A 121,896-nucleotide genomic window follows, 5' to 3' on the forward strand; every position below is an offset into this window, starting at 1 on the left:
CGGTGCTCGTCAGCTGCATCAGCGCTGGGAACCAGGGCTGGTTTTCCCAAAACGGCGCTATCAGCAGTATTGGACATCCTTTTTCCCTGACCCTCTCTATCACCTGAGGTAGGAGAGAGATGGGGGGAAAAGCATAGAGATGACGGCGGGGCCATTCGTGGGCCAGCGCGTCTCTGCTTTTTGAGTAAAATTCCTGACAGTGAGCGTTGTTCGGAGACGCAAAAAGGTCTATTTCCGCTTTGCCGAATTTTTTCCACAGCATTTGTACTGTCTGTGGGTGTAGAGACCATTCGCCTGCTGGAACATTGTTCCTGGACAGTCTGTCTGGTCCTATGTTCAGAAGCCCCGGCACATGCGCTGCTTTCAGCGAGCGCAGGTTGCGCTGAGCCCATACCAGGAGGCGTTCTGCAAGTCTGTATAGGTTTTTGGACCTGAGACCGCCCTGGCGATTTATATAGGAAACCACTGACATGTTGTCCGAGCGGACTAGTACATGGTTTCCTTTTATTTGGGGACAGAAGCGCGTCAGCGCGTTCTGTACTGCCAGCATTTCGAGGCAGTTGATATGTAGGAGCTTTTCCCGTTCTGACCACTGGCCAAAAGACGGTCTGCCCTCGAGCAGAGCCCCCCATCCCGAGGTTGACGCGTCCGTAGACACCACTTTTACTCTCGAGAAAGTCCCCAGGCTTACACCTGACTGGTACCAGTCGACTGCTTTCCACGGCTTCAGGGCTGTGATACATTTCTGATTGACCGTGATACGAAGCCGACCGGGCGCCCACGCTTGACGCGGGACGCGCGCTTTCAGCCAGAACTGCAGTGGACGCATACGCAGCAGACCCAGCTGCAGAACTGATGACGCTGAGGCCATGAGACCCAGCATTTTCTGAAATGTTTTGAGCGGGACAGACGCGCCGCAGCGGAACGAGCCCGCTGTGCGCTGAATGTCTGCTGCGCGCTGTGGTGACAGCCGCGCTATCATTGACAGCGAGTCCAATTCTGTGCCCAGGAAGGAAGTTTTCTGACTGGGGGACAGGGAGCTCTTCGCCCAATTGACTCTGAGACCCAAATTCTCGAGGTGATCGAGTAACATGGTCGTATGCTGTACAAGCACTGAGCGAGACTGCGCTAGAATCAGCCAATCGTCCAAATAGTTCAGTATGCGCACGCCTTTCAGTCTGAGAGGAACGAGCGCTGCGTCCATGCACTTTGTAAATGTACGGGGTGCCTGGGACAAACCGAACGGCAGGACTGTGTACTGATATGCCTGGCCCTCGAAGGCGAATCTCAAAAATCGCCTGTGACGTGACGCTATCTGTATTTGAAAATACGCGTCTTTCAGATCCACTGACACGAACCAGTCTCCTTGGCGAACTTGCGCGAGGATTTTTCTGGTCGTGAGCATCCTGAACCGACGCTTCACCAGCGCTTTGTTCAGTTGCCTTAGATCTAATATGGGTCTGTGACCCCCGTCTTTTTTCGGTACCAGGAAATATCTGCTGTACAACCCTCCTTCGCTTTGAGTTTGAGAGAGGGGCTCTATGACTCCTTTGCTCAATAGTTTCGCCACTTCGGCTCGAAGCAGTTGTGCTGCTTCTGTCTGCATTGTGGTCTCGACGCGCGCTGTATAGCGGCGCGGGCGTCGGTGAAACTGTAGCGAATAGCCTCCTTTTATAATGTCCAGCACCCATTTCGAAACCCCTGGAAGCTTTTCCCATGCGTTTGCATGAATAGCTAGAGGTTGAATACGAAACGCGCTCCGTTCTATCCGTAACGGAGTGGTTTCGGAGTGCTGTGGCACTAGAGACGTGCTGACATTCGAGGCGTGGGGCACGCTGATAGCGGGAACTATTATGTCTGTGTGTGGATGTGGTCGTGTGGCAACAGGCACATTTAACACACTGCAAACACCGTTCGCCTGCATGCACGTTAGTTTCGCTTTTACGGAAACCTTTTGACGTGCGTGATGTGATGTCTGTGGGCACTGTAAAGTGGGCACGTCTATCACCTGTGGAGCACAATCGATCTGAGCCGATTTTATGTGCGCAGGGTCTGTCTGACATGTTGTGCTTGTGTGTAGAAATGGGCACTGAGTGGGCATTTTGACTACACTTGAAACACCATCGGCCGTGGCCGGTTGTGAAGCGCAATCGATTCGAGTCGATTTTATGTGCGCTTGACCTGTTAGACAGGGTGTGCTTATGTGTAGAAATGGGCACTGGGGAGTGGGCATTCTGACACGTGAAACACCATCGGCCGTGGCCGGGACACCAGAAAATACACTCTTTTTTGGATTTATCTGGGTAGCCGTGAGAACGGCTTTTGAGTACAGGCAAACGGGCGACAGAGCCGGTTTGTTGGCTGCAAAATACACTGGAACAGTCACAATACTTGGAACTGAACAAGCAAATACCTTTGGTGGGGGTCCGGCGACAGCGGGACTCGCGCACCGTCTTTTTCCTAGCTTTGTTAGGACTGCTTCGGAGGCTCAGGTTTCAAATCCAACCTGGGTCTCGGGCCGCGACCAGCGGGACGGCGGCCAGAAGAGCGGGAACGCGGTCTCGCGCCCTGCGCTCGGTGGCGCTGCGAAGCGGCAACAGCGGGCTGTGGCTGGGGTCGTGCGCTCTGCGCGGGCGGTTTCACACGGCCGGCTGCAGAGCTGGAGCGTTTCGGCAGGAAGTGCCTCATCGCCTTCTGTACCTCAGCGAATCTCTCTGCAAAGTCCTTGACAGAGGATCCAAAAAGGCCAGCGGGAGAGAGCGGAGCATCGAAGAACGCGGTGCGCTCAGACTCAGCCATCTCCGAAAGCGTCAGCCACAAATGCCTTTCGGCTACAGCGAGCGAAGCCATGTTGCGTCCGATGGCCTGTGCTGCAGACTTTGTAGCGCGGAGTGCGAGGTCCGTGGCGCTCCTTAGGTCCGGCACACAAATCGCGTCAGGGCCTTCCTCATCCATCCTTCGGAGGAGGTCAGCCTGAAAAACCTGCAGCGTGGCCATTGTGTGCAGCGCTGACGCTGCCTGCCCAGCGGCGGTGTAAGCGCGGCTGTGCAGGTTTGACGTCTGGCGACATGCTTTAGACGGCAGCGTCGACTTAGCACGCCGTCCAGCGGAGGGCGGGCACAAGTGGGCTGCTATCGCCTCCTCGACAGGCGGCAGAGAGAGGTATCCTTTTTTCTCGGCGCCGTCCACAGTGGAGAACGCTAGAGAAGAGGATGGGCGCACTCTCGCTGAGTAAGGGGCGCTCCAGGATTTAGCCAGTTCTTCGTGAAGCTCAGGAAGAAAAGGCGCTGGTTTGCACGCGCTCGAAGCGCGTTCCCCTTTCGGCAGAAAACAGCCGTCCAACCTGTTATGAGCGGGCTGCTCCGGTGAGGACCACTCGAGGCCAAGGCACGCCGTGGCCTGTGTCAGAATCCTCATCAGTTCTGCCTCGATCGAAGCTCTCGAGCCTGACGGAGCGTGGGCGGGGGGAGCGAGGTCCACAGAGCTCGTCCAATCCTCACTGCCTGACGCCAGAATAGAGCAGGAATCCTCCTCCTCCATAACTGTGCCCTCGTCAACCGTGTCGGTGCAAGCGGCGGCGGGCAGCGGCCACTTAACATCTGGGACGGAGGCTGACGAGATTGGTGAAGCTGGCGGGCGAACCGGCGAGCTTTGTCGGCTGGGGGGGGGTTCCGGTGCCCGCTGGGCACGGCGCTTCTTACGGCGCGACACCGTGGCGGGCGGGGGAGCAGATTCGGCGAAGAGTGCCAGGCGAGTCCTCAGAGTCGCCATCGGCAGTAGTTCACAATGAGGGCAGCCGCCCTCAGCGAGCGCGAGCGCCGCGTGCTCCTCACCCAGGCAGGAAACGCAGACGATATGGCGGTCCCCGTCACTGAGTGTGGCTCTGCATGAGCCGCAGGAAGGCATCTTTAAAAAGACGCCTGCTCTTTTATAGAGAAGTGTGTATCGCAGCGGCGACACACACTTGAGATATTAAAGGATATGAGCGCCGGAAAGCGCAGCAGGAAGGCACGGAAGGCGGCGTGGCCAGCAGCTTCAGAGACTCGTCCCGCTGAGATGCTTGCAATCGACGGCGGCTTCTTCTCCGGCTCCAGCGATGCGTTTGCTTCGCTTGAAGGATGAAAAATCAGATAATAGCTGCCTATGAGCGATATTTATAGGCCTAGACCACGCCCTTTTAGGCGGGAAGCTACGAAAAGGGCGCGAAGCGACGCAAAGGGCGCGAAATGCCCCCATTGGATCTGGCGTCGCGTCAGGCCTCGCTCTAATAGGCTGCTGCAGTTGCCGCAGAGCAGCCAATAGGCGCGCAAGCTGTTTCGCCTATGTCTGTATGCTGCTGCAACGCGCTTTACATTATTTCAAAATTAAGGATAATTTTTGGCTTCAATATCTCGCAGAAAAGGATTTTCCCCTAGCGTAAGATACTTCTTACGCAGTACTCGTTCCCTCTAGTAAGAGAACCGAATCTACTATAGCGAAATGCCACGTAAATTCGTCGTTTTTTGGATTCATAAATCAAATGTTGGTCAGTCACTTAATTCAAATCGCGATATGGACTAGTGTATGTGAAAACTGAAATGCAAAAAACCGTTTTAATATGAATCCGATATGTTCCGTTTGCCTAGCTGTATGTATGCATTGCGGAGACGAGCTTTTACTACACGCATACTGAAACACACGTGACGCTCCCGGTAATTTTTGCCATTTTCATCTCACATGAACAGATAAACTCAATCTCCCAAACTGCTGTGAGTGTCACTTTTACCGTTTCATTTGAGAAAACTAGCATCATATCATACTGTATGACACAGAAACTTTACGGCAACCTGTCAAAATAAAAGTACGGTGTAACATGTAATGGGCTGGGTAGGTGTTGACGTTAAAAAAAAACACAATCTAATAGGGAGAAAAAATAATTTCATTGTTAGTTAGTAAACACAAGTACATCTAATTGAACATAATTTATTTTCATCAACAAATTATCATAGAACAGCTTTATGAGCTTTATGATCCATTCTCAAAGACTTTAAGTCATTATTTGGGTAGCACACATATTCTGAATGCCTTCAGCAGAATTCAAATTAGCCATTTTAATCTAGATTAATCTAGATTAATTCCAAAATTTAATCTAGATTAATCTAGATTAAAAAAATTAATCTATGCCCACCCCTAATATATATATATATATATTAGTGGTGGGCATAGATTAATTTTTTTATCTAGATTAATCTCACTCTAATCTTGGAATTAATCTAGATTAAAATGGCTAATCTGAATTCTGCCGAAGGCATTCAGAATATGTGTGCTACCCAAATAATGAGTAAAAGTAAGTCTTTGAGAACGGGTTTCTCAAGCCAGGTGGCACATTAGACCAGCAGGGGCCAGTTGCATAAAAGGTTTAGACAGACTTAAAAGTTAGTCATTCATTTTTTTTCTTTAAGACTGGTCAATTTTTTTAAAATTTGGTTACATAAAAACTTAGATTAGTCTAAGTTGGATCCAAAATATAAGACTGATTACCCCTTAGTTATCTGCTAGCTGGTCAAACGAGTTCTTAAGACACTGTCTTAACATAGAGACTAAGTTTATGCAACTGGCCCCTGGAGGGCTCATCTCCTGTTTCCAAACTGCATCACAAACTGCTCGATAAAGCTGTTCTATGATAATTTGTTGATGAAAATAAATTATGTTCAATAAGAAGCGCTTGTGTTTACTAACTAACTAACAACGAAATTATTTTTTCTACCTATTAGATTGGGTTTTTTGACTAATTTGATTAGAATATCTATAGTTTCTGCAATCAGAGCTTACGTATCTAAATGCAATAAGGCTTATACAAAAAAAAAAAAACTGCTGTATAAAACAAGCTTGAAATTAGACATTTGACTCAAAAGGCTACTGAGATATGCTGGCAACTCGCCTGAATGTGTTAATTATAAAACACCCTTACGAAACGAGCTGTCAAACTAGGCGCCAGTAACGCGGGCATCGACAACCATAAGTGTGTCACGACATGCATTATCATCATTACTATTATTAGCGACGTTTAGCCATAATGACTGGAATAATACGCGAAGGAGGGGACGCGCGGCGCGGGTGACGTCACGAGAGCCGGATAGAGGCGTGTTGTGATTCGTGGCTTTAGCGATATCGAGCCTCAGAAAACCACACGGGCTGGACAATTACGTGACGTAAAACAAACACTGTGCAAAAATACTTGCGACAATATCACATTTTCCCATTGTAATGTGGAGTCTTATCTACATATGCCAAGATTATGCAACGTGTGTGTGTGTGTGTGTGTGTGTGTGTGTGAGAGAGAGAGAGAGAGAGAGAGAGAGAGAGAGAGAGAGAGAGAGAGAGAGAGAGAGAGAGAGAGAGAGAGAGAGAGAGAGAATGAGTGAGGGAGAGGGATGAAAATTGAAATATCGTCTGTTTCTCAGCTGGATCATTAGCATTTTAGGTGTGTGACTGGGGAAACAGAATAAAGATCTCAGGCTTCATCCAGTCACCCATACACACACGCACACACACAGAGAAAGAGAGAGAATTGTGGTGTGTCAGGCAGCCCTAATTGCTAAGGAGGCAGGTCTTAAATTAACAAGTGGTACTGAGGTCATTATCATGCGAGCCATAGCCACCCTCAATGTTTGCATACCTGTCTCAGGCTTTCTCATAAATGAGACTTTCATTAGTCTTAATTAGAATTAGCCAGAGTCAGCAGGGAACGCAAGGCCTGGTGAAATGATGCATGCACAATAATAAGCATCCGGCTCGCTATCCTGTTTGTGTTTGTTTCCTTTTACGCGGGGAATAGCTTTGAGAAAAACCACCCCTACTTAACCCGCTACTTAATTGATTTGGTCAGAATTAATATTCTTGAGACATTAATTAAACAGGGAAGCTCTCATTAGGGTGTGCAGTAAAGAAGAGACCCCCTCACCATTCTGCCTGTCTTACTCTCTCTGTTGGACCAGGCTCCAAAAACAAGACTTCAAGCTGGGAGCATCACATCCGATCAGCTCACATCTGCAGGAACTGGAAATCTTTCAGAGAAATAGATCTAATATGTGACCGAGGACCACAAAACCAATAAGGGTCCATTTTTAGAAATTATGATATGTATGGTTTGTTAGGATAAGACAATATTTGGCTGAGATGCGACTATCTGAACATCTGGAATCTGAGGGTGCAAAAAAAAAATCGAAATATTGAGAAAATCGCCTTTAAAGTTGTCCAAATGAAGATCTTAGCAATGCATATTACTAATCAGAAATTAAGTTTTGATATATTTCTGTTAAAAAATTTACAAAATATCTTCATGGAACATGATCTTTGCTTAATATCCTAATGATTTTTTGCATAAAAGAAAAATTGATCATTTTGACCCATACAATGTATTTTTGGCTATTGTTACAAATATACCCAGTTGCTACTAAAGACTAATAAAAATAAAATAAATAAAATAAATAAAAAAATGTCACTTTTCTTTCTTTTTTAGGCTGTAAGTGACGTCTTTAGATCAGAAGCTCTTAGAGGAGATGTGACGGTGCTCTCTTCTCAATCTGTCACTTCTTGTGAGTGGATCTGTCGTGTGTGTGTGTGTGTGTGTGTGTGATGAACAGGCTTGTACTTGTCATCTGTACATGCTCCAATCACTCAAAGAACAGATAAGAAAAGATGAGGAGAAAAAAATCTTTCTTTCCAAAATGTGGACAGACATCTGTCGGAATATCCATGTTACAATACGAATAATAACATAGTATTAGAAATGCTTTGATGCAGCAATCATTTGAGGCCTGAACCCATGATTTCCAATCAGGACTGTTTTGTCTTTTACTTCTTGAGTACTTCAGATGCTGCAAATTTAACATTTTGGACACATTCAGCTATGGATCTAACCGCAAATTCGGGAATGAGAAGAGGGGGATGTAATAATTTACCTATCAACCTTTGAAAAACCCATAGTGGATGATCTAAATATTTTGGGGGGTTGTGACGGTAGCAACGGTGGTTGCGGAAATGTGCAAATCAGACCATATAATATCCCTGATCTCTCTCTCTCGCTGTGTGTCTCTTCAATTCAGGATTCTGGCTTCATTTCAAATGTATAGGAGAGAGGGAGACTTTATTACCAAGGGTCTGATTAACCCCATAATTGGCTGGTTTCAAATCTGCCAAGCCAGTCATATCCAGGGAATATGGGCATTAGCATGATTTAATTAGGTTTTATAAAGGGGATTTGGGGGTGGGCTGCTTAGGATTATATCCTGGTAGGAAGAGGTGAGCTGGGGGCTGATTAGGAGGAACGAGTGCTAACTCACTATCACTTACAGAGCACATTTCCTTACATGGTGCACAGCGAAAGGCCAAAAACCCAACAATAAGACCGCAGTGCTCTGAGCACAAAGAATCATTTCACACAGCCGTGCTGTCGCATATTCCCATGAATATTCATTATGTACAAATTCTGATTCCAGTGACAATTGATAATTGATTATAAATAGTCTGCCTGAAAAACAACATGCAGCAGTCAAGCAAACTAACGCTTAAAATAATGTTTTTCTTCATATTAATGCCTGTCTACAGTGTTTTGTTGATCTCTCTTTTAGCCTGCCGGATTTATTTCTGTAGTCTTCGTTTTCAAATAAAAAACTGCATCTACACAAACAAGCACTTGCTAATAGATCTCTCATCCTTGTGATAACAGCTCTTGAGCACACTTGTTAATAGCCTCTATGCTTTCAATGCCAAAACCTTTCTGTTTTTACTTAAAGACGTGCAGTATGCCTTTTGGATTTTACAGCATTTTCCAAAACAGTTCAGATTGATGTGTTATAATATGTGAATAAACATACTGTGCAAAAGTATTCACACCCCTTAATTTTTTTCACGTTTTCTGTTGCAGCCTTATGTTAAACAGCTTTAAATAACTTTTTCCCACATCAATCTACGCTCCATACACCATAATGACAACGCAAAATCATATTTGTGACAACTAAGCAAATTTATTAAAAATAAACCACTGAAATAAGTACATTGCATAAGTATTCCTAACTATTTCTGGGACACTTGAAATTTAGCTCTGGAGCATTCACATTGCTTGTAGATGTTACTACACTTCAAGTGGCATTAACCTGTGATAAATTCAATTGAACGAGTATGATTTGGAAAGGCACACACCTCTCAGAAAAGGTCTAACAGCTGAAAATGCATATCAGAGCAAAAACCAAGCCCTGAGGTCAAAATAACTGCCTGTAGAGCTCAGAAACAGGCTTGCATCAAGGCACAGATCTGGGGAAGAGTTCAGAAAAAAATCTGCTGCATTGAAGGTTCACAGAAGAATGTAGCCTCCATTATCCATAATGGAAGATATTTGGAACAACTAGGACTCTTTCTAGAGAATTGGTCACCTGGCCAAACTGAACAATTGATGGAGAAGTAGTTGGTTGTACTGGTGACCAAGAAACTGATGGTCACTCTAGTTGAGCTTTATGATATGCAGATGAACAAACATCACTGCAACACTCCACCAATTCTGTCTTTATGGCGGTGTGGCCTAACTCAATCATCTCCTCAGTGAAGACACATGAAAACCCACTTGGAATTTGCAAAAAAAGCACCTAAAGGATGCTCAGACTTTGAGAAACAAGATTCTCTGGTTTGGTGAACCTCAATTCCAAGCATCATGTTTGAAGGAAACCAGGCACTGCTCGTCACCTGTAGAGTACCATCCCAAAAGTAAAGTGTGGTGGTAGCAGCCTCATGCTGCGGGGCTGTTTTCAGAGGCAGGGACTGAGGTGCTCGTCAGAGTAGAAGAAAAGCTCAGTGCGCCAAAATATTGAGATAGCCTTAAAGAAAACCCAGTCCAGAGCATTCAGAACCTCAGACTGGACAGAAGGTTCACCTTCTAAAAGGACACTCAGCAAGAGTGGCTTACAGACAACTCTGTGAATGTCCTTGAGTGGCCCAGCCAGAGCCTGGGCTTGAACCCAGTCAAACATTTCTAAAAAAAACTGAAAATGTCTGCCAAAATTAAAGGTCACCTATTATGCAAAATCCACTTTTGCATGGTATTTGGACATAAATGTGTGTTGGCAGTGTGTACACAACCACCCTACAGTAATAGAAAATCCACCCACTCCTTATTTTTTAATCTCTTTTAAACCAAATTAGTCTGACTAGACATGTAATTTTGATTCTTTAAACAATGTGACATCACATTGTTTAGACCCAGCCCATGTCAGCTGACTGACAGTCCTGCATTACCATAGTTGCCATGCACATTTTCATTTTCACACTGGAGCAGCTGTAACGTCAACAATGTGTCATAAGCAATCCCGGTGTTCTGTATTTGGATGTAAAACTAAATCATAATTTTCTCCCAAAATCTGAGCCAATGAGGACGCAGTGGGTTAGTTTTATTTTTGACACTAATGCGTCTCAAAATCTACCTAAATACGTTTGTGTCTGTGCAAATCATTTTACTCCATACTGCTTTGTGAATGTTATGTTGTTATAGTGCTTAGCTAACTTTTTTCATGTATTTGTGTGCCTACGTCATCAAAGCACAGTGCAAACTCTGTAATATCGTGCTGTTTTGTCCCACTTTTGGTGTGTTTGGCTTCCCATACGTATAGCTGAACACCGGTTCTCTCACTCTCAGTCATTTTTCTTCCAACGTGGGTTTAAAGCAGAGATTTATATGCTACATCCTCTTCTGAAGACTGGGTGGGAATATGCTGTTCATTTGCATTTAAAGTGATACACACCAAAAAGGACATTTCCAGATGTTAAATAATCTGTGGGGTATTTTGAGATGAAACTTCACAGACACATTCAGAGGACACTCAATCTTGTCAAAAAGGTCATAATAGGTGCCCTTTAAATTGCTAAAAGGTCCTGCCAAACTGATGAAAATGATTGACACATTTTTATTGTGTGACGATGTAAGTACAGTTTCAAATTCAACTAATTGACTCGTCCGCAATCCCACAATGCCTTAATTTTCGTGTCCACAACAACAGGACATTGTTTCCTGTGGGAAATGTCCATTACGTTTATATTAACATCCTCATTAACCTGATCTCTGTGCAAGATCACCTCCCCCATAAGGCCAATTAAAGCGCGCACGCGCACACACACACACGCGCACACACACACACACACACACACACACACTGGAATCAACTATGTGGCTTGTCAAAGGAATTTAAAAGAAATTTTAAATATGATGCAGAATAAATAATATTTATTAGTACTGACAGTTGTTTTTTACTAGAGACTTGCAATAAATTATGACTGATTTTTGTATAACAGCACTGGTAACTAAAAACTTATTCTGCTCTCATTTATGCTAATAAATTTTAAAACTACTGCAAAATAATAAATAATAATAATGAGGTAAAAATAAAATTCTATTCATCTTCATAGCACATCACATACAGTACACATACAATGTACTACAATAATACATACAATAATTTAAGTAAACGGCCTATGTCTAATTATACACACAACATATATTTTTTGACAAAACCCCAAACATTATTTGTTCATTTATTCAATTAATCATTACCCCTCAGTCCAGAATTGTTAGACTGTGCCTTTATGGAAAATTACGAGCACAAAAGAGCGTGAGCTAGAGCTGCCATAGCAACCTGCAAATACACACATTTAAGAGACTTATTACACCTGTTTTCTCTTGCCGTCTTTTGACTTGCTCAAAATGTGCTGGATGAAGGGTTTTTATCAAGCCTTTGCAAACAGTGCCGTTAAAACTAAAAATCCCACACCACATGCTCTTCACATGTTCATGGCTCATTAAACATGTTCAGAGTTCTGTTGTAGCAATTCTGACCACACTGTTTTATGACAAAAATGGCTTCCTAAATGATCTGTTACGAAAGAGATAAGCTATTATGAAGGCATCTGGAAAAATATCATGTGAAGAGGAGTGGTGTACATTATAGGCTAAATAAACAGCATGTTATTATATAGTCTTATGTGGTGCAAGAAATCAGATTGAGGTGAGGGTCTTTCCTAACAAACTGCATAGAAGACAAGGTGGATATTACAAACAGGCATGTATAAGAAGTAATTAAGAGGAAAATGACAGAGAAATGAGAGGTCCGGGATGGGTCTGTCCCTCAGGTCCTTCGTGAAGGACAGAGGATGATTTAATACTGAAGGACTGAGGGGTTTAAATGCCACCCAGAGGCCTGTACAGAGATGAGAGCTGTTGTGTGTAAATATGGTAAATACCACATCCTCAACACTCATGGACAGATGCAAACAAATATTCCCCTAAAAACTGACAATGAAATTGAGGAAGAAGGCTGGTGCATGGATGATTTCAGAAGGAAAATGTTATGAATCAAACTTTGCATTTTATTTCTTTATGGTAGCAGCAATAAATATGGGTTGCGCTCCTATAAAAAAGTTAGACGGAATAAAATATATAAATAAATATACATATAAAGCACAAAAGAAAAAGTGGCGTGATCCATAGGTAAGTGTTTTTTTTTTTTCCTGAAAAACTGTCTTGGAAACATTTCATCATGCCTTTATCATTTATATATTTTTATCATCTACTTCTTAAATGCTTTTTATTTGTAGATTATTGTTTTAACCTTGTCCTAGATTTTAGTTTTAAACTATACAAATTCATTATAAAAATATGAATTATTACTAATCTGTGAAATAAACTTCAGTTATCTGATCTACTTATCTATTTTATATTTTGTGTTAAAATGGTTATCATTTTTAAATTATCTTTCAGTAAGTTTTGCTAAAAATAAAACTGTCCACCACTAGACATTTTTGCCCCTAATTAAGTATTTTCAAGAGTTAGTGTAATCATTTGCCAAAGACATTGTAAAAATTATTGTGATTTTAACAACAAAAGACTAATTAAACCTAATTTAAAAAGTTCCCTTACTACAGTTGAAGTTTACATCCCCCTTTCAGGATCTGCAAAATGTTAATTATTTTACCAAAATAAGAGGGAAAATGCATGTTATTGTTTATTTAGTACCGACCTGAATAAAATATTTCACATACATATAATCCACAAGAGAAAATAATAATTTAATTCATAAAAATACCCATTCAAAAGTTTACATACACTTGATTCTTAATACTGTATTGTTTCCTGAATGATCCACAGCTGTGTTTTTGTTTAGTGACAGTTGTTCATGAGTCCCTTGTTTGTCCTGAACAGTTAAACCGCCTGCTATTCTTCAGAAAAATTCTTTAGGTCCCACAAATTCTTTGGTTTTCCAGCATTTTTGTGTATTTGAACCCTTTCCAACAATGATTTTGAGATCCATCTTTTAACAATGCAGACAACTACTGAGGGACTCATATGCAACAGAAGGTTCCTCACTGATGCTCCAGAAGAAAAAAAATGCATAAAGAAAACTTTTGAACAGAATGTGTACATTTTTTGTATTTTTCCCTAATATTATATTTTGTATTTTAATTTACCACAGCAAATTTATCCTGATATTCACATCCAAAAAGTTTTCACCCCCCAGCTCTTAATGCATGATTTTTGTCCAGTTGTCCTCAGTGTGAAAAGATGGATCTTAAAATCATACAGTCACTATTAGAAAGGGTTCAAATACATAAAAATGCTGGAAAACCAAAGAATTTGTGGGACCTGAAGGATTTTTCTGAGGAACAGCAGGCAGTTTAACTGTTCAGGACGAACAAGGGACTCATAAACAACTATCACTAAACAAAAAACACAGCTGTGGATAAATCAAGTAAGAACAATGTATTAAAAAATCAACGGGAAATAAACCAGGCCAGTGCTAAATAAACAATAACATTCATTTTGTGTGATCCCTCTTATTTTGGTAAAATAATTAACATTTTGCAGATTTTGAAAGGAGGTGTAAACTTTTGACCTCAACTGTATATACAGTGAAAAGTGGACATTTTATGTCATTTTACGGTAAAATATTGTATTTGGAAGTGGAAAATATTTAAAAAAGAAAAAAACATTTAAATAATTATGTTTCTTCTTAGTTTTTTCGTACCAGTGTCACGGGTTGCTGGTGGTGAGGAGCCATACAGTAGGGAAGCCATAGCCAGGAGTATAAAACAAACAAACTTATTTAATGAAAACAAACAGGAATCCAGGGAAGCACACAACCAACATAACGTCAAGACAGCACAAGAGAAACTGAGGAACTAACGACTTATAAGGGGTGACAAAAGGGAGTGGCCAGGAACAAGGACAGGTGTGGGAAATCAAGGAAACAAGGGGGAAGTCCAAATATGGGCAAAAGGGGAAACCAATACAAACAGTGAAACGGGGGGAGACAAGGGAAAAACCAACATATGAAGTGCATGGGGGGGAAAACACTAGGAAACACTAACAAAACAGTCCATAAACCTGACAACCAGTTATGTTCATTTGGGTTGTTTGTTACATCTAATGTTGTTAAATTAATGTTTATTGCATTATTCCAGTTTCATGTGTGTTAACACAGTGGTGTTTAGTATTTGTGTGAATGACATTGTGCACCTTCTATTTATTTATTTATTAGCATTTTCTCTCTCAGCTTGTGCAACAGTTGTTTGTGATGAGCTTTGGTTTACCATGTGATATTTTTCAACACCACCTGGTTTTAGTGGTTATCAGTGTATTACAAAGGATATTTTAGTACTTTAATATGGTATATTAACATAAAATCAGTTAATAAAATTAAATGTAAATTTGTGACAATAGTGACAATAGACATAGAGAAATGAGGGTAAATATCTTGTGAACAGATGATTTTTATTGTGTAATTTCTAATCAAGGTGTAATTTTGTAAATCTCTTCTAAAAGCATTGAAAATGTCTTGCTTATTTAGAAAAAGATATTGGCCATTTTATTGGAGAAAAAAACTAAACTGAGATGTGACTGAAATGATCCTGCGATAAAAATATTTGTAACTTAAAAAAAAATAAATGATGCATGTTGTTAGGAAAATTAAATGAACAAGTGAGAGTGTGAAAAGTGTGTTTCAAGAGACTTATTTTTCTAAAAGTCTGCAGTGCCAAAAGTGCCAAATACCATTAGGACCCAGCTGAGGCTGCTGTAGAGATGATGCCACCCACTGACCCAGAGCAGCAGACACTATGTTATTACCGAGACTGTGGTCAGGGCCTAAGCTTATGTTTAACAGGAAGCAAGAAATGGATTAAGAAATGGGTGCAAGTCTTCATTTGTATACTGATCTCAAAAGTGATTAAACATACAGGTCCTTTTCAAAAAATTAGCATATTGTGATAAAGTTCATTATTTTCTGTAATGTACTAATAAACATTAGACTTTCATATATTTTAGATTCATTACACACAACTGAAGTAGTTAAAGCCTTTTATTGTTTTAATATTGATGATTTTGGCATACAGCTCATGAAAACCCAAAATTCCTATCTAAAACAATTAGCATATCATGAAAAGGTTCTCTAAACGAGCTATTAACCTAATCATCTGAATCAACTAATTAACTCTAAACACCTGCAAAAGATTCCTGAGGCTTTTAAAAACTCCCAGCCTGGTTCATTACTCAAAACCGCAATCATGGGTAAGACTGCTGACCTGACTGCTGTCCAGAAGGCCATCACTGACACCCTCAAGCAAGAGGGTAAGACACAGAAAGAAATTTCTGAACGAATAGGCTGTTCCCGGAGTGCTGTATCAAGGCACCTCAGTGGGAAGTCTGTGGGAAGGAAAAAGTGTGGCAGAAAACGCTGCACAACGAGAAGAGGTGACCGGACCCTGAGGAAGATTGTGGAGAAGGACGGATTCCAGACCTTGGGGGACCTGCGGAAGCAGTGGACTGAGTCTGGAGTAGAAACATCCAGAGCCACCGTGTACAGGCGTGTGCAGGAAATGGGCTACAGGTGCCGCATTCCCCAGGTCAAGCCACTTTTGAACCAGAAACAGCGGCAGAAGCGCCTGACCTGGGCTACAGAGAAGCAGCACTGGACTGTTGCTCAGTGGTCCAAAGTACTTTTTTCGGATGAAAGCTAATTTTGCATGTCATTCGGAAATCAAGGTGCCAGAGTCTGGAGGAAGACTGGGGAGAGGGAAATGCCAAAATGCCTGAAGTCCAGTGACAAGTACCCACAGTCAGTGATGGTCTGGGGTGCCATGTCAGCTGCTGGTGTTGGTCCACTGTGTTTTATCAAGGGCAGGGTCAATGCAGCTAGCTATCAGGAGATTTTGGAGCACTTCATGCTTCCATCTGCTGAAAAGCTTTATGGAGATGAAGATTTCATTTTTCAGCACGACCTGGCACCTGCTCACAGTGCCAAAACCACTGGTAAATGGTTTACTGACCATGGTATTACTGTGCTCAATTGGCCTGCCAACTCTCCTGACCTGAACCCCATAGAGAATCTGTGGGATATTGTGAAGAGAAAGTTGAGAGACGCAAGACCCAACACTCTGGATGAGCTTAAGGCCGCTATCGAAGCGTCCTGGGCCTCCATCACACCTCAGCAGTGCCACAGGCTGATTGCCTCCATGCCACGCCGCACTGAAGCAGTCATTTCTGCAAAAGGATTCCCGACCAAGTATTGAGTGCATAACTGAACATAATTATTTGAAGGTTGACTTTTTTTGTATTAAAAACACTTTTCTTTTATTGGTCGGATGAAATATGCTAATTTTTTGAGATCGGAATTTTGGGTTTTCATGAGCTGTATGCCAAAATCATCGATATTAAAACAATAAAAGGCTTGAACTACTTCAGTTGTGTGTAATGAATCTAAAATATATGAAAGTCTAATGTTTATCAGTACATTACAGAAAATAATGAACTTTATCACAATATGCTAATTTTTTGAGAAGGACCTGTATACCATGTTTTTTGTCTGCATTTTTCGATTTATTATATTCATTAAAAGTATTTTTTTCAGTTTTCATTTTCAGATGCTTAAACACGATATCTGTCTTGTCACTTCTCAGTCTTTCAGTGTTGTAACAAATAAAATAAAATAAATATTGCATAAATTTTGTTGATTGTTATTATAAGAACAATTCAGAACAGCCCAATAAACAGTTTCATGTTGGTCTAATGTGAACTTTTTCTCTTTGTTAAAGACAAAGACATGTTTAAATCATATTGTAATTTTTGAGAGGAGATATTAGGTGATAATCCATCTTCTTCTAGCACATTGAAAACTAATTAGAGAATGTGAGAGGAAGGATGCTGAGGGAATGGTAGGATTTATCTTAAGAGCGGAACATTGACCATTGAAGTACAGTTCCCAATCAACTCAGAGACATCTGTAATCCTGAACCGGATCACTCGTTGGGTTCTCCCGTCAGCCAAAATTATGAAAACAGCCAGATGGATGGTGAAATAATGATTAATTCTTGATTTGATGACGATCAGATTGCTTTTGTGATGTGAGGTTGCATTGTCTGGGAAAGAGAAGTACATAGAAACAGTGGAGCAAGACCACTGAAGTCAAGTGGGCCTCTTTCCCATCTCACAGCATTATAATTTCTGGTTCTTTCTTTTAGCACATGAGAAATCGCTATTCCCATTCTTCAGAATAAAATTCCCACCATTTTTTGAGCTGATTCTTTTGTCCATCTCTTTAGTCTCTCTTGTTTTGTTTGTTTCTCTCTCATTCTGTGTGTGTGGGGAGAGTGACTATAAACAGTAGGCTCTCTGTGTTTTAGCGTCTCTTTTGTCACCATTTTCCCTGACCGTTTCTCTGCCTCCAGGCAGACAGATCATAATACTCTACAGTCCCACAGACAGCAGTGGGAATATGAAATATTGTCTCGATTTCAATCCCAAATAGGAATTATTGTACACCCACAAAGGTGTAAGAATATAACCACATTGTGTTTGTGAGAGAGAGAGAATTTGTGGATCTGGCTTGGGAACCATTACACTACAAAAAGCACTGAGCACACACTTTCGTTTTCTAGTATGATGAGAACTTTCCATTGACTGTTTACACCAAGACAACCCTAATAACTCACATACATCTCAGAGATGTTTATTTGAAGTGCATGTTTACATCTGGAAGATGTATTTTTTAAAGTGTTTGTTCATCAGCAATACGTCCCCAGGACGGTTTCTGGTAGGCATGAAATAGACCTTTAGAAAATGATTTTAAGATGTTTATGATTTATGTATGTAAAATTGCCATCCTAAAGTTGTTATCAGATGTTTGTACACAGCAGATGCTTTCCAGATGAAGTGATCTTTAACAGACTAAATCTTGCAAACGTACAGTCAAACCACAAAATTATTCAGACACCAAATATATATATTTTTTTATTTTTTGTTTACAAGTGGGTGCAGGACACTATAGTTCATTTATGTAAGTAAGAATAGCAAATTAAAGACAACTGTGACATATTATACCCAAAAAAAATATTCATACAGTGGACTACCAGTAAAATTGATTAAAAAAAGGGACCAAAATTTTGATTTTACACTTTGACCTGCCCATGTTTTGTTACATATATTTCTATCAAAGATATCTGACATTATTAAGATAAATTTGTTCAGACACATTATAACTCTTGAGTTTTTGTCATATTTTATTACCTTCTCTAAACTATAGCAAATAAACTGTGATAATGTGAGAAATTTTGAAAATGTCTGAATAAATTTTGATTTGACTGTAATTAATTTGTGATTATCAAGATTAATTTGTTCTGACACAGTTTAACTCTTGCATTCTTGTCATATTTTATTACCATTTTCAAACCCACAGAATAAACTGTGATAATGTGAGAAATGTTGAAGGTGTCTGAATACATTCTGGTTTGACTGCACGTGTACTTTACAAATTATTTATAAATCTTAATTAATGGCTGTTAATGCAAACAGATGTTAACATTCAAAACTGGATGCCGTCAATGTACAAGTTTTTATGCATTTTATGCACTGGTATACAGAGAAATAGCAAACAAAAATCAGATCGACTTTACATGGCAAATATTTGTATTGTTGCACACATTATACTAATATTGTTTTTAATGTTTTTTTGACATGTAGATTTTCTGTATTAAAACTCTTACTTAAAAAAAAAGCAGGGTAGTGTTGTAAAACGCTACAATGTTGCACTTTGTCAACAATATTTCAGCTAAAAATATGCGTGTATGGTATTCTATCAGCTAAGATAATAAAAAGCCGTCAGATTTGGGAATGAACAACTCTTTTGAATCGATTCTTTTCAATGAATCGTTTGTGCTGTTATGAATCACGCTTGGTTGCGTTCATAATCGCGTAGGTACTTTTTAAATAAGTACTTTGCAACCATTTAAAAACGTATTTTCTGTATAGTATTATTATGAATGAATGTAGTATGAAATTAATGTCTTGTCATTGTCGAAACTTACCAGTGTCCGTTGTCGTTTCACTGCCATTCACAAATCCATGGCCTCCTCCTCGTGATAGTAAAGTCTCCACGGGATGAGGACTTCAGCCTCTCTACAGAAGTAGTAGGACATCCAGGTACTTTCTTCGTACTATTTTGTGAATAATATGAATTCGGACATACTCTTTTCACAGTTTTATGTCTATATTAGAAAAATGTGGATATTCAGATGCAGGCTTTATTGGATCCAGAGTGGTTTCAGAGTAAATGATTCATCCACTTAACTGAATCAGATGCACACAAACACACACTGTTTTATGTTGTACTCCTCTTAACAGTGTTTGACTTTGACTTCATGACAGGAAATGTTGTAACTTTATCTTCTCAACTAATAGGCATTACATCAAATAGAAATATAAAGTGTTTTCATGACGTGTAAACAATGGAAGCGAACATAAACAATGCCACTGAACCAAACGAAATTCGCATATTTTGCTGCTGAAAATGGTTGTACTATTCGGTCAGACCAGGAAAAACATTTGGAGTACTGTATAGACTGCCAAAAGTTGTATAACAAATCAAGGAGAAGAGTACAAAAAACTGTCTGAGAAACAAAAGGCGTTTGTGGTTGGCCAAACTGAACCAGGATTTCCAGGGCAAAATCTTGACAACATTTGTGTTAATACTGCTTGTATGCATCTTTACCACTTACTAAGTCCCTCTCTATATGATTTAACAGCTTCCACACATTTTTTCTGTGGTTTAGACAGCATAAATTAGCAGAACGTTTCAGTAGTACATTAACCGTGCAATCTATGCTGTTGTTTACATCTGAGTATGGCTAAAATTGCAGCGTATCCGGGTAACTGACCATATCATGACGTACAGTCAAGCCCGAAATTATTCATACCCCTGGCAATTTCTGACTTAAAGTTACTTTTATTCAACCAGCTAGTTTTTTTTTTTTTTTTTGGAACCGGAAATGACACAGGCTTCTCCCAAAAGATAATAAGACGATGTACAAGAGGCATCATTGTGGAAAAAAATATTACTCATCTTTTATTTACATTTGAACAAAAAGTGGCATTTCCAAAATTTTTCATACCCTTCTCAATAATCAATAGAATTACAGCAATCAAACGCTTCATATAATTGCTGACCAGCTTTTTGCATTTAGCGATGAGCTCCAACTCTTTCAGGTTGGAGGGTCTCCTTGCCATCACCCTGATCTTTAGCTCCCTCCACAGATTCTCAGTTGGATTTAAGTCAGGGCGCTGGCTGGGCCACTGCAAAACGTTAATGTTTTTGTCTGCTAACCATTTCTTTACCACTTTTGCTGTGTGTTTTGGGTAGTTGTCGTGCTGAAATTTCCACTGGTGCCCAAGGCCAAGTTTCTCTGCAGACTGCCTGATGTTGTTGTTGAGAATTTTGATGTATTGCTCCTTTTCATGGTGCTGTTTACTGTGATTAGGCTCCCTGGTCCACTGGCTAAAAAAACACCCCCAAAACATTAGGTTCCCACCACCATGTTTGACAGTGGGGATGGTGTTCTTAGGGTTGAAGCCTTCTCCTTTTTTACGTCAAATGAAGTCTACATCATTGTGGCCAAACAATTAAATTTTTGTTTCATCTGACCATAAAACAGCAGACCAGAAGTCTTCTTCTTTGTCCAGATGAGCATTTGCAAAGGCCAAGTGGGCTTTTGTGTGCCTTATCTGGAGAAGTGGCGTCTTGTATTTTTTAATAATACTCTGCACTGTAGCCACTGGAACTTCAAAACATTTAGATATGGTCTTATGGCCATTTCCTGACTCGTGAGCAGCCACAATGCGCAGCCGCAGGTCCTCAGTGAGCTCCTTTGTCTTAGCCATGACTGTCCACAAACCAACAGCGGAGAGCTTCTGTTTATCACCTGTTGAGTTGATTAAAAACAGCTGTTCTCAATGAATCAGGGTAATTAGGATGCTTTAGAACAGCTTGGACTATTTGGAATGGGATAGAACTTTGGATTTTCCCATAGACTGTGACAGTTTGCAAAGGGTATAAATAATTTTGGACATGCATCTTTTTGTTCAAATGTAAATAAAAGCTGAGAAATATTTTTTCCACAATGATGCCTCTTGTACATCATCTTATTATCTTTTGGGAGAAGCCTCTGTCATTTCCGGTCAAAAAAAAACTTGCTGGTTGAATAAAAGTAACTTTAAGTCAGAATTTGCCAGGGGTATAAATAATTTCGGACTTGACTGTAAGTGCAAACCCTCTATACTGTTTTGTGGAGCATTTTGAACAAAACACATTAAAAAGATCTAAAGTTTTGAGTTTCTTGCACAACATAAATTTACCTTCCTGTGTTTTTTGCAACTTCCTTAAAGGGATAGTTCACCCAAAAATGAAAATTCTGTCATTAATTATTTACCTTCATATCGTTCCAAACCGTAAATTCTTCGTTCATCTTTGAAACACAAATTAAGGTAATTTTGATGAAATCTGAGAGCTTTCTGACCCTGCATAGACAGTAGGGGTGGAGCCGAACCCGAATATGGCATTCGGAAAGGCACAAATAGTGTGTTTTTTACGAATACTTATTTCGAACAAATACTTTAAAAAATATTTGTATTAGGGAACAAGAAAAACTTTATATCAAAAAGCAGTCAGTGTATGCCCGCATAAGTGAGTGAGTGACATTCAGGAGTCGGGGGGTGGGGGGTAAAAGAGGTGACAGACACAGGCTGCTACACACAGCAACAGAGAAGGCTCGGCTGAGCGAAAAAAGACTTCACTGCATCACTATTTTTGTTGAATAGATTTTTGTACCTTAACTGGGTTCCGGAGGCAGTTTATAGCTTTTGGGAAGCAGAGTTTGATCGGGAGATTATTCCATTAGGGGCCGTTATTTCAAATGTAGACGCGTGGTATGCGCGCTCATAATGGAAGCGATGCGCACACGGTGCTACGCACTCGTTTTTTCCAGGCGCGCATCGAGATAAATACATCTCAACTTTTCAGAATGCCACAAGCGCCATGTCATGTGACAAGAACCAACCAATCAGCTTCACCCTTTCCCTTAATAACATTGAAAAAACAGCCAAGTTGGAGGAACAGCTTATCATATCTGTACAGGAATAACCATTTTTAAATAAATGTAATAGCAGAGCTACTGCAAGCGATTTTTAATGCTGGAAATCCATTTATGCTTTGCTGAAACTTCCGAGTCTTCATTGAGAGATCAGGTCATGGTTGCTTAGCAACGGCAGACGCCACGGGAAAGAAGTTCATTCAGAAGAACAGTTCTTTGAAGTATTATTTGTTTTTATTCCGTCTGTTCAGCAGTGGTGGGGTTCAAAATGTTCACAATGGTATTTTATTAGTTGTTGGTTTAACCATGGATGAGGTAATAGCTGTTATGTTATTTTCTTATTATAATGGATATAATTAAAGAATACTTACACTATAACTTAAATTAGTAGTGTAACGCACAAAAAAAAACAGGATTTTTACACCTATTTTAAATTTTACTTGAATACAAATACAAATACTTTTCCCCCCTCAACAAATACAAATACAGATACAAATACCGGCTGCTTTGCACACCCCTAATAGACAGCGACGATACTACCACATTTAAGGCCTTGGAAGTTAGTAAGGACATTGATAAAATAATCCATGACACATGAGTGGTTCAGCTTTAATTTTTTGAAGCTACAAAAGTACTTTTTGTGCACAAAGAAAACAAAAATGACAACTTTATTTAACAATTTCTTCTCTTCCGTGTTAGGCTTCGATGCACATTCATGAATGTGCTGCTGATGCTGGAGCGATTGAACTACTAATGTCACATGGACTATTGTATTGATATCCTTTCTGGGCCTTAATGATCAATATATATTTGAAATCTAAATAAAATATCTTAATCTGTGTTCTGAAGATGAACAAAGGTCTTATGGGTTTGGAATGACATGAGGGTGAATAATTATGACAGAATTTAAATTTGTGGGTAAACTATCCCTTTAAGACATTATTATATTTATGTAGCCATTTCCCTCATGTGGCTGATTTTAGATTTGACAGTTTTAGTGGGAACATTGGCCTGATCAGAGTATATCTCTGATTTCATACCTTGTGACCTTGACTTGAGCCAGCCAGGTGAATCTTATACTGGTCTTCGTTTCCCACAAAGCAGGATGGCTGCACAGGGGAGATTAATGAATTAGAAATTAAAATGCCGTCCTTTGGGAAACCCGACTTGCTCCCTGCATAAACTCTTCCCCACCCCCCACGTCAGGCCGTCCGCTGTCCGTGTCTTCTCAGAGCAGTTATCAAGCACCTGTGCATTGTGTGGCCAGTACAATCGCACTTCCTCTCTGCTCAACCTCTCCCTCCTGGATGGACACAAACGACTCGCTGGTCATTTGTGGTGGAAAGCCATCCTTATTCTATGCATTGCGGACGGCCATCTCTTCAGACCGTCCCTGGTTTGGCGATAAGAATGGATATAAACCAGAGTGCACCGGTTCACAGTCATCACAATGGATGCCTGTCACTCAAAGCTTAAAGAGACCCCAAAGGACTACTCATCAGGAAAACCTCTTGTGACCTCCACTATCCTGGGGTCACCCTTTCTAATTCCCCTCCCCCTGCTCTATCTCTCTCTCTTTATATGTACGTATATCAATCTCTGTCTTTGTTTCTCTTTTTTTCTTCTCAATATTTTGGAAAATTATATAATAGAAAAAAATCCATTCTTTAAAAGCACAGTAGGATAAAGGCACTATATATGTATGTATGTATGTATTTGTTTGCATGATTTCTTTTTCTTCTTCAAAATAATATTTTTATTCAACATATTTTAAATATTTTTTATTAGTACTAAAATATTAACATAAAGAAGCAATAATAATATTATTTTTATAAAAAATAATTTATTATTATAAAAAAATATTAAAATAGTACTAATAAAAAATTATAAATTATTTTTTATTAGTACTAAAATATTAATATAAAAAACAATATTTTTATAAAAAAAATAATTATTTATATGATTATAAAAAATATGAACATAAAACATAATATTACAAAAATATAAAAAATATTATTATTACTAATTGAATTTATTTATTTATTTATTTATTTATCATTTTATATCTTATTTCATTAGCCCATTACAGGAAGGTGAAGTTTAAGATGGCATAGAGCCTTATGTAAATTTGTAAATTTATTTATTTGTTTGATTTAATTTTTCTATTTTTTTCTTCTTTATAATCATTATAAACATCTTATATAATTGTCAGTCTTTTATACATTTAATTACTTTTTTCTATTTCTTCTTCTTTATAATCATTATATTTTATTGTCATTATTTGAATAAAATATTAGTTATAATTACATTTGAACATCTAAGTAAATGTCAGTATTTATTTATTCTTTATACTCATAATTTGCACTTATTTTAAAAAAATATTAGTTACTAATAAATAAAATTAATCATCTAAATAAATGTCAGTGTTTATTAATGAATTCATTTATTTATTCTTAATACTCTTAATAATATTTAAACATAAATGTCAGTTTTATATTTATTTATGTATTTCTTTACACATATTTTACTGTCATCATTTTATTAAAATATTACAGTTACTAATAATTAAATTTAAACATCTTATATAAATGTCAGTCTTATATTTATGTAATAATTAATGTATTTCTTTATACTCATCATATTTTATTATGAGTATTTGAATATAATATTACAGGTACTAATATTTTAATTTAAACATCTTACATAAATGTAATGTTTATTCATTTATGTGTTATTAATTTCTGTTTCTTCTTTATACTCTGTCATATTTTATTGTCATCATTTTAATAAAATATCTACAGTTATTAATAATTCAAATTAAACATCTAAATAAATGTCAGTATTTATTTATTTATGTTTTTCTTAATACTTATTATTTTATTGTCATCATTTGAATAAAATATTGCAGTTACTAATAATTACATTTAAAAATCTTATATAAATGTCAGTCTTTTATTTATTTAATATTTATGTATTAATTAATGTATTTATACTCATATATTATTATCACCATTTTAATAAATATTACAGTTACTAATAATTTAATTTAAACATCTTACATAAATCTCAGTCCTTTAATTATTTATGCATGTAATATTATTAAATTATTAATTAGTTGTGTGTGTATATTATTTCATTTATTCTTTTTTATACTCCTCACCATATTTTATGGTCATAATGTTAATAAAATATTACAGTTATTAGTAATTAAAATTAAACATCTTATATACACGTCAGTCTTATATGCATTTTTTTAATTTATTCATTAATTAATTTACTTTTTCTATTCTTCTTTGTAATTGTTATATTTCATTGTCATTATTATAATAAAAATATTACAGTTACTAATAATTGAATTTAAACAAATAAAGAAATGTTAGTTCTATATAAATGCATTGATGTATTTATTTTTTTCTATTCTTTATAAGGTAACACTTTACAATATAATCATATTTTTTGTCATTTTAATAAAATATTAGTTATTAATAATTAAAATTAAACATATAAATGTCAGTCTTATATAAATTAAATTATTTATATATTCTGTTTCTTCTTTAATAATAATAATTATTGTTGTTATTTTTTTTTATTCTAATATTACAGTTTTTTTGTTTGTTTGTTTGTTTTTTTTTAACATATTTTATTATTCCATGACAAGAATGTGCCATTTAAAATGTTAAGTCATTTGGAACTTATTTGGTTTTGTTTCCTTTTGGTTTTGTTAATTATTGAGTTTTTGCACAGGAAACAGCACCATCCAAAGAACTGTATGATGTAGGAAATGAGTATTTTCAGAATTGCTATTTCACTCTGCATTCCCCCTAAACGATGTGAGACGTCATCAGTTCCTGTGTGTTCTGTCATGGCATGTCCGTTGTGAGTCACTGTGACGCCACTGGTCTCTAGAGCTGACCTGAAGAGAGAATGGACAGCGGAACAGGCCTCCAGTCAACCCATCACACCCACCCACTGAATGCACAGAGAAAAGTGACCTCTTCTGACCCCACCCCATGTTTACCACAAGACGCGAGCTTTCTATTTGTCTCTCACCCCCTTTAAACTCAACCGAGCAACTGAAAGTTTCCAGTGGAGCTGGAACACTCGCAGGCTTTGTGAACTAAACACTTTGATAGCGCCTCTTTTTCTCTCATTGTCTCTCTCTTTCTCTCAGCGTCTTGAATATTTTCCACAGCAGCTCTCTTCCATCCTTCACAAAGCTGTCATTGTGGAGCGTTCATGGCGTGAGGGGGTTCATGAATGTCTGCTGTAGAGTCAGGCCACAGTGGGCCGCTCTTACAGCACACAAACACTGACGGATGACTCACACTTCCGAGGCGACCTCTCGCTCTCAAATCATCATTTATTCTGTACATCGTCCGCAGATCTGTTAGAAGGGAGATGTTGAACATGTCGGCGTCTGTGGATTCATTTGCAAATAAAATACAGAGCAGGGATTTACTGTACTGTTACAAAAAATGTTTCACACACTGATAGATTTATCACATTCAGACAATGGCCTCAAAAGTATTTGGACACTTTTAGATACTTAAGCCCTAAATATTTCCATGTAAAATGGCCCATACAATAATTAATATTAATTACTTATAGAATACATTTTTCTTTTCCCATAAAAAAATTTAAAATAAAATTAAACTGGCATAAGTTTTGACTTTTATATATTTTCAGCAGTATAAACATATTTAAAATATAAAATATTTATTATTTCTATTAAAAGAGTACTTTTTTTTTTACAATAAAATAAAATAAAATAGGCATACATTTGGACTGTTTTATATCATTTCTGCAGTATAAACATTTAAAATATAAAACATTTCTATTAAGAAATACTTAATAAAATCTTTTTTTATACCAAAAAAGGGCATAAATTTCACTGTTTTATATTTTTTCAGCAGTATAAACATTTAAAATATGAAACATTTGTTATTTCTATTAATAGAGTACTTTTTTACCCAAAAATATATAATAAAATTAAACTGCCATAAATTTTGACTGTTTTATATATTTTAAGCAGTATAAACAAATTTAAAATATTTATTATTTCTGTTAATAGACTACATCTTTATTTTTTTTTACCGAAAAATATTACATTAAATTCAATTCAATTGGCATAAATTTGGACTGTTTTATATATTTTAAGCAGTATAAACATTTAAAATATAAAACATTTATTATTTCTATTAATACAGTACATATTTTTTTTAAACCAAAAAATATAGAATTTTATTAAATTGGCATAAATTTAAACTGTTTTGTTTTTAGCAGTATAAACATTTAAAATATAAAACATTTATTATTTCTATTAATACAATTTTTTTACCAAAAAAATATAAAATTTAATTAAATTGCCATACATTTTGACTGTTTGACTGTTTTATATATTTTCAGCAGTATAAACATTTAAAATAAAACATTTATTATTTCTATTATTAGAATACATTTTTCTTTTCCCATAAAAAAAATTTAAAATAAAATTAAACTGGCATAAGTTTTGACTGTTTTATATATTTTCAGCAGTATAAACACATTTAAAATATAAAACATTTCCAATAAATATATTTAAAATATAAAATATTTATTATTTCTATTAAAAGAGTACTTATTTTTTTACAATAAAATAAAATAGGCATACATTTGGACTGTTTTATATAATTTCTGCAGTATAAACATTTAAAATATAAAACATTTCTATTAATAAATACTTAATAAAATCTTTTTTTACCCAAAAAGGGCATACATTTGACTGTTTTATATTTTTTCAGCAGTATGAACATATTTACAATATAAAACATTTATTATTTCTATTAATAGAGTCCATTTGCTTTAGAAAAATAGAAAAAAATAATAAAATAAAATTGGCATAAATTTAGACTTATGTTTTTTCAGCAGTATAAACATATTATTTAAAATTAAACATTTATTATTTATATTAATAGAGTACATATTTTATCCACCATTAGATTACTGTTAAAAGTAATAAAATGTGACTAATTTCACAAATATGAATTCTGACTAGTCTTTAGAAAGCAGCATGTCGAATTCTGTACATTTTATTTATTTATTTTATTTATTTATTTTACTTTTACATGGCCCCCCTACATCAGTGTTATTTAAGTTTATTAATATACTATTATAGATTGTGTGGTAACACTTTACAACAAATTTTTCTATTAGTTAATGTTAGTTAGTATATTAACTAACATGAACAATGAACAAAAAAATAATTAATAAATTACAGTATTTATTCATCTTTGTTAATATTAGTTAATGAAAATACAGTTGTTCATTGTTAGTTCATGTTAGTTCACAATAAAATAACTAATGTTAACAACTTTTGATTTTAATAATGCATTAGTAAATGTTGATTAATAAATGCTTTAGAATATTGTTCATTCTTAATTTATGTTAACTAAAGTAGTTAACTAATGAACCATATTGTAAAGCGTTACTGGTTTTGTTAATATTTTGAATTCTATTTTATTTTTATATGTACGTTTTGATGTTTTAGTAGTTTTATTGTGTCTTTTTATCATTTGTAATAGTTTTAGATTTTTTTTTTATTTTTTATTTTTTATTCATAAACCAAAAATCGCCCTTGGCAACTATCAGTAATAAAAAGTTACATTTTAAAAATATTTTTATTGTATTTCAGCAACATTTAGTTTCAAGTAATTACAATATTTTCTGTAGTTTTAGTTTCAGATCACAGTACCAATTTTATTTTCATAAGGCAGTATATTTTTTTAGCATTTGAAGGCAACCGTAAGAAATACTGTGTGTGTGTGTGTGTGTGTGTGTGTGTGTGTATATATATATATATATATATATATATATACGTATACATATACATATATACATATATATATATATATATATATATATATATATATATAAATGATTGTTTTTGATAAGGTAGTGCTGTGTTTTTGTAAAGAAATAAAATAAAAAATGCTGCTTTGTTTTATATTATGTTATATTTTATAATCCAATAAGATTTAAACTTTTCAATGTGGCTTCAGTGTCCAAATATTTCACTATAACAAAGAATATGTGTTGGGATGCTTCATACTTCAAAAGTTGCAACCCATGAAAGGCTTGTTTCTTTTATATCTGACACAAACTAGCAGACGAGCACATGGTCTTTGCTGCGTAAACATGCCTCAAACAGCCAAAGAGAGCCAGAGGAAGTCCGAAAGAGCTGCGTAAAAGCCCCGGGCCAATCGTGGCATTTCATCCCACCGTGATGCAACCTGCTTTCTGGGGACACAGAAAGAGTGAGAGCGGCAAAACCAGAAAGAAAGAGGAAACAGTAGAAAAGAGACAGAGAAAGGGAGAATAAAAAGCCGCACCGCTCAGTCAGGAAAGGTCAATTACGAGCCTAAACCACAGGGGACGTGTGTTGCCCAGGAAGTGCCTTCCGACCCCCAGCCCAGGGAGGGTGCACCACAACAGTCACAAACCACCGGTTGCCATGGCAGCGTGACATTTGTCACCATTCAAATGAGGCCCGGACCTGACTTAAACAATGCAGGCCAAAAGCCCTGCCTCGTTTTGCCTAAATAAACCTCCAGCAGAATTATGAAAACAGTAGAGTAACCTGTAGTACATTACAATCAGTCAGCAGCAGGTAGGCTAATGTGGTTGGAGGAATAGAAGCGATATTCATAAACCGCCTTCAAATAAAAAGCAATTAGTGAGATTTGTAATGTAAAGTTCAGGCATTTAAAGAGCTAACAGAGGAAACAACACCAAACCCACACAGACTCACAATGAGCCATTAGAGAGAGGCCAGAAACACAGAGACGTAAATAAAAGAGTCCGTCGGGTCATAAACAGCCAAATTAAACTAATTACTGCTGTAAATATCTCATTACATTGATTATACATACATTAGATGCCACATAAAAATGATTAGTTAAACAACGGTAAGCAATTTGTTGGTTTTCCTTCTTCATGCTAATTAAGCTAGTTGTTTTATTATGGTTGTGTTTTTTTCTTTTGGTAAATTTTATTTTTTGCTGCTTGATATTGCATATTGGTATGTCTTACCATATTATTTTAATGTATTATCTTAACAGTTAACAGTTTTACTGTTTACTGCAGGTTGTTATTCTTGTTATTTTCATATAACGGCTAACGAACCGGAAGTATCACCCATAGACTTTTCCGCGTTAAATAAAGAGGTTTCATACCGTTTCAAGATATTTGTTTTAAATAGTCCACGTCTTTTTACTTTTTATTTTCATTAATCGTTTCAGTTCTACCAACACGCTTAGCAGAACACAAAACAGACAGGATTTTTCTAAGAAAAATACATGTTGTTACCCATTAACAGAAGTGTAGTTTGTTAAAGTAGACACGAGACAGGGCAATGTAAACCGCTTTCCTCACCTTTTATATTAAGACAAAACAATGTTGCCATCTAGTGGTGAGGAAATGCATTATTCTATTCTACTTTGGTATTTTGAAAACATCCAAATGTCTCAAATTGGTTAAACAGTAAAGATATATACAGTCAATTTTAGGCCAATTATTGCACAGATTTTATTTCTCCTCAACAGATGAAAAGAATAATGATTTTGTGCAGTCAGTGAATAAGAAAGCCTTTTACAGATTACATGAATGCAGTATGGCAGATAAAAAACAATGACTTCTAATTGTCCAAAGATATAATTACAGTAGGCATGTGCATATATTACATAGACAAATCTGAATATGAAATTGACAAAATGTTGACTATTATGTCTATTGCTGTATTTATGTATGTTTTACAAATCATACGATAAACACAATATTAGAAATTTGTAGATTTACATTAGAATTCATTTTTTAAACAGGAATACAATAATGCCCTTTATACTGTATGTTTTACTGTAACTGCAAGCTTTTCTAATTTATTAATGGGTATATGTGTGTGTGTGTGTGTGTGTGTGTGTGTGTATATATATATATATATATATATATATATATATAAATAAATATATATTGCATCTGTTCAAACATTAAGAATGTTGTGTACACATAAATTCATATTACATTTTTAAATTAAGTGATTTTAGTGTTTTTTTCATCTAGATGAATTAATTGTAGTCTTAAAAATGTCATGTGGTGTGACCATAATTTATATTAAAATTTATTAATTTCCTTAACATGCTTAACATTTTCTTTAGATATTCTTACTCATTTCTTTTGAGTTTTTGTAAATAATGATCTCATATTTTTGTTCTACAATTTCAAAGTTGCCTTCTTAAATGTAGTTTTTATTTTATTTTGCAGAATTATTTTCCCTGTAAATTGTATAAAACTGATAAAAATGTTTTTTTTAAATACCATTCACTTTAGCATACTGTAGCAGTGATCCATATTTCAACCACAGAAATTAAAATAAAATATCTAAATTTAATACAGTTATTGATATTATTGGTCCAAATTCCAAATGACACAAAAAATGTCTGTTGTGTTGACACTTTAAATATAAAACGTGCTACAACTACCAAAAAAGTTATATACTCCTTAAAAATTAAGGTTCTTTATTGCTGTTGATGGTACCATGAAGAACCTTGAATGTCCATGGAAAATGCAGAAAAGGTTCTTTACAATGGAAAAAGGTTCTTCAGATTTTTAAAATGTTCTTCAAAATGGTTCTTTTAAGAACTGTTCAGTGAAGGGTTCTTTGGGGAACCACAAAATGGTTCAATGCAAAAAACAACCCTTTGGAGCCTTTATTTTCAAGAATGTATAGGCTGCAATTAAGCTGTCACAAAATACTGTTCACGTGATTGTGTGTAAGCATGAATTATATAACTCTTAAACTATAAAGAAGTTTTAACAATTATGTGCTGTCTTAACTTGGTTAAAAAGTAAAGATATATAATCAATTTTAAGCCAATTATTGGACAGGTTTTATTTGACCTCAACAGATGAAAAAAAAAAAAAAGTCAGTCAGTCAGAGCAACAGAAAGCCTTAACAACTTTTACAGTTACATGCAGATTCTAGTGTGGCAGATAGAAAACAATGACTACTAATTGTGTTACACAAATCTGAATATGAAAATGATAAACTGCTGACTATTATGTCTATTGCTGTTTTTTTTAAATGCATGAGCAAGTTTTACAAAGCCCCATAAACACATTAGAAACTTGTAGATTTATATTGGAATTCAATTTTTTAAACAGAAATACAATAATGCCCTTCATACTGTATGCTTTACTCTAACTGTAAGCTCTTCCAGTAATTCGTTAATGGTGATTTGACAACTACTTACACAGTAGAAATCAGACCTGCATTTGTCAGACAGTTAATTGAAGAAGCATTCATGAATGAAATATCTCATTTGTAGACAATAAATGTTGTTTTTCCCCACTTGCTGCAGATGAGGGGTTACTTAAAAGTCATCAGAGATGAGTCTGTTGTGATGTGATATACACTCTTAAAAATAAAGGTTCTTTATTGGCTTTGATGGTTCCATGAAGAACCTTGAACCTTTCAAATGTAGAAAAGATTCTTTACAGTGGAAAAATGGTTCTTTAAAATGGTTATTTTAAAAACTGTTCACTGAAAGGTTCTTTGGGGAACTGAAAATGGTTCTTCTATGGTATCACTGCAAAAGCAACCCTTTGGAGTATTTATTTTTAAGAGTGTAGGCTGTCACAAAATACTGTTCATGTGATTGTAAGCATGTGAGCAAGCTTTTTAACTATAAAGAAGTTTAACAATCACATACTTGTGAAGGAACCACATGAAAACATACATGATGCCACTCAGTTCTTACGTTCTTGTCTCTGATGACATTCATCACTGTTATACATCCAGTATGGACTCAAACTCATCTATTCTCTGCTTTGTGTTTCCTCTCTTAATCTTCCTGTAGCTGACGGTTTTGTACTTGTTAGTAGGGTGGTAGATTTTTTTATCCTTCTCAAATTGCTGGATTGACATCATAACCGAAGGTTGGAAATCATCAACCAACTCATCCTCCTCTTCCTCTATTTCTTCCTCATCTTCCTTTGCATTTTCCTCTTCATTCTGATCTCCATTATTCTGGCTGATTTCTTCTTCATTCTTTTCTGCATTGTTCTCACTTACTACTTGTTCATTTTTATCTGAATTGTTCACTGGCTCTTCAGATGTCATCGTCTCTTGAGGTTCTTCTTCTGTTTGACCATTCATTTGCTGTTTCTCGGCTTCCAATGTGTCCTTGTCGTTCTGCTCCATTGATGTCACTTCCTGTCCTGTGATTGCAGAAGTTGTTGTCAATTCATAAAGGAAAAGAGACATAAATCCTAAGTTTGAATTCCAGTTCATTTACTCCAAACCAGCAGATGTTTAAACCAAACTGACAAGAAACGCAGAAGTACAGTGAGAAAAAAAGTCTATAATTTTAATGGTAGGTTTATTTGAACAGTGAGATACAGAATAACATAAACATAAAAAAAAATGCATTTCAAAAAAGTTATAAATTGATTTGCATTTTAATGAGTGAAATAAGTATTTGATCCCCTATCAATCAGCCAGATTTCTGGCTCTCTTTCTGGCTCTCTTCAAGGAAGTGCTCCTAATCTCAGTTTGTTACCTGTATAAAAGACAGCTGTCCACAGAAGCAATCAATCAATCAGATTCCAAACTCTCCACCATGGCCAAGAGTAAAGAGCTGTCCGAGGATGTCTGGGACAAGATTGTAGACCTACACAAGGCTGGAATTGGCTATAAGACCATCGCCAAGCAGCTTGGTGAGAAGCTGACAACAGTGGTGCGATTATTCGCAAATGGAAAAAACACAACATAACTGCCAATCTACCTCGATCTGGGGCTCCATGTAAGATCTCAGCTTGTGGAGTTTCAATGATCATGAGAACGGTGAGGAATCAGCCCAGAACTGCTAGTCTGCCTAAGACCCCAAGAACACTATTCCCACCGGTCAAACCCTAATTAAAAATGGGTCATGGATGGATGTTTCAGCATGACAATGACCCAAAACACACGACTATGGCAACAAAAGAGTGGCTTAAGAAAAATCACATTAAGGTCCTGGAGTGGCCTAGCCAGTCTCCAGACCTTAATCCCATAGAAAATCTGTGGAGGGAGCTGAAGGTTTGAGTTGCTAACTTGGAAAGGATCTGCAAAGGGGCGTGGGACAAAATCCTTCCTGAAATGGCCAACTGGTGGCCAACTACAAGAAATGTCTGACCTCTGTGATTGCCAACAAGGGTTTTGCCACGAAGTACTAAGCCGTGTTTTGAAATACTTATTTCGCTCATTAAAATGCAAATCAATTCATAACTTTTTTGAAATGTGTTTTTCTGGATTTTATTTATTTTTTTGTTATTCTGTCTCATACTGTTCAAATAAACCTACCATTAAAATTATAGACTGATAATTTCGCTGTCAGTGGACAAACATACAAAATCAGCAGGGGATCAAATATTTTTTTCCTCACTGTACAATCTTAAAAATAAAGGTTCCAAAAGGGTGTTTTTAAACCATTTTTGGTTTTCCAAGGAACCTTTCAGTAAACAGTTCTTAAACCTTTTTGAAGAACATTCAAAAATCTAAAGAACCTTCTGCATTTGAAAAGTTCCATGGATGTTTAAGGTTTTTCAGTGAAAAAGAATCGATGCCAATAAAGAACCTTTATTTTCAAGAATGTAACATGACTGCAGTGACTGTTTTCTGTATTAATATGACAATTAACAAATAAATACACTCTTAAAAATAAAGGTTCTTTATTGGCAGCGATGGTTCCATGAAGAACCTTGAACATCCATGTTTTCGAAATGGTTAATTTAAGATCTGTTCACTGAAAGGTTCTTTAGGGAACCAAAAATGGTTCTTCTATGGCATCAATGCAAAATTTTGCCTTTGGAGCCTTTATTTTTAAGAGTAGGTGTTTCTGTACTGCGATTTCACCTGAAATGGTATTCAAATGATAGTCAATGTCTTAGCTTTCAATCACAATGGTTTGTCATTTCCAAATTAGGAAAGGACCTTTGGTAAGTTCTCGACAGGATAGGATGAGACTTGGCAAAAGATGCAAAGTTGTTTTGAGGAATTTTAATTTGATTTGACTAAACAAAGTGACCAACTGCTGGAATGAGAACTACAAGTACACAATTCGTCCTGTATGTTTCAACAATGAGAAGCCTTACATAACATGCAAGAAATGAGAAATTGTGGCATACGGTTGCATAAATACCTAAAAGTGAGAATATCTTTCCAAGTAACCGTGTCTAGACATCTTTCAAAGTACATTTTGAAAGTATCATTGGTTGTTCTCATCATGGTTGTGAAATGTCTCTTACCAAATTACTTTTTCCTCAACATGAAACAACTTAAGCACTTTGGAAAACTAAACCAAACCACCTGAATGTAAAAAACGAAGTTCTACCTTCATCAAAACTGATGACCTGTCTATGGAGGACATTTGCATTGTTAGTACAAATTCAGAAACCAACCACCACACTGACGCAAGCTCTAAAACCTCATTGTACTCATTCAAAAATGTATCTTACCTTGTTCGTGTTGGCTCGAAGGTACTGTTAGTAGGTTAGACTCCAGTTCTTGTGGTTTAGGAAGGAGAGTGGACTTTGAAGGAGAAGGATGCTCATAAGTAGTCTCTTGTGGTGTGCATGGCTGTGTCTGTGTCCCTCCCTTCACGACTCACTGGAATCTACTGGCATTGGGTGACGCAGCCTCATTCTCATTCCCTGTGGCGAAGCTGATGAGAATTTCATCCCCATTGTTTATAGAACAGTGTTGTTTGGTTTCTAATTCTGGGCGTGAGCATGGGATTGTGGGATTAATGGGCTCATTTGTAAAGACAGAACATTCAGTTTGAAAAGTGAACTCTTTCTGAGGATATTCAAATATTTTGAAGATGTGAGATGTCTTGGTGTTCTGATGCTGCAAAGATTTGTTTACGAGATGTACAATAGGCTTTCTGTCAGGTGGATATTTTGTTTTCACAGTCCAACATTTTGGAGATGCTAAATAGTCGCAGTTGTCTATTCCAGTTTTCTTTTTTCACTGTTCCACTGTTCATTATGTTTTAATGATCTTTTGTTGTGCTTTAAAGGAGCCCACTTATAGGACATTCAGTTCGAAAAGTGGCTCCTTTTTGAGCGTCTTTCTGAGGATATTCAAATATTTCGCAGATGAGAGATGTCTTGGTGTTGTTCTACTGCAAAGTTTTGTTTACCAGGCATAAATAAGGACAGTAGGCTTACTGTCAGGTGGATATTATATTATTTTTACAGTTCAACATCTTTTGGAGATGCCACATAGTCAGCCTCCCATTTTTTTATTCTGATTTTCTGATTTTTATAATTTAAAATAACTGCTTTCTATTTGAATATATTTTAAAATGTAATTTATTCCTGTGATCTCAAAGATTACTTTTAGCATCATTACTCCAGTCACACGATCCTTTAGAAATCTAGAGAAATATTCTAAATAAATAAATAAATGTTCTATTTGCTGCATGCACAAAAACATTTGTTATTATTATTTTGTTAAAAACAACTGTGTATGGTTTTTTTTAGGTTTATTTGATGACTAAAAAGTTCAGAAGAACAGCATTTATCTTAAATAGAAATCTTTCGTAACATTTAAATAAATTTATCATTTATTATCCAAAAATAAAAAATAAAAATTATACTGACTCCAAGCTTTTGAATGGTAGAGCGTATAATGTTACAAAATGTTTTATTTCAGATAAATGCTGGTCTTTGGATCTTTCCATTCAATGTACTGTTTTAAATATTGATAATAATATATCAGCAAATCAGCATATTGGAATGATTTCTGAAGGATCATGTGACACTGAAGACTGGAGTAATGATGCTGAAAATGTAGCTTTGATCACAAGAATAAATTACGTTTTAAAATATATTCAAATAGAAAACAGTTATTTTAAATAGTAAAATATTTTACAATATTACTGCTTTTGCTGTACTTTGAATCAAATAAATGCAGGCCTGGTGAGCAGAAGAGACTTCTTTCAAAAATATTAAAAAATCTTACTGTCCAAATACTTTTGACTGTAGTGAACTTTAAATTAAAAAAATACATTTAAAAAAAAAACTGTATTTGCAGATGTTAAAATGTTATTGAAATAAAAGACCACAGAAAAGTACTTAGTGCAAGAACGCTTTCATGTTTCTCAAAACAATTGTAATAACATTGTAATAAATCAAAATGAAAAGTTATAAATCATTATGTTTTAAAAGGATAGTTCACCCAAAAATTGATATATTACTTTAAGGAGTAGTTCACTTTCAGAACAAAAATTTACAGATAATGTACTCACCCCCTTGTCATCCAAGATGTTCATGCCTTTCTTTCTTCAGTCATAAGGAAATTATGTTTTTTGAGTAAAACATTTTAGGATTTCTCTCCATATAATGGACTTCTATGGTGCCCCTGAGTTTGAACTTCCAAAATGCAGCTTCAAATGGCTCTAAATGATCACAGCTGAGGAAAAAAGGGTCTTATCTAGCAAAACGATGTTTTTTTTTTTTTTATTACAATTTTTTAACCTCAATATACTTTTTAACCTCAAATGCTCGTCTTGTCTAGCTCTGCAAGACGAGCGTTTGAGATTAAAAAGTATATAAGTTGTAAATGTTTTTAGAAAATAACCGGTCGTTTCGCTAGATAAGACCCTTCTTCCTCGACTGGGATCATTTAGAGCCCTTTGAAGCTGCATTTAAACTGCATTTTGGAAGTTCAAACTCGGGGGCACCTTAGAAGTCCATTATATGGAGAGAAATCCTAAAATGTCAAACACCATTTCTTTATGACTGAAGAAAGAAAGACTTGAACATTTTGGATGACAAGGGGGTGAGTAAAGTATCTGTAAATTCTTGTTCTGAAAGTGAACTACTCCTCATATCGTTCCAAACCCATTGTGCCGCTAACAGAAATGCATGTGCGTGTAGAACATGTAAATTAATACAATTACGGTTGAACCATTGATATCACTGTCACACTCTGGCTGGGTTGAGGAGTGGAGATGGAGGAGGAGAACCAGAGTAAAATGAATATTATAAAGTTTATTAAATGAAACACTGAAATACAAACAAATAAACAAAAACCAGGAGCATCAAACGAGAACATGTAACGTTATCGACGGACAAACGGGAGTGAGGAGACACAGACTTAAATACACTGAACATAGGGCGTGGTAACAAGATAATGAGATGATGAGGAGGAAATACAAATATGGGCATGATTAAACCAAAATAGACAAAACCAGGAGGGGGAGACAAAGACTAAACCATTACACTAGAAACATAGGGGGGAAAACACTAGGAAAACAGAACAGGACAGGACAAAATACTGACATTACACCCCCCTCCCCAAAAGGCGCGTCTCGCGCCGTCTAACATCCATAGGGGAGGGATGGTGGGCGCCCTGGAGACCACTAGACAGGGATACAGGAAACACAGGATACAGGGGTGGTCTCCAGGGCGGATCAGGGAGCTCCGGAGGCCATGGCCGGGTTAACAGTTCAGGAGGCCATAGCGGATCTGACAGTCAAAATACTGACAGTCACATGGCCTATTTTGTCGATGTTTTTGGTACCTTTCTGGGCCTTGAACATGGTAGGACCTTTGCTGTCTACGGAGGGTCAGAAAGCTCTTGGATTTCATCAAAAATATCAAAATTAGCTAAATCTTTACATCAGTTTGGTTGAGCTTCATAGTCGAACCAAAAGTTATTCAGACACCAGATATCATTTTTGATTTTTTTTTTTTTTTTTTTTTTTACTAGTGGGTGCAGGACACTATAGTTCATTTATGTAAGTGGGGATAGCAAAATACAGCAAACTGACATATTATACCCAAAAATTCTTCATACAGTAAGATTGATCAAATTTAGGACCAAAAATTATTCAGACACTTTGACCTGTCCGTGTTTTGCTTAAGTGTTTTTTCTTCAATTGCTAATGCGACCTTCTTACACCACAGACTGAATAAAATTAATCATTGCTTGGTAATTGGTCAAAAAGGTATTGATAGTTGTGTAAATATTGTCATACTATCTGAAATTTTGGTTAATTGCAATCCATTACATAACTTTCTATCAAAGTCATCTGACATTAAAATGAATTTGTTCTGACAGTTTAACTCTGAGTTCTTGTCATATTTTATTACCATTTTCTAAACTACAGCAAATAAACTGTGATAATGTGAGAAATGTTGAAGGTGTCTGAATAAATTTTGGTTTGACTGTATGCTTGGCATTTAATATATACTATAAAGATGTTCTGCAAAGTGTTTAAAGAAGCTCAAAATTAGGTCTCAGACTTTTTCACACGGGGACATGTGGGTTTGGATTTTTTTTCCTTCATAAAAAAACCCTTCATTTAAAAACTGCATGTTGTGTTTACTTGTGTTATATTTGATTAATATTTAAATTTGTTTGATGATCTGAAACATTAAAGTGTGACAAACATGCAAAAAAATAAAAAACCATTAAGGGGGCCAACACTTTTCACACCACTGTATGCTGTTAATCAAGAAATGAAAATGCTAAGGTTTTGTCTTTGATACGGGATGTACCGCCAATGACGTGTCATTTCCTGTCAGGCCTAAGATCTTTGTGGTGAATGAGAACTGCATATGGTGTTTTACCACTGACTGAGATGATATCTGGGAAACCTACACGTTCAGCAGAAGCAAACGGCCGACAAATCAACTTATGCAAACCGCAATCATCAAGATTAAGTGTACTGTGAGAAACAGCCCAAGCTGAATCAGCTTGTGCTACAAAGCACCAAAACATCAGTTTGTTATAAAATTTTATTAAAGAGGCATTATATAAATATAAACATGAATAAATATTAGAGCACTTTGTATATAAATACACAAAACACATTTAGACAAAATATATATTATATAAAACGCAACTGACAATAAAAATGACTGCTTAATAGTGCAAATTCCACAAATACAGTATGATTAAAATAAATAGTTAAATAATTCAATCTTATACTGTACAATATTTAGCTTTTCGTTAACTAATTTAAACCATGATGTAACACTGAGTTCAGAAATACAGAAAACATAGGATCCTCTTTTAGAAGGTCTCTTATGTGGTCTCTTGACCATACAGCCAGGATTTGTTTTCCTGGCGCAACTTTAAAATGGTTTAAGAGCACAGGGTGCCCAATCTACTTTACCAGAGATAAGTTTCAACCCTACTAATGCGCTAGCCTGTAATTTGCTAGTGAAGCCCACAACCTTGATTAGGTGTGTTTGATTGTATTGGAAGTGGAACAAAAATCTCTGTCCATACTGTCAACCGTGGATATCAGAAGATCCTGTTGGAAGGGCAGAAGGCTTCTGGATGTTTTCCACAGAACCTGAAAACAGGAACAGATTGGTTTAATATACTGGCACTAAAGTGTTTGTTTTTAGTGCTGTTTTTTAATACAAATTACTGTTACTCATTATAAAGTATTACGCTACTCTATGTAACACTTTTTAAAGTGTAATTCCTGACCAGTTACTGTTGATGTTCACTCTTAAAAATGAAGGTACAGTCAAACCTAAATTTATTCAGACACCTTCAACATTTCTCACATTATCATAGTTTAGAAAATGGTTATAAAATATGACAAGAACTCAGAGTTAAACTGAGTCAGAACAAATTTATCTTGATAATGTCAGATAACTTTGATAGAAAGGTATGTAATGGATTACAGTCAACCAAAAATGAGTTAGTGTGACAATATTTACACAACTATCAATACTTTATTGACCAATTACCAAGCAATGCTTAATTTTGTTCAGTCTGTGGTGTAAAAAGGTTGCATTAGCATTTAAAGAAAAAACACTTAAGCAAAACATGGTGGGGTCAAAGTGTCTGAATAATTTTGGTCCCAAATTTTTTATCAATTTTACTGGTAGTCCATTGTATGAAGAATTTTTGGGTATAATATGTCACAGTTTACTTTATTTTGCTATCCTCACTTACATAAATGAACTATAGTGTCTTACACCCACTAGTAAAAAAATATCAAAAATTATATCTGGTGTCTGAATAATTTTTGGTTTGACTTTATTTTATTGTCATCCATGGTTCCGTGAGGAACCTTTAACATCCATGGAACCTTTAAACTGTTCAAAATGTTCTTTATACACTCTTAAAAATAAAGGATCTTCAAAGGGTTCTTCAAGCGATGTCATAGAAGAACCATTTTTAGTTCCACAAAGAACCATTCAGTCAAAGGTTCTTTAAAGAACCATCTATTTCTTACCTTTTTATATTCTAAAGAACCTTATTTGCCACAAAGAACCTTTTGTGAAACAGAAAGGTTCTTCATATGGTAAAGGTTTTTTATGAAACCATTTAGACAAAAAAGGTTCTTCTATGGCATCGTGAAGCACCTTTATTTTTAAGAGTGTAGTGAAAAAGGTCCTTTAGATTATTAAAATGTTCTTCACATTAAGAAAGAACTGATCAATGAAAGGTTCTTTGGGCACTGTAAAAAAAAAATGCGTTGCTTACTTAGATTTTTTTGTCTTGTTTCCAGCCAAAATATCTAAAAATTATTTAATCAAAAAGGATTCTCTAGACAAGTAGAAATTATTTTCTTGTTTTCAGAAAAAACAAGTCAAAAATAAGTGTGTTTTTGCTTAGAACAAGCTAAATAATCTGCCAATGGGCAACAGAAAACAAGATTATTTTTCTTACCCCATTGGCAGATTATTTTGCTTGTTTCAAGCAAAAACGCACGTAATTTTAACTTGTTTTTTCTAAAAACAAGACAATAATTTTTACTCTTCTAGAAAATCCTTCTTGATTTAAGAATTTTTAGATATTTTGGCTGAAAACAAGACAAAAAAATCTAAGGAAAGCATTTTTGGTTCATGGTTCTTCTATGGCATCATTGCAAAACCCCCATTTTGGTGTGGGCATACTAAATACTTATTACTTTAGTTTACTATAGTTGTTACTATATGAAATGCATTTCATGACCTGGCCAAACATTTATTTTTACAGAGTAGAGTTGCTGATGTTTAGCATCAGAACGATATCAACAATTGTCAGCAAAGTATCTTCCTGTAAAAGCCGAATTTCTACATATGAGCACGCACACTCCCCACATGCCACCCACACACATACACAGATATCGTTTGTTGGCTTTATGGGGAAATGATGCGTTTCTCTTGTGGGTAGTTCATACCCACATCTCTCTGTCTTAGACTTACACACATTAACACACACCTCTTGTCAGACGCACTTCCTCTGCGATGAGTGTCTGAAGCTCTTCGCATTTCTCTGTAAACTGTTGCTGTAGTGTGGTGTAAGTGTGATGTGAGGGGGAAACACAGAGAAAGAAAAAACCTGTTAAGTATGAGGAAACCTGTTTTGTTTGCAATTCACAGTTACCCAATACAACAACATTACCGTAAATTACTGCTGATACACAAGTTACGCAAAACAGACTAAAATAAATCTGGAGTGTTATAAAGATACATAATTAGGGTACAAAATGAGACTGATGTTAATAAGAAATGTTTAATATTTTGAAGAAAATCACCTGCAGGAGATAAAGCTTGCTAAGCAATTGTCTTTGCTTTTCTGTAGCACCTCTCATAATCTCCATCCTATAGTCAACAAAAGACAAGACAAAAAAAATATATTCAGATCAAGCAGTACACTACAACAAAAACTAGGGTTAGACAAGGTTTTGACTTGTTTACTGAGCTTATTATATAAAATATAAATAATACTACAACTAAGCAATTACTTTATTAAGACAGCGTTAAGTCAAATATAAAAATATATATGTATATATATGTGACTTCTATTTTTTTTATTAAAATACTCAGATTGATAGATAGATATAACAGTGTTTTACTTTTGAAGTACATGTTAATCCTTTTTAAATCATATGCAATTTTAAATATATAGATTTAACCTTATATATATATATAAATGAAACATTTTATATTATAAACTGATTTAAATTTAATTATAGTAATAATTTTAACCTATGTTTTACTGTAGATGTACATGTGCTGATCTGTTAATTATAATGCAATTTTAAATATGTAGATCTTAAAATATATGCATTTTACATTAAAGATTAAATTAGTCAAAAATGTATATATTATATACACTACCAGGCAAAAAAGATTTTTTTTTAAACCAAGCCTGCATTTATTTGAATTAAAGTACAGCAAAAACAGTAACATTTTGAAATATTTTTACTATTTAAAACATTTTTTTCTATTTTAATATATTTTGAAATGTAATTTATTCCTGCGATTTCAAAGCTGAATTTTTAGCATCATTACTCCAGTCACATGATCCTTCAGAAATCATTCTAATATTCTGATTTGCTGCTCAAAAACATTTATTATTTATTACTATTATTATTATATTGAAAACAAATTTCTTTGATGAATAGAAAGTTCAGAAGAACAGCATTTATTTGAAATAGAATCTTTTGTAACATTATAAATGTTTTTATCATCTCTTTTAATCTTTTAATATATATATATATATATATAAATAGTGTATAATGTTACAAAGGCTTTTTATTTCAGATCAGTTCTGATCATGGGATCTCTCTAATCATTAAAGAATCCTGAAAAAAATTTACTCAACTGTTTTAAATATTGATAATAATAATAAATAAGTTTCTTGAACAGCAAATCAGCATATTAGAATGAATTCTCATCAGGATCGTGTTACACTGAAGACTGGAGTAATGATGCTGAAAATGTAGCTTTGATCACAGGAATAAATTACATTTTAAAATATATTCAAATAGAAAACAGTTCATTTAAATAGTAAAAATATTTGACTGTTTTTGCTATACTTTGGATCTGATAAATGCAGGCTTGAGACTTCTTTAAAAAAAACATCATCTTATTGTTCACAAACTTGTGACTGGCAGCGTGTGTGTATATACATACACATATACAAGTAGTGACCTGTTATATCTAACACAATTTTAAATGTGCAGATTGTAATCATTAATTATATGGTAATTCATATTGTTTTCTCACAAACAGTTATATTGTAAATTGTAAAGTAATTCTTTTACATTTTTTACTGTAACATTTTACATTCATTTTTACACTGTACACAAATGTTTAAGAAAGGTTTAACATATCAAAGATGTAACATTCTCAATAGTGTTGAGCCTTACATTAAGATGGATGACTTCTGAATCAGATCCTTGATCTGCTCATGAGTGAATCCAGCAATGCACACACTGTTGACCGTTATAATAACGTCACCTGAGGTGAGAGACAAAGAGATTTTAGTAATTAGTACGTATGACACTGGTGCTCAGTAGAAGTGAGCAGGTGTCTTGATAACTCACCTGTCATTAACCCACAACTCTCTGCCAGACTGTTCTCCTTCACCCAACACACACATGAGCCCAAATCCTGCTCTGCGCTGATGCTTCTCTCAACACTGCTTGTCTGCGGACAGGGAGTAAAGACCCAATCAATTCATCATCCAAAATCCAATTATCCCATGACAGATAATAAGCCCTCAGGCAGGCGCGTAATGCTTGAATGAATGAAGAAAAAAGGATAAGAAGTGTATGAGAAGAGAGAGAGAGGGTAGGCGGGTAATGAGGTTACCTGTATGTCAAACCCAAAAGTTTCATTTTCTTCTCTTCGTAAAACGACACTTTTCCTGTTAACCAACAGACATGAGCAAGAGTCAGACCAAATTTGAGAAGTGCATGTGGGTTGATAAACTTAAGATGTTAATCAGTAACTTTATTTTTTCTTTACCGTATGCACTGCTCTGTTGTCTTGTCTTGAAATTGTAAGACCTACAAAATAATATTCCACATTGCTAATTATTAGTAATTCACTCGGTTAATATAGGCTATTATTTATACAATATACATAAATTTTAGAGAAATCTTAAATCATATTAAACATGATAAAGAAATACCACAAATAAAGCAAATAAGAAAATAAAATATGACTTACGGTTCTTTTTTGACTTTTTCCATCTCTGTTCCTGATTGTTTTATAATCAGTAGTGTTCTTCTGTGTTTTGTGTCCAGTGTTTAACAGGTTGCTTGTCGCACAGCTGCTTTTCCCCAGCAGTTTTCTAATGTATTGAACAGAAGCTGTCATCTTCAGAGTGTGTGCTGACATCTCTGCTGCTCAGAATGTCGCTCCTCCGGTTTTTACTCGCGCTTCTGAACGGATGTCTTGTCATCACGTGACTACAGTAAAGTCCCCGGGGCTTCACTACAAACTTTTGATTTTACTGGAAGTCTGTCAGCGCACATTTATGGAGAATCAGTCCCCTTTAAAACAACAACAAAAGTAGTGATTATATGGATCGCCAATTTTAAATAAATGTATTATAAAATTAATCATTTAATTTTAATAGTAATTATTGCGTTAGATTTTGCGCTATTTTACTTATTTTATTATTTAATACATTTATTTACAAGCAGAAAATACCTTCTATATCTATAAAAAAAGGTAGTCGATAAAGATGAACAGATTTAAATTCACAAATGAGCAACTTAATATAGTTGAATTTAGCTTAATTCATTAATTTATGACATCATATCAAAATACATAAATAGATCTGTTGTGTAAATGCATTCAAAAGTATTTTCTGCTCATCAAGACTTTTGATTAAAAATACAGAGAAAAAACAATAATATTGTGAAATATTGTTTCAATTTAAAAGAGTGATTTTCTATTTGAATATAATTTAAAATAGACTTATTCTTGTGATGCAAAGTTGAATTTTCAGCATCATTACTCCAGTCTTCTGTGTCAAATGATCCTTTAGAAATAATTGTAATATAATGCTTTATTATTAATGTTGGAAACAGTTGTGGTACTTCTTTTTTTTATTAGAAACCTGTGGGTTTTTTTTTTCAGGATTCTTTGATGAATAATATGTTAAAAAGAACAGTGTTTATCTTTACAAAGTCTTTTGTTACAATATAAACTCTTTCTTTGAAATAAATTAATAGTTTTATTCAGCAATGATGTGTTGAATTGATAAAAAGTGATAGTAAAGTCTTATATTGTTAGAAAAGATTTCTATTCTGAAAAGTTTGGGATCAGAAATATAATATATAATGTACAAGGCTGCATTTATTTGATGACAAAACAGAAAAAAACAGTAATATTGTGAAAAACAGTTGTGTTGCCTAATTTTTTTTTTTTTTTTTGACCTGTGATACTTTTTTTCAGGATTCTTTGATAAATAAAACGTTAAAAAGAACATAAAATTTATATATATATATATATATATATATATATATATATATATATATATAATTTTTTTTTTTTTTTTTTATTAAAGTAGTTTATAACAATATAAACTATCATATTCAAAGTTTGGGGTCACTCAAGGATGTGTTAAATAGAAAAAAAAAGTGATATTAAAGACTTAAATCATTCGAAAATATTTTTATTTTGAATAAATGCTGATCTTTTTAATGTTTTATTCATCAACGAATCCTGAAAAAAGTATCACAGGTTCCAAAAAATATTAGCAGCACAACTGTTTCCAACATTGATAATAAAAATAATAAATCATCATATTTCAATTATTTCTGAAGGATTATGTGACACTGAAGACCGGTGTAATGGCTGATGAAAATTCAGCTTTGCATCACAGAAATAAATTAGCCTATATTTTAAAGTATATTAAAATAGAAAACGGTTATTTTAAATTGCAATAATATTTCATAAAACTAAAATGAAATGAAACTTTGATGAGGAGTAATAAGATTAAAAATCTTACTGATCCCAAACTTTTGATATAGGCTATATTGAAATTGTGTATGTAATATGTCCTTCATGGAAATGCTTGCCATACAGTAAAGTAGTAATAAAGAATTGATTAAGCTGAAGAACAGATTTAAATGCATTTATACAACAGATTTAAACAAAAAATAACTTAATCTAGTTGAATCCAACTTAATTAATTAATTCATGGCCACAGTTTTAAACCTTTAAAACAAACCAATAAAAAGGTTTATAAAATGTTTTATTTGTTTATTATAAAGTTTGAGGTGGAATGATTATTTTAGCTTAATCCCTGCATGTCATGCAGATTCTTGTGTTAATCAGATTTGTGTTGTAGGCTGTGGAGGAGTGTTCTTGAAGATTATTTCCTATCCAGTAGGTGGCAGGAACGGCGTCTGCCGGTTCAGTGCGCCGTTCACTCAGATGAAGAAGAGCAATCTAGGCGTCCCCCTTCTGTTCGCTGCTTCACACGACGTAAGCTTTGTCTTTTCCACATCTTTTTGTATCCTCAGGTATATCAATAACGATGTAGTTTATTATTCAAAGTTTGCTCCCAGTTTTGTTTTTTATCTGTAATGTCTGTTATTTCTATGTTTAAAATGTGCGCTGATAAATGGCTTGTCTTGTACAGATGAAGCTTGTGGTCCTGATGCTGCTTTTGTTACTAGGCGACCAGGTTGGCTCGCTAGCTAAATGATAGACAAGAAAAACCCTGAGAGAAATAGCTAAAATAACCGCAGTGTTTTAAAATACAATCAGTAATAGCTACATGCCTTCGCTCTGGTTAGTTAGCAGTGGATACGCGGCTGTCTATCGTTACACAAAGAAATGATCGGTGCTCAATATGTCGAGTTGACACTGACTATTCGCGGTTTAATTGGGTAATTTAAGCACGCGTTAAAGGGCAGTAGTTTGTCTGACCTTTTATTTGGAATACATGCTAACGACTTAACTTGCTAACGCCTTTCTGCAGTCTCACAGCTATCAAACCACCACTGACCACTACACCAGTCATGGCTGCCGAGCCCAACTATCGCCGGACAAAACCGGGTAAGGGCCCTCCTGAGAAACGCATTATACTCTTATCATCTTTACACACCACCTTTAGCAACATTGCTGTCATATAATACACGTGAATACTTGTATTGAGTATTTTTTCATTAACGTGCATAATCCTACACATATTATAATTTGATTGTAGGTGTAAGGACAGCTAACCTTGCTAGCTCGAATGGAGCTGTTGGACCCTCATCACAAATTCCAGGTTTATCTGCAACTGCAGACATCAGTCCTGAAGAAAGGACTAAAGGAAGACGTGTAGGAATTCAGGCCTCCGACTCAGATTATGTTAAACTTGCAAAACAAGGAGGACAGAAGGGTAATTGTGTTACATTTGAATAAAATGTATTATTTTCATTTTTTATATTTATACCCATGATTTACGATGTGTATACGATGTTTAGTGTAGCATCTTATACACTTGACCTGCTATTTATAAAAGAAACTAAGTGAAGCATATACAGTATGTACAGAATGACCTACTGCATTTGCAAACATTTTTAGCATCCACCTTTTTCTTAAATGCAGAAGTAAGCCTATGGATGAGATTTCTGATTCATTATCCGCTATAAGGAAATAACGAGAAGAATAACAATGTGCAGTAAACAGTAAAACTGTTTGCAATACAAACCAGTGTGTTCATATTTAAGATAATACATTAAAATAACATGGTAAGATACATCATTTTGCAATATCACGCAGCAAAACAAGCTGTTTTGAGACCGGAAGCCTGACCTATAAGACTTACAAATGGCCGCGCCCATTCTTATGGTGAAAAAAGGTGTGTAGAATACAATGTAATCTTGAGTTTGTGTCAAATCTATAAGTATTTTGTGACCTACTGTTTGATAAAATGACCTAAAGTTAGGACGTTTTTGCACAAAATTGGATTACAAAACTGAAAATTGCCCGATAAACATGAAAAACCCTTAGAGAAATAGTTCAAATACCCACTTGATTAATTAATTTAATTTTTGCCATAGGTTTGCTGAGCCATGATGACCCTGTGGAAGCAAAACCTAACAGTTCCTACAAACCCTCTAATTGGTTCTCTGACTCACCTGATGAGCAAGGGAGGTGAGAATTTGTCAGCTCATGTGGTAATTTGTACAGAAATAATAAATGAAGCCAAAGGCCTCAGAAAAACATCATTCTTAAAAGAATGATCCCAGACAGATTAAAAATGGTTTGGCTAGAGAAAGATGCTATGAATGCGTCATTTAGTTCTAGTATTTGAAGGAATTGTTCAACCAAAAATGAAAATGTAATCACCCTTGGGCCATCCAAAATGTAGATGAGGTTGTTTCTTTAACAGATTTGCAGAAATGCAACTTTTTATTACTTGTTCACCCATATGGATCCTCTCCAGTGAATGGGTGCCATCAGAATGAGAGTTCAAACAGCTGTTATATAAGGAATAATTGACAACGTTGAATTCTTAGAAAATAATGCACACCTGAGATGGTGACACAAGGCATTTGTTGTATCCACTGGAGACATAACTACTGATTATAATGACTTATACTGTCTTTTTATGCATTGTGTTGTGCTGTGCCACGCCGCACCGAAGGACGATACGATGTAAACATAAAACCATGTCTGCATTTGTGTACATAGAAACGACAAACAACAAGTGCTACTCTACACTGCTTAAAACTTGCATTTGAAAAGTCGGTAGAATATTCAGTGAGTCAGAAGCACCAGACTGTCCTTGCAAAGTTGGAAGGACAGCAAACTCTCCCAGGTTCAGGAAACAGTCCTCTGTAAAATGCGCTGCACACACTTAAATATTTGGGTTGTACTGTTCTGGAACAATGTTTAATCACTGATTTTAAGTTGTGTCCTCTTTTGGGAAGCCCAAACAAAGTGCAACATTACTACAGCGACAAAAAAGTTACGCCTTCTTTTTTTGCATAGACATTCAGGTGGTGTTATGCAAATCATTTAAATAAACGTTTTAGGAAAGTGTGGCTGAGTCTTCCTCTTTGGGACTTTAATCTTTGCAACTTTACGGATGTTATATACGCATGAACAGCTTGTAATCACTCCAAAGACCACTGAATCACTGAAATCGCATCAATTTTGATGGATTTGTTTTTTACAAACATGCAGCTTTTCTCTTTTCTCAAGACTTTAATTGATAAACTGGAGTCATTTAGGTTACTTGTGGATTATTGTGATGTTTTTATCAGCTGTTTGGACTCTCGTTCTGATGGTACCCATTCACTGCGGATGATCCATTACTGAGCAAGTGATGTAATGCTACACCTCTCTAAATCTGTTCATATAAACAAACTCGTCTACTTGGATATCTTGGATGATCTGAGGGTGAGTAAACATTAAGAAAATGTTTGGGATACTATAAGCATTTCTAAATCTAGCATGGCATGTTCAAGCAGTTCAACCGTGATCTGGTCCATATTAATAAGCTGACATGGAGGACCTACATTCTTCTCTCAGAAGAACTATAGGGTTATGTAGAGCCAAAAGCGTTCACCCCAATCCATCCAACATGGTGGTGTGAAACTGGGGTTCAATCATGTGATTTTATACTTACAGCCCCAGTGATGCAACTACCCCTGATGGAAACGGAATGTCTAAAGGGGTCTTACAGCACCTGGAGGCCCCATTTGGAACTGATAACTGTTCAGCCTGGGATGCTGGTAAAAAGGTAAATGGATCAGCACCGACCGTGACAGCCATCACTTATTCAAACCTCTCATAACTTCCTCCTGCTGCCATATTACAAACATTCGTTCAGTTGCCATCTTTCTTTTTTGCCATGCGTCTGCAAAACCTCATTAGGGAAGAAATCTTCACTTATCTTATCATTTATTTGAGGAAAAAAGTCCAAGCTGCATGCATGTTTTCTATTGTTGTGATTATATTTTTATTTTCTTGACTGGTTGACATAAAGACTTTGGATAAAGATATGACCAAATAGGACAATACAGTTGAGATCGTCCCCCTTTCAGAATCTGCAAAATGTTAATTATTTGACCAAAATAAGAGGAAACATACAAATGCATGTTTTGTTTATTTACTACTGGCCTGAATAAGATATTTCACATAAAAGATATTTACATATAGTCTGCAAGAGAAAATAATAATAGAATTTCTCAACATGACTTCAAAAGTTTACACCCCCTTTATTCTTTGGGTGTTCACACTTGTAGTTCGGTTTATTTGGTCTAGACCAAATAGGAAAATGGTACATTTGGTCCTGGTCCGTTTACACTGGGATTTTTGTCACCGAACCCAAAGGGATAGTGCTACGTTCATAACCTAATTGCTCGAGTTGTATGAAGTATATTTCATGACGGAACTCACCGATCACTCCAAACAAAAGTGTTACTCCCTGTTTTTGGTTCGTTTAGAAGTCTGTGTTGCATTCATATACCATTTGAACTGCACGTTCGTTTGGAAGCAGACCAAGATTGTTTGGCGCACACCAGGGTTTGGATGGCAGTGTTCATACTTACCCAAATGAATCGGACTAACAGAGCAATCGCACCAGGGTTCGTTTTAATCAAACCAAATATGACAAGTGTGAACACACTCTTAATGCTGTTTTCTTACCTTAATGATCCACAGCTGATTTGGAAATAGCTGTTTATGAGTCTCTTGTTTGTCCTGAACAGTTAAACTGCCTGCTGTTCTTCAGAAAAAATCCTTCTGGTCCCACAAATTCTTTGGTTTTTCAGCATTTTTGTGTATTTAAACCCTTTCCAACAATGACTGTATGATTTTGAGATCCATCTTTTAACACTAAGGACAACTGAGGGACTCATATGTAACTATTACAGAAGGCTAAAATGCTCACTGATGCTTCTTCCGATATTCTGCCTCTAAAGGGCAGTACTAAATGAAAAAATATGTTTAGGCAAAATAGGGAAAATGTACACATCCCCATTCTGTTCAAAAGTTTTTGCCCGTAGCTCTTAAAGCATGGTTTTTTCTTCTGGAGCATCAGTGAGCATTTAAACCTTGTGTAAATGAGTCCCTCTATTGTCCTCAGTGTGAAAAGATGGATCTCAAAATCATACAGTCATTGCTGGAAAGGGTTCAAATACACAAAAATGTTGGAAAACCAAAGAATTTATGGGACCTGAAGGATTTTTCTAAGGAGAACAACTATCACTAAACAAAAAAATAACACACAGCTGTGGATCATTCAGGTAAAAACACAGTATTAAGAATCAAAGGGATGTAAACTTTTGCACCGGGTCATTTTTATAAATTCAACTATTATTTTCTCTTGTTGACTATATGTAACTATATGTTATTTCTCTTTTATGTGAAAAAACTTATTCAGATCAGTACTAAATAAACAATAACATGCATTTTGTATGATATTTTGGTAAAATAATTAACATTTTGCAGATTCTGAAAGGGGGATGTAAGCTTTTGACCTTAGAACTTCGCCAGAGAACTGTGTTTTCAAAGAATTAAGGTTTCTGAACAAAGACTTTCAAATGTAAAAACCAGTTTGACATAAAAACTGGTTCTATCAGAAGACTCAAATGGCTGTTGCTATGGCTCGGTACACTGTTACATTAGATCTGTGGTCCTCACTTCATGCCCTATCATGTTCATCTTATAAACAGGAAACTGAATCATCTTAGTGCACTATTAGTCATTTATTATTCTGCCTCCACGCCTCTCATCTTTCTTTTTATGAATGATGTTTTGTCCCTGTGCACTTGTGAATTTCCTTTTTTTTTATTGCTGGATGAAATCTTGAATTAATCGCATGTAAAGTTTCATAAGTAGCATTTTATACCATTATATCAAATTGTGAATTATTCTGTTTAATTTTAAAATGACAAAAACATATTTCCTTCACAGAATGTCAATGATGCTTCATCCGAGATGCAGAAACTCTCCCTAAGCCAAAAAGACATTGCGGAAGCCAACAAGTTCAAAAAGATGTATGTCTCTTTTCATATTATTTTACAGATACAGAAATTCTTAAAACGTTCTCAGTCTGTATAAGTGTTTGATCATTGTCTTTACAGTTCCCATGACAAGAAGGCGACAGCTCCAGTCAACATGTCCAAACTTTTAAGTTTCGGTTATGTTGAGGAAGAGAATAAATCTCTCAATGATGATGATGCTTCAAGTGAGACTTCCTGTTTTATCTTAACGGTTTGAGTTTTGCGTTGCATTAACCACATACACAGTAGGAGGCAACTGCAGTGTGGCTTGGTGTAAAAGTCAACTTATTTCTCTAACTGTAAATCTAACTTGTGTGTCTTTAATATTTTAGGCATCACTTCTGAGCAGACCAGCACCATTGCACCAGAGGATGAATTGGAGTAAAGACGATGCCCCCCAAAACCCTTCTTCATGAATTGCTGTTCTCTCGCATCCACTAGCTCCTTTGCATCCGCCACCCACTCTCTGCTTTATGCAAAAAAACACTTTTTAGTCATCTGATTGTTCTCATTTTGCTTCTTTAGCTAAATGACTTGTTTGTGTTATGCTGACATATCTATGGTGCTTGTGATCAGGATAACTATACCCCTAGAAGGAAGGAAAATCTGTAGAGTCCCTAAATGATAACTACAGGGTATAGGCACCACAAAATACATCTTAGATGCATTAAGCACTGATGCCAAGGTGGAGCTGATTTTCATTCTTCACTTGCACATTAGCGCCCATGGCGCAAAATGTGTCAAAATCTTAAGAACATTAAGATAGCACACATGTAGAGAGATAGGATGTACTTTAATGCCACGTTAAACAGCTGTTTCTAACCTCACTTGATCAAATTATGATAATGTCTAAGCTGCAAATTCTAATTACAAACTCCATGGCTGTTTCATACAGTACTGTAAGTGTCTGGTTTGAACACTTTTGAGTGTTCTTACAGCCCAGTAGTTAGCTAGATGAGTGCATGATGGACACATAAGAAGATTACCTTACAAAAAATGATTATATGAAGTGAGGAGATGCTATTGGTAAGGATTTGAGAACAGGAAGGGGGTTCAGGGAGTATGCGATTGTGAATGTTGTTGTTAGTATTGATGTGTAGTAAATAATAATAATATGAGATTCAGTTGTTTTGGTGTTCTATGCTGTATAATTTAATGTTTCTTCCTTCTGAAAACAATGTTTACACTTGCTGTCAGTTCATATCTATAAATGATGACTGAATAAATTTGCATGTGCATAAGACACTTGCTGTTTGTTGTCATTGTTTCAAAGGGAAGATTCACAGATTGAATGTACGGTTATCCTTACAAGTTTTCAATTGTTTATACAGGCAATCAGAATGCCTTCTAAAATATATTTCAGACTTTTAGGTGTAGGTTTCTTTCCATTTTGATACAAAACAATAATGAATAGATAAACAGAGGATAGTTTTGTCAATAAGATTTCAGTTTAAGATGGTTCATTTTGTATGGTTAAAAAAACACTGCTGTTCAAATGTTTTTATTGAAGGCTGCATTTATATGATTGAAAACAAAATAAAAACAGTTGTATTGTGAAACATGATTACAATTTGCAACTACTGCAGTCTACTTTAATATATTTTAAGGTGTAATTTATTCCTGTGATGGCAAAGCTGAATTTTCCGGAGCCATTATTACAGTCTGCGTTGTCACATGATGCAAGGTTTAAGTTTACATACACCTTGCAGAATGAGGTATCATGCAAAATGCATGTTATTTTTTATTTAGCAGTGACCTGAATAAGATATTTCACAATAAAAGACATTTACATGTAGACCCCAAGAGAAAATAGCTGAATTTATTAAAAAAATTACCCCGTTCAAAAGTTTAGGTACACTTGATTCTTAATACTGTGCTTTTACCTAAATGAACCACAGCTGTGTTTTTTCCTTTTTTTATTTTTTAGTAATAGTAATAGAGCCGCTGTTCATTAGAAAAAACATAAAGGTCCCATAAATTCTTAGATTTTTCAGCATTTTTTGTGTATTTGAACCTTTTCCAACATTGACTATGATTTTTTGAGATCCATCTTTTCACACTGAGGACAACTGAGGGACTCATATGCAACTATTACAGAAGGTTCAAATGCTCACTGATGCTCCAGAAGGGAAAAAAATGCATTAAGAGCCAGAGGTGTAAACTTTTGAATGAAGATGTGTACGGTTTTCTTATTTTGCATAAATATCTTTTTTTTTCCATTAAGTACCGCCCTTCAGAACCTACAGAAGATACTTACATGCTTCCCAGAAGACAACATAAGTTAAATTTACCCTGATCTTCAAATTCTAAAAGTTTTCATCCCCCAGCTTTTAATGCATCTGTGAGCGTTTGAACCTTCTGTAATAGTTGCATATTTTCTTTTGTTGATCTTAAATTTGAAATATCTTATTCAGGTCAGTAGCCTACTAAATAAAAAATAACATGCATTTTGTATGATCCCTCTTATTTTGGAAAAATAACATTTTGCAGATTCAACAAGATGTAAACTTTTGAAGTCAAGTGTATTTGAAATGCAAATCTTTTGTAACATTATAATGTCTTTACTGTCACTAAAAGTAACCAGTTCTTTTAAAAACAACATCTTTGACCCAAATTTACTGACCCAAAACTTTTAAATTGTAATATATGTTTGACATAATATAATAAACAAAGCATAATACTCCTTAAAAAGAAACCAGACTCCAGAGGGGATGAGGAACAGGAGTTTCTGACCTCAAAATGTTTCATTTTAAAATGAAAATAACAAGTGATTGTGGTAATCTGACAGTTAAATTAAGGAAAGTTACTGTAAAGACTTCAGGCTCTGTCCCAGGTAGCGGTGACCCAGCACTATAGAGTTACTCATGACAGTCCTACTCAATCATAATACCCTTGACTTGAGCATTTAACTTTCAGGCTCTGCAACTAGTCTAATGCAAGTCACACAGATGCAAAACCAATACTGCCCTTGTATGAGCTACCTTTTGTACAGAATAGTTTCCTTTGAATTTATATCAGTGCAAGGTGTGCATATGTTGTACGTATAACACTCCCTGCAGAAACAACAATAGAAACCATCACAGAAATTCTAATGGTTTCCACAACAAATACCATTACAAACCATCAAATTTTAACCATTAAAACCATTAACAAATGGTTTCTTTAATGTGTTTTGGGACATATACCATTAGGATTTAGTGGTTTTAACAAGCCACCAATAGAAGGCGACCAATTTCTAAAAGAGACCAACATTAATACATTACAGTTACTATTAGAACCAGTACAATTCTCATTATAATCAGTAAAACCAAATTCTGTGCTGGCTTCTATTGCTATTTTCAGCAAACTGGGATCCACTGCCCTTTTGGACAGATTAAGATTAACCTGCAATGGACAGTGTGACTGTCGAGACACCCGAAAAACACTAATAGTCCCACAGGTTCTCATAACAGGCCTGAATGTTGGACTTTGGCTGGCTTCTAACAGGTCCAAGACTCAGTATGTGTGACTACCTGGCAGAACATGAGAAGAGGCTCTCCTTTAAGCTAAAAGATGAGGTCCAAACACCTGATGGGCAAAACAGAGGGTGTCCTGAACTGAGCTCAAAAAGCTTTGGTGCTCCATCTGGCAGAACGGGTATTTTGCTTACCCTGCACCTCTTTAACTCTCATTACGTAATGTGTGGGAATTGTTTCTTTTTTAATCTAGAATGCCATTTGTGCTAATGAAATGGCTAAACTAATTGCGAAGGCAATGTTTTCTCATTTATTTTCTTACAGGTACATCTTTATAAAATGTAATTTAATGTGATCGGGCAATAAAACATTTATATCATCTGACAGGAGCAGTTAGATCACACTCCCACAGGGAGCTGCCCTTTTATCCACACGATGGCAATGTTGCCTAATGTTCACTTCGAGAAAGCCTTTCGAAAATCGTGTTTTTATTATCATACAAAATATTTATGATGCGCCGGCTAGTCTTCCCCAAAGTTATGTGGACTTTGTTGAACCCGAATACTTACGAATTCATCCAATAGAAGAGCAAACACATATTAAGCAATTCAAAGTAAGCAATTTGAGGGCGTTTATGCGCACTACGAGCAGATGGACACTCATGTGACCATTTAGGGGTTGTTGTTTTCGCTGTGTAGCCGTATTATTCACGTACTTCGATGGGAACTCCGTTTTTTCGAAGCAACTCCTGTTTGACTACATGGCAACACATTTAAATGCCCTGAAACAGCATCTCTCTATGTGGAGCGTCTACGTCACGCGTTCTTACCCTCTTGCCCATGGAAGCGCGCAAGACCCAGCCGGAGCCACCCGTTCATCGCGTGAAAACACCTTTGGAAAGAATGTCATCCTGTGATTGCATTACAAATGGATTTATCGGGCTCCGCGTATAATTTGCATTTCGGCGGTTTTGCGGTAAGTGCTGGTGATTTCGCGCAGCTCCAATGAAGCGTTGCTAACATCTGGCGCGCACTGGCGGCGGGAATTCATCGCTGCTTGTCATTTATCGGCATATCTTGTGCATCTCTCCTTCAGTCATTTTCAGAACTGAGCTATAATTCTCGCTGTGGTCAGTGCACAAGCGAAAAAGCGGTTTGCTTTTCTGTCGATGCCTGCTTTAAATCTGACTTCATCTGGCTTTCCTCATTGCATTGCAGAAAATATGCATTTGTACTATAGTTGTGCTTGCATCATTGAACTGATGGCCTTGTTTAATGCATAAAGCTAAATAACTTGAGCAGATGTAGTGTTGCTTCCACCTCTAATCGACATACCTACACCTCCCATCATCATCTCAGGTCCATCATCTGTCCCTGCATGGCGCATTTGATCCATCTGCTCATCATCTTGTAACCTGGGCAATGCATTGCATGTTGCATTAGTTAGTTGGATTAATTAGAACCTTTGGTGACATGTGTTATGGCATCCTACAGTCCAGTATCCCGCAGCCTGTGAAGTAGGCTGGTCTCCATTACGACTGATAGATGCTGTCACTGGGACCACCTTTTAGGCACTTTCTTTATGCATAATTGAGCATCCCTCTATGTCCTTGCTCTCAACTCCAGCTCTAATAATTCAAGCTCGACAGAATGTAGAAGAAGTCTGCATCTCTTTGGACTGTAATGGCAGTGTGGTTGCAGTTTCAGCTGCCTCATCATATTGACCAGAGTTTAGATTGAATGCAGGTTTGCTGCTGTGCACCATGTAATTGCTGCTGTGCGGTGATTTGCTTTGAGCAGTCCACAATTACAGTATGTAAAGATTGCAGGGACAATGCATCATGATGCAGTAAGACGTGTTCCTCAGAGACACTGCATTGTCATGTTATATGGTCTGCAAAAGCATCCCAGGGACTTTTGTGTTTGTGCAGAGGCAGAGTTTCGCTATTCATTAGAAATGACAGAATGATCTCTCTGACAGAAGTAAGTGGTGGTGGTACACCATGTCAGATGACTCCAATAAGTAACAGTTTATTACTGTTTCTTGGTCATCACGGCTAATAGGATGGTTTTTGCGTGTTTCCCTCCTCTCGTCTCTTCTGTATATAAACCCGGTGCTCTGACTGACAGCAGACTCCTGGTAAATCCAGTGTGGAGGTGGGTGGGGATTTTAAGGACTTTCTAAAGTGGATTTTGGATTTTATTCTTGTAAATGCCAGCACAGTGGGCTACTGCCATTTATGAAGTTTATAAGCTTTAAATCATTGGATTATGTATGGATGTGTGTGTGTGTTTGCGAAACCGATGCAATTCCTGTGAACCGGTTCTCTTGGATGCTTCATTTCATGAAACCCGTTTCATCAAAAAAAAAATGGTTCTTCTATGTCATCACTCCACTTGTCACCATACATATTTCTAACAACTTAGGATATATGACCCTGGACCACAATTTAAAATTGAGATTTATACATTATCTCAAAGCTGGTACAAAAAAAGTTGTTGTAGCAATGCATATTACTCATCAGAATTTTAGTTTTGATATATTTACAGTAGGAAATTTACAAAATATCTTCATGGAACATAATCTTTACTTAATATCCTAATGATTTTTGCCATAAAAGAAAAATGTATAATGTTGACCCCATGCAATGTATTTTTGGCTATTGCTACTTAAAGGGATAGTTCACCCAAAAATGAAAATTTGATGTTTATCTGCTTACCCACAGGGCATCCAAGATGTAGGTGACTTTGTTTCTTCAGTAGAACACGAACGAAGATTTTTAACTCATACCATTGCAGTCTGTCAGTCGAATAATGGCAGTGGGTGGGCACCAAACCTTTGAAATAAAAAAAATGCACAGACAAATCCAAATTAAATCCTGTGGCTCGTGACGATACATTGATGTCCTAAGAGACGAAACAATTGGTTTTTGTGAGAAACTGAACAGTATTTATATCATTATTTACCTCTGATACACAGCAATATCAAACTGTCCTGGGCGCATGCTCAGCATCTGGTGCGTTACATGTGTGTGCACTCTGGCTTAATATGCACAAACGCTGGAAGCTATCTGTCGCGTGTATACGACACTCATTGTTTACACAGTGCACACAGATTGTGGGTATAGTGGCTATTCAAAATGCTGTGTATCAAAGGTAAATAATGATATAAATACTGTTCAGTGTCTCGCAAAAAACAATCGTTTTGTGTCTTAGGACATCAATGTATCGCCACGAGCCGCAGGGTGTAATTTGGATTTGTCTGTGCATATTTTTTTTTTACTTTCAAAAGTTTGGTGCCCATTCACTGCCATTAAATGAATAACAGACTGCAAGGTTTGAGTTAAAAATCTTCGTTTGTGTTCTACTGAAGAAACAAAGTCACCTACATCTTGGATGCCCTGGGGGTAAGCAGATAAACATGAAATTATAATTTTTGGGTGAACTATCCCTGTAAGACTGCTTTTGTAGTCCAGGGTCACATATGTTATGCTAAAACAGTCAAATAAAGCATATGTATTAAATCAAATTGCTAATTATTACTTTTTATTCACTGGTTCACCCAAGTAGTTCACCCAAAAATGAAAATGTTCTGTTCATTTACTCACCCTCAGGCCATCCAAGAAGACTTTGTTTCTTCATAGAACACTCAAGATGATTTTTCGCTGAAATCATGGTCTTCATTCTGTCATTAATTACTGACCCTTATGTCATTCCAAACTCTTTATTCATCATTGAAACACAAATTCAATTTTTTTTTTGATGAAATCCGAGAGCTTTCTGACCCTGCGTAGACAGCAACCCAACTGACACGTTCAAGGCCCAGGAAAGTACCAAGGACAGTGTTAAAATAGTCCATGTGACATCAGTAGTTCAACTATAATACTGTGAATCTACGAGAATACTTTTTGTGCACAAAGAAAACAAAACAAAATGACTTTATTCAACAATTTCTTCTCTTCCGTGTCAGTCTTCGATGTGCGTTCACGAGAACAGTATGCCACATAAGCGTGGTGCTGCTGACGTAGAACATCCATCTCTCTTAGTTCATTGTCTGTATATTCTGGTCCAAATAAGTAAGGCTGGGCAAAAAATTGCAAGTCATCCTCTCCGTCGAAATCTTCAGACATGTTTAAGAAGTTTTATGTACAGCATGCATCTTCCTCTGCTTTTAAACAAGGTGTAGCGCATCTGGGTTCTACATCGATTGACAATATATGAAGTGAAATGATCAGTCATCAGGAAGCATTTGCAGACCATGACCATTGAGTCAGACATGACCAGAAAGCTCTCCCTGTAGGTTTAATTCATTCATTTCGAACCAGTTCTTTGGTTCCAACAGTGGTCTAGTATGAGCCACCTACTGTATCCTGGTGTAGTCAGATTTGTTCATTGCAAATCTCAGGAGGCAGGCACACACAAGCTCAAGAATCAGATAACACTATTGTACATAAACATCCAATTTGTATGGTCATGAATTTGTGTGCCAGTGTTTGCATTGACTGCTTGGTCATCCTTAAGATGCTGCCTTTTCTGTGTGTTGTGCTGTTCACAGTAAACCCTCTCTTGAAGTTTTATTTTTAAACCAGTTCTGGGAAATAGTGAAAACACTATATTATTGCTTAGAATAGACAGCTAGAATAGAACATTAGGCTACTAAACAAAATGATAATTTACCAGAGGTTTTGGCAAAAAAAAAAGAAGTTCTTTCCCTTTTAAAAAAATGCAGCAAATGGGAATGGTGAGTAAAACTAGACACTGGTACCCTGGAAATCCAGAGGTCTCGCGAGAGCACAATTTGAATTGTCTCTGCAAGACACTCTGGCATCGAGCAATGATCCACATTACTGCATTACGTAAGCAGTTGATGTAGGCGGGTCAGAGACGAGCTAAGCTGATGACGACAGCGCTCCGACGTCCGGAATCATTTAGTAAACAGATGAACACCAGTTGTTTGAAATGGCTTTGGCCGCTACAATGAACGAGTTAGACTTGGCTTTTCATATAAAAGAGGAACAGAAAACCGCGCTCGAAACGTTCCTTTGCAAGAAGGACGTTTTTGGTGTTTTGCCGACTGGATACGGCAAGAGTTTAATCCATCAGTTTGCTCCGCTGGTAGCTAAGCGTATGGGGCTTAGTGAAAACTTAGTGATTGGTTGTGGCATCATCCAATTGCGTGCAGTGAGAGTTTCAAATACATGCTTGGTGCTGCCCCTCGAGTTAGACCCTTTTCATTGCTCGATGCCAAACCCATAATCTTAATAGATTAGGGTCTGGATTTTTCCAGGCTAAGACATTGGTAGACACTGAGGGAAAAGACAAATGTCAGTTTTAAGGTTTTTACATGCATATATTTATGGATTTGATTTTTTTTTTTTTTGTAAAACTACAAAATTTATACATTTTATAAAATCAGTTTAGTAAATGGTTCAGTGACTCACCTTGAACAGATTGGTTGAATGAATGATTCAGTGGCTCATAAAGACATTTAATTGTCACTACCTACTGGCGTAATGATGTAACCTTCACAACATAGGCGTAATTCTATGGGGGGACAGGGGGACACGTCCCCCCCAATATTCAAAGAAGGACAATTTGTACCCCCCAATATTTGATCATACTGTATGATTATGCGGGCAATATCGATGTGATTGCAAATACGTCTTTCTTTCCAGCTCCGAAAATATAAAATCCCGGCCGGTCCATTTCCCAAATCCATTCGACTGGCCTTACACTATACATTAACCGAACCTGATCCATGTCATGTTTTCCCCTATACCTTTAGTAGCTCGTGCACCGCCACCGTCAGTGAGTTAGGAAAAAACCAAAAAACAAACAGAAGAAGAGCGCGAAATCTGACAGACATTTGGCACATATCTATGAATGGTGTTTTTGGCTGACATAATCCCTTAGATAACGACCAGGGGCCGGATTCACGAATATCTTCTTAAGAAATAAATTAAGAAATTTCTTAAGATAAATTCTAAGAAGTTCGTAAGAATGTTCTTAAGTGCAATTCTTGAAAAAAGTCTTATCTCAAATATGTTCTTAAGAACATCTTAATTTCTTTCTTAAGAAAAAAAAATGATACATCTACCTGAGTGAATACATGGCTGAAGACGCATTTATAAATACTTCAACGTCTTTTTTGCGGTTTCTGCAGATTATCCTAATAATCATAAGCACGCACATTTTCGTCACAACCGTGTCTGGCGCTCGGCTTCATGTTTTTAATGCGCCGTGTTTTTGAACTGTTACTTTTAAAGGGTCTGTCTTAAGCTTTGGCGATCAGTTTATTCACTTTTGTGTTGTATTTTGTTGCCTCGTCTGAATGAACACTTCCGTTATGTGTGTGCGCTGCTACAGCAAACGCGTCCTGCACATGCGCTAAATACGGCCAAAGATTATGTCGTATTTTTTTTTTTTTTTTTTTTTTTTTATTAAATCTCCCTATCTGACTCGATTTTGTCGAGTTGCTACTAAGTTTTGATGACGGCAAAAAGTAGGGTCATACACAGGCTAATCATGACAGATCATTGTTTACATTATCAGTCATTGCTGTCACTTCAGCGAACTCTTGCTCATCTCTAATAATAGTCCTACTATGTATTATATGTAGCTAGTAGTGTTGCAATGCTTAAATATAACAGTTAATTAATAAACCAATCAATTAATTAAATAATTATTACTATTTGGGATTTAAGACGGGCTATCCTAACTTTAAGAAGTTATTTACGATGGTTTTTAAGAAGATTCTTTTCAAGAATTTGAATTTTCTTAATTTTTGTCTTAAGAACAATCTTAAGTAAAAAGATAAGAATATTCTTAAGATGATTTTTTTGGGAATACAAAATATTCTTAACTTTTTTCTTATTTTAAAAAATAAGAAGAAAATGGCAGTTAAGAAGAAATTTCTTCTTAAGAATGTTTCGTGAATCCGGCCCCAGGTGCATTTCACTAGAATTTCGAATTGTAGAATTTGTCAATTTCGACTGTAATATTATACAGCTTGTATGAATGGGTCTATTGACAAGCTAGCCGACAGCTAGCTAACGTTACTGTATACACGCTAGCATGTAGCCTGGCTTTAAAGCAAACTGGGATAGCGGTCAGTGACAGGCTTGTCAAATCTACTGTACCAAACCCAGTTTTTACAGCTAACGTTAGCGTTTTGAGCCACGTTCCTGTTCTCTGAATTGGGTTTATCTAGGAATTTATTTTAGAGTCCTGCCATTTGTTCTTTATTACTTCACCATTTTCATCCCTTGGAATTGCGTTGCTGTTATATTTCACAGTATTGGCCAAAAATGAACAAGAGAAAGACTGCAGCAGCTGACGTCCGTAATTTCTTTGGAAGGAAAAAGAAAGTACGTTTCTGGAGATTTTAGGCATTTTTAACAGAGAAGTGAGAAAGTAATTAATTTAATGTTCTAAGGTACCGGACAGCATGACATTAATAGCTCTTAACCCTTGTATGGTGTTCGGGTCTGTAGGACCTTTACTCTGTCCTCCTCCTGTCAGGCCTTGCTGTTATGTGTGTGTGTGTGTGTGTGTGTGTGTGTGTGTGTGTGTGTGTTCTTGTATAGTATATGGTTTATGAGGACACAAATGTGTATAATGACTTGGGTATTACAACGTAAACATGGTTTATGAGGACATCTGTGTCCTCATAAACCAAACGGCTAAAAAAACATACTAAATGGTGTTTTTTGAACTTCAAAAAAGGCCAAAAGTTTTCTGTGATTGGTAGGTTTAGGGGTAGGGTTAGTGTAGGGGCATTGATTATACAGTTTGTACAATTGTAAAACCATTACGCCTATGGAGATTCCCTGTATGAACCACATATCTGTGTGTGTGTGTGTGCATGCATGTGAGAGAGTGTGTAAGTGTGAGAGAGTGTGAGTGCAAAAGTGAGTTTTGTTTCTACCCCTGCCGTTCCCGCACAAGGTTACAATTCTTAAATGTGATCTAACAAAGCTAGAGAGGAAATATTAACCATAAATGCTGTTTCTATTGCTTGTAATTGGGATGAAGTAGCCTAAATATCTGTTGAGTATTTTAACATAAATTGGTTGATTATGTTGAATTAAAAACCCCAAAATGCAGCGGGTCCACCAGACCCACGAACACTGGCTGAATAGCAAAAATATGAACACCACACAAGGGTTAACTCACATTTATTGTGAGTGAATGTAACGTTATAGGGTATAAGATGTGGTAACAAGCCGCCCCTTAGAACAATGTTTAATTACTGAAACAAAAAAGCAAAGTTTAGAGGAAATAAAATATGTGGATCATGGCCTTTCTTATGAGAATTATGAAGGGAAAAAGATGTTTAGATTTTTAGAAAATGGGATTTTTTTTAAAGTATAGAACAAAATAAGATATTTTGAAAAATGTCTGTAACCAAACAGTTGATGGACCCCATTGACCTACTATGGAAGTCAATGGGGTCCATTCAACTGTTTGGTTACAGAAATTTTTCAAAATATATTCTTTTGTGTTCAGCAGAAGAAAGAAATTCTTACAGGTTTTAAAAAACTTGAGGGTGAGTAAATGATGACAGAATTTTCATTTTTGGGTGAACTATCCCTTTAAATTCAGCTTTGTGACTTAATAGCCTGTATGCTGATGCTGTAATCATTACAGGGTGAGTATACGTTGGTTTGACGATCAGATGTAATAAAATTCCTTGTTGTGTTATACAATTACAAACATGTGGACTCTGGCTTTTTTTTTTTTTTTTTTTTTAAATGTGTGCATGCGCAAACACAAAAAGTCCCACAGCTGTCCCCCCCCAATGTGTGATTGACAATTTCGCCCTTGCTTCACAAACTGACTGATGTGGACAGATGCTTGATCAATTAGATTGGACAACCTGATAGAACTGCAATTAATTGAAATTCGGTTTCGATTTCGATTTCTGCTTCAAACAATCATAAAAATGCAGTAATTCGAAATGAAACGATTATTGCGCTCCATTCCGCCCCCTTTCCAGTGGTGCGCTTTCGCTCCTCCATAAAAACCTAATTTCACATGCAAATCAGCAAAATCATGTAATGTGACTTTCATAAAACGGGACGTGCTTGAATTATTAATGTTTCTTTGATGTTGTGTTTTTAATAGCGCATAGGAAAACTTGCGCTGTTCTTTGTATGCGCTCAGAGACGGAGCAGAACACGAACATGTAAAGTTATCTTTTAGCTCAAGGTGCGTGCCTAAACGCTCAAATACACGCAAAAATATTTCAAAATGAGGTGCTTGGTGATTATTCATGTAAACGCTTGTCAGTTATGTCTTAAATGACCATAAACAGTTGAGAATGAAAATATGTGTGTAACAATATATTGGATCCGTGTGGTTAAGCCAAGCGGCAACCTCCCGCTCTCTCTATTGAAACCAACACGGAAGTGACTTAAACTGCAATTCATCGACTGGCCGCTAGAGACTGGCAGCAAAAGGGAGTCAGTCCCATTGACTCCCCATGTTAAAATGCCCAATTTTACAGCAGAAAAAAAGTATGTTTACAGCCTGGTTCAAAAAAAGGTTTTGGTCTACAGTATATAGCTAGTTTGCCCTTCATGACAACTGTGAGGGGGGTGAATTTTTTTTATAACTCATCCGTTTAAGTTATATTAAGCCTTAAAGTTCAGCATAATTAAGGGCGTGGCCACTTGAGTGACAGGGGGATTGCCGCTGCTGTCACCACTGTCGCGCTAGGCGGGCGTGATTTCAGCAACCAGCTCCACCCACGTCCCGCCTTTTTGCCCATTTTTGATTATCCGGGAGTGACGCGCGGTGACGCGATTCCAAGATGGCGACGGCCGAATCCCGCCCACTATGAGCTTCAAAATAGCGCTTCAGAATCCTACGATTCCTTCTGCCGTCTGTGCCTAAAAATCATTCACTGCTTTTGAATGATGTTTTTAGTTTGAATAAGAAACAAAGCATGTTAAAGCATGTTAGACGCTGTTTTATTTTACATTGAAACAATTACATTAGACAATTTTTAGACTACTTTAGACTTGCATAAAAGTATTCAGTATTTTTTTTAAAGCACTGTTTTTTTAATTTGTATCTTTTTTCTCGCTGTATTGCTATCTTTAATTTAATCACTATATAAAGTTTTGGACCCTGTCATAATCGTTTAAATAATAGTGATTACAATATTGACCAAAATAATCGAGCAGCCCTAGTCTGTGGTCATGTTGTAAAAGAGCTGTAAAGATCTCTCTAAAAACTAGCACATCAAGAGGTCAAAATAAACTGCTGACTTGAGTAGACTATTACCTTGTATTACCTATATATGTACCTAATATAGACTTATATTTAAAACGTCAAATAAATTCCAAAAAGTGATTTACTCTATTTTTGATAACTACTATAGACATCAGTACTTACAGTTGTGGTCAAAAGTTTCCATACACCTTTCAGAATCTGCAAAATGTTAATTATTTTACCTAAATAATAGGGATCATACAAAACGCATGTTATTTTTTATTAAGTACTGACCTGAATAAGATATTTCACATAAAAGATGTGTATATATAGTCCACAAGAGAAAAAAATAGTTGAATTTATAAAAATGACCCGGTTCAAAAGTTTACATACACTTGATTCTTATTACTGTGTTAGTACCTGAATGATCCACAGCTGTGTTTTTTTTTTTGTTTAGTGATAGTTGTTCATGAGTCCCTTGTTTGTCCTAAACAGTTAAACTGCCAGCTGTTCTTCAGAAAAATTCTTTAGGTCCCACAAATTCTTTGGTTTTTCAGCTTTTTTGTGTATTTGAACCCTTTCCAACAATGACTGAATGATTTTGGGATCCATCTTTTCACACTGAGGACACCTGAGGGACTCATATCCAACTATTACTGAAGGTTCAAACGCTCACTGATGCTTCAGAAGGAGACATGACGCATTTAGAGCCGGGGAGTGAAAACTTTCGAACAGAATGAAGATGTACGTTTTTCTTATTTTGCCTAAATATCATATTTTTTTCATTTAGTACTGCCCTTCAGAAGCTACAGAAGATACTTACATATTTCCCAGAAGACAAAATAAGTTAAATTTACCCTAATCTTCAAATTTAAAAAGTTTTCACCCCAGCTCTTAATGCATCGTGTTTCCTTCTGGAGCATCAGTGAGCGTTTGAACCTTTTCATTTCTATAAATTTAACTATTAGCCTATTTTCTCTTGTGGACTATATGTAAACATATTTTATGTGAAATATCTTATTCAGGTCAGTACTAAATAAAAAATAACATGCATTTTGAATGATTTTGGTAAAATAATTGCCAGTTTGCAAAAACTAAATGTAAACTTTTGACATCAACTGTAGATCTGAACTATATAAACTTTAATACAATACTTAAGTGATTATGTGAATGTTTCTAACATACCAATAAAGCTAATGTGTGGTTTAAAACACTGTTTCTGAAGCTGTTTCATACATACAAGAAACAATCGCAAACAAAAGCACATATGATTGGGGTCGATATTGGGGATGAAATATATACTTTTGTTCCTCTAATCTTATTTTTATTATAATCTCATCCCGTCTAATCTTAGTATTGCAGAACATCCTATCAAAATTCTGCTCATCGAAATCACTTTCTCTTATTTGCATGATGTGCTTGTACATAAAAATGCAGCTAGACCAAGCTTAAGAAGATGCTATTCTTTTTTTCTCAAAGGTATTAAACCCATCCAGAAAAAAGAAAAGAGTGCATCTGCTGATCATACTATTTTTGCTGTCAGTTGGGGGAGGGTATTGGGAAGGGAACAGGTTGTCTTGTCATGCTGTTGCATGCTGGGATGCTGGAACACACGTTGGAATACATCCCTTGTTGCCCTGCCATAATGCTGCCAAGAACTCCAGGCTTTCTTTGCCATTCTAATAAAACTGAGTAGGACAGAGATTTTCCATGCAGCTTTCTGGTGCACCGTCAACATGAAATTAAAAGCGTCCCTGTTTGCTTGCTTCATACATGTTCTGGTCCTTGTGCACAAATGATCATTGCACATTACTCCAAAGCAACAATGTTTGTCTTTCTAATAGTTCATCAAATCGTAAACCATGATATGTCAAGATGTTCTTGAAGATGAACTTGACCTTCAGCTTCTACATCCAAGTCAGAAAGCCTCTTTAAAAGTGGTTGCCTGCTTTTCAAGATCCAATTAATTCCAGATGGGTAACATCAAGCCCTGTCACATTATAGAGGTAAAATGGGTAGCTACTGTTTTCCTTCACTTATATATCAGCCAAGCCAATAAATCAACCAATATCTTGCTAATTTAAGGGGACTTGGCATTGTTCTCTGATATGTTTTCAGCAGCCATTACTTCAGTCTTTAATGTCAAATAATGGTTCAGAAATCATTCAAATGTGTGGATTTGCAATTATTGGGTTGTGGAAAACATGATAATTAAGTTGGCTTGAGAAAGCCAACTTACTGAAATGCTATTTAAACTTATTCTTCTTATTTTTCTTCGGAGATTAAAATTTTCAACTCTTAAGGTTTCGTTTACACACTGCCTCTGAAACTTTCATTTGTCATAAAAAAGTTCGGATCAGATTCGATTTTCTGCGTTTTTGCATCCATAGCATGCATTTTGATAGGAAAGGATGACAAATCTAAAAAAAAAAGCATACAAAAATTTTGGACTCATTGGTGTGCAATGACCTTACCTTCCCCTAGAGCTTTAACTCTACAAACTCCAAACTCAGTCCAGATCCTCAGACTAATTGGCTTAGTGTGCTATATCTTTTCTAACTGATCGGACTTAGTCATAGAAACATTCTAACATGCTAATCATGTTGAAAATACGCTAACCACATGCTAATCATGCTAAAACATGTTAACAACATGCTAATCATGTTAGAAACATGCTAGCAACATGCTAGTAACAGGTTAATCATTCCTTTAACATGCTAACAACAACCTGGCCAGGCTGGGAGACCAGTTTAAACCAGCTAAGACCAGCCAACCAGCCTAGGCTGATTTTAGCAGTTTTTTTTAACAGACTGTATTGTCTTCAAAACATTTATGCTTTATGCTAAAACATGTTAGCAAAATGCTAGTAACGTGTTAATCATGTTAAAATATGCTATCAACATGGTAATCATGCTAGAATCATGCTAGCAACAGGCTAGCAACATATCTATCTATCTATCTGTCTATCTATCCATCTGACAGACTGTATTGTCTTCAAAACATTTATGCTGCAACATGCTAGCAACATGCTAATAATGTTATAAACATGCTATCAGAATGATAGTAACTTGCAAATCATGTTAAAAACATGCTAGCAACAGGTTCGTAACTCAGAAATTCAAATAACATTCTAATCATGCCAAAACATGCTAGAGACGTGGTAATTATGCTAGAAACATGCTAGCAACATGTTAACAATTGCTAACCATGATAGAAATGTTAGCAACCTGCTAGTAACTTTGCTAATCATGCTAAAACATGCTAAAACATGTTAACAACATGCTAGTAACATGCTAATCATGCTAGCAACATACTATTAACAGGTTAATCATGCTTTTAACATGCTAACAACATGCTAGTAACATGCTAATCATGCTAACAACATGCTAGTAACATGCTAATCATGCTAGCAACATACTAGTAACAGGTTAATCATGCTTTTAACATGCTAACAACATGTTATCTATCCATAATCTAACCATTTCTATCTATCTTTCTATCTATCTATCTATCTGACAGACTGTATTGCCTTCAAAACATTTAGGCTTTAAGCTTTAAAAAAACTTTAAACTTCAATCTATTTCAGACTGAAAGCTGTCAAACTATTAAAACTTTTTCTGGTCAGGCTTTCTCAAGCCAGCTTCAAAGTTCATCTTAATGAACTTTTTTTATCTAGTTTGTTTAGGATTCTTTGATAACAAGAAATAGAAATCTTCTGTAACATTATAAGTCATTTTTAAATCATTTAAAGAGACAGTTCACCCAGAATTTTTTTGTCATTAATTACTCACCCTCATGTCGTTCCCCACCTTCACCTTCTAAAGATCCTGTTCATCTTTAGAACAAAAATTAAGATATTTTTGATGAAATCCAAAAGCTTTCTGACCCTGAAAGCAGTGCAACTGACACGTTCAAGGTCCAGAAAGGTAGTAAGGAAATCCTTAAAAATTCCATCTGACATCAGTGGTTCACCCATAATGTTATGAATACTTTCTGTGTGGAAAGAAAACAAAAATAACGAGTTTATTCAAAAATAAAGACTATTTTAATTATGTCCTTACTACCTTTCTGGGCCTTGAATGTATCAGTTGCGTTGCTGTCTATGCAGGGTCAGAAAGCCCATAGATTTGATCAAAAATATCTTAATTTGTGTTATTAAGAGGAACAAGGGTCTTGCAGGTTTAAAACAACATTAGGGTGAGTAATTGACACAATTTTAATTTTATCCCTTTATTGTGTGTTTTCTGATCAAAAGTTAAAAAATCAGCCATTGAAATCCATAACCGTTGACCAGTAAACTCAGTAAACAACTACGGTAGTGCTCTTGTCTTGAAAAAATATAAAGTTTCATGACATCTAAATAAAAAGTAGGACACTGAGAGTTGTTAAATTGGACTGTGTTTGTAAAGCAAGATAATAATAGTGTATCAGTGCCACTGCATATAGATGATAATAACTGTGTGTTGTGTGTTCCTATGTGCAGGGGGAATGCCTACTCCTAGGCAAAGCCCTGTGGAGGAAAGGGAGGTGCTGAGTGGTGAAGGAAGATTCAACAACAACAACAACATGGCGACCGATGCCACCACCACCAACCTGCTGGCCTCTGTTAAAGAGCAGGTATGCCGCACCGCTCCATCTGCCAGTGTCTGGCTGTAGGGTAGCTGTAATCTGAATAGCAGCTCAGACATGAGTGGCCACAGATTGTAGATGTATTAAGTCAGCCTTCTGCTCATTAGTCAAAAGTCATATTTGCATTATTAATTCTTGGGCGGGGAATGCTTGCTTTGAGGACACAAATAATCTGGTCCACACTGAATTTTAGAGCTGATAACCTTGTTTCCTCTGTGTGTGTACAGTGTGGGTTTATTTTAATATATTTTTATTCTTATTTACCTGTTTGATAAAGCTGATAAAGTCTAGTTTTTCAAAATTGAAGTCTTTATTACAAATTTATTTTGAAAGTTTTTTTCATATATTTTATTTCATAAGCTAGTTTAAAAACAAGATTCTTATTTAGTGTAGGTTTACACTGAATTTTAAAAGCTTTTTAAAAGTTTTACATAGTTTTTATGATATTTTATTACAAATTTATGTTTTTATTTTATATTTTATTTTATATTTTATTTTATTTTGTTTAGAAACAAGATTTTTAATTTTTAAGATGATAAAGTCTAGTTTAATGTCTAGTGACCATTTAAATTTAATTATTTAAAAATTCAAATGTACTTTTAGATTCTAATTTACCTTTTTTTCACATTATGTTTACAAAGATTTTACCAAGTTACTAATTTTATTTCATAAAACAATTTATTTCAAATTTATTTTTGTGTTTTTTTTTATCATGTATTTTATTTTATTAGTCCATTTGTTTAAAAACAAGACTTTTATTTGGTTTACACGGAATTTGAGGGCTGGTTTTTATAATGTTACCATTTTTATTTTATTTTATTACAAAATTATGTTTGATTTAATATATATTTTATTATAAATTTATGTTAGCATTTTCATTGTATGTTTTATTAACATTTTGTTTAAAAACAAGATTCTTACTTACCTGTTTCCACACATCAGGCAAGCTGATAAAGTCTAGTTTTAAGTCTAGTGACAGTTTAATTTAAATTATTTAATTTAATTGAATCTAATTTAATTTTCTTTAATTTAATCTAATTTACCTTTAAATTATAATTTACCTGTTTTCTCAGATCAGGTTTACATAGAATTTGCTAACTAGATTTTACCAAGTTACATTTATTATTATTATTATTTTATTTTATTGCAGTTTTTATTACAAATTAATTTTGTGTTTTTTTTTTATTATATATTTTATTTTATCAGTCAGTTTGTTTAAAAACAAGATTGCTATTCAATGTAGGTTTACGCTGAATTTGAGGGCTGGTTTTATTTTATTTTTAATTTATTTTATTTTATTACAAACTAATGTTAGTGTTTTATTGTATATTTTAGGATATTTAGAGCTGTTTAAATCTAGTGACCATTTAAGTTCAATTATTTAGTACATTTTTATTTTAATTTACCTGTTTTCTCACATTTGTAAGCTAGATTTGACCAAGTTTCTATTTTTTATTTTATTTACAAATTTGTTTTTGTGTCTTTTGTCACATATTTTATTTTATCAGTCAATTTGTTAAAAAACAAGATTCTTATTCACTGTAGGTTTATGCTGAATTTGACGGCTGGTATTTATAAAGTTACCATTTTTTAATTTTATTGAATATTTTATGTTAGTGTTTTTATTGTATATTTTATTACAAATTTATGTTAGCATTTATATTGTGTATTTTATTTTTCACCTTTTTATTTAAAAAACAAAATTCTTATTTACCTGTGTTTCCTCTTATTTAAATGTGTTTCCTCACATTAGACAAGCTAATAAAGTTTAGTTTTTTGTCTAGTGACCATATAATTTTAATTATTCAATTTTATTCTAATTTACTTTTAGATTCTAATTTTCCTGCTTTCTTACATCAGGTTTACATGGAATTTGCTAACTAGAGTTTTTCCAAGTGACTAAGTTTATTGTATCAACCAATTTGTTTAAAAACAAGATTTTTATTCAGTATAAGTTTACACTAAATTTTAATACATTTTATTACAATTTTATGTTAGCATTTTTAGTGTATGTTTTATTTTATTTTATTACCATTTTGTTTAGAAACAAGATTCTTATTTACCTGTTTCCTTACATCGGTCAAGCGGATAAAGTCTAGTTTAATTTTTAATTTAATTTTAATTATTAAATTTACATTTAGACTCTTAATTCACCTGTTTGCTCACATCAGATTTACAAAAGTCAGCCAAGTTACTCATTTTATTTTATTACAAATTTTTTTTTGTGCTTTTTTAATGATGAATTTTATTTTAGCAGCCAATTTGTTTAGGCCCATTTTTTTATAATGTTAGCAATTTTATTTTATTTTTATCTTTATTTATGTTTTTAAATTGCACATTTTATTATACTTTATCACAAACTATGTTAGAATTTTATTTGTGTATTTTATTTTATTACCATTTTATATAAAAACAAGATTCTTATTTACCTGTTTCCTTACATCAGGCAAACTAATAGTCTAGTTTTAAGTCTAATATAATTTAATTGTCTATTTTTAATTATATATATGTTTTTTCATTGTTTTATTTTACCAGGCAAGTTTTGTTAAGAACTAAATCCTTATTTACATGTTTTCCCACAGAAGGTCTGATGCTCCAGCCTTGCAATCTGTTTCACAGTTCAGTGTCATGAAAATTACTAATTAAACGGTTAGCTTAATCATTACAAATCTGCTTAATGCTGATAGCGTTCATTAACGCTGTGAGTCTCTGTTAAAATCTAACTGATCGTCCCATTACCAGGCTTAACATGTTTCACTAGGACAGCAGAAACTGCAGCATGGATTTCATTGCATTTTATGTGTGTGTGTGATTGCAGTGATTTGTGTGGTCAAGTCTTGTCTTTTCTTTGTGCTCCTCTTGGACAGAATCAGGACATAGGCAAGTATTGTCACTCCAAACAATAGGTTGAATAGAAGAGGCCTGGTACAGCTGGTAGCTCACAGCATGGCACAAGGCAGATAGCCATTGCCTGACTTATCTCGCCTGGAGAACAACACTCAATAATCTCTCCTTTTCACTGGCTACATTAATTGCAACCTCTTGTAGTGCTTGCTCGCTTGCAATACTTTCACAATATACTATCTATTTCAGAGCAGATACAATGCTCCGGAATCGTTTCTTTGCAGTCTAACAATGGCAAGCAATCATGAAAATATGCAGTAACACAACAGTGATATTTTTTCCCTCAGAATACTATACTCAATACAACTGCAATGTGGGCTGTTTATATGTGTGTTAGAGAGTGTCTCCTTTAAGGGCAGCTGCATCAACGAGTCTGTCTCTATCACAGAGAGGCAGGCCAACAGAGCAGCCTTCTCGCCTTCCACACACACACATAAACAAACATGCATGCACTGCACACACACAGAGAGAGAGACTGAGGCAAGAGGAAGGGAAGAGGCCACAAATTCAGAAGCAAAGAGCAGCGAGACAGGATGGAAGCTGAGAAGCGACAGGATTTAAACACAATGGATTTTGAAGCTAAATTAATGTTGTAACTAGAAACGGTATGAAGTGTGTACTGCCTACACATGATGGATATTTTTTTGATGGTAGAAGGCAACGGCGGTGACACTTTTGTCCCTCCTGTCTTTCTGAAGGAGCTCCAGTTTGAACGGCTCACCAGAGAACTCGAAGAAGAGAGGCAGATTGTGGCCAATCAGCTGGAGCGATGCAGGTTGGGGGCGGAGTCTCCAGGTGCTGCGAGTGACAGGTAAGAGGCAGTTTGGAAAAACTCTATGATAAGAAGTAAATTTTTGTGTTTGGTGAGTGGAATTTGTTTTTAGAGGTCTGATTTGAAGAAACAGCTCATTTAAAAACCTCAAATACCTTATATGTTATGATATGTTTCTTTAATATATTGAAAGTAAAAGTGTTATAAAAGTAGCCTATATGTGATCCTGGACCACAAAACCAGTTGTGAGTAGCACAGGTATATTTGAAATTGAAAATGATCTATTTTTCTTTTATGCCTTACTTTTTGAATTAGTAATATGCATTGCTAAGAATTCCATTTGGACAGCTTTAAAGGAGTAGTTCACTTTCAGAACAAAAATTTACAGATAATGTACTCACCCCCTTGTCTTCCAAGATGTTCATGTCTTTCTTTCTTCAGTCGTAAGGAAATTATGTTTTTTGAGGAAAACATTTTAATGGACTATAATGGACTTCTATGGTGCCCCCGAGTTTGAACTTCCAAAATGCAGCTTCAAATATCTCTGAACGATCACAGCCAAGGAAAGAAGGGTCTTATCTAGCAAAACGATCGTTTATTGTCTAAAAAGAAATTACAATTTATATATTTTTGAACCTCAAAAGCTCGTCTTGTCTAGCTCTGTGTGTACTCTGTGTAGAGATTAAAAAGTAAATTCATTATAAATTGTAAATGTTTTTAGAAAATAACCGATCATTTCACTAGATGAGACCCTTCTTCCTTGTCTGGGATTGTTTAGAGTCCTTTGAAGCTGCATTTAAACTGCATTTTGGAAGTTCACACTCGGGGACACCATAGAAGTCCACTATATGGAGAGAAATCCTGAAATGTTTTCCTCAAAAAAAAAAAAAAAAAAAATTAATTAAGAGTGAAGAAAGAAAGACATGAACATCTTGGATGACAAAGGGGTGAGTACATCATCTGTAAATTTTTGTTCTGAAAGTGAACTACTCCTTTAAAGGCGATTTTTTCAATATTTCGATTTTTTTGCACCCTCAGATTCCAGATTTTCAAATCCAGTTGTATATCGGCCAAATATTGTCATATCCTAACAAACAATACATCAATGGAAAGCTTATTTATTCAGAAAATTGACCTTTATGACTGGTTTTGTGGTCCAGGGTCACATATTGAAGGTAAAGTAGCCCATATGACATTTTATCCCGTCTGCTCTTGAATTTGCATTCTTATATGGTCCAGTTTGGTGCCTTGAGATGAGTAACTAGGTTTAGGTGACGTCAAACATCATGGGTTTTTGCTTGTTTTGTCATACAAGTTTGGAGCAAATGATGGCAGAATATATTTATGAGATGAAGATCTTTACTGCTTTCTCGCTATTACCATGAGGCCCGCTCAGCATGTTTTTCCTCTAAAAACATGCGCATGATTGTAAATATTTGATCACCATGTTGCTGATGTGGTTTTTAACGGTTTTACAGTTGACAGTGTTGGTACTGAAGAAAATGAAAACTGTGTTGTCATTTACTCAACTTACATGTCATTTGACATATCTTCAGAACACAAAATCGGATGTTTAAAGCAGAATGTCCAGGGGTGTGAATTTTTATTGTGCTTTTTTGTCCTTTTTTGGACTTTGACAGTTCAGCAGTGTTATTTTAGTATTATTCATATATTGTCATTTTTTAATATTATGAAATCATTTTTTCATTATAATTTTTTAAGTTTTAGCAATTTTGTTGCATTTTTTATTTATATATTTGTTTTTATTTAATAAGTCTATATAGTTCTTATTCATTTTTATTTCAGTTTTAGTTTTAGTTAGTACTTGATAAAGAAAATAATAAATTATGCCTTGGCAACCAGCTGAAATAAAGTAAGTTTCATTTTTAATGTTTTCTTTGATTTCATTTTGATTTATTTTATTTTATTTTTTTAGTTTAAGGTTATAATTAGTTAATGGCAATAGCCCTGCAGTTTTGATTTGTTGTACGGAACTGAGCAACTTGAACATTCTGCTAAACAATCTTTTTTGTTCCACAGAAGACAAAAATCATATGGGTTTGCAAAGACATGCAGTGTATTCTTTCCATTAACAAAATAACAAAAAAATTAACAACAAAAAAACACTACCAGTCAAAAGTTTTTGAACAGTAAGATTGTTAATGTTTTTTAAAGGGATGGTTCGGAGTAGAATTGACTTCATTGCTATGCACTCCGAAGCCCATGTAAATACCCCATCCGAAGTTTTTTTTACCTTAGTCAAACATTTATGGAGATATTAGAGTTTTTCGAATTGCTTGTTACAGGAGTGAATGGTACATGTGATGTATCTCGTAAATTGCACCACTAAACGTGCAAGTAATCTTACCAAACTTGTACAGTAGTGTAAATAGGTTATGTACTCACAAAACGCTGCATCAGAACATTTGTAAGTCCACCATGAGTGTTTTAAAAACACGTTTTAGCCGATCCCTACTAGTCTCAAAAACTACAAATGGCGACACGTCGACGTCACGTCCCTGGTTTGAAAAAAGCACGTAAAAGTCCTCCTACAAGTTGACATGCACACAGATGTAGTAGGAGGAATTTTACGTGCTTTTTTCAAACCAGGGACGTGACGTCGACGTGTCGCCATTTGTAGTTTTTGAGACTAGTAGTTCTCGGGTAAAACGTGTTTTTAAAATGGTGGACTTACAAATGTTCCGATGCAGCGTTTTGTGAGTACATAACCTATTAACACTACTGTACAAGTTTGGTAAGATTACTTGCACGTTTAGTGGTGCAATTTACTTGATACATCACATGTACCATTCACTCCTGTAACAAGCATTTCGAAAAACTCTAATATCTCCATAAATGTTCGACTAAGGTAAAAAAAACTTCGGATGGGGTATTTAGATGGGCTTCGGAGTGCATAGCAATGAAGTCAATTCTACTCCGAACCATCCCTTTAACAGTCGTTTTTCCTCACCAAACTTGCATTTATTTGATCTAAAATACAGGAAAAGCGGTAATATTGTGAAATATTTTTACTATTTAAAATAACTGCTTTCTATTTGAATATATTTTAAAATGTAATTTATTCCTGTGATCAAAGCTAAATTTTCAGCATCATTACTCCAGTCTTCAGTGTCACACGACCCTTCAGAAATCATTCTAATATGCTGATTTGCTGTTCAAGAAACATTTATTTATTATTATTATTATTATTATTATTATCAATATTTAAAACAGTTAAGTATATTTTTTTAGGATTCTTTGATGAATAGAAAGATCCAAATATCAGCATTTAACTGAAATAAAAAGTTTTTGTAACATTATAGACTATACCATTCAAAAGCTTGAAGACTGTGTAATGTTTTATTTATTTTTTTCATCAAAGAAACCAGACAAATTTCTACACAGCTGTTTTCAGCATAATAATAATAATAATATTACATGTTTTTCGAGCAGCAAATCAGAATATTAGAAGGATTTCTGAAGGATCATCTGAGTGGAGTAATGATGCTACAAATTCAGCTTTGAAATCACAGGAATAAATTACATTTTAAAATACATTCAAATAGAAAACAGCTATTTTAAATAGTAAAACTACTTTGGATCAAACAAACACAGAGCAGAAGAGACGTCTTTAAAAAACAAAAAACTTTTGACTGGTAGTGTACATTGTTACTTAATCAGGAGGTTTTAGGTGGAGGCTCAATTATTGCACTTTTATATTATTTTAAGCTTTCAAATGTATCTCATATGAGTGTATCCGTGGCAACTACGCATTTAAACCTTTCTCCCTCCACACATAAATGGATCAGTCTTACGCTCCTGCCTACACGTGAGACACATTTAACTGTACAGAATATTTACTCTGTGAACATACTGTACAGAAACACTGCACTCGCTGTTCTGTGTTTCTCACAGTGTGTGTCAGTATGAAGGACGAGCGTGCGGTGAAGCACAAACTGTTGTCTCTCTTTCCCCACCAAATAATTACTTTTATGGAAAGTGGGTGTTTGTCAATTTACAATAAACACATTCAAGCTTTAGGGTATTGCGAAAGTTTCCCATTTAATGAATGCCATGGAAAGAGTGCTCTTGATAAATCAGAGATGTTTGCTACAGCCGTCACTTTAGAAGGATTTATATTCAATCTGGTTAAACTGAAGTACAGTTCTTCCTCATGTCTTGCTTTGCCACAGTGAACTCTTTGTGTCTGTATGTGTGTATGCACATGTCAGCTGCCCTGTTTGTTCTCCTCATCTGTGAAGGAGTGTCTCTTCTGTTTTTTCAGATGGCTTGTGCTGTTTTGCCGCAGTATACAGGACATTTTTTTCCTTTTGGTTGAAGAAGGTCCATGTGTGCATTCTTGCTACCAAGCGCCCTGCAACCCATTACCTTTAACCTTTTGCTATATGGCATTCCTGCTGTCCCCACTGTGCCCCCTTTCAGCTGTCGCTGTACACTGATGACCGGTGTCCTTTGACCCCTCCTTTGCAGACAGTATCGCTTTTTGGCAGGCATTAGCAGACACTTGTCTGTTGTTTTAAGGCAGTGGCGTCTACATTCTGTTGTTTATTCAACCTGAACTCCTAATACCACATATCCTGCTGTTTATCTCTTCTTCAGTTGTTACAAATGCACGCAATGTTAATTTCTTGTCATTAACTGGAGAGGATTTGTAAAATTTGTGTCAGAGAGATGAACGCGACAGTCAGTAGACTGTAACAATGTGATTGATGTTCACTTGTAATGGTTTCCTAATGCTGGGCAAATGGAGTGGATCTTTTTGCTTTTCATTGACTTAGTGGAAGATGAGATGGGTCACTCTACAAAACGGATGCCATTTGTGTTTCTCATAAACATATGTGTGAAAAATAACTAGAAATAGAAAAAGCTGATGCCAACTTTTAGACATGCACAGTACACAATGATTCACAGATTAAGGCAATAAAATAAGTACATTTTTTTTATTTCTTTATACAGTCAAACCTAAATTTATTCAGACACCTTCAGAATTTCTCACATTATCACAGTTTATTCGCTATAGTTTAAAAAACGGTTATAAGATATGACAAGATCTCAGTTAAACTGTGTGAGAACAAATTAATCTTGTTAATCTCAAATGAATTACAGTCAAACCTAAATTTATTCAGACACCTTCAAAATTTTTCACATTATCAGTTTATTTGCTATAGCTTAGAAAATGCTAATAAAATATGACACAATCTTAAGAGTCAGAACAAATTCATCTTGATAATGTCAGATAACTTTGATAGAAAGATATGTAACAAAACATGGTAAGGTCAAAGTGTCAAATCAGTTTTGTCCCAATAATTTTGATCAGTGTAATAAATCACAGTTTACTTTATTTGCTATCCTTACTTACATTACATACATGAAGTATAGTGTCCTGCACCCACTAGTAAAAAAATAACTGGTGTCTGAATAATTTTTGGTTTAACTGTATACTGACCATTTGTGGTTTCAAGGAAAAGGACTAGTTTACCCCCCAAAAAATGTACTTAAAATATTCTCACCCTCAGGCCATCCAAGATGTAGACAAGGTCTTCATTATTACAAATCTTGTAGCATTATTTTTTCCTTAAGTTAATCTCTGTTAACATCTAACTGATCCTCCCATGTTTCTTCGTCTGAACAGATTTGGAGAAATTTAGCATTACGTCACTTGCTCACAAATGGATACTCTGCATTGAATGGGTGCCATCAGAACAAGAGCTAAACAGCTAAAAATGTAATCCACATGACTTTAGTCTATCAATTCGAGAACTGAAAAGCAAATCTATTATTAAGATGTTCTTTTAAGACGTTTCTAAAACTTCAAACCATTGCTTTTGTTTTGAGTCCTCAATCCATAATATTGCTTTCTTCAGTGAAAGTCATTTTGCCTGAATCAGGAGAGAAATCTGCACAGATCAAACACTGTTGACAAGTCCAAAACAGTTCTAAAATACTGGTGGATTTTGATGTCAAAGCACAACAGGGGATGGGATTTTCCACTAGACAAAGTTTTTTGTGGATTATTGATTATTCAACCTTTTCTTTGAGTTACACTTTTTCGACTTCTGATTCCTACTTCTTCGACTTCTGCTTCTTTGACTTTTTCTTTGAATTCTGATCCTTAACTTCTTTGACTTTGGCTTCTTTGAATTCTTCCTAATTCTGCTTCTTCGACTTTTTCTTCAGCTTCTTCTGATTTCTGCTTCTTTGAATTTTTTTCGACTTCTGCTTCTACTTTTTTTTTGACTTTGACTTCTTTCTCAACTTCTGCTTCGATTCTTTCTTCGAGTTCCACTTCTTCAACTTTTTCTTCGACTTCTGCTTTTCAACTTTTTCTTTGACTTTTTATGACTTTTGTTTCTTCGACTTCTAATTCTGCTTCTTCGATTTTTTCTGCTTCTTCATCTTTTTCCTCAACTACTGCTTCCTCAACTTTTTCAACTTCAGCTTCTTCAACTTTTTTGACATCCACAGAAACAGTTTAAAAAGTTTTACACAGTAAGAAATAAATCATTTTTTGGCCTGGTGTACACTCATGCGAGATGAGGACTGTACTCATAATTATTTTCTTTACAAAGTGTTTTAAACGGGTCATGAACTGCCCTTTTCATCATTTTGTACTGTTCTCTGAGGTACATTTATAATATCAAGATTTTCACATCAAAAAACATCATAATTTAGAAGTAATATGCTTTTTCTGTTGTGTTTTGAACCCACTCATCAGAGCTTTCTGTTTGAATAGGTGTAGCACATTGTAGACTCTGAGGTAAACACCCACTGCTATGATTGACTAACAGTTGTGTATGTTTGACAGCCTACATTCTTCGTAGATGGACACAGCTGTGATTTAGGTTAAAAACATAAATATTCAGTACATATGAAACAATGTGTAATAACAGACAAAGCAATTTCTTACACTCACACTTGTGTGGTTACTGTCGGAATTGTGCCTTGTTTCTAAACTAATCCACAATGAAATGAAGTGAACAAAGGACCAAGTTCTTACTGACGTGGACTGGAACTTCATTAAAAAATAAAGTTCATCCACTCTTTCCTAATGTTGGCATCTGAAGGAAGGCAATGCAAAGACTGTTTTTTCCACAAATTGGCACTGTACAGTGTCTTGTTGTCTTAGGAGCCATCTTTATTGTTTGGTTTCTGAGTAGACCTGCGTTTGCCTCTCTCGTTATTTACCCACTACATGTGCAGGCATTGATTTAGAAGCAGGCATTGATCTTTTCCTGTGGAGGTGGTGTTAAGCAACACTATTACGTCATAAAGTGGCATATTCCAAAACCTGTCGATTTGGCAGAATGGCTTCAATATAAGCTGTTTTTAGACTAACAAGAAAGTTTTGAGTTTTGAAACTTACAGGACGTTTTTATAGTACAATGACCTATTATATGTCCAAAGATATAGGGAATTTTCATTTCTCAGTTCATGACCCCTTGGTTCGTCACCCACCTCAGTATATTTCTCTGTGTTAAAGGATCACTTCACTTCCAGAACCAAAATTTACAGATAATTTACTCACCCATTTGTCATCCAAGATGTTCATATCTTTCTTTCTTCATTCGTAAAGAAATTATGTTTTTTGAAAAAAACATTTCAGGAATTTTCTCCATATAATAGACTTCAACAGTGCCCACGAGTTTGAACTTCCAAAATGCAGTTTAAATGCAGCTTGAAAGGGATATAAACAGTCCCAGCCGAGAAATAAGGGTCTTATCTAGTGAAATGATCGGTCATTTTCTTAAATAAATTAATATTTATTCTTTTTAACCACAAATGCTGTGGGTGCTCCAGTTCAAGACAGTTAGGGTATGTTGAAAAACTCCCATCTCATTTTCTCCTCCAACTTCAAAATCGTCATACATCGCTGTTTTACCTTTTTTTGTAAAAGGTGTTTGATCTTCTTTGCACGTTCACCTTGTAAATACTTGGTCAGTACTTCTGCAGCGATCTAGGATGATTTTGAAGTTGGAGGAGAAAATGAGATGGGAGTTTTTCGACATACCCTAACCTCATAACCCCTTGAACCGGAGCGTTCAGAGTACGCATGTGCATCGCAGGGCTAGACAAGACGAGCATTTGAGGTTAAAAAGTGTATATAATAATTTATTTAAGAAAATGGCTGATCGTTTCACAAGATAAGACCCTTATTCCTCGCCTGGGATTATTTAGAGCATTTTGGAACTGCAATTAAACTGCATTTTGGAAGTTTAAACTCGCGTTCACCGCTTAAGTCCACTATATGGAAAAAATGTCCTGAAATGTTTTCCTCAAAAAACATAATTTCTTTACAACTGAAGAAAGAAAGACATGAACATCTTGGATGACAAAGGGGTGAGTAAATTATCTGTAAATTTTTGTCCTGTAAATGAACTAATCCTTTAAAATGACATGATTTGTGGTGTTTAAGCAAATGTCTAAGAGAATCTTCAGGCTCATTGGCTTTCGCTTGTGTGGATACACTAGTATTGTTTGGTGATGCAAAGACTGAAAGTAAGTCAATGAACCACACTTACTATAGTGCTTTTCCAATAAAAGAGGATGGGAGAATCACTAGCTAAAGAATTACTGAAAACACCTTTGAAAGTTTATAGTGTTATATCAATTTATTTTATGTTTCATTAGGTTTATCAGTGATCATAAAAAGTCCGCCCTGTTATCATGATTTTTATAGTAAGCAAGTGATAATTGAAAAGTATAAAATGGTCTCTAATAAACATTTTCTAGCTTCATAACCTTGAGATCAAGACTGTTTAATTAGAGCAAATTAAATTGTAAAACTGTCAGCTGTGTTACTTTTCTGAAGGCATAATTATACGTATATTAAAATTAATTAATTGGCATAATATATTACCACTTAAACACAATATTGGTCTGCTTAAAAAAATCAACTTAGCAAACTGAAAAAGGCACTCGTTTCATATAACACCTCAGATGCACTGTGTACCGTGTATGACATGGTTCTCCTCTTATTTTTTCTTATGTCTTCATTTTTTCCAGCTCCTCTGAGAAGTCCCTTCTGTGGAGATCTGCAGGTATTTTTGTCTAGTTCTCTTTCTGCTTGCTATTTTTTCTTGTCACCTGTTGTAAATAGGAGTAGGCAGAACAATGACATTTTAGACAGCACTGCAGTCACATACATACAGCACAGATCACAGTCTAGCTGGGAACGATGGCTCTTAGATGGTTGAGCTGGCTGATTTTTGTACTCAAGGCTCTCTGAAGCAGTAAGAGGAAATTTGAGCTAAACTTTTGCCTGAACTATCTTTTCTCAGTGCATTATGGATTTACTCCAATATCCCAAAGCTGCACAATGTTGGCTATGTCATTGCATGGTATAATATTGTAATATTGGGTTTTTTAATAGGACACTGAAATCACAAGAACTGTGCCAGGAGCTCTTTTAGTCACAACAAACACTGTGTTGTAGGTTCTAGGTCTTTTCTTTTCATACTGCTCTAAAAAAAGAAAACAGTCTTATGATCTGGTCACCCAACTAAATGAACAATATCCCATGAATTATTCCACTGAACCACATTTGGAATCTCTTTTTCTCTTTCCAAAGCTTTCTCCAAGCTATTTTCTACCCTTTTCTTCAGTTCTAATTCCTATTGTCTTACTGTGACAATGTCATTAAATTATGGAAATCCAATAGACCAGATACTTTATTTCTGGAAAGCATTTTAAACACTGACTTTTATTTTTGGGTAAATGATGGCATATTTTAGGTTAATGCTCCATCTAAGTATGTCAAGGGATGAAGGTCACTGTATCTTGTTCATTTTCTCAAATACTTTAACCTGCTCACAGTGCGTAACCCTTTGGTCATCAGAATCCTCAGGTGCAGGTGTGTCTAAGCCGTCGGATGGTTGCTCATCGCCCACATTTGGGGTCAGAGGTCAGGGGTTACTTTACTCTCCCGAACTGGAACAGATCTCCCTGCGTGAAAGTGAGGGTCTGTTCATACACACTCCATATTGCCTTCTATCACTTCTTTGTGAACAATTTATACTCATACTGATGCCTTTATGCAATATTCCAAGTTGAATACAACCAAAGATCTATGGGCAGCATCTGTGGCCTACTGTTGAGTAGAAAACAGTAGTGTTGTAGTACTCGAGACCGGTCTCGAGAGACCGTTTTTTGCTTACTCGGTCTCGTCTCGGACTTGAAAGCAAAAATACTCGGTCTTGACTCGGTCTCGACCTTCATTGGAAGGAGGTGGACTCGTAATTTTAGACCGAGACAACGAGACCGTTTTCCCCATGTTTTTAAATGTGAACATTTCATGGTATATATTCTAAAATATTAACTATTACAAACTTTCGTATAATAATAATAATAATAATAGGCCTAATAATAAATGAAATATATCCCATGGTGCTATGCTGCACAGCAAAGGCTTTGAAAGATATTGATACAATGTTTGTCCAAACGTCACACACTGGTGCAGCAGCTTCTTCTGGAGCGGGTTGAAGGGAACTAGCAAAGATGAGTGCGCAATCGGCGATTATAAAATTTGGATATTTGAACCACAAAACAGTAATATCGGAAAGTTTGAAGAAAAAACACGGTGCTGAGAAATATAAGTAAATCATGAAAATCTGCTCTTTTTTTTTTGATCGGTCTCGATGCGGTCTCGACTCCGAGTTGCTTCCTCAAAGACTCGGTCTTGACTCGGACTCGACTGTATTTGAAAACCTACGGACTCTGTCTCGACTCGGTCTCGACCCTTCAAAGACTCGGTCTTGACTCGGACTCGGCATAGGCGGTCTCGTCCCCATCACTAGAAAACAGTGTCTTTATTTTATAAATAACTGTAAAATAACTTTTTGAGATATTACAACAGGTTTTAAAATGTTGTTTTTTGTGATGAAAAAGCCATTACTCCAGTTTTCAGTGTCACATGACTCTTCATAAATCTTTGTAATATGCTGATTTGTTTCTTGTTATCACACCAAAAAAGTGACACTTTTTTTTCAAATTCTTAAATGAATTCAGTGCAAATGAACATTTATTTGAAATGAAAATCTTTTGTAACATTATAATTGACTTTACTTTTATTTTCTAGACAAATTTAATGCTTCCTTGAAAAGTAAAAAGTCTTTATACACCTACGCTGGAAGCCTACCTGGGATACACTTCCATTTCATAAGCTAATTACATTTTGCAATCCTTTTGAAGCAGGCCCCTTTTATAGGTGGATGAAAGTCTGGTTATGTTTTGCAGATGTAAGTCTTGCAAATGAAGTTTGCTTCATGCAAACAGTTCAGTAGAGTAGTTATTTCTTTTTATTACAGTGCATACAGTATAGTAAGCAAAAACAAGGTTATTTTTTAGCTGCTTGAAGGAATGGAACTTTTTGGGGGGAAAACAATACATAAAAAATGAATTACATCCAATACCATTGCATTTTTGCACTATGGTACTGCTGCTTTTGGCTAGAACACTTAACACTTCTGATGTTAAAGGATTAGTTCACTGTGAGAATGAAAATTTCTTGATAATTTACTCACCCCCATGTCTTCCAAGATGTCTTTCTTCAATCGCAAAGAAATTAAGGTTTTAAAGAAAAACATTCCAGGATTTTTCTCCATATATTGGACTTTAATGGTGGCCAACGGGTCGAAGGTCCAAGACGATCCCAGCCGAGGAATAAGGGTATCTAGCGAAAAGGTTAAGCCATTTTCTAAGAAAAATACAAATTTATTTACTTTTTAGCCACAAATGCTTCATGCATTACGTAATCACACTCGTGACCTAGGCATAAATACCAACCCAGTGTTTACAAAACAACAATGTCGGACGATTTTGAGGTTGGAGGAGAAAATGAAATGAAGTTTTTCGGCCTAACCTACCTTTTTGAACCGAAGTACATGAAGAACTAACCGTGCATGATTTTTCCAATATTATACCGCAATGCAAAGATCCGTATGTGCATCGCAGAGCTAGTGCAAGACAAGCATTTGTGCTTAAAAAGTATATAAATTTGTATTTTTTTCTTAGAAAATGGTGGATTGTTTAGCTAGATAAGACCATTATTCCTTGGCTGTGATTGTATAAAGCCCTTTGAAGCTGCACTGAAACTGCAATTTGGACCTTCAACCCGTTGATCCCATTGAAGTCCATTATATGGAGAAAATTCCTGGAATGTTTTCCTCAAACTTAACTTCTTTGCAACTGAAGAAAGAAAGACATGAGCGTCTTGGATGACACAGGGGTGAATAAATTATTAGGAAATTTTCATTCAGGAAGTGAACTACTCCAGGTGTCATAGTTATACTTAAAATATACTTAAAATGTGATCTACAGATAGGCTTGTACTTTTAATATAATTACTATACACATTAGACTTTTTACAGTACCAAGATGTAAGTAGATGATACCAATACAACTGTCATTGAGCATTCTCTGTTATTTATCATATCATTATAAACCAATCAAAATAAAACAATAGCATGCAGCCTTTAGTTGTTTTTCAATTAGGTAATATTACTTTTAAAGCTTTTCAATTAATTATGTAGCTAAACAGTCAGTATCAAAGTACAAATAAATACATTGAGAGAGAATGTTCTTCTTTTTCGTAAAAATATTAATGTTTGATTAAATCTATAAATGTACATTATGTAACTTGGTGCTTATTTTAAAACGTTAACATAACAAAAATACATTTCAGTGGTGTACAGTCGCTGTACTCATAATAAATTTGTATAAAAGTGTTTTAATTATACATGATGCGGGTCACCCCTTTCATAGGTTGTGGGTATGACGGTATGACGTAACCCGAAAATCCTCACGCTCATTGGCTGTCGGCTCTGTCTGGTAGCGTAGTGTTGTTTGGTGACTCAAAAGCGAAAGTTAAACAATGGAACACGACCGAAGAAGCAGAAATGGACTGAAGCCAGAAAGACCGACAACGACAAAAACGATCGCTAAAGTAGCTTAAGCGCACACAGGATGGAAAGATTTGATGACGGATGTGATGTTTTTGGACAGGTAAAGGAATTAATTATTTTGTAAACGGCTTTTTAAGTAAATTACATACAACTCAGAGACGATCGTACTGAATTACGTCGACAGATGGCAGTACAGCTTCTAAAAAAACATTGCGCTGTCTACTTAAAATAGCAAAACTGCAGCGATGCTAACGCTAACCAAACACGTTTTTTGTCATATCTGTTTACATTAACACAGGACAAACGATTGTTCACACAGTAACTTTACAGCTGCACATGAACTATCAGTTGCACCAAAAAACGTTACCGATATTGCAATTAAAGTGGCATCAAACCTATTTATGTTCATTGTCTCGTTCATTTTTACAATGTTAAAGACGGGTCGTCATTAATTAGTTAACAACAGACCACATTGATAGAGCTTAGGTTGTATTTAACCTAGCAATTCATAGATCAAATAGAAATTTTTCTCCATTTCTGAACAGAAAATATTTTGCCTATCTCAGTATTTTCTATGGTGTGCTTTTCTCTTACTGTTTCCTTTGCTCAGGGTCTGCGCCAAACTCACGCAGCTCGACTCAAATGAATTCGTATTCCGATAGTGGATATCAGGAGGTGAGTGGTTACTATAGTAACACAGTGACGCCCAGACGATCGGAAGGGAGGTCCCAGTCGACAAGCTCCGCCCCCAGTGGAAGCCCCACCCTCGCCATGAGTTCTAGGGCTGAAGGACAGGCCTCAGCACAGGTATAAACCAAGCGGCAACCTCCAGCTCTCTATTGAAACCAACACGGAAGTGACTTAAACTGCAATTCATCGACTGGCCGTTAGATGTAAAATGTTAAAATGTCCAACTTTACAGCAGAAAAAAGTAGTTTTACAGCCTGGTACAAAAAGTGGTTTTGGTCTATATAACTAGTTTTGCCCTTCATGTCAACTGTGAGGGGGATTAATTTTTTTTTTACTCATCTGTTTAAGTTATATTAAGCCTTAAAGTTCATCATAATTAAGGGCGTGGCCACTTGAGTGACAGGGGATTGCTGCTGCTGTCACCACTGTCGCGCCAGGCAGGTGTGGTTTCAGCAGCCAGCTCCACCCTCGTCCCGCCTTTTTGCCCATTTTCAATTATCCGGGAGTGACGCGCGGTAAAGTGATTCCAAGATGGCGACGGCCGAATCCCGCCCACTATAGGCTTCAAAAATGCTCTTCAGAAACCTACGGGTGACATCACGGACACCTATTTACAGTCTATGGTATAAACACACAAATACATACAGATTAATGGCTTGATTTAACTTTGCATAGGTTATTAGGCTTTTCCAGATGTCATTAGATGTAAATCATATATGTGCAGTTTTATTAGGGAGGTTTTTTCCGACCTGAGAAGTCGGAATGGACTTGAACAATCACTAAACAAACTGTAAAATACTGTTTTTTCAAATACATTGCATGCATGGACTTCTTCTGGCAGCTCTGTAAGCGCTAGCGGTGCCATCTATCGGCTGTGTGCGGGATATCATTTACATCTTAGACAGGGTTCAAAATTACCATTCGCCCAACGGTAAATGCTGGTAAATCTGTATGCTAGAAAATGAAAAGGTGTTCCTCTCCATCTAGTGCGATTATCAAATCCCACAGGTTGTTATTTAATAACAGAAATATGCAGTCTGACGCGCTACGTATTTTCAAGTGAAGCGTAGCACTGTGTTTGTCTACACGTGAGCATCCGGTGTTTTTTTTTTTTTTTTTTAGAGCGAACAAACTCCATCTCTGCAAGAGCTATGAGCTTCGGTCGCTTATAACATGCAGTTGAAAACCCAGCATGTGCCATTAACCATCAGAATCGTTTTTTTTTTTCTGTCAAAAAAATAGAACTTATACTGTTTTCCACCAAAATAAAAGTTCTATAGGTTTCATGTTTGAAAGCAAAAATCGAGACACATTAATGTTAGTGTTATTACATAGGGTTTGCACTTACAGCACGATTTGGTCAGTTACCCAGATGTGCGGCCATATTGGTGATACTCGGATGCAAACAACAGCATGGATTGCACTGTTAATGTCATACTGCATACGTTTTTTTGCTGATTTATGCTGTCTAAACTACGGAAAAAATGTGTTGAAGCTGCTAAATCATATATCAGTTAATATTAAGTAAGACATTAGCCTAATATTTCACCTACCTGCCCGGAAATGATAAGAACAAACACGAATGTTGTCAAGATTGTTGCCCTGGAGATCCTGCTTCAGTTTGGCCAACCACAAACACTTTTGTTCTTCAGTTTTTGCACTCTTCTCTTTGATTTGTTATAACTTTTGACAGTCTATAGTACTCCAAATGTTTATCCTGGTACAATAAATCAGTACAGGCCAAAACATGGCAATAATTGATTGTTTTCAGCAGCAACAATCAGCAAAATATGAGTTTCATTCAGTTCAGTGGCATTGTTTACGTTCAGTGTCATCAATATGGCTGACTGATGACACGTTGTAAAAACACTATTATAATGTCATTTATTATTCTTATTATTAAATATTTAATTTATTTAGTGTTTTTATAGTATATTGTGTTTTATTGTGTATTATGCATTTTGTTAACCTTGCTATTATATTAAAGCGTCTAATGAGTTCCTTAAGCTTTAAATACCTGTAGTGTGAAGGTGGATCATATGAAAATGACTTTGTCTTCTTTTGTGACCTTTCTTCAAGTTTTAATTTTGTGCTTAATTTTGAGGCTAAATGTGGAAATGTTCTTTCATAGAGCCCATAGAGAGGTGGTTTGGGTTTTTCTTAATTTTTTGTCCTTAGCTGATCTCAACCTTGATTTTTCATTCATCTTACAATAGTTTTACAAATAAAAGCCCTTTAGAATATTTCAGTTATAACTGTATTATCACAGTGTAGTGTGTGTGTGTATGATAGTCATTGTGTTTGATTGTATTTTTTCCAGGTGGGCAGCAGTGGCCGTGTCATGAGGCGTGTCAGTTCTGTACCCTCTCGTGCCCCGTCCCCACTCTACACCCCGTCCCCGCCTGCGTCTCGCCAGCCTCTGCGTACTTCTCTCGGAAGCCCCTATGGCTCGCCTATAGTCTCAGAGCCCCGTCCTCTACCTAGTATATTTCCTGGCACCACCTTGCCTCCTGCCTCCAGCCATGCTCCCGACCCAGGACACTCTAGCTACTTGGGAAGGCATGGAAATGGGACGGGGTCAGAGTCTGGGTCACCAACGCTCCTGCGGGCCGGTATGACCGCTCAACCTCAGCAGTACGGGACCCTGGGGAAGCACGATACACGTGCATATGACAGCACTCACTCTTCTTTTGGGTCTCGGGCCTATGACATCTTCGAGAGGATGGTTCTTTCAAGACCGGATAGCCTTACAGGTGGGTTACACACACACACACACACACACACACTCAGACACACACACACTGTCTTATTTTACAGGTACAATACAAAGTACACTACTTTTTAAAGGTTTGGGGTCAGTAAGATTTTATTCTTTGTTAAATCAATTAATATTTTTATTCAGGAAAGATGCATTTTATTGATAAGAAGTTAAGGCAAGGACATTTATAATGTTATAACAGATTTCAAAAGTTCAATCCAATCAATTCAATCGGATCGCGTATCACAAATCATTTGATTTGGAACGGGTTCATGAATCATTTAGCAAATTGAAAAATTCAAATAGAATGATTTGCCATACGCAAATTGAAGTCCCAATCTAAATCAAATTCAGATCAAGATTTCAGAGCGTGGATTGCGAATCATTTTCATTCAGGTCAGGACTTCGGAGCACGTATTTACGGATAATTTGATTTAGATCGGAATGGGTTCCTGAATCATTTGGAAAATTTAATAATTCAAATCGAATGATTTGCAATATGCAAATTGAAGTTCGATTTAAATCAAATTCAGATTGTGACTTCAGAGCGTGGATTGCAAATCATTTGATTCAGGTCAGGGCTTTGGAGCCATATTTCCGAATCATTTTGCTAAATTAATCAAACTGGTCAATATACAGTTGAGGTCAAAAGTTTACATTCCCCTTTTGTTAATTATTCTACCAAAATAATAATTTAATTTATAAAAATGACCCCGTTCAAAAGTTTACATCCCCTTCAGATTGTGACTTCATAGCGTGAATCGCAAATCATTTGATTCAGGTCAGGGCTTTGGAGCCATATTTCCGAATCATTTGATTTAGATCGGAACTAGTTCCTGAAAAATTTGGAAATTTGAATAATTTAAATTGAATGATTTGCGATACATGAATTGAAGTCCCGTTCTAAATCAAATTCAGATCAAGACTTCAGAGCGTGGATCGCAAATCATTTGATTTAGGTCAGGACTTCAGAGCGCATATTTACGAATCATTTGATTTAGATCGGAAAGAGTTCCTGAATCATTTTGAAAATGGAATAATTAAAATTGAATGATTTGCGATACGCGAATTGAAGTCCCGATCTAAATCAAATTCAGATAGAGACTTCACAGCATGGATCACGAATCATTTGTTTCAGATCAGGATTTCAGAACAATTTTTTTTTCTTAAACAGTAGAAAACATCAAACTATTAATGCAGTACAGTTATAAAAACTAAAAAAAAGAAAAGAAAAAAGAAAGTATACACAAATACAAATCCCTTAAGAAAATGAACAGTAGTTTTAATACAGTAAAAGTGTACTATACTTTGTAATACTTTGCATGTACAGTACTTTGCCATTTTTTATTAGTATATTTTTATTGATCTATTTCTCTTTTTTTAGAATTTGAAATGGAAGACATTGTTCGATAAGTGAGATCTCTGATTGAAGTCCTTGAAAATCCAAAAAGTAATGCTTGAAAATTCCTTAAAAGTCCTGGAATTTCATTTTAGAGTATTTGTATAAACCCTGAAGACAGCAACAAAACTGCCATGTTCAAGGCCCAGAAAGGTAGTAAGGACATTGCTAGAATAGTCCATGTGACATCAGTGGTTCAACCTTAATTTTTTTAATCTGTGAGAATACACTTTGTGCGGAAAGAAAACAAAAATAATGATATTATTGAACAATTTCTTCACTTCTGTGTCATTTAATGACAGACATTTTATTTTTGGGTAAAAATGACATTGCACACTATTACTGTTTGTACTGTATTTTTAATCAAATAAATGCATAAGAAGTGAGAATAAGAGTTTTTTTCCAAAAGCATAAAAACTTGCTAATCCCAAACTTGACTGGACTTTCTGATTCATAAAACTTTATTCCAAAGTTTAAATCCATAAAACGATTTTCTCTTTTATCCTGACCCAGCCAGAACTCTATCAAACACAATTTCTGCACCATTGTTGAAAAGTTACGGATTTAAGGACACAGTTTTTGAGTATGTGTGAAACTTTCTTAGCCTTGTATGTGCACTATATTATACAAGGATTAGTAATGCTGTCATTTATCAGTGTGTGTTTGCTTCGGATTATAAAATCTTCCCTGGCTTCAGAAGGTATTTCTCTCCTGAAAATCCTCTCATGAGGTGAATTCTCAAAACTTAGAAAAAAATCGTGAGGAATTCATTAAGCATTTCACAGTTTAGTCTGCGGCAGTGTACAAAGTGTCTGTTAAAATCTCAATTACAAAAGCCACAGGAACAAAATTTCACGTATCTGTGGACATAAACGCAGGGAGACTGACAAATTGGTTCTCATAAAAGTGCAAAAAAGGATCCTAGTAATTGCTCCCACCCGAATGATCATAACCCCCCTGATTACGAGATGCCGTGTGGGCATATGAGTTTGTGAATTGAAAGTGCTGAGATGCATTAACACAGGGCCTGTATAGTATGTTGTTTCAAAATCATATTACAGTCTCAATTCCATCTGCAATAAACATCCACATGAAACCAGAGCTGCATGGATATTGACTGTGTGCGCATGTCTTTATGCTTGTGTGCTCTAGTGTTTTGTAGGATTACTCGGATGATAATCTCACATTCTGGCTCTGTTGGAGACTTTCTCAGATCTGCCCCACTGCCCCATTTATGCAGCATTTCTCTGTAGATCATGCATAATGTAAAACCTTTGAAAACTATGCTTTTAACTTCAGACCCTTCAGAAAGAACTATTGCTGAATTTGGAGATGTACGAAATGATTAGGAATTTATGAAAGACAAACTCAATGAATTCTGCATGGCTGTTCCAAACCAGCGAGCTGTGCAGCTTTGTTCGGTTCACACTTTGCATTATTATATTGCTAGTGTCTGATTGACATGTGAAAAAAGTTCTTTGAGAACCCAGTTGAGGCTTTTCTATGCTAATGTTACACTGACTCAACATTTAGTCATTGTATAAAGGCCAAGTAGGAATATTTGCTTATTCTTTTGAACATGAAGTACCATGGCAATACCATCTTATAACTAAGCAGCCTGAATCATGGAAATACCATAGTATTTGACTATGGTAATCATTCTGTACCCTTATATGAACACTGTACCATGGTTTTGGGATTCTGATTCTCAAGTTTTTTGTCTATGTCCAGTTTACAAATGAAATCTCTCCAGTTCGTTTTTGCTACACTGTATGTTTTTGAGTCACTGAAAAGAACCAGATTTTACACTGGTTGAATTGTTTTTGCAAGCAGTACCTTTCTAGCTATTATTTCACAATAGACTGTCCTTTTCTTGCTTCAAGTACAAACGCAAACATTCACACTCATTCTTTCCCGTAATGAGATTATTTTGCCAACAAATCTAACACTGTAGATCAAGTGAGTATCAGCTGATGCAATTATCTTACAATGGCCAAATATTGCTAAATTACTCAAACTGGTCAATATACAGTTGAGGTCAAAAGTTTACATCCCCCTTTCAGAATCTGTAAATGTTAATTATTTTACCAAATTGAATGATCCACAGCTGTTTTTTTAGTGATAGTCTCGTGTTTGTCCTGAACAGTTAAACTGCCTGATTTTCTTCAGAAAAATCCTTAAGGTCCCACAAATTCTTTGGTTTTCCAGCATTTTTGTGTATTTTAACCCTTTCCAACAATGATTGTATGGTTTTGAGATTCACCTTTTCGCACTGAGGACAACTGAGGGACGCAAATTCAACTATTAGAGAAGGTTTAAATGTCACTGATGCTCCAGAAAGAAAAACGATGCATTAAGATCTGGGGGTGAAAACTTTTGAACAGAATGGAGATGTGTACATTTTTCATATTTTGCCTAAATATCATATTTTTTCATGTAGCACTGCCCTTCAGAGGCTACAGAAAATAGTTACATGTTTCCCAGAGGAAAAAATAAGTTAAATTCACCCTGATCTTCATTTCAATTCTAAAAGTTTTCACCCTCCGGCTCTTAATGCATCGGTTTTTCCTTTTGGAGCATCACCAAAGCATCAGTCCCAAAGTTGTCCTCAGTGTGGAAAGATGGATCTCAAAATCATACAGTCATTGTTGGAAAGGGTTCAAATATACAACAATGTTGGAAAACCAAAGAAATTGTGGGGCCTAAGGGATTTTTCTGAAGATTCTGCAGATTCTGAAAGGGTGATATAAACTTTTGACCTCAACTGTATCTGCTTATCAGTACTGACTGGAATAATAGGTTTCTGATTAGGTTGTGGTCAGATGTGTTTCATTGAAAGTTCTTGTTGTGAATGTCAGTCTCGCAAGGTTGCATGGTTATACATGCCCTACAGCTCTTAAAACTATTATACTCTAATGAGCATACTGTACAATGTCAGTACAAGCATTCACAAGGTTTGTAAGTAGATTCAGTAATTATGCTCCAAGAGTTGGGTAATTGGGTATGCAATTTTGGGTAGGCGTTCATGAGCAAATCTATTGTATCCTGTTTGCCATGAAATCATGTGTGGGAGAAAGGCTGAAACCTCTGGCTAATTCATCTAAATTGCACAATTAATTGTATGTATTTCTCTGATTGTGTCAGGCAAACTGACATTTACATTACTGATGGCAACACAACATAGTGCCTTCTTTTAGTATAAAACTGTTTTTATCTCGCTCTTAGCTGCTGCAGAATACGCCTTGTTCTTGCTCAAGGTCATTATCTCTCACAGATACATCTGAAGGTGTGAAAGTCCAGTGGAGTGGTTAATTACAGCAGATTGTTTTTATAAAATACAACTTACATCTCCACTTGAAGACTCGAGAGCCTAGTGAAGCACAGCGAAAGTCTTCGTTATGTAGCTGTACAGCTGCTAGACAGGTTTTGCGGATGAGCAAAAATTTAACCAGCTAGGGCGACACCCTAATCAGCACAAATGAGCCTGGATAGAAATTTATGCTAGTCTATTCTGATTCTTTCAGTAGTGAATAAATGTTTGAGACATATTGTATTTTGGATAAACCTCTTCACAAAGAGTGGATTTGTCAGTGGGTTATTGAAGTGGGATACTGGTCAAAAGTTTGGAATAATTATTTAAAAAAAAGTCTGTTATGCTATTATTTTGTCTGTTGTTATTATAAAGTCTATTATTCTTACCATGGCCAAAATAGTAAAAACAGTAATATTATGAAATATTATAACAATTAAGTTAGTATATAGTTTTCTGTTGTAATATATTTAAAAATGCATTTTTTTAGCTGAATTTTTTAGCAGCCATTATAGTCTTCAGTGTCACACGGACCTTTAGAAATGATTCTATTATTTGCTGATTTGGTGCTCAAGCAACATTTTTTATTATCATCAATGGTAAAAAGCTGTTTTTGTTGAATCTATGATACACTACCATTCAAAATTTTGGGATAAGTAGATTTAGGTTTATATGTAAAAAAAAAAAAAAATAATAATATATATATATATATATATATATATATATATATATATATATATATATATATATATATATAACACTATTATCCAGCAAAGACATATTAGATTACTCAAAAATTACAGTAAAACACATAATGTTACAAACTTTCTGTTAATCAAAGAATCCTAATGTTAATCAAAAGATGTACTGCAGTTTCCACAAAATTATTAAGCAGCAAAACATTGATAAAGGGCAATAACTAATAATAATTGAGCGCTAATTATATTAGATTAAGGCTGCCATCACAGATGAATAAATAATAATAATAATAATATATTTAAAAATATATTAAAATAGAAAACAGTTCTTTTAAATTGAAATAATATTTCACAGTATTACTCTTTTTATTGTATTTTAATAAAAAATGCAGCCTTGGGGGGCATAAGAGACTTCTTTCAGAAACATAAAAAACCATGAATAATTCCAAACCTTTGACAACTAGTGTATAAAGTCGTGAAATTTACTGACTGAATCATTGACTGGAATATCATTGAATGAACCAAAAATTAAAACCATAAGAAATATTTTCAAATATTTAGCTTGAAATATAATAAACATAAACTGAAATGAGTAAAAATAAGTTAAAATGAGTTGCCAAATTCAGTTTAAATAATAAAATAATATAGACATATTAAGAAAAAGCTCATAAAAAAAAATTCAAAACGATTCAAAGTAAGTTTGTTTGCGTACTATATGTGTGTGTACTGTGTATATTAATTATGTATATATAAATACACACACATATATGTATATATATTATACAAATATTTGTACGCATTTGTATGTAAACACTTGTATATAATTTATATTATCTATAAATATAAAAAAATTATATAAATTAACATTTTTTCATAATATATACATGTATAGTATGCAAACATAAAATTTTATTTTGAATCGCTTAATCACAGCTAATCATTTTGCAGCTCTAATTAAATGCCAAGTTCTGTCACAAAACTCTAGACGGCGTAGGCTGATGGGTCATTAGCGCAAACAGATGATATTCACAGCATTAAACTACCTGGCACAAACTGATTGGTTCATGTTGCATACACAACCAATTATCTTACTGCTTCACATTTAAAAGAGCTTTTCGCAGTGCGCTCTCAAAGTTCTTCTAAAACCCGCCACCTCCCCAGCTCCACCTGTATAGATCTGCTATGTGTTATTATACTACTTGTGCAGCAGCAGTATGTCTTAAATACTCACAGCAGCAGCAGTTCACAGTAATTCAATAGCAATTCTATTCCGCCAAGACCAAATGCATTAACATTGTCATATCCATCCCAATGCTAAAAGCTTCCAAGAGTTGTCATGATCGAAATGCACTAAAATAACACTGTTCAAATCTCTGATCTTCATCTAGGCTTGCAAACCTCTTACAGTCAGAACAGCCAGTTAGGCCAAGAGGCCCGTTCCCCAGACTGCCACGTCACGCCAATCTATGAAGACAGAACCTTCCAGAACCCTCTGTACCAGAGCCCCACGCACGGCTCCCAGAGCGCTATCTCCAGAAACAATACAGGTATGTGATGAATGTCCTTCATGCACCACTGCTATCTTTGCAAACTCAGTGAATGAGTTCTGACATTTCCACAGTGTTAATCTTGAACAGTGTCTGTATCGCTCACTTACTCTCTCTCTCTCAGGGTTTGGTACTTTACAAAGGACCACTAGTCAGTGTAGCACTCTGAGGTACCAGCGAGGGCTATTTTCGCTGGGCTCCGTGGCGACGCACTCCGACACCTATCGCCCCGCCCATTATCGCCAAAGTGACCCAAACTACACCAGACATGCAGCTGCCGTCGACAACGCCGTCACACGCTCGCCTTCCATAGACAGCGTTCACAAAGATCCCAGGTGAAAAACTAAACCCACTGATGCAAAAACATTGCAGAAAGCTTCAAATATAATTTAGGGCCATCTTTGAAGCCATTGACATTTAAAACATAGAGGCTTTACTTTGAAACCCAGCGTGTCTTCCCATTATTCGAACTTATTTGATTTGTTGAGCCTTCACAACTTTTGTGCATATGTTGCTTTGTAATCATATTTCTGGGCATGTTTATTCTGCAGACAGAACAAGAGCTTGTCAGAAAATGTAAACCAGATCGCCTGAGTGCTCATTCACATTTGCAGCGCATATTTTAATGACAAATGCGAAAAAATATTGCGAAAAATAGAAGCTGGACTGATTTTTTTAAGCGTCTAGTTATTTGTCCTGATGCTAACATGTAAACACAAGTAAGTATGTGTATTTTATTGAAATCTGCAAACATTTATTTGTCAAATGTGGACATTTTTTGAATTTGTTTGTGTGTTTGACATCTGTTTTCTCTGTGTCTGTTGGGGGTGTTAGGGAGTTTGCCTGGAGAGACCCCGAGCTGCCAGAGGTGATCCGAATGCTGCAGCATCATTTCCCTTCTGTCCAGGCCAATGCTGCAGCTTACATACAGCACCTCTGCTACGGAGACAACCGCATAAAGGCAGAGGTGTGGTCACACACACATACACACACAGGCATACAGTTGACTTACTGTAGTTTAAGCCTAACTTAAAGCCTAAACATTAAGAGAAAAAAAGGCACATTTGATTAGACAAAAATCTTGGACATTAATCTGTGTACTGCAGGAAGAGGCATCAGTATTTACAATAACTTTTAACTACTGTTTAAATGTTTGGGGTTTGAAAAATGTATACTTTTAATTTAAGGCAAGGACACTTTTCATAAGTAACAGTAAAGGCAATGATCAGTGACTGATGATAATGATGCAAGTTTATTTATTTATTTTTAAATAGGTGCACAAATATGTGCTTTCCTCTTGAACTTTCTGTTCATCAGATTTTCTATTCATCAAGGTTTCCACAAAATACTAAGGAGCACATCTGTTTTTAACATTCATAATTACAAGGAATGATTCTTGAAGCAAGGACCATGTGACACTTTAGACTGGAGTAATGGCTGCTGAACATTCAGCTTTGCTATCACTGGGATAAATTATATTTTAAAATATATTAAAATAGAAAATGTTTGTTATTTAAATAAATTTAACAGTATTTGTACTGTATTTGCAAATGAATGCAGCCTTTGTGAGCATAAGAGACTACTTTTAAAAACATTAAAAAATCGAACCAAACCCAAATTTAATCAGTCTTCACTGAAGATATTTAACAGCTATTTAATATACATAAATTTATTTTTATAGTTTATTTTTTTATAATCAGAATAGTATTTATTTGACACAGAAACAGTGGGGATCTTAATTAGCATTAAACTTGAAGAGATAAATATAGGTTTCAGAAATCTAATATAGCATACTAAATTCTGCAACTGGAAATCATAAATGAACAACGGTGTTCAATAAATTCAATAAAAGAAGTAAGAAGTAGGGACTTCTATGTATTAACTCAAACAAGTGAATTAGTGGCTAAAGCAAATCAGTTTGTTCACATTAACAAATATCCACTTGACTACAAAGCTTAATTATCTTACCAAAATAAGAGGGATCATGCAAAATACATGTTAGTTTTTATTTAGCACTGACCTGAATACGATATTTCACATAAAACACATTTGCATATAGTCTACAAGAGAAAATAATAGCTGAATTTATAAAAAAAACCCTGTTCAAAAGTTTACATGCACTTATTTTTTGAACCTGTGTTGCTACCTGAATGATCCACAGCTGTGTTTTTTAATTTATTTGTTATTTTTTTTGTGATAGCTGGACATGAGTACCTTGTTTGTCCTGAACAGTTAAACTGCCCGTCGTTCTTCATAAAAAAAATAAAAAATAAAAAATAAAAAAAAATCAGCTCCGACAAATTATTTGTTTTTTTTTTTGTTTTTTTTAGCATTTTTGTGTATTTGAACCCTCTCCAGCAATGACTGTATGATTTTGAATTCTGTCTTTTCACACTGAGGACAACTGAGGGACTCTAATGCTTGTTGATGCTCCAGAAGGAAACATTTTTAATGTGCATATCAGGATAAATTTACCTTATTTTATGCTCTGGGAAACATAAAAGTATCTTCTGTAGCCTCTGAAGGGCAGTACTAAATGAAAAAATATGATATTTAGACAAAATAAGAAAAAATGTACACATCTTCATTCTGTTCAAAAGTTTACCCCCCGCATAATGCATTGTGTTTCCTTATAAAGCATCAGTGAGCATTTGAACTTTCTGTAATAGTTGCATTTGAGTCCCTTGATTGTCCTCAGTGTGAAAATCATACAGTCATTGCTGGAAAGAGTTCAAATACACAAAAATGCTGCAAAACCAAAGAATTTGTGGGACCTGACAGATTTTTCTGAAGAGCAGCAGGCAGTTTAACTGTTCAAGACAAAAAGGGACTCATGAATAACTATCAATAAACAAAAAAAATCAACTGTGGATCATTCAGGTAACAACACAGTATTAAGAATCAAGTGTATGTAAACTTTTGAACAGGGTCATTTTTATAAATTCAACTGTTATTTTCTCTTGTGGACTATATGTAAACGTCTTTTATGTGATTTATCTTATTCAGGTCAGTACTAAATAAAAAATAACATGCAGTTCGTATGATTCCTCTTATTTTGCTAAAATAATTAACATTTTTCAGATTCTGCAAGGTGTATGTAAACTTTTGACCTCAACTGTAGCAGATGAATTTCTGAAATATGTTTCTGCTTTTAGTTAGTTTGCATTTGCAGACTGCATAAACAGACAGAAAGCACACATAAATGTGAACACTTGCACTCTCTTACTGTATGTTTTCAGGTGTGTCGACTGGGGGGGATCCGGCACCTGGTGGATCTGCTTGACCACAAAACCTTGGAAGTTCAGCGGAACGCTTGCGGAGCTTTGCGAAACCTGGTGTACGGAAAAGCCACCGATGATAACAAAGTGTGTGTGAGGAATTCCGGTGGAATCCCGGCTTTGGTTCGTCTGTTGAGAAAAACTCCAGACTCTGAAGTGCGAGAGCTCGTAACCGGTGAGTGGGTGTGTGGGGTCACATGACTGACTGCCATAAGAGAGTCTTTCTTTTGCTTTTTCACTCCCTCTCTGTTCCTCTGTCTCGCTCTTTCCAACTCGCTTTCTTTCGCTCCTGTGGTGAGATCAGTTTGCACTGTGAAGCTCAGATCAGAGATTACAGTCAATGGAACTCGTGGCTGTGATTAATGTGGAGAGACAAAGTATTTGATTAAAAGCTGAGCTGACACAAACTTGCACGCACACACACACTCTCTCCAAGCTGGATATCCTAAGTAGTGGTAGATAGATATGGGGAAATTCTACTCTCCCAAGCAGTTTTCTTGATGCATACAGTGTATTTTCACTGTCATTTCTCAAACAGAGGCAGCAGGGTTGTTCAGCAAAGGCAGAGCTCTTTCTGCTCACACACATACTCACAACCACAGGGACTATTTTGTGTTAATGATCTCTATCTGCGGGATTTTTTGTTACACTCCCACTGCCTCTTTACAGTTTTATTACACACCTCTGAATGTGTCTCTCATTTTTTCTAATGAGCTGTGTTAAATAATCAAGTGTGTTGAATTGCTTATTATAACTAAAGGAGTTTTATTTAAAAATTCTTATTCACACTCTTAACAATGCAAACTCTAAAACTGTAAAACAAAAAAAATCTGCTCGACATGTACTGTAAAATGCTAAATGGCATGTTTTCATTTGATAAATGGATTTGACAAAATCATACAGCTAAAGAATTAAAAAAAAAATTCTAAAATGCTATTTAAATCACAAAATAATTTATCAGTTAATCATTGTCATATTTAACTGCATTAAACATGAATTAAATAAAGTTGCTTAAAATAGTAAGTAATTTAATAAAAGTCACACTAGGTGACCAAATTACGTGTCATTATGATTTCTGAAGGATCATGTGACATGTGAAAACTGGAGTAATGACTGCTAAAAATTCAGCTTTGCCATCACAAAAAAGTTACATTTTAAAATTTATTGAAATCAAAAAAAGTTATTTAAATTGTTATAATATTTCACACTATTAGATTTTTTAAAATGTAATTTAGTTTCAATAAATGCAGCTTTAGTAAGAATAAGAGAATCTTATTTATTCCAAACTTTTGACTGCCAGAGTAAGTTTTGTGTTTGGCAACGAAACAATTTATTAGTGAATGGAAAATGTATTGCCAGTGCGCAGATTTGAAATAAGTAATTTATTTTTATAGTTTTATTTATAAATGAGGTTCCTTCATTTTATATTGAAGTGGCACTTCTAGTTATCTATATTTAATGCTATACTCTGGCATTTTATATGTTATGTACGCTACCAGTTAAAAGTTTTTGGACATTAAGATTTTATAATGTTTAAGATGTTAAAGAAATCTTTTCTGCTGACCAAGCCTACGTTTATTTGATCCCAAATACAGCAAAAGTAGTAATATTTTGAAATAGTTTTACTATTTAAAATAACTGCTTTCTATTTGAATATGTTTTAAAATGTAAATTAATTCCCGTGATCAAAGCTAAATATTTAGGATCATTACTCCAATCTTCAGTGTCACATGATCTTACAGAAATCATTTCAATATGCTGTTTGCTGTTCAATAAACATATTATATTATTATTATTATTATTATCAATATTTAAAACCGTTGAGCTGCAGAGAAACCTGAAAAAAATATACTCAGCTGTTTTCAACATAATAATAACAATACATGTTTTTTGAGCAGCAAATCAGAATATTAGAATGATTTCTGAAGGATCATGTGACTGAAGTAATGATGCTAAAAAATTCAGCTTTGAAATCGCAGGAATAAATTACATTTTAAAATATATGTAAATACAAAAGTTATTTACATAGTAAAAATATTTCTAAATTTTACTGCTTTTGTAGTACTTTGAATCAAATAAATGCAGGCTTGGTGAGCAGAAGAGACTTTAAAAAACATTAAAAATCTTACTGTCTATAAACTTTTGACTGGTTGTGTACATTATATATATGTTTTTGGGGTTATCCTTTATAGGAGTGTTGTGGAACCTGTCGTCATGTGATTCTGTGAAGATGACGATCACTCGGGACGCTCTCGGACCGCTCACCAACACAGTCATTATCCCTCACTCTGGGTGGGGTGCAGCACCTCAGCGAGAGGACCAGAAACTCAAACTGCACTCATCTTTGGTGCTGAGGAACACCACTGGCTGCCTCAGGTATGCCTCATGTAATTTCCTCCTAAGAAATATCTGATTAGGTGTACAAGTCTAATTATACAAGAGCTTCCTGTTAAGATTGATTAATCAATAGTCGTTTAGGTAACCTGCTGACTAGCTGAGTTTTCAAATACACAGTTTTGCACATTACTGCTAGTAGCAGCATCACTCTTCAATCTCTTCATCCTCAGAGATGATCACTATTTACATTTTCAAGTCAGAATGATTGTTTTATCTAAATCAGATGGACATTATATTGTTGACCACATGATACTGATGTGTGTGTGTGTGTGTGTGTGTTTCAGGAACCTGAGCTCAGCTGGAGAAGAAGCCAGAAGGCAGATGCGTTGCTGTGAAGGGCTGATTGATTCCCTTCTCTATATAATCAAAACCTGCGTAAACACCTCTGATTATGACAGCAAGGTTAGAGATATTCTTGTGATTGCGTGCTGAATACATCTGAAACCATCCAGATCTGATGTACAACATTCTATAGATTGTTGGTAATATTTGGAATATATCTGACACATTCTTGCCAGATATTTGACTAATTTTCAGTCTGCATATCCAGTGACAGCTGGGAACTGGCAGAGGCTCATGTTGCTTATAAAAAGGTGTTACATGTTTTCTGTGCCACTCCTTGAAGGGCCAAAAAATATTGAGTGCCTCTAGTGGTGAAGAACAGCATTGTGCAGCTTTGGCTATTTCTTTACCAAATCTTAGTCTTAGCATGCCATCTGCTGGAACAGGAAGCGTTGAAATCTGCCTGGAAAAGGAGGCGGAATCCACAAAATATTTTAAAAGATTTTTTTTTTCTAATTAGTAATAATAAAAAAAATTGCGATTGTTATTTTTAACCCATATTTAACCCATGTGACTTTTCTTAAAAGTCAACTCACCCAAAATTAAAATTCTGTCATTAATTACTCACCCTCATGTTGTTCCAAACCTGTAAGACTTTCGTTCATTTTTGGGACACAAATTAAGATATTTTTGATGAAATCCAAAAGCTTTCTGACCCTGTCGTGGTACTCTTGAGAACACGTGTCGAAGACTGTCACAGAAGAGAAGAAATTGTTGAATAACATTGTTGCTTTTGTTTTCTTTGTGCACAAAAAGTGTTCTCGCAGCTTTGGTTGAACCACTGATGTCACATGGACTATTGTAACAATGTTCTTACTACCTTTCTGGGCCTTGAACGTCTCAGCTGCATTGCTGTCTATGCAGGGTCAGAAGGCTTTCGGATTTCATCAAAAAAATCTTAATTTGTGTTTCGAAGATGGTTGAAAGCCTTATGGGTTTGGAACGACATGAGGATGAGTAATTAATAACAGAATTTAAATTTTTGGGTGAACTATCTCTTTAAATGAAGAATATCGAGGACACTCTTTTTAATATAATGAGGACTGGGCCTGTCGATGTCGAAAATATTAAATACACTATACCCTTCCTTCTCTTTTTCTCTTTTCCTGTGTTTTAAGATTGTGGAAAACTGTGTGTGCACTTTGAGGAACTTGTCATACCGCCTTGAGCTGGAGATGCCGCCGTCTCGGCTGATGGGAACCCAGGATCTGGACAACCTCCTGGGCCCTGACACCTCCAGCAAACAGGCTGACTACAGCTGCTGGGGCCTCAGAAAGAAGAAGAAAAAGAGGTCCTGGCAGGATCAGCAGGTAATCTATCACTAAATATAATGAGCTTGGATTCCATGCTCTGGAAGCTTATAAATGCAATTGCGCTCAGTTATCAAATGATTTGGGATTTTTTGAGAGAGAAATTCATTTTGCAAATAGCTTGCACAAGCCAACAGATGTTTCATAAGAGCAAGGCACCAAACACTGTACATTTAAAAGAGTTGTTTTTCAGCCAATAGTCATGGAAAACCTAGAAATATCATTAAATTTGCAGATCTGTAAATTATGAAAACTAATAAAATCTTTAAAATATTATTTATATTATTATTAATACTAATAATTAATAATTATTATATTATTAAGATTTTATTGAGTGCATCCTCTATAAAATATTTTACTAGTTTTATTTAATTTTAAATAATTCATTAATGATTATATAATAAAATAATAATGTTATAAATAATAATACATAGAAATACTGTAAATTAATTTTACATTTAAATTTTAAAATACTTGTTTTTCCACATTTGTGACCCTGGACCACAGAACCAGTCTTGAAGTAGCACAGGTATATTTGTAGCAATAGCCAAAAATACATTGTATGGGTCAAAATTATAGATTTTTCTTTCATGCCAAAATCATTAGGATATTAAGTGAAGATCATGTTCCATGAAGATATTTTGTAAATTTCCTACTTAAAATATATTAAAACTTAATTTTTGAATTTATTTGGACAACTTTAAAGGCGATTTTCTCAATAGTTGGATTTTTTTGCACCCTCAAATAGTTGTATCTTGGTCAAATATTGTCATTTTCTAACAAACAATACAAACAATAGAAACCCTTTAAATTCAGCTTTCAGATAACGCATAAATATAAATTTCAGAAAATGAACCCATATGCCTGGTTTTGTGGTCCAAGGTCACATTTTATGTTTACAGAAACCAATTTATTAGTTGCTACAGAAAGTTATATTTACAGAATGTTCAAAGCTGAAACTAACTATCACTATTTGTGTCATCCTGTGATGCAGTGGGATGGTGTGGGGCCTATTCCAGGATTTTCTGGAAGTCCAAAGGGAGCAGAGATGCTGTGGCATCCATCTGTGGTAAAACCTTACCTCACTCTCCTGGCAGAGAGCTCAAACCCAGCCACGCTGGAAGGGGCGGCTGGGTCTCTGCAGAATCTGTCCGCCGGAACCTGGAGGGTAGGCTGCTTGTGGTCACTATAACATAAACTGAATTATACAGCCACAGTGTTCAAAATAGAACTGAATTATATGAAGGCCATAATTGGCTGGTGGATGAAGAATATGTCCTGCATAGACACACACTATCTGACCAGATGACGCTTCGAGGTTTTAATACAGCAGCTGTTTTTATTTTATTTTATTTAGTTGCATAGTTTATTTTGGAAATGCTTCTAAAGTTAAGAGTAGACTAGATTAATGTAAATGCAAATTTTTGCTTCGCTGAAAGATAATAACCTTCTTTTTCTCTCTCTTTCACCGTTCAGTTTGCGGCCTACATCCGCGCTGCTGTACGTAAAGAGAAGGGTTTGCCCATTCTGGTGGAGCTACTAAGAATGGATAATGACAGGGTGGTCTGCTCTGTGGCCACTGCTCTACGGAACATGGCTCTGGACGCCAGGAACAAGGAGCTCATTGGTTAGTCACTCAAACGTATTGCTATGAACTCAGTGCAATGCTTTACATTCCATTTTTATTATATGTCAGTTTTATGTGGGCATTAAAAACTGCATCGCATCTTCTAAAATAAATATGTGCTGAATTCGGTTGCTTTGAAAGGAAAATACGCCATGCGGGACCTAGTGACCCGTCTTCCTGGCAATGGGCCCTCCCTGCTGTCAGATGAGACGGTGGCAGCAGTCTGCTGTGCGCTGCACGAGGTCACAAGCAGGAATATGGAGAACGCCCGTGCTCTCGCGCAGACGGGCGGCATCGACAAACTGGTTACAATCAGCAGAGGACGTGGGGAGAGGTGCTCACCTCTTTTTATGGGCTGTTTGAAGTGGGCGGATTTATATGTCCACACTGTTTCATAACAAAAACATTTTCTTTAAATGTCCTAGTATATCTAGAATAATTTCTTGTTGTCTGTGGCAGGTACTCCATGAAGGTGGTCAAGGCAGCAGCTCAGGTGCTGAACACTCTGTGGCAGTACAGAGATCTGCGCACCTTCTACAAAAAGGTAGATGTTCTCAACCATTGCATTGTGGTTAGTGACCCTGATGTTCTCATGACATCCATTTAGTCAATAACAACAATCAATATTTTTGTCTTGTTTTCCATTGAGAAATATATAGTAGTAGACTTCTACTTACAAAAACAAAAACGTATCAATAATACAGTAGCAATGAACTCTGGAAAGCGGGATACATAGAACACCATAGCATAGACAATAACTAACAAACTAAAGAGGCAAACATGGCAATATATACAAGCAACCAAACACAAAACAGGTGGTGAACATAATCTATAAATATGACCGCTAACAAGACATATGATGAGTTCAAGTCCTTTTAGGAAGCTTGTATTTACGAGTTCGCAAGTCATATTTATGATGTCAGATGTGTTTAAGGGTGTGTTCATACTTTTTAGTTTGGTTTGTTTGGTTCATTTGGTCCGGACCAAAAAAGAAAATGATACATTTGTTCCTGGTCTGCTTAGGATTCACACTGGCATGTTTGGCAGCGAACCTAAAGATACTGAACCTAAATGCATAGTGTTATGTTCACAACCTGATTGGTTGGGTTGAATGACGTATATTTTGTGACGAAACTCACAGAACACTCATTGATCGGTCTGCTTAGCGCCACTTTAAAGGAGTAGTTCACTTTCAGAACAAAAATTTACAGATAATGTACTCACCCTCTTGTCATCCAAGATATTCATGTCTTTCTTTCTTCAGTCGTAAAGAAATTATGTTTTCTGAGGAAAAAATGTAGGATTTCTCTCCATATAATGGACTTCTATGGTGCCCCTGAGTTTGAACTTCCACAATGCAGTTTAAATGCAGATCCCAGCTGAGGAAGAAGGGTCTTATCTAGCGAAACGATCAGTTATTTTCTAAAAACATTTACAATTTATATACTTTTTAATCTCTACACAGAGTACACACAGAGCTAGACAAGATGAGCACTTGAGGTTAAAAAAGTATATAAATTGTAATTTTTTTTTTAGAAAATAACCAATTGTTTTGCTAGATAAGTCCCTTCTTTCCTCGGCTGTGATGGTTTAGAGCCCTTTGAAGCTGCATTTTGGAAGTTCAAACTCGGGGGCACCATAGAAGTCCATTATATGTAGAGAAATCCTGAAATGTTTACCTCAAAAAGCATAATTTTCTTGCGACTGAAGAAAAAAAGAAAGACATGAACATCTTGGATGACAAGGGGGTGAGTACATTATCTGTACATTTTTGTTCTGAAAGTGAACTACTCCTTTAAGTTGACTACACCTAATACCATATGCTGGACTATGCATGCTCATGGTTGAGTGTATGTGATTTTATTTTCACCACCTGCGAACTCACAAAGAGCTCATGAAAGGCACTTTGTTGTTTGTGTTCATGTGCATTCGTAAATGCAATACAATCTGTTTGACATTAAAAAGCTAAAAAAGCTAGGCAACTAACAAAACTAACTATAACTAAAACTCAGAAACAACGTGATTAACTAAACAGTCTTTTAGAACATCAGCCTGACATACATTTAATTGAAAAGCAAAAATGGGCTTTCAGACATTTATGGATTACATGATTATATATTATTTTCACAGTTGCAATAAATTATTCATAATTAATTGATTCTCCTTAATTTAGCTTTTTCAACTTTAAAAGTTTCCTTTCTGAAATAGCCGACTGCTTATATACATTAAGAAAGTTATCAAGTATTGTGGACATTCACACAAAAAACAGTCAATAGTCACACAGCATTTGACCACTGGATTTACAAAAATTATTTCAGGTTTAAAAAGTGTTTCCACATTGTATCAACCACGGCTTTTGTCTTTTAAACACATTAAAATGCACAAATTCACAAACTTTTTTTGTCATCTGATCCTTTTCACTTAATATATTTACTTGAAGTGCCCCTGAGATTTTAAATCAAATATTTTAATAATTAAGTATCACATTTGCATCTTCATTGGTTTTCTGACATTGGTTATGGTCACATGACACACAGGTAAACAAATAAAAACTTTTTTATTTTTTTATTTTATTTTTTTGACTGATTTTAAAACAATTTGTTTTAATGTAACATTTTTTAATGATTTAATTAATTATTAGCTGATCAGTAAACTCATAAACCCACTGCAGTTCCTTCACAAACACCAGTTTGGGAAACCGTAATGTAATATGTTTAATGCACTTCATGTTGTTAACAAATGGAATATATTTTCTTACTCTTTGTATTTTTATACTAAGATGGTACAAGATTATCCTATATAAATAAATGTGATAACTGAGTTAGGTCAAAAGTAATCTAAAGTTATTCAGATTATATTATTATTATTATTATTACTTGTACTTAAAACTAGAAAAATATTACTGAAAATGTACTTATTTCATGCTATTTTACATTTAAATTTATGACACAAACAATTTGGAGGCAAGACAAGCTGAAAATGTTTACAGAGTTTGAAGTGTATACACTAATGCTTTGCAGAAAATAATTTATTTACAGGAACTTATAGTATCTATATATCAATCATTGCAACCGCAGTTACAAAGCAACAACAGACTAAATGACTTGAAAGTTTGATCGAAAATACTTTGTGTATCGGTTGACCTTTTGTAATTGCATCACCTGAGATGGATAATAATATTAGATGTAAACAGGAACTGTGTGTTCTGTGGTTCATCAGGATGGATGGAACCAGAATCACTTCATCACCCCAGTGTCAACACTGGAACGAGACCGCTACCGATCACAACCTACTCTGCCAACCAGCAACGTGCAGATGTCACCTGTTATCCAGTCAGGTGGGCCATTATAATAGAAAGGAACTGTGAAGAAATGTAATTCTGTAGCAGCTACAGAGAAATGACTTGGTTTATTGTTAATCACTATTTTATTTTTTTTCTCCACATTTAGGAGGCAGTGCCACCTCTTCCCCTGCCATGTTAGGTATAAGAGGTCATCGCTTAAATCAACGGAGGACTCAGTCGTCTATGCAACTTCATAATTATTATGGAGACGCCAACAGAAACACAAGTCAATATACAGGTGAGCTTTCCTCGAGTCCTCTGTACACTTTATAACAGATAAAAGGCAACATTTTTAAAAATCATTTACATCTCGCAATTCTGACTTTTTTCAATGAATCGTGAGATATAAACTCGCAGTTGTGAGTTATAAAGTCAGAATTGTGAGATAAAACTTGCAGTTCTGAGAATTGCGTGATATAAATGTCGCAATTCTGACTTTAAAATACGCAATTGCAAGTTATTAAGTCAGAATTGTGAGATGTAAACTAAATTCTGAGAACATATCAATCTCGCGATTCTGAAAATTTGCACAATAGCAAGTTTTTATCTTGCTGTTCTGACATTATTTATTGCAATTGTGAGATATAAACTCACTTGATATAAACTCACTTGATATTGCGCTTTTGTATCTCGCAATTGCGACTTTTTTCCTCAGAACTGAGTTTATGTCACAATTCTGACTTTATAATAGCAATTACGAGCTATAAAGTCAGAATTGTGAGATATAGAATTGTGAGTTTACATCTCGCAATTCTGACTTTTTTTCGATGAATTGCGATATAAACTCACAATTGTGAGTTATAAAGTTAAAATTGTGAGATATAAACTCGCAGTTCTGAGAAATGAAGTCAGAATTGTGTGATATAAACTCGCAAAATCTGACTTTGATATTGCGAGTTTGTATCTCACAATTGGGACTTTATATGACTCTAAATGAGTTTAAATGTCGCAATTCTGACTTTAAAATACGCAATTGCAAGTTTTTAAGTCAGAATTGTGAGAAATAAACTAAATTCTGAGAACATATCAATCTTTTTTGCCCCTGAAAATTAGACTTTTTTTTTGCAATTGTAAGTTTATATCTTGAGATTCTGAAAATTTGCACAATAGCGAGTTTTTATCTTGCTGTTCTGACATTATTTATTGCAATTGTGAGATATAAACTCACAATTGTGAGTTATAACGTAAGAATTGTGAGATATAAACTTACAGTTCTGAGAAATGAAGTCAGAATTGTGTGATATAAACTTTAATATTGCAATTGTGACTTTTTTTCCACAGAACTGAGTTAATATGTCGCAATTCTGACTTTATAACACGCAATTGCGAGTTAAGTCATGAGAACATTTTTTTCCCCTCAAAATTTTTTTTTTTTTTCCTCGCAATTGTGTCGCCATTCTGAGAATTTGCAGAATAGAGTTTTATCTTGCAATTCTGACATTATTTCTTGCAGTTGTGAGTTATCAGTTAGAAAAGTTAGAATTGTGAGTGTACATCTCTCAATTCTGACTTTATTATATGTAATTGTGAGCTACTAAGTCAGATTTGTGACTCTCAATTCTGAGAACATATCTAACTCTCAATTCTGAGAACAAAAAAGTCACAATTGCCAGATATAAACTCGCAATTGCAAGCTATAAAGTCAGAATTGTGAGATATAAACTCACAAATCTGACTTGATATTGCGTTTTTGTATCTCGCAATTGTGACTTTTTTCCTCAGAACTGAGTTTATATGTTACAATTCTGACTTTATAATACGCAATTACGAGCTATAAAGTCAGAATTGTGAGATATAGAATTGTGAGTTTACATCTCGCAATTCTGACTTTTTTCGATGAATTGCGATATAAACTCACAATTGTGAGTTATAAAGTAAAAATTGTGAGATATAAACTCGCAGTTCTGAGAAATGAAGTCAGAATTGTGTGATATAAACTCGCAAAATCTGACTTTGATATTGCGAGTTTACATCTCACAATTCTGACTTTTTTCAATGAATTGTGAGATATAAACTTGCAATTGTGAGTTATAAAGTTAGAATTGTGAGATATGAACTCAGTTCTGAGAAATTAAGTCAGAATTGCAATATAAACTTGCAACTGAATATAAACTCAATCTTTTTTTACCCTCAAAATTGGACTTTTCTCACAATTACGAGTTTATATCGCAGTTCTGAGAATTCGCAGAATAGCGAGTTTTTTTCTTGCAAATCTGACTTTATTTCTTGTAATTTTGAGTTCATATCATGCAATTCTGAAAAAAAAAAGTTAGAATTGTGAATTAGCATCTTGCAATTCTGACTTTTTTTCAATGATTTGTGAGATATAAACTCACAATTGTAAGTTATAAAGTCAGAATCGTAAGATATAAACTCACAATTCTGAGAAATTAAGTCAGAATTGCGTGGTATGAACTTGCAATTGTAAGTTATAAAGTCAGAATTGTGAGATACAAACTCACAGTTCTGAGAAATGAAGTCTCAGAAATGAAAAGAATTGCATGATATAAACTTGCAATTGTCAGTTATGAAGTCAGAATTGTGATATAAACTGCCAGTTCTGAGAAATGAAGTCAGAATTATGTGATATAAACTTGCAATTGTAAGTTATAAAATGAGAATTGCATGATATAAAGCTCATAAATCTGACTTTGATATTGCAAGTTTGTATCTCACAATTCTGACTTTTTTTCACAGAACTGTGACTATATCTCGCAATTCTGACTTAATAACTGGCAATTGCAAGTTAAGTCAGAATTGTGAGATATAAACTCAATTCTGAGAACATATCAATCTTTTTTCCTTTAAAATTTGACTTTTCTCACAATTACGAGTTTATATCTCGCAGTTCTGAGAATTTGCAGAACAGCGAGTTTATATCATACAATTCTGAGAAAAAAAAGATAGAATTATGTGTTTACATCTCGCAATTCTGACTTTTTTCATTAATTGTGAGATATGAACTCACAGTTTCTAGAAATGAAGTCAGAATTGCGTGATATAAACTTGCAAATCTGACTTTGATATTGCGAGTTTATGTCTTGCAATTCTGACTTTATAGACGGTTTCAACAACAACAAACGTTATGCATGCGTGCTTTTGTGGCCCTAACTTAACTTCCGGTAGACATCCAAATAGAATCAATACCAACAGCTAAGTCCTTCTAGAGTAGATTATTTTTTTAATAACAAGGGAAATATGTTGGCTGAGTAAATTAGACTGATTTATTAAAAAAGCAAACTCTTTCTCAGCCAGCAGGAGGTGCTTTAAGCACGAGAAACAAGGTTTCCCCGGTAACGGCTGTAGACAAAGCAGCTCTTAATTTACAAACGCTGCCTTATGCAGGATGAAATGAAAATGTCATTTTCTAAAGACAGCCTTTCTTCAGAAATACAGTGATATAAAAACACCCACGCCTCGGTTTGATTTTTAAACGTACATTACATGCTCATGTTTATTCAACGAAGCCTATTGGAAAATCGGTCGGTTTTTATATCGTGGCAAGTCGCCACAAATAAATAAATGTTTGGGAAACACATACCACAGCACAATAACCTGAGACCAACTTCATTACTCATTATTAGCTGCGTTTGTAGCCCGCGACACGAACCGGACAGATAAACAAACACAGACCGGAAGTTAATTTAGGCCCGATGAAACCGTCTATAACACACAATTGCAAGTTACGTCATAATTGTGAGATATAAACTCCCAATTCTAAGAACATATCAACCCCCCCCCCCCCCCCCCCCAGAAATCTCACAATTTTGAATTCTTTTTGTCATGCATTTCTAAGAAAAAGAAAAAAGAAAAAGGCGTTCTATAAGATCCAATCAAATGCTATTTGCTTATATACATTCTTACTCAGAAAAAGGCAGCATAGTCTATAATGATTTATGGTATTTCACTTGGAAAACAACAGAAGAATCTGTCTGTGAATTAAGAAGCGGGACAGATGTACTAATGGATATTTCACCCATGCTCTCTTCAGCTAATAGAGCAATCAGTTTTATTCCCTTGTCTGCTCGGAAGCTGTAATGGTCATTTATTTAAGAGCACTTGACCTCCGTAGTTACTCTTTATTGATTGGTGGTACTTCGGCCTGGAGGGTCTGATTATGTGGCTGTGATTCAGAATACGGGTTCAGTGTGATTGAGGTCTTCATTTGGCATGTTGGGCTGTTAAACCGTGTCCGCCCATCTAACCCTCAGCCCTGCTCTCCGCCCTTAACTGCGCTTCACAGAATTAGACCTCCACCACAAACTGTACCTTTTAATATAACACTTTTAAACATCATTCTATTCATACAATAGAAATCGTGTTTTAATATTTGTGTTCATTGTTTAGGGTCTGGAAAGCAGTCTGCCTATTTTATCAGTTCATATCCCTCTCCTTCAGCCGAAGAGTCCCGCAGATCACAGGTGAGTTGAAGAAAGGAAGGAAGAAGAAAGAAATTGGTGAATCTGACGCCAGCTGAACCCAGATGCCATATGCCCACTGTAAATGATAACCATTGACTTGGATTTAATGTGTCTAATCCCAACAGATGAAGTTTACGTAATCCATTGGGTTTGTTCCTTGACTATTCTCCACAAACATCTGTGGTGAAAAGCATCTGGGTTTAGTAGCACACACTGTGTAGAAATTGAGTTTTAGGATTTAAAGGAATAGTTCACCCAAAAATGAAAATTCTGTCATTAATTACTCACCCTCTTGTCGTTCCAAACCCATAAGACCTTTGTTCATCTTCTGACCCTAAATGTGTCTATAAAGGGTCAGAAAGCTCTCGGATTTCATCAACAATATATTTGTTTGTGTTCATGAAGATGGAAGTTTGGAACGACATGAGGGTAAGTAATTAATGACAGAATTTTCATTTTTGGGTGAACTATCCTTTTAAGATAAAATATTACATTTTTGTACAATTTTAAACATATATGTGACCCTGGACCACAAAACCAGTCATAAGGTTAAATTTGACAAAACTGAGATTTATACATCATATAAAAGCTCAATAAATAAGCTTTCTATTGATGTATGGTTTGTTAGGATAGGACAATATTTGGCTGAGATACATCTATTTGAAATCAGAAATCTGAGGATGCAAAAAAAATCAAAAAGACTGAGAAAATCACCTTTAAAGTTGTCCAAATTAGGTTCTTAACAATGCATATTACTAAACAAAAATTACATTTTGATATGTTTACAGTAGGAATTTTACAAAAAATCTTCATGGAACATGAACTTTACTTAATTTCTTAATGATTTTTGGCATAAAAGAAAAATCAAAAATTTGGACCCATGCTATGTATTTTTGGCTATTGCTACAAATATACCCCAGCGACTTAAGACTGGTTTTGTGGTCCAGGGTCACATATTGCTTATTCTACATGTAAATAAATTTAGCTGTACCATCTTAATCTAAATACACAATCAAAAATTAAATTTTGATATGTTTACGGTAGGAAATTTACAAAATATCTTCATGGAACATAATCTTTACGTAAAATTGTAATGATTTTTGGCATAAAAGAAAAATCAATAACTTTGACACGCTATTGGCTATTACTACAAATATACCCATGATACTTCAGACTGGTTTTGAGGTCCAGGGTCACATATTAACTAAAATTAACACAGGTAATCTTAATTTTCATTGAAATACAATTACCTTTAACTGATACAAGATTAAAAAGCCCTTAAACTTGTTTTATAGCTTTTTCAACATTTCTCTTTTAATTTAATTTCACTTTATTTTTACCTAATTTTGATAAAACTAAATAAACAAAAACTAATAAAAATGAAGAACTAATGAAAAATGAATTAAAAGAACACTCTTTATTCATCAAAAGAAAAAAACTAATACTAAAAATAAAAAAAACTAATAAAAAAGACTAAAACACAGCAGAATTACTAGAAATAAAAAAATAAATAAAACATTCTTTTTATAATATTAGTCATATTTAATTGTGTCTTAATAATACTAAAATAGCACTGGGTTAAAACATAAAATGCAATAATATAATAAAAATGAATAATAAAATAAAAACGAATAAAAAAATCTAAATAAAAACGAATAAAAATGTCAAAACTAAACAGAATTACAAAAAAATACAAAAAAAAATATACAACTAAATATTTAATAGTATTAGTAGTATTTATTTAATAGTATCTCAATAATACTAAAATAACACTGGGTTGAAAAATAAAAATGCAATAACTACTAAAATAAAAATGAATAATAAAACGAATAAAAAAGACAAATAGAATAAAAATGACAAAACTAAATAAAATAGCACTGTGTTAAAAAATAAAAAATGCAAAAACTTCTAAAATAAAAATGACAAAAAAAATAATATAAAACTAAATGTTTAATAGTATTAGTATTATTTATTTAATAGTGTCTCAGTGATACTAAAATAACACTGGGTTGAAAAATAAAAGTGCAACAACTAATAAAATATAAAAAAATAATATAAAAACTAATAAAAATAAAAATGACAAAACTTAACAGAATTACTAAAAAATGTTAAAAATTAAAATATAAAAATAATATAAAACTAAATATTTAATAGTATTAGTAATACATTTTTTAATAGTATCTCAATAATACTAAAATAACACTGGGTTAAAAAATAAAAATGCAACACCTTCTAAAATAAAAATGACAAAAAACTTAACAGAATTAATTAAAAAGAAAATATAAAAAAGAATATAAAACAAAATATTCAATGGCATTAGTAATACTAAAATAATACTGGGTTGAAAAATAAAAACTTACATGAACATATGTGACCCTGGACCACAAAACCAGTCTTAAGTCGCTGGGGTATATCTGTAGCAATAGCCAAAAAAACATTGTATGGGTCAAAATTATTGATTTTTCTTTTATGTCAAAAATCATTAGGAAATTAAGTAAAGATCATGTTCCATGAAGATTTTTTGTAAAATTCCTACTGTAAACCTATCAAAATGTAATTTTTGATTAGTAATATGCATTGCTAAGAACTTAATTTGGACAACTTTAAAGGTGATTTTCTCAGTATTTAGATTTTTTGCACCCTTAGATTTCAGATTTTCAAATAGATGTATCTCGGCCAATTATTGTCCTATCCTAACAAACCATATATCAATAGAAAGCTTATTTATTGAGCTTTCATATGATGTATATATCTCAGTTTTGTAAAATTTAACCTTATGACTGGTTTTGTGGTCCAGGGTCACATATACATATGTGACCCTGGACTACAAATCAGTCTTAAGTAGCATGGGTATATTTGTTGCAAAGTGGCCAAAACTACATTGTATGGGTCGAAATGGTAATTTTTTTCTAAATAAAGATCATGTTCCATGAAGATACTTTGTAAATTTCCTACCGTAAATATATCAAAACTTCATTTTTTGATTAGTAATATGCATTACTAAGAACTTCATTTGGACAACCTTATAGGCGATTTAGAAGTTTTTGCACCCTCAGATTCCAGATTTTCAAATAGTTGTATCTCGGCCAAATATTGTCCTATCCATACATCAATTTAAAGCTTATTTATTTAAAAAAAAATTGACCCTTATGACTGGTTTGGTGATCCAGGGTCACATATTTATAAACATTTTCAGATGAAGTGACTGGATTTTTGTTGACTGTGTTTGGAGAACCTCTTACAGTAAATAGTAATAATTTTTTTATTATTTAGTTATATTTACCTATGTAAATGACGGCACCCATTTTGTCTCCTCTTTCAGCATGGCCGGCTCTACTACCCCGAGGACGGAAATCAAAGCACCTATGACACTTTTGGAATGTACCTGTCGTCTCCGATGGGCTACGAGGATGCCTACCTGGACGAGCCGGTGCATTATCCCGTGGTGAGCGAGAGGCAGGTGCTCAAACCCAATACCAACTACGTGGACTTCTACTCCACCACACGCAGGCCTTCATACAGAACTCAGCCCTACCCAGCCTCACCTGACTCATGGGTGTAGGCATGTATGTGTGTGCGTATTTGTCCATGTAACGTGTAGCCATAGATAGAATATTGCAAGGAGGTGTTACTCCTTAAAACATATCTGGATCAGTGGATTTCAAGACCGTTGTATGGACATAAGCTATTGCATTTGAAGTGACTGGTTCATTATCATTCAACAAATTAATTTGTGTTTTGTGTGCGCAAACAAGCCAGTGCAACGACATTCATTTTCATTTGGGTGTGTGTGTGTGTGTGTGTGTATGTGTGTGTGTGTGTGTGTGTGCAGGTGTGAGTGGGAGTGTGTGTACATAGATGAAAGATTATGCTCCATTAAATTAACTTGAATTAGTTTGACCTGGGATTGAGTGTGAGCCAAAGACTTTCCTTTTCAGTATCTGCTGTTTTTACACAGTGAAGCGTGTTTAAGGTCTGATTTACCGAGAACTTGAACCACCTTTTTATGATTTGATTTTTCATGTTGTTTTAATGGCATGATATTATAGTCACCTCCGTTTTTGAGCCAAATGAAAAGGTGTAACTAAATTATATATTGGCTGAAAAGGCTAATGATAAATTATAATAGCAGTGTAAAAGAGAAAGAGAGAAAAAAAAAGAAACACTAATAATAATGTTCTGTGCATTGGAAAACAAAAACGTCATTTTGTCTGGTCTCATTGCTGTAACCTACTTAATGTAAAGATTAATGTATGTTCCATGGAGTCTTGTACAACTACGTCAGTTTATTGTACAACCGTGATCTGTGCTACTAAGCACAAAAAACTGTGCCATGATAAATCGCTATGTAGAACTGTGTGTATATGTAAGAGACCTTATGGAGGCAAAAGTTATTACTATCAGAATATTTAGATGTAATAAAGATAACATTTGTTTTTTGTAATATTTGATTATGTTGTTTATTCATCTGCTTGGTTTTCACACTGCAAATTGTGTTAAAGGAACACTCCACTTTTTTTGGAAATAGGCTCATTCTCCAACTCTCCCCAAGTTAATAAGTTGAGTTTTCCCTATTTGAAATCCATTCAGCCGTTCTCCTGTTCACTTTTAGCATAGCTTAGCATAGATCATTGAATTCTATTAGACCAATAGCATCGCGTTCAAAAGTTTTGTGTACTGTACCGGCGGAAAATGTAAAGCTGTGATATTCTAAACCGATAAGATTAGGAACTACACTTCCATTCCGGCGTAATAGTCAATGAAGTTTGCTGCCGTAATATGGCCGAAACAGGAGCAGTAATATCAAGCAGTGCCTGAAATTAGTTCCCAGCTAAGTTAGTATTTGCACATGTGCTGCATGATATTACCAAAGTCCCTTTAAGGCAAGTCATGTCACTCGGCGGCCATCTTTGAAACGCCTCTCGGGCATACAAGTGCAGCTCCTATCTGTTTGAATGGGGAAACATCAAAGTCTCCAAAACTGTTCACCAAGTTTACGATTAAATTTCATATTTTAAATCTTCAAAGAAATCCAACAAGAACTGCCTCATAAATATGGTTCCTTGTGCTCCAATAGCGTGAAAAAACATAGATATATATACATAGATGTATATATATCTATGTGAAAAAACGCTTATTTTTCCGGCTAGATGAGCCAGTGCGCATGCGCAGTACTGAGCGCACGTATTAGAGCGCCGATTGTTTCTATAGCAACCGGGACTTCTAACGGCAGCTGCAGTGACGCGCTGACTTTTCTAATCAACTATTGGCACTTTCACTAAGAAGGCGGGGCTTCGCGGCCATAATGAGCGTTGCATTTTTCCCCATTCAAACCTACACGAGTGACATGTCTTGGGTATTCTATAGTCTTTGATATTACTGCACCTGCTGCGTCCATATTACGGCAGCAAACTTCCTTGACTGTTACACCAGAATGGAAGTGTAGATCCTAATCTTATCGGCCTAGAATATTGCAGCTTTACATTTTCCGCCGGTCTTAGTACACGATATAACTACAGAAGAGTCAAGTTTTAAATAGGACAAATATCGAAATTCGTTGGTCGTTTTTGAATGTGATGCTATTGGTCTAATAGGATTCAATGATCTATGCTAAGCTATGCTAAAAGTGATCTCGCCAGAACAGGAGAACGGCTGAATGGATTTCAAAACGGTAACTTATTAACTCGGTGGGAGTTGGAGAATGAGCCTATTCTAAAAAAAAAAAAAGTGGAGTGTTCCTTTAAAACTTCCTAACAGAGAATAACCCAGAGGACTTTGCAATAGCTTTCATTTGGAAAATGCTATTTATCACAACAAGACTAATATGCTTATCAACTTTCAATTCAGAATCAGAAATGACACCCAGATTTGTAACACTGGCGTGCTTATTAGCAGATAGTGGCCTTAAGCTAGAAACAAGTGAAGTTCTTGAAAAATGAATAAAAAATGGTCCATCTACAGCCACACGGGGACGCTAAAGAGTCGGTTATACTGCAAATAAAAGCAGCACCACAGTATTTCAGCGGATGTAACAGGGCAGCTATCATGGAGCAGTGGTTGGAGGGAGTGAAAACCCCTGATACATATCAGTGTGTTTATTTTCTTGTTCATGGTGAGTTATTACTTCTACATGGTGCTCAGCACAGATTTATAAGTGGTCAGTTCCTGCTCCAGTGTATCAGATGGACAAAGGGGTCATTCTTGTTATTATTTTTAATAATAATAAAAAAGAATTTGCTTGTGGTGTAATGTAAGGACTTTTAGAAATGTGCTCTGGTCAAGATCGTACACTTTTAAAATAATAAATAATAACTTACCTAACAGGATGGAAATACAGAGCTAAAGTCATTACTCAATGAGGAGATGTACGCTACCGGTCCAAAGATTTTTGATGTTGTTTAGAAAAGTCTCTTCTGCTCACCAAGCCTGCATTTGTTTGATACAAAGTACAGCAAAAACAGTAAAAAAAAATGTTTTTTAATAATTTTACTATTTAAAATAGCTGTTTTCTATTTAAATATTTTTTTAAATGTAATTAATTCCTGTGATTTCAAAGCTGAATTTTTAGCTTCCTTACTTCAGGCATATGATCCATCAGAAATAATTCAAATATTCTGATTTGCTGCTCAAAAACATTTATTATTGTGTTGAAAACAGCTG

At 35.3% G+C, this 121,896-nt stretch overlaps 3 protein-coding genes across 5 annotated transcripts; 2 read left to right on the forward strand and 1 right to left on the reverse strand.

The window, feature by feature from the left end:
- Positions 1–40,370: 40,370 nt before the first annotated feature.
- LOC141301339 (cytohesin-interacting protein) lies at positions 40,371–45,576 on the reverse strand. The gene is made up of 8 exons (XM_073831584.1): positions 45,427–45,576; positions 45,223–45,263; positions 45,067–45,121; positions 44,799–44,901; positions 44,622–44,712; positions 43,002–43,068; positions 42,686–42,752; positions 40,371–40,817 (listed from the first exon to the last, which is right to left on the reverse strand). Exons 1-8 carry the CDS (start codon positions 45,574–45,576, stop codon positions 40,753–40,755), a joined length of 639 nt encoding a protein of 212 aa, XP_073687685.1. The 3' UTR covers positions 40,371–40,752.
- Positions 45,577–47,614: 2,038 nt separating this feature from the next.
- On the forward strand, positions 47,615–54,462 carry c25h7orf57 (chromosome 25 C7orf57 homolog). Of its 2 annotated transcripts, none has more exons than XM_073831902.1 (8): positions 47,615–47,697; positions 48,197–48,273; positions 48,425–48,601; positions 49,266–49,359; positions 50,842–50,953; positions 53,131–53,213; positions 53,301–53,404; positions 53,552–54,462. In XM_073831902.1, the coding sequence occupies exons 2-8, from the start codon at positions 48,237–48,239 to the stop codon at positions 53,602–53,604; spliced, it is 660 nt and encodes a 219-aa protein (XP_073688003.1). In that variant the 5' UTR covers positions 47,615–47,697; positions 48,197–48,236; the 3' UTR covers positions 53,605–54,462. The 2 variants fall into 2 exon arrangements, with proteins under 2 accessions (XP_073688003.1, XP_073688004.1); XM_073831903.1 differs by having other exon boundaries at positions 47,696–47,735.
- Positions 54,463–57,214: 2,752 nt separating this feature from the next.
- pkp4 (plakophilin 4) lies at positions 57,215–119,680 on the forward strand. Of its 2 annotated transcripts, none has more exons than XM_073831412.1 (22): positions 57,215–57,649; positions 71,375–71,508; positions 75,123–75,235; positions 84,221–84,255; positions 85,053–85,175; positions 88,727–88,923; positions 91,127–91,559; positions 98,360–98,518; positions 98,643–98,853; positions 99,353–99,485; positions 101,758–101,971; positions 103,989–104,172; positions 104,478–104,595; positions 105,654–105,845; positions 106,840–107,013; positions 107,322–107,472; positions 107,614–107,806; positions 107,932–108,016; positions 110,692–110,809; positions 110,922–111,053; positions 115,163–115,236; positions 118,559–119,680. In XM_073831412.1, exons 2-22 carry the CDS (start codon positions 71,380–71,382, stop codon positions 118,796–118,798), a joined length of 3,408 nt encoding a protein of 1,135 aa, XP_073687513.1. In that variant the 5' UTR covers positions 57,215–57,649; positions 71,375–71,379; the 3' UTR covers positions 118,799–119,680. The 2 variants fall into 2 exon arrangements, with proteins under 2 accessions (XP_073687513.1, XP_073687514.1); XM_073831413.1 differs by having other exon boundaries at positions 85,053–85,169.
- Positions 119,681–121,896: the final 2,216 nt, after the last annotated feature.

Source organism: Garra rufa, chromosome 25 (genome assembly GCF_049309525.1).
Source record: "Garra rufa chromosome 25, GarRuf1.0, whole genome shotgun sequence".
NCBI lineage: Eukaryota > Metazoa > Chordata > Actinopteri > Cypriniformes > Cyprinidae > Garra > Garra rufa.

Excerpts from the sequence above, each read along its gene's own strand:
- LOC141301339 (XM_073831584.1), bottom strand. The coding sequence starts at position 45,576 with ATGACAGCTTCTGTTCAATACATTAGAAAACTGCTGGGGAAAAGCAGC. Across the intron at positions 44,713-44,798 it reads GAGTTGTGGGTTAATGACAG|GTGACGTTATTATAACGGTC; the intron begins GTGAGTTATCAA and ends CTCTCACCTCAG. Across the intron at positions 42,753-43,001 it reads GCAAGCTTTATCTCCTGCAG|CAACAGTTTACAGAGAAATG; the intron begins GTGATTTTCTTC and ends ACCACACTACAG.
- c25h7orf57 (XM_073831902.1), top strand. The coding sequence starts at position 48,237 with ATGGCTGCCGAGCCCAACTATCGCCGGACAAAACCGG. Across the intron at positions 48,274-48,424 it reads CTATCGCCGGACAAAACCGG|GTGTAAGGACAGCTAACCTT; the intron begins GTAAGGGCCCTC and ends ATTTGATTGTAG. Across the intron at positions 53,214-53,300 it reads GCCAACAAGTTCAAAAAGAT|TTCCCATGACAAGAAGGCGA; the intron begins GTATGTCTCTTT and ends TTGTCTTTACAG.
- pkp4 (XM_073831412.1), top strand. The coding sequence starts at position 71,380 with ATGCCTACTCCTAGGCAAAGCCCTGTGGAGGAAAGGGAGGTGCTGAGT. Across the intron at positions 105,846-106,839 it reads GGTCCTGGCAGGATCAGCAG|TGGGATGGTGTGGGGCCTAT; the intron begins GTAATCTATCAC and ends CCTGTGATGCAG. Across the intron at positions 107,014-107,321 it reads TGTCCGCCGGAACCTGGAGG|TTTGCGGCCTACATCCGCGC; the intron begins GTAGGCTGCTTG and ends TTCACCGTTCAG.